A 106,702-nucleotide genomic window follows, 5' to 3' on the forward strand; every position below is an offset into this window, starting at 1 on the left:
ACGAGGCACCCTGTCCCTATTCAGGGATGTACAGCAAGTAGGTTGTTGTTATGTGTTTGTGTATGTTGGAGTGTAGTCCCATAATCATCAAGAGCACCAGCACCATCATAAGTCTCATGGGAATCCCCATACAATTGAAAGTTCTTGGTCTTAGGAGAGACTTGTTACTGTTGTAATGTGGATTGTTTTCAATACACGTTGAGAATCAGCACGCTAGATTAGCCAGTGTGTGTGTCAGTGTCATAATCAAATTACTCACTTGTATTATTATTCAGAATAAGAAGGCACAGACGAACAGCTTTTTAAAATTACCATTACAAATACAGTAGTTTATTTTGCAAGTGCTTTGACATTAGTCGCTTAGTACATTTAAAACGCGGTTAGTGTCACTTTTTCCCCAACCTCAGATTGCCCAACACCTTCATCGTGTTCATGCGAAGCCGGCAGCCTATGCCTTGGTTTGGTGGAACGTCAAAGGCTCCTAATCGTGAGGATGTAAATTCAAATCTTCATCAGGGTCAAACAACTGTCGTCATCATCATCATCATCATCCTCGCTAACAATGGAAATGGTCACCTGAGTCCCAGCAAGTTAGACTGCACCACTTTGCGCAGGGTCAACTGTGGCTGCCTTGTGGACCATACTTGCCCATGCCATAGTAATGTGGAAGCGGCCCCAGAATGCCAACAGCGATGAATGCCACCCAACGCTCACTTTGAACAAAAAGGGCGCTTTGACCTTTTTAAACCTATGTAAACGGTACATACTTAGAAATGTGAGTGTGCTAGGGCAGCGACGATGGCCGGCGGCTGAGGCTAACGACGGAGTCACAGCCAAAGGAGGTGGAGCATGCCCCCGAGAGGACGTCTCACCATGGAGATGGAGCGATGAGATCACCCTCGTGTCCTGTTGTTACAGACGAATTGTTTTGCATCACGAGACCAAGCGGGTTGGCCGACATCTTTGGGGAGGCCTTCATCCAGCGGCGGATTAAACAGGGCTGATTGTGGCGGTGAAACGTAACAATTACAACTCACCAAAAATCTGCATAAACGTGCCGTGAATGAGGCCGTCAGCATTAAGTCTCGGATGGCCACTTTAACCCATGGAAGGATTCTTTCAAACAGACTCCCCGAGTCTGATGGTACCTTCCTGCATCTCCTGTTAAACTGCTCTTCCATGCACGCACGCACACATACACGCAGCTGTGTATCACCACATAGCTCAGGTATCGAGGGTAGCAGTGGCACAATGGTCCGCACTGTGATCCTGGTGACTTGAGTACAATTCCTAGCCACAGGCAATATCAGTGGCAAGTGGTACCAGAAGTTGCCCTGGGCTTCCCATAGGTCGAATCAGCTTTAAATGAGTTCTGGGTGGAGTCAATAAAAGCACTCGCAATGGTGAGACAAAGATGGCCAAGCGTGGTGATGGCCACAGTGCTCAATTGTGACGATGAATAGCTGCCGACTAACAGCCCTTGCCCCATCAATCTGTAAGGCTACATGGGGAATCGTTGTCTATGTGTGTGCAAGACAGTCAAGAGGGGAACAGAAAGCCACCTAGGATAGGAGGGCACCCAAAGCCACACCCCCGGAACTGCATAAGAATTGTGAGACATCAGAGCAGACCTCGGAGACCAGATGTCAACTGTGAGACCAGATGCTTCAGTATCTGAAGGCAGGAAAAGCTGAAAAGTGCAAAACTTGTAGTCCAGCAATTTTGGAGGAAAGGTTGTATACACCTCCTAAACCCGCTGGGCTGTAATCTGGCTGGTAGACGACAGTACAGCAAGAGGCTCTGCGTATACATTTGTGCACATCTTTGGGTTCTACCCTCTTGTACGTGCGGTGGGTTTTCTCCGAGCGCTTCAAGTTTCCTCCAACAGACAAAACACTCCTTTTAAAGGCATTTGGTCAAACATTCCGATGCAGGTTGCTCATGCAAAAATAAGCCTTTAGACTCGGTCAGGATTATTATTGTTACATTACAGTATTATTGCAAAGAAGTGACGGCGAGATGTGGTGGCACGATGATTTCTAAAACCAGAAACTCCTACGTAGCCACCATGAGGATCTGCCTTTGAATAGGAATGGGTGAGGGGTGGGGGAGGGTGCACACAGGGCTGCTGTTCATAAGTGGGGAGGTTCACTGGCGTAGCGTGATTGGCATGTGCCACTGGTACGAGGAATGATATTGGGGCCCTTTGTCCAATTTCCCTCCTCATATTAGCTCACCACCTGGGCCCCTTTTGGCATGTAGAGCCCGGTGCAATTGCAACGCCTGCACCCTTAATAGCTACTACACCACTAGGAAAGGCAACATGCCTCTCCCCCTCCTCCCCCCACTTCCCTCCCTCCCCCCCCTCCCTGGTTAATCCACTGGTCCAGAATCTTATCCTTACCGTTGTAGGGTGAAGTAACTTTAAATCGGCCCCTATTTGGGGGGAGATTTACTCACGAGGTCACGGCTGGGCCGAGTATGTTGTGCGCACGCGGCATGCATTCCCCTCTGTGACTCCTGTTCTTTGTGTTCAGTCATGAAAGAAAAGAAAACAACCAAGGGCAACACATGCCCCACCTGGTGCCCTCTTTCTGCTCAACGAGAATTCACCGCACGCAGGTGGCTCCGCTCGTGGCGCCGTGGAGCATCAGGCAGGCGGAGAGGTGATCTTCGGCAAGCGTGCTCCGGTAGCGTTCCCGCACGCACGACTCGCCCGCGCCGGACTCCAGCAACGCGCACACCTCTCCGAACAGCTCGGGCCCCAGCGCGTCTGTTGTGTGCGGGAAACAAGGCGATGGAGCACGCAGTCAGCGCAAAGACCGCACGCCCGGGTGGCCGGGCAGGCAAATATTCAACCATGGACGTGACTAGTCAGCCCGGTCGGTAACCAATCGACCGGATTGGCAAAAGTCGACCGAACAAGCAACCTGATGGCCAGACACGACTAGTCAGCCAGACAGGCAACCATTTCACTAAGACTCGACAAACAGCTAATCGACCAGATAGGCGAAAAGTCAGCCAAACAAGCCATCTGATGACCAGACAGGCAACCATTCAACCATATACACAACTAGTCAGCCAGACAGAAAATCATTCAACCAAGGGCATACCTAGTCAGCCACAGAGGCAACCGGTCAACCATGGACACAATGCACGACGCGCCCCAGAGCGAATGAATGCCATGCCCCACAATGTAAATAAATGAATAAACGAGACCACAGTATTCGCTATTTCCCGTGCGTGAACAACGCGTGGTCCACGCACGACCGCGACGCGGCGCGTTAATCGTGAACGACGCCGCGCCCTGGCGAGCCGGCGAACGAATGACGCGCCGCCTAATGCAAAGGAAAGACGAGCGGGCGCAAACCCGTCTCCCGGGCATCAGCTCGGAGGCGACACGACACAGCTCATTACCACCTGCCCAATCAATGTTCCGCGCTCGGTGACCCGCTACGTCCTCCGTGACCGCGGCGAGGCTTTGCTTGCTTGCTTTTTTTTAAGGTTTGGCTTTTCGAGTTTAATTAATTCATTACTTTGTATCCTTTCCGCTCCGGTTTTGTTAATGCGTAAATCGTGCCCCCCCCCCCCACGTCCCATCCATCACGGCCGCGCAGAACTCCAGACATCGATCCGCGAGCGCCGAGCCTTCCAAGCATTGATTCGGCTAAAATACGAGGGGGTGGGGGGGGGGTGGTGGGAGGCATGGGGGGGAAAGGGGATAAAAAAGTTTTATCTTGACCGAAATGAAAAATCATATTCAGAGTAACGTGTTTTAGGTCAGCTCAAAAGCTAAAAACGTGCACTGTAACTGGTATTGAGAAAACATCCCAATGCTGAAAAATCACCTGCAAGTTACATGCAAAATGAGGATTACAGATAGCAACATCGCCACCACTACTGTGAAAATTTGGCACGACGCTCCTGAGTCGTGAGACTCGGTGAGGCCTTCCTGGCTAAGCAAGCGTAACAACAATTAAATAGAAAAACGGTTAAGACAGAATAAGGAATTATTTTGTGTCTTCTTCGTATGGCTGACGTTGATGTAGAACTATAATTTTACGTTGAGGTGATTGAGCCAGATGATCGTGTCAGGAGTGGTGGAGCATATCTCTGGAATAAGAAATTAAGACGTAAAAAGGAACTTTAAAATGGGACGACGAGTGTAGAGAATTGAGGAACGTGGGCTGCCATGGTGCGGCCATGTTGAAAGATTGGCACCAAACAGGAATCCAGCAATGGCATAGAACGTCCAATACAAAGATTGACTGATGGAGTGGAGGAGGAGGAGGAGGCACTATATCGGAGAGGTATGACATGGAAACATCAGCAGCAGATGAGATGCTGATAGTGACGATCGCCAACACTACTGCTGCTGCTGCCAGAAGTTCACGGATTCAGAAGCATCCATTAAGGGGCAAGACGGGAGAGAGAGTGAAAGAATGATTGCAGGACAGTGAATCATTGCACGTGTGCAACATAAGTTTTATGAAGTATTTACACGATATTAAAAGTGTGTATATTTTTCTTACAGGGAGTTAGAGTAAGTAATGTGCAGTACGTGGCAGACATGCCTGTGTCCAAATCACCCAAGATGCGCCCCTTTCTCATCACATCTCGGCAGCTAAGCATTCAGCCTGGATAATGCTAATTGCGCCACAGTGGTCAGATGTTATAATCCCTTGCCTGGTACGTAGCGGAGTGTGGGTTCAATCCCGACCCTGACGCCGGTATATTTTGGAGTCCACGTGGACTCTCTCTCTCTCCCCGTGGTGGTCACGTGGATTTTTCTCCAGCTCCTCAGGTTTTGCCCCCCCCCTCCACATTTAGAAACACGCGTTTAGATTAATTGGCTGCAACTATAAATTCCCACATGTGATGATGTCAGCCACTGCGATGAGCTATCATGTGTGACCAGGTCGCCTTTCACGAAGAACTAATAGCTCAGTGGGCTTTACCTGGTAAATAAAATAAATAAGACGACTGGGTGACCACCATACATGGAATAGGTGTTGTTTGTTGCTGCAGGAAAAATAAGATTAATGTGTCCATATATATGCCACTTAAATCCCTCCACAGCATCCAATCTCAAACATTTCAAGGGTACCACCAGTGGCAGCTGTCCCTATGCAGCACAAAGTGACTCGTCGCCAGCCTGCAACGGGACCATTAGTCTGCCAGTCAGGGACAATGTTCGGCGGTGTGTAATCCAAATCGAGTAATTTGCGGGTTATATTACGAAATTGGCAATTTGACACCAGCACACAATGGCCAACACTTTTCAAATAACGTCACTGGAGTATTTCAAAGCCATTATTATGGTTAGTACACCCACAGTATTAACCAGAGCGGTCTGCCGGAATCGAACCGTGAACCTCTACAATGATTGGCGAACGCATTACCACTAGGCCACGTCACCACCCTATGGCCAGTGGAAAACCACCCGTGCCTTGAGGGCTCTATGATGGCTCGGCTCGGATGTGTCAGTGGAAAAGGGGTGTTATGTATGTTGAACTTCTTTCGCACCGTACGTAGCCAATCGTATTAGCTGCATAACACATACTTGGCTTTGACGTGGTGGTGCACGCCGATGATTCAGCGCTTTGTCGGCGAGGGTTAGTAGATCGCACCGGGATTTGCTAGATTCCCAAACCCACTGGGCAGTGAGTTGGCCATGAAACAGGCGGTACAGCAAGTGAGTTTGTGGGCCCACTCCCCGCTTGTACACGTGGTGTGTTTTCTCTGGGTACTCTGGAGTCCTCCTACATTGAAATCGGTCAAAGGTAACAATAAAGGGCCCTCATGAAGTAGAGCCTTGAGACTCAAATTCGGCTTTCCTGGCTAAATGAAGCGCATTTTTCAATTCCTGCTCTCGTATTACAAATTATGTGCACACGGAGTTACCATTCTGAGCTCATGTATCACTTTGGACAGGAAATGCACATCACTTCTGTTGAGATATAATAATTCATTTATCCTGTAGAGCCTCGCGGAATCTCAAGACCATTTTAAGGAGGGTCCTGTATTGGGTTGCTCGTCCGATTCCTTTTCAAGAATTTATTTGCATGTGGCAGGCAACCGGAGTACCCGGGGAAACACACACTATTCATACAGGGGGATGAACACTCAAAAGAGCAAACTTATGGGTTTCATAAACCAACTTGCCGTACCGCCATCTCCTAGCCACCTCACGGCCAAAGTGGATTTAGGTCACCAATTTACACGATCCACCAACTCTTGCCTCCCAAGCGCCACATTACAAACGTACGGCCCCCACCCCGCCAGCTCATCACCTATGTGTCCACCCACAACAGCAAATGTAGCAAGTGCCACCACCACCATCATCACCACCACCGCCACCAGCACCACCAGCCCCACACACCAACAGCCGGCGCCGATGCAATTTCGCCACATTTGATACATCGCCTTAATTTCCTGCGGCATCGTATTGATAGACACCTGAATCGATGTCCGAGTGTATCTGGGCGCAAATCCAATTATTTTGACTGATATGTTTTGCCCGCAGTCAATGCGATGCAACTCAATGCGTGAGTCGGAGCCGGCGACGTTGCACCGCTGCGGGATCCACGGGCCCGTGTAAAAACAACAACAAACAACAACAGCAACGACCAAAACACACACGGGGGAGGGTGGGTGGGGGAGGAATGATATAACGCCCGCCCGCAGGACCGTTCGTTTTTTTCGCGGGCTAAAATGAAATCGAGACGCGCGATGCCTCCGCTGGTGTGACATCCGCAAGCGTGCACGCGTCCCAACAGAAGTTGTTCCTCGTGAAAGAAAAAAAAAAATTCGACTCGTTTTTGGAAGGCAAATAACGCCTCACTACTTCCCTCACCCGAGAGATCTCAACACATCGTTACAATTCAGTACTGCATATATGTTCATTTCGAGTCCATCCCGTTTGTATTGTTTACGGTTAAATTAGTTTATCCCGTAAGTTTACATGTAACGTGATCGTATCATTTGCAGTGGCTATAATTTGCATACATTTAGGATAATCGTTTGTTTTATGCTCACAATATCACGCATGCTCTCCGAGAGTAAGAACCGATTGTTATTGGCGAATGGGCGCATCCTTAGATGCTTACAGATTAGCGCAAAATAAGACAGCCGTGGCCAGAGCTGCGAGATCAAGCGGAATCTGTTGTTGTCACTGTTTCTTATTGTCGGGGATTGTGCAGGGTTCTTGAAGGCTTTTATCTTGACTTTGCGGGTGAAGCCACTTTACCATGTGTCTAAGAACAGCAGCCTTGCGTTGCCTGCTGCTGTCCAGTTTATGCTGAACACAATTTATTGAACACTTTAACTACTTATAAAACCTCTGTCAAACCACTGCTGGATTAAGGCCTCCCCATGTCATGCCAGTCATGACCATACTTCACCACATTGATCATTGTGGGTTGGTGGAGGGGGGAAGACTCAGGGCCGGTTCAGATATCACTCCACACTTTCATTATCTGTGGCCAGAAATCAAACTGAGGTTGCTGAGCTCATTGCGCAGTGCATAAACCACTGCACCACCGCTTCATCAACAGTATTAATAACCTACCCATCTTCGTCTCCCCTGCGCTGATGATTATGTAACACACCACGTACACTTTTATGGTTGAGTCAACCTAGAGGTGGCCCAGGAATGGTTCAGATATCATTTGCCACTGACGTTAGCCACGGCTGGGAATTGAACTCAGGTAGCCGGGTTTGTTGTGAACGGCGCGCTAGCCCACTGCGTCACCGCTCCCCTCTCACAGACGGGCATTTTCATTTTCTCGTCTCACTCTCTGACCCGCACGTCAATCTGCGATCAGTAGCCACGTTGAGCTCTCTCGCGTGCAAAATGAAAGGTGAAGCGTTCTTACTGACAGCATCAACCTTTGCACGTAAACGTGTTCAGTAGCAGGCAAGTAGAAAGGCACCGACTCATAGATTACGTCCAATGTTTACACTCCCAATACACAATCGAAGTTTGCGAATTATCTGCAGGCGACATTTGCTAATTGTTTACGTTTGGGCGAGCGGAGCGAATGGGATTATAAATAGATAGACAAAGCTAATTATTATTTTTAAAATATGAAGCAAGACGGTTAAAACCAGATGAAAATCTATTCACTAATTTCAAATCACACACCCAAATCTTGACAAATCTGGCCCGTTGTGGCACTTATACAGAGATCAGAGCTTTAAAGCTCAGTAGGCCTTACCTGGTAACATAAAAATAGTTTAGTTTAACAGCAGAATCTGTTTGTGCCCCAGGGCGCTGGAGCAGGAGACATCTCCCCACCTCCGTCCTCTTTCACGATATATGTTTCTCCGTACTTAACGGGAATTCAGTTTCCCATTGCCATCGCTCGGTTGTGTCACTTGATTTTGGAAGCTCGATGAGGGGTGGAGGAGTGAGCTGACTCGCGTACCGGTGCGATACGGGAGGGCTTAATCTTTGTCATTTGGGGAAAAAATAGGAAGATGAAATGAAAAACAGCCCAATTAAACGACACTTAATCAAGGTAGTATTGTTTATATTGTTGGTATTAAAATGATCATGCAGGATTTATTAATTTTTGTGGCTCCCTCTGGCATTCCAAACTAAATTAAACTATATTTATTCCACCTGGTAAGGCCCACTGAGCTATATAGCTTTTTTTTTCAGAAGCGACCTGGCCACACATGACAACTCAACGAAGTGCCTTATCACGTGGAAATATATAGCAGCCAGATACTCTAAATACACGTTGATGATAAATGCGGAGGGGAAAAACCGAAGGACCGGGAGAAAAATCCACGCGACCACAGGCAGAACAAGCAAACTCCAAATATACATGCTCTTTGGTTCTTTCGGTAAAGTAACGGAGGTAGAAAGATAAAATAAATAAAAAATATATCACGACTTCACCGAAAGAACCAAAGAGTGTGGATTCCTGCAGTCACGAAAGCTTCAAATCAAGATCCAAATATACAGCAGCAGGCGTCAGCGTCAGGATCGAACCCGTGACCTCCTGCATAGCAGGCGAGGGAGATAACATCTCTCCACCGTGACGCCTTGGACACAGCTAACGTTGACTCCTCCACCGCTCACCTCACGTAAATCCAGCCCTGGGTACGAACCTTGTAACCCCCCCCCATTCCCCCTCCCACCCCGCATTCCCCCCCCCACCCACCAATTATTTGTTTGCTATACAAGAATGTATTCTTTTTTTTAGTCACATTTGCTCATCTCGTTTGTACTGTTTGTGATTGTTTTGACCTTTTATAAATGTTTTCTTGTTGATGCATCTCTCGTGAGGATAAAGACTTGAGACATTCGTGGAAGGCTCCTTACAAATGAATGTAAATTATTATAATTATTACTTGATTTCAAGGTGTATTGATTATGCATCATTCATTCACGGTAACGTGGTGTGTCATTCAATATAAAGTGTTGTGTACCGTAGTGGAAACAATGCTAGTGAACACGCAACAAACCTTATGAAGCAGAAGTGAACAAAACACGTAATTTTGCCAATGGATATCGATTATTTACCCTACGAAGCGTGTATCGTATCGCGTCTATGAGAACCGTTTTTCTATTCATATATCTTTTATTTAATGGGTTTGTGTGATCGCACCAACCACTAGAGGCTGAAAAAAAATCTCGAATAAAATGTTGACCCCGGAATCGCAAAAATTCATAGAATCACCGAAAGGGCCGAGGAGAAGAGCAAGTAAATCATTCCACACCGATTCCATAACCGGAAGCAGACTGTGCATTCACTCAAGGCCCCCGTGTGTACATACCGTGTGTGTAACGCAACAGAGGGCATCGGATTTGTATCCAAAAGCGGTACTCGGGAGACCCCGAGTCACGATTGCATCCACGGATACAGACGCCCGGTGCGTCTTTAATGGGAAGGGACGGCGTCGCGAATGAACGCTCTTGGCATCGCCCTCCCGAGCGAGTCGTGCACCCCCCCCCCCCCCAACAAAAAACAGAAGTGTCCTGCAGCTTCGTCCCGTTAACGGAGGCCGTTGCCACTGTTGCCGTCACGTCCGCTTGACACGCTCAATTGATTGCGGGTCATCAAATTAGGCGTTTGTTATTGCTATTGATTCGGTCCCAAATTGAGATTCGTGGCGTGCGGAAAAAAAATATATATTGCACGCGCGTGCATTCAGGGAGGCGCGCATCAAACAACGTACACGCGCGTGGGGAAACGCGCGAATGAGAGTTCAAAGGAAGATGTGACCCAAGAAAAACACAAACGCCTCTTGTCTTGCACCTACATAATTAGGCTCTGTGTCCTGATCTATCCAACTTGCGCTTAAAGCTTCACTAGAAATAAACCCACGAGCGCTGGCCATTTCACAGACTCTAGCCCTACTCTTAACCCTGAGCAACCAGCCAACCGGCGACTAATACCAGCAACTCTCTCTGACCTGAAGGCCTGTGTTCTTAGTCACTCGGTTACAGCTCAGCTCTGGCATGGCTGTGGCTCTTGTGAGCTGGCTCAGAGCCACACCTAACTTGAGCCAGCTGTAAGTATTGCCACAGCCGTGCTTAGGATTTCCCCACGAGCTGAACCTCAAACAGAGCCGTGGCTGAGTCGCTCAATGTGTGTTCCAAATCAAACTGAGTGGGCTCCAGGCTGAGCCACGACTAAGCAAACGAACCATAAGCCTGCTCCTAAACCTACCTCCAGTGCTGGCCAATGCCATTTTCCCTCTCTGTTCTATTTACAGCTCATCCCTGGGGGTCATCATTTCAGCGGATGACTCGTGTTCCACTACACGTGTATATAACTCAATTCGATCAATTTCGTCAATTCCGTGTCCTTTATTTAAACCAGGTGAGAGTCCATCGGAAATCCAATCTCCCTTTATTGCTGTGGCCGCATCCGCGATGGCGGGACGGTCAGCCCGCACGTCCTTAGGCCCGTCCTCTGTGATGGCGTCGACGGTTCGAGTCCCTCTGCTGACGATGGGAAGTGTACACAGAGAATGGTCAATTTCGCTTCCTGCCATGAACACGATCATTAAAAAGTCTGTGTGTGACTTCAGATTTTTTTTTACATATATTAGGGCATTTTGCGTAACTGATGCCGTAACTAGACTTCCAAACACGGCGTAACTAAAGTATCTACCCCAGCATGCTGTGCTGGCCATGGGGGTTGTTTGACCATACTTTACCTCGCTGGTCATTGTACGTTGGTGAAGGGGATGGGTAGGCCAGATTTTATTAATATATTATTTAGGAAAATTATATGGTATGTACAGTTAGCCTAATGGGGTGAACAAAATTGTCCAAATGAGGTGGATAAAACAGAAAGCAATACAAAGAACACGGTTGTAAAAAGAGAGAAAATAGCACCGGTTAAGCACCGATTTCATGAGTTAAAACCAAAACAACTCTTTATAGATTGCGGGACTAGTGGGAAATTGGAGGAGTGAATGGTCACACATGGCTACTGCCCTACACGCACTTGAGCATGGAGACATTTTTTCAACTTCATTTACCAAGGGGAACCACTTAATCTTACACCTGGGCAATGCTAAGTCCTTAACAGTGCCTTCACTGGCCTGCACATCCCATAATGGTGACATTCAAAATCCAACATACAAAAAAAAGGCCGTAAAAAATGAGCCCGCCCGGTCGCCCCACGTCGTCTCGTTTGTATGCGCGCGCGCGAAGGCGGTGGCTGGCAGATGTCAGATTTTCATTTGCACCGTGCGCCGAATCCCGTGGCAGGGTTAACCGTTTAAAATGGCACACGGGCCATTTCCAATGTCCTTCAGCGCTCGCCGTTATATTTCATTTCTTTTTTTTGTCGTTGGTTAAAGCGGGCCACCGCCAGCGGCGGATGAAGTTCCAGTCCGTGGGGGCACGGTAAGTGACTCACGCGGCTTTGTTTTGGCGGTGGTGCCACCTCCACCTAGGGTTGCCACCTGCGTCCTAGTTTCACCAGGACGTTCTCTTTTAGAGTTAGCTCTTCCCGTAAGTCTTCCCGGGGAGATTACAGCTCCCGGCTTATGTCAGTTGCCAAATAATGCAACACTTGGAGACAACACATTTACATGCGGTTTATCTATCCCTCTCTCTCTCTCCTCTTGCGCTATTGTGAAATATTCATGTCGGCTATGATATGTTTCGGTCTTTTGCATCCCACTGGGATTTTTGCACACAGCGTTGGTGTACGGTGCTATTTCAGGAATATTTTGATGTTTTTTTCCTGGATTTTCTGTTTGGACATGCACAAAGTCACTTTAAGATATTTTCTTGTTCATGTTTTTGTTTTTTTGTTTGTTGCGGTTGCACCCGATTCAAGAGCCGAATGGCTCACAGGGCTATACCAAATAAATGAAACTATGAAAACTATGAAACCACAGAGGAGGCGACCCAACCTCCAGTGCTCCCTCGCCCACCATCAGCTGCGTGCGTATTCATGCTCGCTCAGAGCCATAGGTAGAGTGCTCTGGAAGAAAGACGTGAAATTGTTTTCCGTGAATAACAGACCTCGATGGCATGGTCAACCATTTGATGTCGATACCAGCTTCCAGCTGATAAATATACATATATACAACGACCGTGAAGGATGTTGGTGTCGCGTCGTAAGTCGTGATACACATTCTTCATAATGCAATTCCCCATCTTGAGGGCAGTCCACCCTAGAGGTACAGGGCCCACCTTTAATGGTCACCCTCTCAACTACTGTCACCGTCCGATCATACTCAGCTTTTAATTATAAAATGTCCATTCGAGGTGTGTGACATTGGACTAGGATACAAATTAAACAAAACACCCTAACGCACCTGTCGACCCTACCCCACTGGTTCAGGGTTGTGACACATGGGTGAGAATGTACACATTTTAACATGTCCCTTTTAAATTGATTAATTCGACCTTGAAGATAATAAGGCCAAAATTGATGTGTTTGTCTTCTTTAATGATCACTACAGGAGCCGTGCGCTGTGATAACTGACAACCCTTTGTCAATCCTCTGCTGGCGAAGTCCTCCCCACGGCCGTGTGAGTCTTTGTGGTTGTTTGACCATATTTCACCACACTGGTCAGGGTAAGATGGTGAAGGCGGTGGGGGCGAGGGGCGGTCGGGGGGGGGGGGTGAGATCGTAGCACAGCCTCTACCACTGTGCCTCTGCTCACGACATTTTTCACTCACCCCGCACACGGACACTCCTCAAACACCAGCACAACCGTCGCACGCGCTCAAACAAAAAACAAAAATCCCCCGTACAGCCTTAACAGACTGTTGGGGCAAGTGCTGTTAACGAGTACCTATGAAGGCCGGAACGATACACGAGGGGGTGGGTGGCCAACACCACGCCCGAACGCCTTTGTCTCCCCAGTGGCGATATTTACGCACCGCACCAGGTACTCATTTGATGCTGAGTCGACCTCAAACACACGCACGCACACGCGCTCGCCCCTTCCCTACCACCGCTCGCCTCCCGTCTCCCTCGAGCCCCGAGCATTTTTTTATTTCCACTGAACCATAATCATCCGGAGACGCTTGAGGGGGCGTCTGATGGGCGCCCGGGGGGGTGGGGGGTGGGGAGAGGTTAGTGGTGGTGGCAGTGGTGGTGGTTAAAAGGGTGAGTGACGGGGCCGCACGGAGCCAAGCCTTGCAAAGTAGCCGGCGCGCGCCGCCGCCGCCATCCGTTCCCCATAATCCTTCCCGACTGTTTTTTTTTTTAAACCCCGCACAGCCAACGGCGCAGCGGGCACGCCGCAGACACGGGCAGCCGTTGCGTATTAGCTCCCTTCACATCACATTAAAATGCTTGTCGCAGTTAATAAGGCTCTCATAATCATCATTATCGCCATCATTAGCATCAAAGTCACTTTCACCACCCCACTCTCCAGCCCCCAACCATAATCTCTCGCTCTTCCCCTCTAGGCCAAGCCGGGTGCAGGCTAAGTGGGTTGCTGCGCCTCTGCGCAGGACGACCACCGCCGGGTCGTCTGAGGATTTGGAGGGTGTCTGGAACTCGCCTGGGGCGCTACACGAGTTATCTGTAATTGCGAATGAATTTGTGCAAACACGTGTTTAAAGAGGTGCCTGCTGATTTAAAGTTTAGTCACACGTGTTGGGAGAGGAAGCGGTGGACCCATGGGTGGGTAGTTGTCAGAATCCGGCGGGGCTTGTTTTAGTACCGCATGAGGCTAGCACCGATGCCATCATTCGTCTTCTCTGTAGAGCCTCCAAAATGAGGGGTCTTCAAAGAGGCTTTCGTATTGATGCTCCCCTTGGAAATATCCCCATGAAGCCCCGGTATGTTATAATACAAAACAGCAGCCCTTTTGTCAATTCGTCACACAATGAGAGCCTTCCCGCGTTGGTACAGACCATGCGGTCTCTTTTTGAGTGCGGGGTGATTGCATGCAGGGAGCATATTCATGGGAGGCTCAGTACGGGACAACAATGGATTTTGCCGCAATCTGCTCTGCTGCCGACAGCGTAGCCTCACCCGCCGCAGCCTGTAACCCCCTATGCTCCTTGCACGGACTCGTCAGGTGGAGAGACAGACCACCAAGTCGGCAGGGTGATGGCACCAAGATGCGAGCGTACAGAGCAGGGGAGGCGGGGGGGCAATGGGCACCGCTCTTGTTCTACTTTGGCGTCTGCTCACAAGTGAAGAGACGAGGATGAATGCGAGAGATGGCTGGGATACGTCGGTGAGAGTAAGCGGATGCCGCTACCCATCTCAGACCAAGCTGAAAGAAATTCGACTCGGATAACTAGGACGTGTCATATAAGGGGAGGAAAGAGGGCACTGGAAGAAAACAAGGGGTGATGAACACGGAAGCACGAGTGCAGAGACTGAGATGCAGGGACTAGAATGAGTTCGTTGTCAGCGGTGAACCGGGATATGAATGACTGGGAAGTGGACGTGGAGATGATGGCCCAGTATAGGAGTGAGCGGAGAAAGAGGAGCAGAGGAGGCGGATCCCAGCATTGGGTGGGGAAATATTCCAGGAAGAAGAGAGGATTTGGTATCCCACGCAGACTCTGCTTGAACGCACACGGAGTTATTGTGCCGAAGCCCACGCGATTCACGTGCAGCAGGGTCATGGGTATGGGTGGAGGTGCGTGGAGCAACAACAGACACTATGCACGGCAGGTTGCTGTGGGGGGTGGGGGGTTTCCTTCTTCATTTTCTTTTTTGTAAATCGCTTGAGCCAGCCGGTTCCTATTTAATAAGACAAAGGTAATCCGATGGAATAACTGAACACGGGTCAAGTGTCAACGACAGGGCAATACTCTGCGGGGAGAAGCGTGGGTGTGGGAAAATAAAAGAAAGATGACGACGATGAAACGGATTCGTTCGTGTAAGCAGAGGTTCGGTTAAAGGGGTGCGTTGGCCCCGGCGGTAATTGCAGCTGTCGCATCGGCGTATCCTAAGCAGCGCTGAAGACGCAGACCGAATTTAAATGACTGTGAGAATTTAAACCAAAACAACAACAAGGCAGTCAATACTTGGGCTGATAGGAATTTATCAGGACACATATTGGCATGCGCCACTCCATCACGGGGGACAGTGGTGGTGGAAGGAGGAGCGGGCGGGTGGGAGAGAGAGGACGAGGTGACTCCTCGCCCATGTCCCTCGCGGGTTTTCCAATCTCCACATTGATTCTCCATGCGACGATCGGATTGGGGCGCAAAATTACACACGCGTGTGCATTTTACTCAAGGAAAGCAATACATGGGGAGGAAAGGTGCTTGCAGCTGCAGGGCAGGAGTGCATTCATTAAAAATTTAAAAATTTTGGAAATTAATGCACCTTTTATTTAAGCCTCCTGATGCTATTTCGGTCATTGGAGGGAGGGGTTTGTTTGACCATACTTTGCCAGAGCTGGTCAGTGTGCGAGTTGATGAAAGTGGGTGCCCAGGACCGGTTCAGATAACAACAACAAAAACGTACATTTATAACGACGCAGGAGGGAATGGGAGGGAGCGAGAAATGGAAGGAGTAAAAGGAATCAACGAAGGGGGTCCAACGGCACGGGGATGAAAAGCATTAATATTGAGGAGATGCCTTGGGGATGGGAGTTCCCGAGGGAGGGGGGGGGGGACACAGCACCACTCGCCACTGATGTTAGCCGTGGTCGGGTATCCAACTCTGGTCGCCAGAGTTTGCGCGGTAAGTCCAACAGACTCTGGCTGGCACACACACTTGTGATTCAGAAGTAACAAAAAACTGGGCATCAGACTTTGATGATGGAACAAGTGGGAGATCGAGAAAGATCTGAGACGTACATTTCATCCAGCTTTGCCTCATTCCGTATTCTTTAGCTCGGCTGCTGGGCCAGTCAATTGCACTTGTGAAGTGAACGGACCTATTACTTTATGAGCGGCAGACCCACAGTCAATTACGCTGTTTTAGAGACAAAGTGCTAATGACTTTCTGGGGCTTTTTCTAATTTCGTACTCGGCTGCTGCGCTCGTGCCTACGGAGTGTGAGGGCTGATGATGATGTTAAACTTTTTCTGCCACAAGTTTCCAGCCTTTGGGAGTGAAACTAAACCGCGAGCCCGAAAAGGCAATTAAGCCGAAATTGCAATGGGGGGGGGGGGGGGGGATGACAAAAAAAGCTTGCAGATACTACTAACGGCGCAGACTCAGACCGAGACTCACTCGAACGACGACAAAACAAAGAGTCCCGAGGGACAACACCCCGGAAAAGCCCTCCCTCCACCCCCGCCCCCCCCCCGAGGACGCGACGGTGTACATTTTCTGCAACTGCGTTGAAGATCGCGCGTAACAAAAAATATTTAGAATAACAGCCACGCGAAACGGAGCGCGACACTCGAAGTGCCACTTTAAATTTAACGTGCGCCCAATAAATAATGATCTTTGTTACCCGTGTTTAATAAAAATTCATGGCGCCGTCGTCGCAGTAATTTTTCGCCGTTTGCTCAGGTTGCTCGTTCGCCCATTGCGGGGTGAGGGCGACTTTTGCCTTGCTGAAGGGGAAGACGGGCGGGGGTGGGAGGAGGAGGTAGAGGAGAGACAGGAGGCAGGGGAAGTAAGCAGTAATTAAAACAAAAATTTAGCGGAGAGAGATGGAAAAAAAAGTGACAACAGAAGGTAAACTAATGAATGCAATTACGGGCAATATGTTGAAATTATAGAGAACACGGAGAAGATGTGTATTAAACCGGCCGACCCATTTTATTACATTTAAAAAAATCATCATAACTCTCTCGCCAGATTCATAATTTCTCATTAATGACTTCATAAACATTTGCATTTTATTTAGAAGATGGCATTTTCCATTTGAACGGATGTAACTGGAGCACAACCTGCAAAGGAGGTCCATGATGTATCAATCAAGTCGCCATAACTAGTTTGCAATATTTTGCATCTGTTGGGTTTTTATCAGTGCAATGTCATGTGCTTTATTTAACCAGGTGTGAGCCGAAATGGGTTTCGTTATACGTTTTGGTTAAATCACACAAAAGGTAAGTGGGAACTGCATTTGTAGTGGCACAAAAAAAAACACATCACCTTTATGACTGACATCAGTTAATAAGAGACAAAATATACGCGAAGGTAATATGTAATATTTTGGTCAGGAATGGAATAGTGACCTGAGTTTGATTCCTGGCCACGGTGAGCATCAATGGCCAGTGATATCTGTACCGTTCCTGGGTGCCCCCATTTCACCAACTCGCACTGACCAGCATGGTCAAGTATGGTCAAACAACCCCCACTACTGGCACGCCATAGTGCGGAGGCTTTCATCCAGTAGTGGATTGACAAACGACTGTAAACTAATGTTTGGGCAGTGTCCCATCTTCAGAGCGGAGAGAAAGGGCAGCGAGATTTACTGGTTTAAAATTGCAGTCCTCCAACTCATAGTGTGGCCTCCAACTACAATTTATAGTTGTGGGGCACAATTCACACGTTTTGGCTTATCTTTGGCAGATCGATTATAAAAAAAAACGCACGGTGCAAAAGTGGGTATACCCTGTGAAGCGTGCTCCATCCTATTCACATCTCCACATGATTAGATCATATTATGCAGATGAAGAGCAAGTGGAGTGCCTTGGGAAAACTGAACTTGGTTTACGAAAGTCAAATTATCAGTGTGCCTTTACAAAAAGTGCTTAATCACTGCACGTTACTTTATAAATTCGGACTATACGTAGCAATTATAGCCCCCTGCCGGCAGACAAATGCCCCAGGTCACACCTGTAAATGACCCATCCCGGTCTCCTGGGTTCTCACCTGGTTAAACAAAATTAACTTGAAACCTACAATTACACAGTAGATCAGAAACGTAGACATTTGCAAAGAAACGTATTTTTTTAATGCCACGTTAAAAGCACGTGATACTTGGTGACGCTGAATTGGCGGTGGTGCACATGCACAAATAACAAAACAACTCGACTCAACACACTCATCGCTGACACTGACTTATAAAGAAAAGGTACATTATAGGTGACATTTTGGGCATTGGGCCTTCTTCACAGCACACACAGAGTAGCCGGCGTTTTTCTCCACTCCTATGTTTGACCATACTTCACCACAAAGCTGCCTTAATCTTGCTCTAAGGCACCTTCGCGGTGAAGTATGGTCAAACAAGCCCTATAAACGGCACAGCGTGGCGAGTCCTCCAATCGGCAGCAGATACAAATGAGTACCACTTTGTGGCGAAGTCACCAGTGGTTGTCCAATGGATAGGCACATCCTGCCATAGGAATGTGGAATGTCCACTTCTGGCTGTAAACGGGAGATGATCAATGCCTCAATGCTCATTTGAGTAGGAAAACTCTTTTAATTATGCTGAAAAATGTGTTTTCATTATTTTACCACCTCAAAATCTTATGTTTTTTTTTTACCTAAGCTTTATTTGCAACATCACCATAAAGCCAGCAAATTCAGGGAAATACAAAAGGCAGAAGTTGACATTCGGAGAGATTCGGATTCAATATAAAAGTAATAAAAAGGAAGTAATGTGTGGCACAGCTCCCTAAATGACATTAGATCCACAGCAGATACTGGAGTCAGCCGAAACCTCTGGGTTCGGGGAAAAAAAATCCACACTTTGCTTTTACAATATTTAGAAAATGGATTTTAATAATGAATGCATTAATTTTGCATTGTACATTGGTTTTCATTTTTGTTCCGCTCTCCCTACCCAATTCAGTACCACAGCAGTAAATATTTTATGTTGTGGAGTGGCAGAAAAATAAATGAGGAAAAAATTGCATTTGTGCTCAGTTATTTACTTTTTTTTATTTTAAATCCACATTTATTTATTTTCCCTTTAGTAGATCCCATTGTGTCTTGCCACTCATCCTTGAAAAACAGAGGGTGGGGTGAAGACGAGTGGTGGTGGGGGGGGGCGATGTGGGGGGGGGGAGCGGTGGGGGGTGTGGGGGCGGAGGAGGAAGGGGAGGGGTATTTTGTTTTTGTTGTTCGCCTTTTGTTGAGGACGGCGTGAACGGGACGGAGGATTCGTCACAAACGGGAAGACAATAAGAGACCGAGGTCACGGGAGCATTTTCAGAAGTGAGCGCGAAAGCAATAAAGTCATCAAGCAGAATCTATTCCCATCTGCTGTCCCCTAAAGACATGACATGCGTTTAAATTATGAAAGCACCGGCACCATTACGATACTCTGGGGGTATTTTTTTTCAAAACATTATTACATATTGCATTGTCTGGACATGCCCGGGGGTTTGTTTATAAGACGAACTGCTGTGAGTAAAGGTAATTTGTGAAAAAAAATGTAAATATACAGCATTAAAAAGAGAAAATCGCCTGTTAAGATGACAATGCCGAGAATTCCACAATAGCTCATCCTCGGATGAAATATTCTACTGTAATATCACCCAGGACTGAGAGTGCCATACAAAACAATCGACGACGGCTCTTTTTTTTTTTAAATGCTTCAAATTCGTGCAAAATTGCAGGATGAGGAGAATAAAGAGGCAATTACGGCCGACACAAAGTCGGAAGACTGTGAACAAGTCTCCGTTATACACGGCGGGACCCCCGAGCCTGCTTGCCTGCCTGCCTGCCATCCAGCCTGCCTGCCTGCCTGAACAAGCCGATTTGTGGTTCGGGGCAATTGTGCTGTCCCTTTCGAAGACTCCCTAATTGCAATGTAACGTCAGATTGGAGCGACAAGCATCGAGGAGCGGCTTACCAGCGGGGGTGTGGGGGGGGGGCTGGGGCTCAGCGCCGTGCCTCAGACAGCCAGGGCAGAGCGAAATGAGACGAGAAAGAGGAGGAAGGGGGTGGGGGACACCAACATGTCTGTGTCCGGTAATTTGGCGAAAGCTACCCGGGCGCAATTGAGGTCGGCGAAATCCATCAGGAGCGACGGCTCGTAATGCAGAAGCCCACGCAACACTTAGTGTTGAACTGATGGGCGCATTAAGCGATGCTGACCTATTTCAGACGCGCCGCGAAGTACATTCTTGCGAGAAACGTCCTCCAAATGTGTTCGCAAGGAACATATTGTGCGCGTGCGGTTTGAGGCTAAGCATATGACCGCGACGTTCTATTTTAGAAATAAATAACCTGCAACTACATTTTTTTAAGTTGATGTTGCTTTCGGCCTCTATTGATGGTGAAATGGAGGCCTCTCATTGGCGATACAATGCGCAGTGTAATATGTATATTTACTGCATGCGTGGTCATGATACAGCTCATTTGGTAGACCAGCATGTTTTAAAGGATTGTCATCATAATCATCAGCCCTCTGCAGTTGAGAACATGAACACGACCTGATGTGCTAACACCTCTCTTGGTGGGACATCAATAATGATGTCGTTTTTAATAATGAGGCTGGTGCCCACCATAAGAACATGGAATTTCCAACACTGCCTGAGGACCACCAACATATTGATGTCCCGCAAACCTCCGATTAGCACGGTTGGCTACGTAAAGTGCGAAGGAAGTTCACCATACATACAGTGAGGGAAAAAAGTATTTGATCCCCTGCTGATTTTGTACGTTTGCCCACTGACAAAAAATGATCAGTCTATAATTTTAATGGGAGGTTTATTTGAACAGTGAGAGACAGAATAACAACAAGAAAATCCAGAATAACGCATGTCAAAAAATGTTATAAATTGATTTGCATTTTAATGAGGGAAATATGTATTTGACCCCCTCTCAATCAGAAAGATTTCTGGCTCCCAGGTGTCTTTTATACAGGTAATGAGCTGAGATTAGGAGCACACTCTTAAAGGGAGTGCTCCTAATCTCAGCTTGTTACCTGTATAAAAGACACCTGTCCAAAGAAGCAATCAATCAATCAGATTCTTAACTCTCCACCATGGCCAAGACCAAAGAGCTCTCCAAGGATGTCATGTACAAGATTGTAGACCTACACAAGGCTGGAATGGGCTACAAGACCATTGCCAAGCAGTTTGGTGAGAAGGTGACAACAGTTGGTGCGATTATTCGCAAATGGAAGAAACACAAAAGAACTGTCAATCTCCCTCAGCCTGGGGCTCCATGCAAGATCTCACCTCGTGGAGTTGCAATGATCATGAGAACGGTGAGGAATCAGCCCAGAACTACACGGGAGGATCTTGTCAATGATCTCAAGGCACCTGGGACCACAGTCACCAAGAAAAAAATTGGTAACACACTACGCCGTGAAGGACTGAAATCCTGCAGCGCCCGCAAGGTCCCCCTGCTCAAGAAAGCACATATACATGCCCATCTGAAGTTTGCCAATGAACATCTGAATGATTCAGAGGACAACTGGGTGAAAGTGTTGTGGTCAGATGAGACCAAAATGGAGCTCTTTGGCATCAACTCAACTCGCCGTGTTTGGAGGAGGAGAAATGCTGCCTATGACCCCAAGAATACCATCCCCACCGTCAAACATGGAGGTAGAAACATTATACTTTGGGGGTGTTTTCTGCTAAGGGGACAGGACAACTTCACCGCATCAAAGGGACGATGGACGGGGCCATGTACCGTCAAATCTTGCGTGAGAACCTCCTTCCCTCAGCCAGGGCATTGAAAATGGGTCGTGGATGAGTATTCCAGCATGACAATGACCCAAAACACACAGCCAAGGCAACAAAGGAGTGGCTCAAGAAGAAGCACATTAAGGTCCTGGAGTGGCCTAGCCAGTCTCCAGACCTTAATCCCATAGAAAATCTGTGGAGGGAGCTGAAGGTTCGAGTTGCCAAACGTCAGCCTCGAAACCTTCATGACTTGGAGAAAATCTGCAAAGAGGAGTGGGACAAAATCCCTCCTAAGATGTGTGCAAACCTGGTGGCCAACTACAAGAAACGTCTGACCTCTGTGATTGCCAACAAGGGTTTTGCCACCAATTACTAAGTCATGTTTTGCAGAGGGGTAAAATACTTATTTCCCTCATTAAAATGCAAATCAATTTATAACATTTTTGACATGCGTTTTTCTGGATTTTTTTGTTGGTATTCTGTCTCTCACTGTTCAAATAAACCTACCATTAAAATTATAGACTGATAATTTCTTTGTCAGTGGGCAAACGTACAAAATCAGCAAGGGATCAAATACTTTTTTCCCTCACTGTACATACGTGAGAATTGGCAAACACATGTTTGAGCCTTGTAACACTTAGACATTTTGCCTATGACTAAATCATGTAACTAATAATAATGACAAGGTCTATAGTGCCGTAAACATGGCAAGCAAGCCATGACATTGGCGCTGAACAAATGAGGAAAACATTAAACGATAGTCTTTGATGCATTCCAGGGAGAATTTCATGTTACGTCACTTGTGGCTATTGACAAGGCGAGCAGGTTTGAGCGAGATTCTGAATGGCGGCAGCTACTCAGACGTTCAGACGTTCAGACGCGCAGGGGCAAGGACAGTTGCAGGCACGTGGGCCGGCAACTGCAAAGAGACGATCACCGAACATTGCTAGGAACACGCAAGTCATCGTGCGCCCAGTCTCATCGGATTTAAAAAGCCGAGCTAACGTGGTTCGTGCTTGGATAGGTGACCACAAGGGATGTCCAGGTGTTGTGACCAGGATATGGCAGTGTTGAGTGTCGCCCACCTCGTATAATGCACGGGCGGGTTTTCTCTGCCAAATGCCCATCGATGTAGCTGTAAAAAAATGCTCAATTCAAGGCCCTACTGAAAAAAAGATTCTTGATATTCGGCGAGGCTTTTCTTGGGTTAAGTTATTGGCTTCTACGATACGTTGTTATTTGTTGGCAAGTGCCCATTTGAGCTTGTATACTTTGATATTACATTTTTTACATCTCCACATATTCTTAGTTTTTTCGGTAAAGTCACGTTGAAGAGAAACAACAGAATAACAAAATATATATAAAACAATAAAAAATTCTCACGACGTTTCGACCATAACTCAAACGGTCATCATCAGGTGTGTCGGTTTGCATAAATGTATTTTTAAAACGGCATATTTATTTATTTATAAAAAAAAACGTTTGCGTCACGCGCAGCGATTGGCAGTTTGCCCAGGACTAGTCCATCTATTTTTTGAAAAGAGGAGGGGGGAGACGAAATTTTTTTTTTATGTATGCTGTCTGAAAGCCACTGTAAGCGTGAACAATCAATCAAGAACTGAAATGATTTATCAAATCTTTCCAATGATTGCTAAGATAGAATCCATCTTCTCGGTTGAAATTGTCTCTGTGCTTGTATATGTGGATAGCCTCATGAACGAATCTCTCATGGAAGCCAGATGGCTTACAAAGAACCTCCGTCTTGGAAAAGTCAATGGCATGTGAGCCTACTGAATTAGAACAATGATCTGCTACGGCCGAGGTGTTGGTCCTACCGTGTTTAAGGTCTGCTTTATGTTCACGAATGCGGTCCGAGATATGGCGTTTGGTTTCTCCAATGTAACTACTACCACAGAGGCAACTTAGTTTGTAGACACCAGGGTATTGTATGTCCGGAATCACATCTCGGACCGCATTCGTGAACATAAAGCAGACCTTAAACACGGTAGGACCAACACCTCGGCCGTAGCAGATCATTGTTCTAATTCAGTAGGCTCACATGCCATTGACTTTTCCAAGACGGAGGTTCTTTGTAAGCCATCTGGCTTCCATGAGAGATTCGTTCATGAGGCTATCCACATATACAAGCACAGAGACAATTTCAACCGAGAAGATGGATTCTATCTTAGCAATCATTGGAAAGATTTGATAAATCATTTCAGTTCTTGATTGATTGTTCACGCTTACAGTGGCTTTCAGACAGCATACATAAAAAAAAAATTTCGTCTCCCCCCTCCTCTTTTCAAAAAATAGATGGACTAGTCCTGGGCAAACTGCCAATCGCTGCGCGTGACGCAAACGTTTTTTTTTATAAATAAATATGCCGTTTTAAAAATACATTTATGCAAACCGACACACCTGATGATGACCGTTTGAGTTATGGTCGAAACGTCGTGAGAATTTTTTATTGTTTTATATATATTTTGTTATTCTGTTGTTTCTCTTCAACGTGACTTTACCGAAAAAACTAAGAATATGAATTACTGCAGTCACGAAAGCTTTAAATCAAAATCTCCACATATGTTAATGAAAAATAAATTGGCAAGCGTATAATTAATAGCAGCGTGTCATTAAACTTCATGAACTATTTCTTGTTGCCCATTCATGTTAGCAAAGGCATAAAAAATGTAAAGGTGCCAAAACCTCTAACGTCCTTTGAGCTTGTTAGAACTTTAGTAGCGATCACATTTTAAATCAATGAATAAATGCTCACCATCTGTGCCACAGGGAAAGGGCGCCGATTATTGACCCGCACGACTGCGCACTTAATAACCAAAACCTGTCAAGAAGACGCGTCGGATTTCACACGTCTCACTTCGCAGGCAGACGGGCACATATCTCTAATCTCAAGCCATTTAAAATAAACTGAGATGATGGAGATGGCTCGCTCAGGGGTCAGAGCGATGAGCCAGGACTGCTGGAATATTGCATGCTTCAAAGCTGGATTTCGGTTGCCTCTGATTAAAAAATAGTTCTCACGTGCTCGCTAATGATCTCAAGCTAATGATCTCAGCCCAGTCACTGATGAGTATTTGTTTTTTAAACATAACGTAACATTTGGTTTTGCACTTGATTTGGATAAATTGCAATGAAAAATATAGTTTTTACTTTCTGTAAAAAAATGTTTAAACTAAACTATTTTTATTTCACCAGGTAAGGCCCACTGAGCTATATAGCTCGTTTTCAGACGTGACCTGGCCACAAATGATAGCTCAACGAAGTGGCTCATCATGTGGAAATTTATAGCAGCCAAATACTCTAAACGTATGTTAATTCCAAATGTGAAGGGAAAAACCGGAGGATGCGGAGAAAAATCAATGTGACCGCAGTGAGAGAGAAAGACACGCAAACTCCACATATATAGGGGTCAGGGTTGGGATCGAACCCACGACCTCTTGTAAACCAGATGAGGTAGTTAACATCTGGCCACCATGGCACCCACGGTGGCAGGTTGCATGGAAAGGTACCACCCACTACTCTGTGGACCAGGCATCACTGGAAAGAAGTCAGAGGTAGCTTTGTGACATCTACTTCAGAGGGGTTTTCTCTTCTGGAAAAAGGTTGCATCACTCTGCTAAAGTTTCAAATGAATGTTGTCTCATGACGTGACACCGATAGGACCATTCAGATAGAATTGGGGAAAAGGACAGAATATTTAATGGTTTTAAAATTACAAAATAACTGAGATGTGGCAAGGGCTGAATGACCTATAGTCTGTGTGCTGTTGAGTGACTGGTGAAGGAGAGAACAGATGCAATTTGGTGATATTTTGGTTCATTAGGGGTTCTGTACTGGCACGGTGTTATAACCGGATCGCCAATAGTTTACGAGTGTGGCTGTGTACGGGGAGCAGCAGTGTAGTGGTTCGCGTGCTCTGCTACGAACCCATCGATCTGATTTCGATTCCCACTCATAGCCAACACCAGTGACCATTATCGGAGCTGGTCTTTGACCTCCCATAGGTCGACGGCCTCAAATGAGTACCTGGTGTGGTGTGAAAACGTCGCCAATGGAGAGAAAAAGGCGGCTGGGCGTGGTGCTGACCACCCACCCCCTTCATGTGCCATGCCGGCCTACAAAGGTGCCCGCTAACAGCACTGCCCCGATAGTCTGTTGAGGCTATATGGGGGATCTTTGTCTTTTGTGTTAAAGGTTATGGTTGGCAGCTATAGCAGTGAGGCATGCAGTGCGATACAATCAGTCATCTGAGTTTGATTTCTGAACATGAGAACCATTCGGCGAGTAGCCATACGTCGACTCATCGATTAAAACCGATTCGTGCGATCATAATACATACTTCGAACCGAGTACCCCACAATCTATGCAAATGATATGCAACATATAAATCAATGCTAATGTTATCATTTAGGCAAACAAAACAGGACAGACAACACAAGTACAAACAGGAAGCAATATAAGCGAGATGACAACTCATTGACTAGCTTAATAAACATCACCGCTACCAGCTGTTATCTAACAATGGTCTGATGCTCCCCTAGGTGGACTCAAACCAAAATGAACACCTGGTGCATTGTGAGATTAGTAATTGCCTGAGAAAGTTAGGTGGGCATGTGCAGTGCTAGCCATACCATAGCAACAGCAGCCGCCATTCGCCACTAAGTGGCGGTTATGTCACCACAGCGATTGTTCCAGGCTAGGTGCACTTTTAGGCCATGCGTCGAAGGCTCGCTGACAGGAGGTCAGGAGACAGGTCCAGGTTCCATGGTTTGACTAACTGAGATGACTGACAGGCGCACCACCTGCGCTCCATACTGTGCTAACTTGCTGTGTTTTAGCCGCCCTGTGCTCTACTCATCGTTGTGAGCGTCACTCCTCTGCCCTCCGCTGTTGTTGCAGGTCGACTGCCTCCAACTGCCCATTAGCGTACTTCATGAGCCTCCTCCACAGAGGTCGATCTTTACACGGCTGGTACCAGACTTTGGCAAGGCTTCTCAGCTCCACATCCTCCTGTATCGTATTAGTCCACCTCTTCTGTAGCCTGTTTAACCCCCTCTATTCAGCCAGACAGAAGCTGCTTGGGATTGCAACACCATATTCATAGTCACATCACGAATAGGTGCTGACTAACATCACTTACACAAACAGGCTCAAATCTTTGTCACTGGAATTTTACAAAAGCCAAAATATAAAAGTGGAAGACCACAGCAACAAAATAATGTCGGTCACCATTGGAAAAAAAAAAGTATTAATCTTGATTTTAAAACATGGTTAAAACATTTCGTGATACCGTGTTGGCATTAGTGCACAAGAACGAAAAACAACTCAATACATTCGTCAATAACAGTGCCTTAAAATAAATATATAATAGGCGACATTGTGAGCATGGCCCTTCCTTACAGCACACAGAAAGGCCATTAACAGCCTCTCTATGTGCCGTGAAGAAGGGCCATTGCTTGAAACGTCGGCTATGTATACATCTCCTTCTTAAAGCCGTATTATTGACGAGCGTGATGGGTGTTTTTTGTGAAATAAAGGAGATCAGGGTATAGCAGAACACAGCCACTGCACATTTCACAGCCAAAATCACGTTATTTGTGCCGTGCTGACAACTGTGTATCGCACCCTGTAAAAGCAAACTCTCTCGACCAGCATAAAACTATTGCGGGGGTGGAGCGGTGGTGCAGCGGTTATCACACTGTACTGTGAACCCACCGAGCCTAAGTTGGATTCTCGACCATGGCTAACATGAGTGGCCAGTGGTATCTTCACCGGTCCCTCCGCCAGCTCACACCGAGCAGTGTGGTGTCGTACGATCAAACATCCCGCCAGTGGAATTGACATATATCTGTCAAATATAACTGTTACACTATAAAGGTTTTATGTGCCAGGGAAACATATTTTTGGAACAGGGCCCGCCGACGTTTCAAGCCATCACCCTTTATCACAGACACCCCTCCTGTATCAGCACCGGCTGTCAGAATACTGCCAGAGTCACCGAGATCTGAGAGCACAAAAGCCGCATCAGCACACCTACCTACGTGTGCCAGGGGGATCTACCGACAGCTTCGTGCAAAAGCAGTCGGCTTTGTCGTGGCTGCACTTATTTCGCTGCGATTGCAATCGCGCTTCCCTCCGAGCTGTCAATTAGGCTGACAGCGTTGGGTGTTTTTTATTTCCTTATATATACCGCAGATATTTTCGTCTTTCCGCCTTTTGTTGTTGTTGTTACTTGCCCTTGCTGCCGTCTCTGACGCGCGTGCGCAAAATGCGGCCGGGTAAGGTCGGGAGTAAATTAAGTGGTGTTGTTGTTGCTTTCTTATTCTTCTTCTTCTACTTCCAATTATAGCTGTGATTGTGCTATGAGCAACATGTCTCGGGATGAATACATTTCTGTAAGGAACTCTCGAGAAACAGCAGCGTAACATTGTGCCGTCTTGGGAAATGGCCTTTGGAGGATGAGATCAACAAAACATGCTTCTTCGGTCCATTCAATGGGCTGTTGTCCACACTAAGTGGTGCATATTTTCATATGCTCTGCTATAAATGTTTTGTCACACGTCACTCAAACCATAAGGTAAGTAGTCCTCAGTGCTGGAATTCGTAGACGATCATCGAACTGCACTAACGAATCCAACGACCAGAGTTCAATTCCCGGCCGTGGCTAACATCGGTAGCGAATGATGTTGGAACCAGTCCTGGGCTTCTCACACTAGCGTGGTTATGAATTGGTCAAACAAACCCCATGACCACCTTGACACTCACAAAGGGCCGTAAATGTACATTATTTTTGTATTTAGTGACAGACCAAACTAAACTTATGGGACACTTTGGCCAGTTATCAATATAAAAAATACTGATTAACCCGAGCTATAAATGCCTTGGTGTTTGCATTGTCCTTGTGCTGTTCACCTTTTGGCAGCAGCCTTTGGTCTGGCACTGGTGAGACAAAGCCATAAAAGAGGCTGTCTCTGATGCGGGCCATTTAGTTTAAACGACAGTGCAACACATTCAACTATGTAACACAATTTTTGTTCCTGGGTAGTAAGTGTTATTTCATAATTGCTTATGCCTAAAAAGTTTAGAAAATGGCTATTATTCCCCACAAACTTTGCTTTTGTGACCAGGACAGTGATATTTTGAAATTTACCTATTTTCAAAACGGGCGAATTTGTGTCTTTTTGTTCACATAAAATAAAAATAAACTACATATGAATCAAAATGTAAATGTATTTATACTAACGTAATACAAAAATTACAAAATATTTATTAATGAGTACTTTTTCGAGATTTACGATTATACTGTAAATCACTTTCATGAATCAGCCCCCAAATGTAGTCTCCCATCATGTTCTCGTTATACTGTCCTGGGTAGCGGCGTTCAAAGTCCAGTATATCCTGGTGGAAGCGCTCGCCTTGCTCCTCCGAGTACGCTCCCATGTTCTCCTTGAATTGATCAAGATGAGCATCAAGGATATGGACTTTGAGGGACATCCTACAGCCCATTGTGCCGTAGTTCTTAACCAGAGTCTCAACCAGCTCCACATCGTTTTCGACCTTGTGATTGCCCAGGAAGCCACGAATCACTGTGACAAAGCTGTCCCAAGCCGCTTTCTCCTTACTAGTGAGCTTCTTGGGGAATTCATTGCACTCCAGGATCTTCTTTATCTGTGGTGCGACAAAGACACCGGCTTTGACCTTTGCCTCAGACAGCTTAGGGAAGATGTCTTGAAGGTACTTGAAGGCTGCCGACTCCTTATCTACAGATCTGATAAATTGTTTCATGAGGCCCAGTTTGATGTGCAGTGGTGGCATCAGCACCTTCCGGGGGTCCACCAGTGGCTCCCACTTGACGTTGTTCCTCCCCACAGAGAACTCGGTCTGCTGTGGCCAGTCCTGCCTGTGGCAGTGCGCCTTGGTGTCCCTGCTGTCCCAAAGGCAAATATAGCAGGGAAACTTGGTAAAACCGCCTTGGAGACCCAGCAGGAATGTCACCATTTTGAAGTCTCCGATGACCTCCCAGCCGTACTCATCATACTTCAAGGCATCCAGCAAGGTCTTGATGCTGTTGTAATCATCTTTGAGGTGCACCGAGTGAGCCAGGGGAAGAAACGGGTACTTGTTACCATTATGGAGCAGCACGGCTTTGAGGCTCCTGGATGAGCTGTCAATGAAGAGGCGCCAGTCATTCTAGTTACAGGCGATTCCGATTGCCTCGAACAGACTGGTCACATTGTGGCAGAAGCAGAGCCCATCTTGACGGGTGAAGAAGCTGTAAAAAGATTGGTGATGCTTCCTCTGATCTGCGACTTGCACACTTTCATCCAACAAGTTCCACTGCTTGAGCCTAGATATCAAAAGCTCGACATTGGACTTGGTGAAACCAAGATTTCTGATCAAGTCGTTGAGGTCTTTTTGGTTGGGGTAGTATGGGTTTCTCTCCTCAGCTTCACCTCTGAAATTGTCATCTGGATCAACATCGTCGTCCTCGCTCTCTGACTTGCTGCTCTCTTCTAAAGACGGGTGCTCTCTCTTCGGAGGAGTGGGTATGAGGAGCTCATGGCAGTGTGGCACCGGGGTGATGGATGAAGGTCAGGATACGTGATAGCAGGTGCATTCTTGCCAGTCCGACGTTTGGAAGGGTCCACCATGCAGAAGTAGCAGTTACTTGAGTGGTCAGTGGGTTCCCACCAAATTATTGGGATAGCGAACTTCATGGCTCTCTTTTCCCCTCTGTACCATCCTTCAAAAGTACATCTATTTCACCCATTGCTAATGTGTAAGTGATTCTCGCAACATTTTTCATATATAAGTTTTCAATATGATGGAAAATTTTAAAACATTTTAAAATGTAAAACTTTTACAATTTGTAACGTTTTTAACAAATTTTATAACATCAAATTCCGAGCAACAATTGTCCATGTTACCTTCCAGAGTTGTTTTTGCATTGCTCGCAGGTGATCCCTGACAGGCATGCCGAAATATGCCTTGTAGGCTTCACACATCTTAGCAGATGCTTCCACAGAGTACTGTTTCGCTCTTGTCTTGATAAATTGGCCGCAGACAAAGCAAAATGCGTCTGCCGGATGCAGCCTCTTGATGCCATCTCAGAAAAATGCAGATATGTATCCACTTAGGCAGCTGGAACTAAACTGAACTGGTAGGCTTAAGGCCCCTGTATTTATACTACTACTAGCTGTACTACCCGGCTTCGCCCGGGACTTGAATCCACCACGCCCGGCTGCCTTTGTCTCCCCAGTGGCGATGTTCACACACCACAGCAGTTAGTGGTTTGAGGCTGAGTCGACCTAGGGGAGACCCAGGACCGGTTAAAATAATCGTCACCGGTGGTGGCGCGGGTCACGTGACATATTTGACGTCACAGCTCACTAGCCGTGCATAAAATATCTGCATTATTGAGCTCCCCCCCCCCCCCCCCCCCAAAAAAAGTCTATTGTTATCATTTTTGCATGGTGTACAGTCTGGAAAGTACCCACATGGCAAATTTCCAGTTTGTTGCATGTCGCTAAACATTTTAAAACAGACACACATATTTACAACTTTTCCTTATATATATGGAGATTTATATTACTGTAAAGTTCTAGAATATTCTAGAAGTTACTCCAAGTTTACTCAGCACTGAATCCATCTGGAATGTTCCGGAAAATAAGTACATTTCAAAATATAATTTTCCTGGTCACAAAAGCAAAGTTTGTGTGGGAATAATAGCTATTTTCTGTACTTTTGAGGCATAAGCAATTAGTAAATAACACTTTTTTTGCATTTTTTTGTACAAGTATGTGCGGTTAATGCAGACTTAATGCCTGGTAATAGATGTCTATTTCTTATTTGAACATATTGTATTCATGCCAGAAAGGGTAAAACCTTTTTTTATGATTCAAACTAAACCTAATGGTGTTTTAATGTTTTGACTAGGCTATGATAATCAACTCATTTGACCTTAAAAAAAACTCCGTTTAACCAACATCAGCTAAAACCCAAATTCTAATTCTTGACAATGGCAGCTCATCGCACTGACACAAAATCAGACCTCTGAGCCAGCCAACAACCTTTGTGTGTTTTTTAACTTATCCGCGCATATGGAAGGCATTTGCTGGCTCTGCACACATTAAACATACATTGAATGTCTCTCTCCTTTCCTCCGCATTGATGTTTGGTTCTGGTGCTGGGTGTCTGAGATGTCAGATGTCAGCTCAGCAAAACCTTCCCTCGATGCAAAGGGCATCATATGAAGCAAACACACTTGCAATCCAAGCTTTGGATTATACAAACTAAAATGGCAGCAGTTTTAATGTTTCGAATAGTTGAAACCAGTCTTTTTATCTTTCGAACAGACCTGTACTTTTTTAAGTCAGTGTAGTTAAGTTAAATATGCATTTTTGTACCCGGATGGCTTTTTATCAGAGCTCATAGGATTGCTTTCATAAGACACATTCTATCCCATAAAAAACGAAATACCAATGCCGTTTACAAATAATAATTTTTAAATGATGGTTCAATCGGGGGGGTTGTTTGACCATACGTCACCACTCTGATCAGTGTGGGATGATGACAGGTGGCGGGGGGAGGAGAAGGTGGGGGGTAGGACAGGTTCAGATATCACTCGCCATTAATATTAGCCAACACTTGGAATCAAACTCAGGTCAAATGTGTCATCAATTACTCTGATTTGTGGACGGAGAAATCAGGAGAGAAAACGCGACCTCTCTGCGCCGATTGTGAGTGAGCTGTTTTCACGTCGGGGCTTTTCTCCGTGAACTCTGTTTTTTTCTCCCACGTGCACACCACATTCTCAAACAAGGCATTGGTCCAACAACCGAGCGGCGGTGGCGCCCGCCTATAATCCGACACTGTGTGGGCGGGCGTTGGTGGATCACTGCACAAATGTTGTGAAACTCCCTTGACACGGCTGGACGTCGGGATGCCATGAGAATGTGCTTCAACAAGTGTTGACTCCACCTGTTCCATTTGTATGGGATAGAGCGCTTCCCCCTTGCAAGTGTAGTCTTTCTCCAGGTGCTGCAGTATCCTCCCACATGTTAACACTTAGTAATTGGCCGAAATTACCTTCATATATCGAACATCGCAGAGCTTGCACAATTGTTGTTGCCCGGCTTGCCTCCCTGGCTGCCTTTCCCACTTGCCTATGATTCCTCACACACCTCTCTCTTCAAGAGTGAGCGTGTTACAAGTTAAAATTATTCTTCAAAGTTGGATCCTCCTCAAGTAGTATTGAGACTCTGTGAGGCTATGCTTTGTAAATAAATAATTACGGTACCTATACAAATAATAGGCTTGTCACACTACTCAATGAACTGCCAAGAATCTGGGTAGTGACTCAAGAATTGATTGTGTGGTCCAAAGTAGTTCCTCTAGTAGCTGCAAAAGTAATGAGAATTACAGCGAATATTAACTGAATAAAATCCACAATTCCATGCATTATTCAAGAACATTCAAATAGATTTAAGGAGTTAACGGATGTATCATTACACTTCCACCTCCAATTATTTTTTTAAGTGCAAAATTAATGTAGTTATGCTTAATTACCTAGGTCTCACGATATGTAAAAGATCATTGCATTTGTACACATAGCGCATTTTGGTAAATTCTTCTCAGAATTTCTTACTAATACAGACTATTTACAACAGGGATGTGAATTACAATCCGAGTAATATCTGCATGTCAATTTCCACCTACCGTCATCCATATTTCTTAGCGCACGTTAAGAAATTGGTAGCCAAGTTACAGATAATTCGAGCGTAGAATTGAAGAAAAGGTGGTTTGGGGGAGGGGAAACCCAACAATAATGGAAACCCCGAGAATTAAATGAAGAAATTGAATTTCGATGGCAGCTAAAAAGGAAAGGCTCGCGTTTTTAATGTACCTGTCTGCTTGACAGCAAAGCTATTCATCAAAAAGGGATTTTGAGGCGTGTTGTGATGGTGTGCAGCCTGCTCCCGTGCCTCTCGGAGCTCAACGATTTGGAGAAACGATTTAATTTGCAACCAGCCGCCCTCCCCGAGCCGGTCTGCCCGCAACGCCAGAGTTTTGTGTCACCCCCTTCCTCCAACGCCTCCTCCGCTTCCACCTCGTCCTGTCTCCCTCACGGTCGCGTAATTGACTGTGCCACAGGAGACGGGTCACGGTGGGCCCTGACCCTCCTCACTTCACCGAGTCGGCGAGCTCTTGACGAGCCACCGTCGCTAGCGGTGAACGCTTGCCACCCATGGCCACTGTGTGGGTTTAGGCGAGGCCTCCACTATATGGGAGTGTGAAGACCCAAAACGTCTCCTGCCACGGCGGAAGGAAATGTTGGACGCTTTCTCTCAGCCGAAGCCGACACCTCCCGGGGAAAAAGTGCTGCCCCTGTCCGTCCCCCACCACCCCCCATCCTCGATTCCTCTCGATGTGCTATCTGGGATTTGACAAAGTACTGCTCACTGGTGCCACGTTGGAAACCGAGCAGACGTTAGCTTTCATCGTAAAGGTCCATCGCGGGCCCAGCAGCTCTACAAAAAGTTACTCGTTATTTTTCAATCTAAAGTTCGGTGTCAGTTCAGCTCTTGTTTATATTTATTCTTCGCTGGCTGTTTTTAATATCTTGCGGTTATCGACAGTGTTCATACAAAAACAGTCTGAGGTCCCAGTTCCTTCGCATAATGTGCCCGCAAACTTAATATTCCCTGATAAGATCAACGCCTAGATACGGTGAGGTAGGAGAGGCTGTACGTTCATGACCTTGTGCACAAACCTCAACTTCGCACGACAGAATGTAGGCATTGTACTTCAGAGGTGTGGTAAAGAAATTTGCTCATTCAACATCTCAAACCACTTCCCTTTTGAATGAATATGTAATCTGGTTTACTGTTTTGATTAAGATTTTTGTCAATTACTATTCCATTTCAATCTCTGCGACATTTTCCCACTTTCGGTCAAACACCGCCGAGCATCTTAGCTGCACTGACTGATCCATCGGAAACATGGGAACTGACAAAGACATTGAAGAAAAATCTAGAAAGTGAAAAAAGCAGCGTAGAAAGGTGCATGCTTGTTATTACACTACGAGAAAGAGAGGGACACATTTGTTCAGACAGCAAATGCAAAACAGAGACAAGGCATTGGCTGTGAGTGGGCATGGGCATGACATCACGAGAAGGGATGAGGGCTGATATAAAACCCAGGTAAGGCCCAATGAGCTACATAGCTCTTTTTGAGAAGCGACCTGACCACAAATGATAGCTCAACGAAGAGTGGCTTATCACGTGGACATTGCCAGAAGCTAAATACTCGAAACGCGTAATGTCGTTGATTCTAAATGTGGAGGGAAAAACCGGAGGACCCGGAGAAAAATCCACACGACCACGAAGAGAACATGCATATACAGTCGGTATCAGGGTCGGGATCGAGCCCACGACCTCCTGTATACTAGGCGAGGTAGTTAACATCTCCCCAATGTGGCACCCATGGTCGAGACTCGTGACATAATAACAGCCAAAGGAAGGAACACGCCTGAGAGTAGAGTATGACCATTTCGGAGATGAAGCGATGAAATCAGCTCGCATGCAGGAGCTGGACAGATTTTTGTATCGCGAGGCCGTGAGAGATGACGCTGACTTGGGAAGGCCTTCTTCCAGCAGTGGAAATATTTATGGTTGACGATGACGATGACGACGACCGCCATGTGCGCGTCTATGAGGCCCAACCGAGTGGCGTGTCTCTTACAGGCAGACACAGCCCACATAAACAAAGAGCTATTGTCTTGCAAGGGCCCCTCGCCGCACGAAGAGGGCACTAGAGGGGAATATCTTTGACGTGGCGTTCCTAACTTTAGCAACGCGCGTCGGTCACTCCTGTCACCGCAAGGACCCTCTTGCGCAGTGACGACGACGCGTGAGTTAAAGCGATGCCCACCAAAAAAGGTAAGGGGGCGCCACGGTGGTGAGATGTTCATTCCCTCGCCTGGTATGCAGGAGTTTGTGGGTTTGATCAAAACCCCTGATGCCTGCTGTATATTTGGAATAGGCGTGTTCTCCCCATGGTCACGTGGATTTTTCTCCGGGTCCTCCGGTTTTTCCCTACACATTTAGAAACGTGCGTTTAGAGTATTTGGCTGCTGTCAATTTCCTCATGATGATGATAAGCCACTTCGTTGAGCTATCATTTGTGATAGCCAGGTCGCTTCTGAAAAAAACAGCTATACAGCTCAGTAAGCCTTACGTGGTAAAATAAATAAAAATAGTTTCGTTTAGTTTCATTGAAAGTCCTTTTCTTACTGTCATGCTGCATGACCCCCCCCCCCCCTCCGTGTCACCCAGCATGACCCCCCCCACGTCACGCTGTGTGACCCCCCACCACGTCACGCAGCGTGACCCCCCCCAAGTCACGCTGTGTGACCCTCCCCCCACGTCACGCAGCGTGACCCCCCCCCACGTCACACAGCGTGAGCTCCCCCCACGTCACGCTGTGTGACCCCCCCCCACGTCACGCTGTGTGACCCCCCCCCACGTCACGCAGCGTGACCCCCCCCCCACGTAACGCAGCGTGACCCCCCCCACGTCACGCAGCGTGACCCCCCCCCCACGTCACGCTGTGTGACCCTCCCCACGTGTCACGCCGCTTGCTGCACCGCTCCGAGCAAGCCTGCCGTTACTTATTTGTGGGTCACGACAAGACGCGGGGGGGGGGGGGGGGGCGGGGAACAAAAATTACTTGTTATTATATTGAACGTTCGTGGGGTCCCATCGTCGGCGGTGCGACACCGTCGTACGCCGTGCCCGGAGGGCGCGGGAGAGGAAAGTCAAAATCGAGATGCAGGCGGGGGGGGAGACAGAAAGGAAAGAGGGATGCAGCAATTAATAACCCAGCACCCCCCTCCGCACAATCCGCTGTGTCAAATGGACACTTAATGCCTCTGCTCTTTCTGCCATTATGTGTACTTGTTTGTTATTATATCTTTTTTCATTGCTTACTTGGTAAAGTGCTGCAGTCACTTAACCTATCCGGCCTCTCGAGAATTAAAAAATGACTTGTGACGGATTATTCTTAACCGCCGCTTTTATTCTCGTGCCTAAAATACACTTTTGGTTCCTCTGTATTTATTTTTGAAGCCCAAATCGCAGTTTATTCCCTTTTACATAATCGTAATCCTCGTAGCAGTAGACTTTGGCATGCTTTTTTGAAAGCAGATTGTCTGTCAGGACACAAGTCATGAGCAGACGTAAGTGGAACGGCGAAGACGATGGCCAAATCAAGTGGGAAGGACACTGTGTTATACCGGCAGAAGATAACACAATGCAATTACAATTGCACAATATGTATATACAAGCGATGTAAATGCAACTGCATCTCAATATGCAGGACAAAGAGGGAACATTCTGTATTTTTTTTGCAATTTATTGTTCGCTTTTCAATACCCCCCTACCCTCCCCCACCCCCAATTTCGCTCTAAGTGCATTGTGACGAGATGGAGAAAATTACAATTCATAATTCTTGCAGTGAGCAGTGTATCTTGTCTTGTCTTCAGCCATCCTCAATCCGAGAATTGGCCGCACCATGGGCAATTCTTGGTCACTGACTTCTGTCTCCTCTTATCCTCACTGTCTGTTCCAGCGTGAGCCTCGTCCATGCTCTGATGTTATCTATCCACGTCATCCTTGGCCATCCTCGCGCACGTGAACCGGGTATTGTGCCTTGGACAATCTGCTTTACCAAACGAGTTCCATTTTTTCTCATAACATGACCATAGTAAGCTAAGCTTTCTTGATTGTATCACCTCTCACAGTTCTCTTGCAACACCAGCTTTCTCCAGAACCCATTCATTTGTTTTCTTTTCAGTACACGATGCACGCAGTAATATCCGTCTGAGTAATTTTATTTCAAAGGCGTTTATTTGTACCACGTCGTTCTTCTTCATTGTCCAACTTTCACAACCATACGTAGCAACTGGCCACACGATGGCATGCAGAAGTCTGAGCTTTGCTCCAATGGGGATGCTGTAATTCCTCCAAATTGTCTTCAGGGATGACCCAGTCGCCTTACTCAGTGTAGCTCGAATTTATTTTGAACACTTCGCATCTTCAGTGATAAATGATCCAAGACATTGAAAGGTGTCCACTTGCTCCAGTTAGATGCCCTTATATCCAGATGTTGCAGGCTGCTCCATCACTGCTCATCACTTTGGTCTTGTCCACGTTGGTCTTGTCCACGTTAAACTTGTGACTAACCAAATCTAAGCGATGTGTCAACTCCTGCAACTCCACATCGGACCCGGCAAGCAAAATGACTCATCGCCCTCCGATGTGGATTCCTCCTAAGAAACCATCAAACGTCTCTCTCATTACCGTTTCAGCCAGGATGTTAAATAAGAACGGAGAAAGGACATAAATCTCTGTCTGACTCCCTTTCTGACACAGAACTATTCTGACAGTGTCCCCGCCACTTTGACTCTAGCAAGTTGTTCCTGATAAAGTTTTGGCCAGTAAGTCAATCAGATGTAGTGGGAATCCCAGGTCCGCCGTGATCCGCCGGAGATCATCATGCGAGACCGAGTCAAATGCTTTCTTGAAGTCCACAAAGCACGTACATCATCAGCTGATGATGTTCTGTTGCCTTGTGCATGAAGCTTCTGAGATTGGTGACTTGGTCTCTGGTCCCTCTCCCTTGCCAGAACCCAGCTTACTCGTCGGCAATCTCGTATTCTGTTTTTAAGCGGATCCGTTCCAGGATGATATCTAATAAGGACGTTGCTAGCATGAGAAACCAGTGCTGTTGTCCTGTAATTTGTACACTGTTTAGAATCACCCTTCTGCTGTGGCATGAATGCAGAGTATGTCCAATCCTCTGGCCATTCACCAGTTTCGCATATTGCCACACATAGTCTGTGCGTCCTGTCAAGTGCCATCTCCCCTCCTTCTTTAAAACAATTCCACAGCGACGTCATCTGCACTCGTAGATCTAGGACTGTCTGACGAATGGCTCGAGCAACTTATGAATGAAGGGGAGGAGGCCCGCGCTCCTGGTAATCTCTTTCGAGACTTCCCCCCCCCCCACACCACCCCGTTATTATCATATAGGTCTTCACAATACTCTCGCCACCGCTCAACAATTTGTGAAGTTTCTGTGAATTTTTTTCCCCAGTCGCATTTTGGATGCATTGCAGTCACGGTCGAAATTTCATTGTGATTGACCTGGCTGCCTGGAAAAGTTTCCTCTTATTTCCTTTTTGGTTTGCTGCTTCCAGTTCCTCACACATACCATCCAACTGCTTCTGCTTATCCATTCGTGGCATCCGCTGTACTTCGGCCTTCAACTCCTGATATCGTTTGAGGTATTTGCTCTTCGGTTCCCTTTTCTTCGATAAAGAAGGTCTCATTTAAAAAAAATCCAGGTTTTCTGTCTCCTAGCCTTGATAGATCCGAGTGTTTGCTTCGTAACATCCAAGAGTACAGTCGTTGTGCTTTTCCAAAGCTCTTGAGGTGTTTCTTCCTCTTCTACCATGTACTGTACTGCTTTCTTCTCTAAATTCCTCAAGGTTCATTGGTGGGATAGGACTTTGTCTTTATTCCTTCTTCAGTTTAACTTTCAGGGTTGCCAACAACAAGTGATGGTCTAAGTCACAACCGTTCCCTAGATATGTTTTGAAGTTCATCAGGCTGGATTTCCATCGCTGTGCTATCACAATATAATCAATCTGATTTCTTGTTTGTCCATCTGGAGAGGTCCAGGTGCACAGCCGCCTCGGATGATGCTTGAACAAGATATTGGCCAATACCAGGTCATGTTCTGAACAAAGATCCTGCAGTTGTTCACCAGCCTTATTGATCTCTCCGAGTCCATATGGTACCACTACAGCTATGAGTGCACACGGCTCCTTTTTCCCTACTTTGGCATTGAAGTCGACAATTATCAGTTACATGTCTCCTTTGGGAGTCCGATTTAGTGCCCTGGACAGGTTTTGATAGAAGCCATCCTCTTCTTCCGCCTTGGCAGCTCTTGTAGGTCCATAGACTTGAATGATGTTTCGCGACTTAGCACTCAGTCACACAGCTATAATTCTGTCACTGATTGGTTCATATCCAATGAGGGCTCCGGCAATTTTCCTGTGAATCCATATCGCCCCCCCCCACCCCCGGATATGCCCTGCACATAGCAGCCAGAGTAAACGATGGCATGTCCCTCCAATGTTGTGAAATGTCCTTGACCTTCCCAGTGCACTTCAGACACTCCACACAAGTCCACCGCCAATCTATCTAACTCCCGTCCAAGCAGCTGCACTTTACCTAGTTGCAGCATATTGCGAATATTCCATGTGCCCAGTCTCAGTTTCTTGTGCATCTGAAGCGGTTTGCATTTCCCTTGTGACAACATCAGTGTCCTTGTTTCCTTTCCATTGATACATTTTCCAACCCTGCCCTGCTTACACAGCAGGGATCGCGGACCTTGTTTAACCGGGCGACGTCCGAATAAAAAAAAAACTATTTAAAGCTTTCGTGACTGCAAGGATTCATCTTCTTTTGTCAATCAAATCTAACACTTTTCAGTTTCAGGACTGAAATGTGTCAAATTCAATTTAATGATGGGGTTTTTTTTTGTGCGGTCACTGGTTAATGGAGACTTTTTCAATGAGAAAACTTAGGTGAACATTAACTCAGAGGGGTGAAGATACGGATGAATGATAGAGGTCAGAGATGAAAGATGACATTTTGGTAAAGGTGCAAATGGAGATTTCTCATAGAGGCACGGTCAGTCATAGGCAAAGGCTTATTTTTTTATATATTCTAAAAAGTGTTTCGGTATAATTGTGTCGCAAGGATTTCTCAAATTAATATTTTAACTGTGACAGTCCAAGCAGAACCACTTGAAAGGGATTTCAAAAAGGCATTTAAATAAATAAATACTGAATGATCCATTGACCTTCTCCTGTGATTTGCGATGTTAGAAAAGTTAACATTAACTTTCCACCACTGGTGGATACAAGATTTCTAGGCAGGGGAGCTGTTAATTTCCATAATGAGATTGTGCAATCGCCATATGGTATTGTACAATCGCACAATCTTGGGCTATTACTGGGGTCGTGATGAACGCATATTTCTTTTACAGTAGCACCCTGATTAGATTTGTATTTAATTAGATAGAAATCGTCACGTGTAGCTTTATAATTAATGGTAAATAATTTGCAATTCTCTTTAAATACAATGCATCGATGAAGGCCTCCCCCATGCCACGGGTGTTGTTCGACCATCATCCCACCGAGAGAGTGAGTGTGGGGGTTTTGAAGGGTGGTGGCTGTGAGTTGAACTCAAGCCATCGGGTTCATAATGCAGTATGCTAACCAATTCATCACCTCTCCACCCCCCCCCCCCCCCCCCGAGCATATTCCTCGTGTGTACACAGCCATGCAAATGGCCGTGCAATATACAACGATATTGCTCATCCAGTCACAAGGCCCTTAAAAAATGCATATTTCAATTACGGATTGTAAATCACACATTATTCTAGATACACGGGGCCGTACGTACATCGGGTTGTGTTTTGTTATTCATGTCCGTGCGAGGCTTATAATGCAATCATGAAGCGCGATTGCTCTGAGGGCCGAGCGACTGGATATGATCGTCCCCACCTCTAAGATCCCAGCGAGGATGCGACAGGAGCCGTGTCTCAGCCGCCACCGTCTCCCAAGGCAGCTGCCATGAAGGGACAAAAAAAATTCACTCGGCTAAGCGTGGCACGTGCCACTCGCTGGTGTGTGCCCACAAGAGCGTTGCCCCCCCTGCCCAGCCCCCCGTTAATATCTCGTGGCGTTTTGCCAACCCCGAGGGTTATTACGACAAAAAATACCCCCCCCCCCGTGACACCTTAGGCATGCAGCCAGCCACTTCACCTTAAGTGTTAACGTCATCTTCAATATTAATGTCACCATCGTGCAGGGGTGAGAGTAAGGGGTTAGGTTGAGTTATGAATGGCGCGATAATTGGTGTGTGTCTGCGCGTGTTTGTGTGTATGCGTGTCTCTGCGTGTGAGTATGCAGGAGCGGTGGTGCAGCGGCTAGCGCGCTGCGCTACGAATCTGGCGACCCGGGTTCGATTTCCCGCTCGCGGCCAACACCAGTGACGATTATCTGAACCGGTCCTGGGCCTCCCCTAGGTCGACTCAGCCTCAATTGAATACCTGGCTGCGGTGTGTAAACATCGCCACTGGGGAGATAAACGCACCTGGGCATGGTCCTGGTTACCCACCCACGAACAGCACTGACCCCAAATGTCTGTTGAGGCTATACTGGGGATCTTTTTGTTGTTAAATTGTTAAATTGAAAATATCCATATTTATGTGTGTGTGTGTAAATTGTGTGCGTACAGGGAACGGCGAGTGCGTGTAGTTGGTTAGCACACTGTGATACAGTCCTCGAAAACTCTGTGGTTCCAGGCCACAGTTGACACCAGTGATGATTATCTAAACAACTCCTGGGCCTTCCCGAGGGATGATTCAGCCATATATGAGTATTGTAACGGGTGCAGTCAGTGCATGATCATTCGCAATATGAATTGAAGGTGGGTGGGTATGGTAAAAGCCACACAGCTCGGCGAACAACACTTGCGCCCACAGCGTGTCACGATAAACAATCGATCTCTGTCCAGAAATGTGTTCTGTGTGAGAGAAAGAAGCGGTCCTGTATTTGGGCCGCAGTTTTAATCTGGTCGTGCGCACGTGTGTGTGTGTCATTGTGTGTGTGTGAATCGTGGGGAGCGGTAGTGTAGCGATTAGCGCGCCGCGCTACGAACCTGGCCGCCCCGAGTTCAATTCCCGCGTACGGACAATACCAGTGACGATAATCTGAACTGGTCATGGGCATCCCCTAGGTCGACTAAGCCTCAAATTAGTACCTAGTGCGATGCGTAAACATTTCCACTAGGAAAACAAAGGCGGCCGGGCGTGGTGCTGGCCACCCACCCCCTCGTGTGCCGTTCCGGCCTTCATAGGAGCTCGCGAACAGCGCCTGCCCCAACAGTCTGTTAAAGGCTTTCATGGGGATCTTCGTCTTTATGTTCGTCGTGGTTGTTGTATATAGACCTTTTTCCCTTTTTGTTTTTGATATGAATAATGATTTTGCCGATATTTTTTTAATCACTCGCGGGGTCGCTGGGAGCACAAACAAACGACCCCCCCCCCCCTCTTTCGAGCAGCTGCCTTGTCACCCTCGCAGGGACAATGACACCCTCCCCTCCCACCAATGGAAAGGGCCAGCCAAAGAGAAAGAGAGACTCCCGGCCGCCTTTGTCTTCCCGCAGCACGGGAGAGAAAAGAATCTAACACCAGAGCGAGGGAAATTACTCTTTATTGCAGAGGCCATCTGTGCAGGCCTTGATGAAACTCATTACCTCAATGACACACACACACGGACACACGACAACCATCCCCCACAACACAGAGCGAGATCAAAGGGATTCCGGTCCTTCGTGAGGGAGCAGGTGGAGTAAGCATCTGGTTTTTTTTTTCTCTCGCAAGAGACGCGCAGAGGGGAGATTTTTCGTACATAACAACAACACAGCTCAACAATTGAAGCGGACAAGGAACAGCTCGGCGAGCGACCGAAAAGGGCGGCGAGCGGCAGGCTCCGAGGTGGGCCCCGCAATCAACCGACGATGGCGAGGCTTGCAGAGTAGCGATGTGTCACCGAGTGTGAGTTCAGAGCTGAAAGACGAAGTATCGCTAAAAGACTCTTATTCTACATCGAGTGCCAGCTCCCAGCTGCAGAGCAACCAGCCTGACCAGCTCCACCAAGCAAGGGTGCCAGCGACCAGGAGAGAGCGCGTGCAACGCAGCTCCTCCAGCAGTGGAAGGAGCCTGCTGCTGTCAGCGGACCAGCGGCAAACGCGATCGAGCATCTTCAAGGACCACCGACGCGCCGGCGCAGCGCCTTCAGCAGTGGAAGGAGCCTGCTGCTGTCAGCGGACCAGCGCACGAGCGTGATCGCGCATCTTCAAGGAGAGGGCATCGTGCCGACACAGCTCATCATCCATCGGCGGAGAGAACCTTCAGCCAACGTCCGACGCCGAGCGATAGAGGTTGTTCGTATACCCCTCCCCTATCCTCACAAATGCATGACACTCCCGGCCTCTGCTCACACGAGAATTTACCAAAGAGACAATCCACCGCACCCACACAATATTAAGACTAATTATAAAAGTGCATTAAATATCAACTGATCGTGAAGAACATTGCTGCCCATTGAGTTAGGTGGATAAGGTAATTTAGAAGCATCTTAGTCGTTCGTTTTTTTCTTTTCTTTTTAATTGCATAATCTTGCTGATGAATCTATTGACGTATATTTGTGCCTTTGGGGGATAATAACTGCTTTGATCGCCTTTCGCATGAATATCGTCGGATGAATTTTTAAGGACTTTTTATCCGTATTTGCCATGTATGCTCGTGGTACTCTGAAGTAATCAATCGATCTGTTACCCAAATAACAACGTGACCATTGTGGGTTAAATGTATGGATCAATGTGGTTGATAATTCCAAGCATAATAATTTGCATATTATAGTGTTAAGGTTTTCTTTAGAAATTAAAATTGCTTAACATTGATTGAGTGTTTCTTTCCTGAGTTCATGCATAATAATCTTATAAGAACTGTATTCAGCGTTGAGATTTGAATTTGGAGACCTGACATAAAACACTAATACGTAATCAGTAAATGTTAAAGCGAGAATAAGAGTATTATACCGAATGATAATACGAACCGAGACAACGAAGCCGAGTTAATCTGGCGTACTTACATCACACCTGCATAACCTCATATGATCAATTGTATTATCCTGATTGATAATACTACCCTCGTGAGCGAGGTGGGGCCTAATTATCATAACGGTTTGTATTAGCATAATCACACGCACTCACATAAATTAAAACGATTATCTCTAGATTTAGCATAATTTATGCACATAAGTACATAAATCAACATAATTTCGGATAATTATGCATTTTTGTAAAATTTCAATTCGTTTATATTCTTTTCATCAAATTTTCAATAACCAACATATACAACATGGTGATACAGAGGTGAGCGGACTACGTCATAATTGCGGTGACCCAGGGACAACCAGGCCTGGGCAACTTTAGGAGCACAAACTGCACTGTGAGAATAATTACAGAGCAGTGGCAACAGCAGTACCTAACTCCTACTATACTCACAGACACACCACAATCAACCACTCTCAAGTAAACAGCATCCACTCTCCGGCATCAACCTTTGAGGCTCCCTCCTGGCAAAGCCCCCCGAGCGAGCCCCCTTCCTAGGGGTCCACTCCAAGAAAAGCATCCAAGTGAGCACCCTTCCTATCCCTGAGTCTCAACAACAACTTTCGACCTGATGCCGCCATGAGACCTCCTTATATCCACCAACGAGGTTCTCTCTAACTCAGAAGTCCTGGTGGTGGACAGGGTCAAACCAACTCAACTCTCACAGTCGCTAAAATCCCCCCGCAGGGATCTATGCTATGTGGCTACAAATCCTAATGAGTGTGTTGTTAGGTAATTTTCCAGAGAGAATAAAAATATATATATCGCGGAGCCTCTGTTTAAGTTACATTTCTGCTTTCTTTGTTCTCCCAATGATATTCCGGTTGCCCTACCAGTGTCAAGTCATGAGACAAAGACATTTTCCATTCAGAACTCTTGCTGCGAGCGGCAACACCGCCTTGCGGTGTCGCTGCTCGCTGTTAAGAGGTGTTTGTCGCGTGGCAATCAAACATACAATGGTGTGGTTCTCAAGACATGGAATCGAGTTGAGTAACGAGTGAAAATCCCAACTGGCTCAGAGCAAATCCTGTTTATCCCCTGCAGAAAACATTTTGACGGTTGTCATTTAATTTTCGCAGCTCATTGCCGGGTGTCATGAGGAAAAAAAAACCCATGGCAGGAATTTCTCTTTCTCCCACCCCCTTCAATTTTTGCACGTCTTTTTTTAAACAAATTTTTGCCACGTTTACGCAAATCAGTTTCGTGTCGATTCGCTTCCACTGCGCACGGATGACCACGTGCGGTGCGAAAGAAGTCCAACGCATGTCATGAGACAAAGTGTTCACGTGGGAATTTCCCAGAGCAATGCCTAAGCACGTGTTACCAAACGGTCGGAATAACCAGGCTTCACAGAACTACTTATGAGATGACCTCGTCACTTATTAGCGCTGTTCTATCTTTTCTGCTGTGCAGAAATGTTCGTTGCGTGGCAGTCAAACCGATCATTTAAACCTCGGTGCAAGAATGATCGCAATTCAGTGACAAACCAAATAAGCATATATATAGCTGCGATGGTGGGTTTGGCGTGTGGTCAGTCATGACCAGGGTTGAGACCGTCAACTCGCCCACATTTGAGAAAGGACCCGTTTACTCATGAGTGGCTGAAACTCAAATTCAAATCCAGGATCTCAGTGACGGCAGCTCAGAGCTCTGACACAGCATCATCATCCCCCTCCTGCCCCCCCCCCCCAAAGCCACATGGACGGCCCTAGGTGCCCGTTAAATCTTTGCGCGCTGAGCAATTTATCTACAATCGGCCGACGATTGCCGCCTCGCAGCAACATTCGTGCACCCGCTTCCATTACCGACAAACGGCATCATTGCCGGCCATATATCAAGGTGCATTTACAAGCAGCTGCAAAACTCACTCTCATATTGAGCCGTTAAAAAAAAGAGTAAATGTTTGATGCCCACGTTTGAATGCATCTCAAACGGGGATCATACGTAAAAGCCTACATTTAACCCATGAGCTTTGGGGGGGGGGGGGGGGGTTGGCTTTGTTTCCACCCCTTCCCTGATCCCAGGAAAGCTTGAGTTTTCAGCTAACGTCAATGTGGTTGTTATAGCTGAATGGATTCCACATGCTCGGGCTATAACTCCGCAAATGTATGTAACGTTCCCACGGGCAAGGGAAGCAAGGTTGCCCGATTTGCCAAGTGGACAAGTGGACCATCGCAGCCATACTGGTACCAAGCCAATACCAGCGGGGCTGCAGGGCTCACTAACGTTGGGCCATGTGGCTCCTCTTACCAAAGGGAGTTGGATACTTCGACCACCGTGCCCTTACTTGGACCGCACTTGTAATGTCACAGGATCAACAGGAAAATGTCACGAGTGGTCAGTGGTGTCCCGAGCGTAGATAATCTTCTTTCCCATGTTTTGCTTGGGACAGCTTAAACCTAACCCAGGCATACATTAAACTTTGTTCACATTTTAAAAAAAATTAATATTCTTACAATAGCTTCTATCCAGTCGTACAGGGAAGCTCTTGAAGCAATAGGACAACAAACAAGTTGATGTGGCTAGTGGTTCAGAGGTCAGCATGCTTGAGCTGACACCACTGAGGTGCTGGGTTAAAATCCAGGAAGCTACCTGTTACTAGACCAGGATCTCGAGTGTAGTGAGTGGATGATCCCAGTCGGGTCACCAATGGTTCTGCGATAAATGTTGCTTCTTACGCAAGGAACATTTCTCTCTATAGCAGGGTGGGTGGGAAAGTACTGCACCCCAAACTGTTTTGACCAGACGTCAATTGAAGAGTTCTTGCGGGTGGGTAGCTCTGTGATATCTGCTTTTTGTGGGCTATTCTCTCACACGAAGTAGTTTCAAACTCCTGCTTCGTCTCGTGAGTTGACACCGATAGCACAATTTGGATACGACTGTTGGCGAAATATTTTGGTATTATGATGAAAGGAAAACAAGAAGGCCATACTGGTTTATTATTGTGGAATGGTCATCACAGCTTGGGTGTGCTATGCCAGTGGTTACGTAAATGTAGCATGAGGCAGCGTCAGTACACGTGCTTTAAATGCCATGGAAAAAAACACAAGCCTGCGTAGGAGACCGTGGCAAAGCTGACAGTAGACCCTCGAAGGACTTGAAGCAAAAGCCTGTGTGGAATGTGATTGATGAATGGAAAAATATATTCGCCTAATTGCCAGCGGCGTATGTAATATAAAATCAAAAGGAAAATGTCAATAAAGCATTTTTTTAATTATACAATTTAAACTCTTTTTTTATTCTCCGAAAAAGGACACGCTTTCCGACATGGACACAAACACGCACAATCCGATTCAAATAATGATTCGTGATGTGCTTTGAATCGGATTATGCGTGATGATTATAATCATCATCAGCAGCAGCTCAGGTATACCCTTGTCCTGCAAAATCCACCCACCCTACTCAATCTCCTTCACTCCACTTAAGCAGCAACGCCCTCGCTAAGTCTCGGATCAGTGAGGACAGACAAACGGACGATGGACAAGCCAACGAACGGATGGACGGTCGGCTGAAATGGCCAGAGGCGGACATACAAGCCACTGGCATCGGCGAGCAGCGGCAACAAGGGCGAAGCAAGGACATCCTGCCCCGGACCTCGCATTCTAAATCCACGCGCTGACACTTTTGTGGCCGTGCGTCACGCTGGGGTGTTAGAGAGGTAGCGCCCGCCGGCCAGGAGGAGGAGGAGGGGGGAGTAATCGGCGAATGCAGCGTGGGCGAAAGTCGTTAGCCATGACAATGAGGCGCCGTCGAGAAGGAGGAGCGGCATCCGCGTGTGGGAGTGATGCGTGTAATTTCCACGGACGGGGGGAGGGGGGAGCGGGTTGGAGGAGGGAGTCTTGCGTCTGGGGTTCTCGGGTCACGGCTCGTCGGCGAGCTGGCGCGATGTCACGTAGTTCGATTGTCGCACACAATGCCCTTGTCGCCCGATGAAAATGGGCGCGACGCTTTCGGACAGGATAAGCGGTTGCAATTTTTACAAAGTTGGGTAATTTTTTCGTCATTTTTTTTTGCACGGCGCAAAAGGGCGGGTTGCATTATGCGACCATCTCAGTGCACGCAGGTTGAGAACCAATTAGCCGCGCGTCAGCAGTAACTTTAAGCGCGGCTTGTGCTGCCGAGCGCCGACGCAGCACGTGAGCTGGAACTGATGGCTCGTGCAAAAAGAGTAAAGGGAAAATAATTCAATTGTGGCAGCTCCAATACACAACTGGGAACATCGCGCTAATGGTATAATTAAAATTTTCAATTACCGGATGCAGTAAAATGTCGGGCCGATCGGTGTGCAAGTCCGGCACGTGATGCCATTTTTTTAGCGGTGGAATTCGAGCGAAAAAAACCAGCAAGGGTTGCTTGTGGACCGCGTGCCATGACGCTAACACGGGATTCCGCTACACCCAGACACACGCGATCCATCACACCGGGTGCGCTGGAACACACACCTCACATCGGCAGTAGGGCCCACAGCAGCGCAGCCTCAAAGATTCCCCACTGCCCGCTATGATGAGACACTCGGGGGCTGGAGAAACACCAGAGTGAACTCCACCTGTCAACACTTGATTTACTCAGCAAGCAATAGTCAGATGTTGCTTATGGAGTTTTGCATGGAGTTCGAAAAGTAAAAAAAATTGGACAGACAGTAGAAAGGCACATCGGATAGTTGAGGTGTCTTTGGGATGAATGATGAAAACACTCCTTGAGAAGGCATTGGCAAGAATATTAGATAAACCAATGTGATAAACCAATGTGATTATTATCATATATGTTTGTATGGGACGTGCAATAGCTCAGTGATTAGCACACTGTGTTAAAAATGTTGGAGACCTGAATTTGAATCCTGGCCATGGCAAACACCATTGGCGGGTGGCATCTGAACTGGTCCTGGGCCACCCTTCACAAATTCTGACTGAAATGCGTTTAGAGAACCCCTACGACCGTCAAGGTATGGGGGAGGCCTCCATCCAGCATTGAATTGAAATGGGCTATAAACTATAAACATTATTTATTATTTTGACTGTTACTATTATTAATCCAAGGCCTGACATCTCCAGTTAGGCACTGCCGTTTATTTAATACATTTGGTATCCTCTACTCCTTAACAACAACAAAAAAACCCCGATAAAGATAAACAAATCCATGACCAATGCTAGAGATACCTTGTTTTTGAGTTGGAGAGAGAGAGAGAAATGTTTTTATTTCATTCACAGCAACATCTGAAAACCACAAACTTTATTTTTTTCTAGGCGGTTTTTGTATCGGTCCGAGCGGCGCGCGCACCGAAAGATTTAGCGGCCCCCGTGGGGCAGTAAGTTCGAAGTGCTCCGTGGACAGCGAGCGCTGAAAGCCACATTCATCAGCCGACCCTCGCGGTCGATCGGCAGCCAAGCGAAGGTTAAACTCCTTCCTTTAGACGCGGGCTCGGGACATTAGCGCCATTTCGGCTGACTGAGAGGCCCGGCCAAAAAATAAAAGTTAATCCGCAGGTTTAATTATTCATGGGAGCTCCGTTATAAATTTGGTTCGCCGTTTTTTTCACTCACCCCCCCCCCCCCACAATTGAAAGCGTTTCCGCTTCGACCACGTTGGAAATTGTTATGTTTTTGCAGGGTGCCGTTTTATCACATTCGCGTTTTGGGTGCGAGCCAGTGACATAGCACCATTAGGCATGGACCCTGGTGCAAAGAATGAAATGTGCCCCCCCCCCCCGCTGTCAAATTCCCCCCTCCCCTCTTCGTAATCCAGTACCTGAGCTCCTTTGGCCTGTGTGCAGTTGAACCGCCTGCGCATGCGATGGCTGCACCACTTGTCTGAACTGAAAAAGTCAAATATGCAACCCAGCAATTACTTGCTCATGCCATGACTGCCAGAAAAGGCCTCTGCTTACAGAGAGTTCGAGAGAGATGTTTTTGTCTGCACTTCCATGCCGGCCAGACACATTTGGAAGAGGTTCGAGCAGAGACACTTCACCCCGCCGACAGAGCAATTGCGTAAGTCAAGAGGAGCAAACAAAAACTAATCGGGCTGTTTCATGGGGAATAAGCACAGAGTGCGACAATTCAGGGACCCCGATCTAAGTGGGTTCGGGTCAAGGACTCAGGCAGACAAGGCCCTAATTGTGCCCGGACAAAAAAAGCTGAGAATATTACTCTTACGGATAACAGTGGACTCTTCGCTCATGTAATTATTCAGCCTGTTTGTATATTATTATAATTATATTCATTTTAATTCCAAGAAGGGAGCAAGCCCTTGTAAATTATTTATCATGGGGCGGGAGAGGTTGGGGGGGGAGAGACAGAGGGCGACATCAAAACCGTTTGTCGCGGGATGAAAAGCAATTAATGTTACGCCACTACGGGTTGGGATGCATTTTTCATTTGCACAAATATACCCTTCTGCTAGTTTAGTGCTTTGACACTTTCTATGAGCTGAACTTATTATTTAAACACAGGCATCGGATTGCATTGACATATAATGATATGCATATGCACACCCACACACACACGCGCACAGGGAAAGAAGTGTTGTCTTGTTAAACTAATTAAAGATGGAGAAAATGTTTATTGATTAATTTACTACTGTTCCCACCATGGTGAAATTTAATTCTCAAACAAGAGAGCGAGAACTTAATTTTCATACAAACGTGTGTATGGCTTCATGCACTAAATTACGCTTTGTATAATCGGAGTTTGCGTCTGACATTACACGATAATTGTCAGGTCCTTTGACCTCCTGTAAGTATACATTATCTGTGAATCTGTGCGTGCAGTTTGCTTAAGATCAAATTAAACTGTTAGTCTTTATTATTGCTCGCAGGGGGAGCACAATTCATTCTGACACTGGCTGTTTGCTCGAGAAGGAGACATGTTTTTTTTTTCAAACCTTTCAACGCAGCTCCGAGGAAATTAAATTTATGGAATCGGGTACAGTTTAATTGGTGACAAAGCTGTCAATTTACACCGTATAAATTTGCATGCGTATTTTATTTGTCGTTTAAACGTGTCCACGGGCAGCGATGGCTTGTAAAGCCGTTTCAAAGAAGCCGGAAGATTAATGGCATAATATCAGTCGCAAAGGACCCCACAGTCCAACATTAACCCTGATGCCCCTGGGCATTAAGTAAATCTCTTTACCTGCTCTCCCCACCGACACGATGGCGAGATGTTAACTACCTTGCATGGTCTACAGGAGGCCGTCGGTTTGATCCCGACACTGACGCCTGCTGTATACTTGGAGTTTTCACATCTCTCTCCCCGTGGTGCGTGGATTTTTCTTCGGGTCCTCCGGTCTTTCCCCATCCACATTTAGAATCAACGTGCGTTTACAGTATTTGGCTGCTGTAAATTTGCACGTGATAAGCCACTTCGTTGTGCTAGCATTTGTGGCCAGGTCGCTTCTGGAAAAAAATATGTATAGGTCAGTGTTACCTTCCCTGGTAAACTAAAAAAAAATTGTAAAAAAAAAATTGGGAACTTTGGACATCGCCGGCGGGGGAACTGGGCTGAGCGGCGTTGCGCAGGCACACCGGGAAAAAACAAGCGTGCGGCCGCTCGCTTGTTGTAATCTGACGGCCGAGTCAGCGTCCAGAGAGCGACGCAGGTGAAACGGTTAATGCAGTTCGAAGGGCGGGGCTTATATACTGCGCGGTGGCTGCAGTTAACGGTGATTCCGCCCGCACGGCGCTGCCCACGCTGTCGAGGCCCCTGATGCGAGAGAATATACGGTCCCCCCGCTCGAAAACCCGGCTCCCCCACTGGGAAAGTATATTCCTTCCAGTTAAGGAAGAAATATTCGAGAATATTGGTGCTTGGGAAAATCTAAAATAAATAACCATGAGTAACTAATGTTATTCAAACCAATATTCTTGAAGATTAGTTCCCCTTCCCAATATTTGTACCCCCTTTTTTTTGGTAAGTAACCCCCCCCCCCCACCCACCCACGCGACATGCCGATCGACTGTGGTGGACTCACTCACATTGCAGGGTGAACAGAGGCGAGGGAGAGGGTGTAAGAAACCTGCCCCATTGTTCGACGGCAACGTCGGGAGATCCAACCGACAACTTGTGGATCGAAAATCCGGCATGCCGTTCATCACACCGCGGCGGCAGCATCTCGCGCACCTTTCATTCTTTTGTAAAAAAAAATGTTATCCTGAACCCTAACCCTTAGAAGGAACAAAGGCGTCACTGGTAGGAGCAATTATTACTTCCACCTCGGGATAAAACAAATATTTGTGTGTGGGGGAGCAGATATTCAGGGGATGATTATGAGTCTCCAACGGCAAATGTATGCCGCAGTCTTCCATATATGGTTAGCTGCATTTTCCCGGTGCAGGGCATGGACAGCACACGGTGTCCCAATGTGACTTTGAAGAGACCACCGGCAAGCTTTGGTTCAGCACGGGGATCCTTAATGACATTGATTTTAGCTAAAAACCCGATCGGCGAGCACTGAGAGAGACCCGCCGTCTGGAGGTTAATGCTCGCTTAAACAAAGACTCTGAATGTTTGCTGGGTTGTTCTGCATAGCGGGCGAGAAAAGAATTGGGATCTGGCAATTAGGCAGTGTTTGATTGGCCTTAAGCAAGCGACATGGTCGATCCTTCACGGAGGATGTGCTTCAAGCGACAGGAGATGCGATGGAAAGCAAAACATGTCTGGAACAATAATTAGTGATAATAGAGATTTTTGAGTAAGAGCTTGTGAATATAAATGTGTCGTTAAACCCGCCACCATCCGACACAGCCAATAAGTAAGGGTTGTCACGTAAACAGAACATGCCATTTCGTTACTAATACAGCACACCGGTGTGTTGGAGAACAAATCCACAACATTTATAATCTGAGTACAACGTTTCGTCGGTAATAACAACTAGCATCATTAGGCGGACAGCCAGATTTGCTTATGTGTTAAAAGCCTTCGTGTTAAATCATTCACTGTGTAACAAAAAAAATGTGTTCCTGGAAAGCGTTATTTCCTAATTGCTTATGCCTCAAAAGTACAGAAAACGGCTATTATTTCCCACAAACTTTGCTTTTGTGATCAGGACAGTGATATTTTGAAATTTACCTGTTTTCAATGAGAAAACGTGGTGTGCATTTGTGGCATTCCTTCACATAAAGTCCTGTTCACAAAAGCAAAGTTTGTGGGGAATAATAATAGGCATTTTCTATACTTTTTAGGAATAAGCAATAAAGAAAATAACACTTATTACCCAGGAACAAAAATCGTGTTACATAGTGATAATTATAATCAGCGAGAAGAACCGCTCACCACTTATCAGTGTACCTCCAATTGCACAAAAATAGCAATTCGTTTTGGGAAAATTTCAGTTTTGGGCAACAACGAACACCTGTGTAAAAAAGTTAAACTTTCGACTCCGTTTGGCAAACTGCTGTGCTGCATTTTATAGATGCACGTTCAAAATAAAAAATAATACATCTCACGGAGCCCTGCATGATGGTAATTAAAGTTTGTTAATTAAAAGGAGATTAGAAACCATAACTTAAACGCGGAAAATTAATGTGTTTTCATGCACGGTACAATCTACTTAATAAATGCTGCTATCAGTTGTATCAGTCTGAAATCTAATCAACAGCCATTGACTATCCACTGCTGGATGAAGACCTCCCAAAGCTACCGCCATATATAATGTATGCCCTTAAGTGTGAATGTTTTGAAACAAATAGCTCTTTTCAACAATTTGTTCTTGGTTATTCAATTTGATTTTGAAGCTTTGTTAATGATAAAAAAAATACTTTTAAACCAATGTAAGACTTGTCCAACATCAATCAGCACCGATATCACTGCTCCGATGTTGTATTACAGCATTGCTAGTGAGGTTACCGTCACATCAATAGCACGCCACGAAGCCACGCATGACTGGACTCTAAAGTATTCTTCTTCCTATTAAACTCGTTTAAGGACGTGAGCTAATAGGTGCTTATTTTCGTTGGGGTAAATTCTTGCTTTACATGGGAAGAATAGGGCATGAAAGGTTCCTGTCCGCGACAAACACTCACAAACAACACAGCTTCCACACACGTGCTTCACAGTGGAGATGTCTGATAGTGCCGGGGGGAGGGGGGGCGGTGGAGTGGGGGGTCTGGGAGGGGGGGGGGAGATTTATTCATTGAAATAATACTACTCAGACAGGGGTAAGAATTAAAAACATAAACATCAATAACAACTCTACTATTATGACTACTACACTTTTCGACAAAAACTGTCGTCTCCTGGCGCAAGCGTCGCGCGCCGGCCCTGAGCTGGATAGCCACTCCCGTGTGTGCCACTTTCGAGGGAGGAGAGCGCCTCACTGTCAGACCCGCACGCAAACAGTGGGCTCAAGATGCCCTCTTTTTCCCCCGTTTTCCTTTCTCTTTTCAGTCTCGACGATCGATACATCTCGCTGTAATCTCCCCATTTGGCCAGCCTCCTTTTGGCAAGGGCTGCTTCCTTTTCGAAGTATATTGACCGACGAAATATTTTTTTTTGTACAAAATTTATTTTGTAAACTCTTTGTTCTTCCCGTATTATTGTCACCGTTTGCGATTCCTTTTCGTCAGTAACCTCCGAGGTAGGAGCGTGGACAGGGATGTTGCCGAGAGCGATGGAAAGCGAGCCCGCGTGTGTCACGCGCACGCATGTCAAAAGGAACACGATGTCTGAAGCGAGTAATTGAATTCGCGCGGTCATTTGCGCGCCAAAATACCCCCGTGAAAATATTTTCTGGCCAAACAATAAAACATACGGACGAAAGCAAACACAGAACGTGCCACGCATTTCCGCAAAATGCGCTGGCGTCAAATTATAGCTTTTACCGATTTCTGCCTATCATCATCCCATTGTAAGCTTTGCAATGTTATTGTTCCATAGAGTGGTCCAGATGTCTTGTGACTCACAACTGATTGACCCCCTAACATTGTTTTTCCTTTGCATATTCATTTTTCCATAAACTTTCCTTAAAAATATTACGTTTTTAGAGAATGAAACGGGGGTAAAAAGACATCTGGGCCACCCGGTACATATGACAAAACGTTTATTCGCGACAGCCCACCGAACTCACCCACCCACCCTCCCTCATCTCGTCCTGTCTCCCTCCCACACTCAAAGACTCCACGCTCCACACAGGGGTTGGATCTTCTCGACAGGTCGCACAATTATCTTCGACATCCACATCGTTTCACGCGCGCCTTTCTCCCAAAACAGGTCAATATATGGACGGGCGGACAACACGCAGTGACACGCATGCAGTTGGCCCAATCATGTAATGCGTAAAAAAGCAAATTAAAGAGCTTAGATTAGCCTCTGCTTTCCTTCACTGGCCTCCAGCGTGTTGCCTTTCATCACGGAGAAATAAGCACCCTGATTTGACGCGATCCGAGAACGTTATCTGGTTCCCCGTGTTGTTTTTTTCCTTTGTAAATCATGACTATTTGAATAACATTTATAAATAGGATGGATACAAATGCATACGTCCTCCCAAAAAAAAAACACGTCTTACACACGATATGGGACGCATAATTCTACTTTTGGGGATAAATGCATTTAGAGCAGAGATAATATATTTAAATATGAAATAAGCTATGCATGCGCTGGCTGAGTGTTCAGCTCATTCTACTATGAACCTGGTGACCTGAGTATGATTCCCAGCTGTGGCCAACACGAGAGGCAAGTGACATCCAAATGGGTCCTGGGTGCTCCATTCAGCAAATCACACTGACCAGCGTGGCGAAGTATGGTCAAACAACCCCAGTGGCTAAACACGGTGTGGGGGAAGCATTGATCCACCAGAGGATTCACAAAAGGATTACATTATTTTTTTATTATAGCCTATATGTGAGGGATTGTATCCAATCACAGACAGTTCTAAATGAGATGCTACTGCAAAAGACGATACATTAATGACAGTACACAAGTCAAGTAATGGCCATTAAAGAGAAACATTTCCAATCTTTTGAAAACAGTAAAAGTAACGCAACTTATTCGAATGAAAAACAGGGAAATTTGATGCGAATAAGCAAGACATTTCTCCTACATCTGAACGGGCACTCAGTGTACTTATTCTGCTGCAGAAAAAAAAAGAAGAGCCCACGTGTGAGCGGCTCACGAAATGAAAAGTCTTAAGGGTGCGGGGAGGGGTACTTTCCTGCCTCTCTCTTTGGCGTCGGCCGATTAGCATTCCGAGTGGATCGCAAAGCACAAACTGCGCCGGCGACAGCGTAAATAACATGAAGGACGCCAACCACACGCCGCCTTGAGCAACATCCATTGAAACTCCCTTCCCCCTCCGTGCCTTTGCTCCCTTCTCATGAGCGAGGGACACAGCGGTAGTTTGAGTTGTGATGTGTGGATGGCAGGTATGTGTGTGAAAATGCATCGTGGTGAGGCCCTTGGTTTCCACCAAAATTTACTTCGTGTAAAAATAAATAAGTACTGTCCAGGTATATGGCCCATTTTCTCAATGCGCTGCTGGATGAGGCCTTCCCCGATACCACGCAGTTTGTCGGGGGGGGGGGGGGAGGTTATTTGGCCATACTTCACCACGCTGGTCAGTGCGTGTCGCTGAAGGCGGGTGGCATAGGCGAGGGAGCATAAAGATATGGTACAACAATCGACTTTTCTGTACTGCCCTATGTTGCCCGCAACCCCGCATCCTATAACACCTGTCATGCATGGTCGTTGACCATCCAGATGAAACGAGACAACATAAAATATGATGGTACTAAAGTATTTTTTTTAGTTAATAATCACCCCATTGGTGACAATTCATCTAATCGCTAGGAGATTATAATTTCATAAACTATCCGTTCCCAGTTCAGGTGTTTCGTTCTCATTTGCATGCTTTGGAGTTATCCACACACACTCTGGATTCCTCCCACACACATACACACAAAATCACTCACAAGGAAATTGACCCAATCATGTTTAAACAGGGTCCTCTTGAAAAAAAAGTGTTATTACTCAGCCATGCTCTCCTGGATAAATAGTTAAATGGAAAGAAAAAAAACACTCGTTAAAAATGAAATCGGGTAAATATCTCAATGCAGACCTCTCCTGAATAAGTATTGAGATGCAGTATCTTGCCTGGAAAAATAAAGGACATTTCTATCATATAAAAAACAAAGCAGTTGTACAGGTACGTAACCTCTGACCTGTGTGTCCAGGGATGTCTGACACACGTTTGAAACTTTGTTGTTATTTTTTTTTAAACCCTCTTCTTGTGATGATCATCAAACATGCTCTAGTTAGTGGTGGCACTGGAGTGACAAGGGAGGTGCATTACGGTGGCCACTTGTCTGGCCTTGTCCCATACATTCCAGAAATTGGCATCTTAGTGTTCGGGTGGTATCAATTGATTTGTACCAAGATCTTGGTGATATTGTGTTGAACGTTATCACAGTATAATGCCCAGTTTCAATTGAGCTGGGCTGACTGACAAATATGCCCGGGTTTGGTCTAAAGTGGACAAAGGTAGCAACACTACGTGGGTGTGGCCTGCACAAACAAAACAAAGATCCCCTGTATAACCTTAAACAGACTGTTGGGGCAAGTGCTGTTAGCGAGCATCTATGAAGGCCAGAACGGCACACCAGGGGGTGAGTGGCCAGCACCACGCCCGACTGACTCTGCCTCCCCAGTGGCGATGTTTACATACTGCACCAGGTACTCATTTGAAGCTGAGTCGACCTAGGGAAGGCCCAGGACCAGTTCAGATAATCGTCACTGGTGTTGACCATTAGTAGGACTCAAACCCAGGCCGCCGGGTTCATAGCGCAGCAACGCTAACCACCGGCCTATACAACACGTGCACACACACACACATGCCCAGCTGCCTTTGTCTCAACCTTCATTCTTACGGTGACGACGCCTCCCACGAAATAGTACTCGCGTGAGGGCGCCTTAGAACCTTATATACCGGTTCACCTACCGATGCAGTGCTGTCGTAGAACCCGCAGGTTGTTTGTCTGAGAGCAGACCTCATCGTTATCGCCTCCCTCCTTCTCCCCGTCGCCGTGGGCGATCGCGGCCATGCTCCTGTCCCCACCGCCGGCCTCGATGGCGCCCACGGCCGAGCGGGCGCAGCTCACCGCCAGCTCAAGCTGCTCATCGTCGTCATCGTCGCACTCTTCAAAATCGTCCGCGTATTCGACCGCCTCCTCGCAGCTGCCTGGTGGGGTTTTGGATGGAAATGAAGAGCGACGTTGTGACCAAGTGATTCCGTCTTGATATGGAACCATCGTCAGAGCTGATACTGAACCCCTGACTTACCTGTGATAGAGAAACTTCACCTCCTCTGATATTTAATGCCTCGTAACACCCGATAGATAACTCCTGACCCATCAAATACAGAACCCACATCTGATCTGATACAGAATTCTTGACCCATCTCATACAGAACACTCATCTCATCTGTAACATAATTCTTAACTCAAACTGATATCAAACCCTTATCTCATCAGATAAAGAACCCTTGACCAAAATAACACTGAACCTTTGGCCCATCCTATAGATAAATATTAGCCTCTATGATACAGAACCCACATCTCATCCAATATAGAAATCGTGGCCTATGCAATACAGAGCCTACATATGTTTCTGATAAAGAGCCATAATCCCATCTGGTATAAAACCCAAATCCCATGACTCAGCCAATACAGAACTCTTACCTCATCCGATTTATGAATATAATCTTATCAATACAGAACTTTAATCTCATCCGATACAGGACCATTGACCTATTTGGTGCTGAGCTTATGATTTGGGAGGGTCATAGTGTAAACGCCGATTTCGGCTCATAGTAAAGACAACAAATGTCAAGAAAAAGTATGCACTTTGCAAGATGTCGCAAAATTGTAACCTGCATGATTTATCGCTGCACGAGTGACTTTAACCACTCACGCAATTCCTAAAGTTCAACCGACATCAAAAGAGGAAATATTTTTGTTACATTGTGACTATAAAATGATTATCATACATAAGCTGAACATATTGCTAATTTTGCACTACGCATAATTAAGTTTATTTGCTAAATTAAAATATATACTCGTAGACACACACACACATTTAACGGCAGCGCACACACGCACAACACTTATAGATATTAAATGATTATCTTATGCAAGCGACTCATTAATCAGGCACTGTGTTTCCAAGCCACCAGGGCCTACCGATTAATCTTCATCAATTACCGTCGTGCGTGTTTATTTTTATCGCGCTCCGCACACTTTCCCCTTAGGTGAGACACGTTATTTCTATTAACAAACATTGCATACGATTATACCTGGCAAGCACCGTCACACACACGCGCACACGTACAGCGCGCGTTCCACACTTCATTGCTGTGCTCTAATCACCGCCTCATCCGCGGTTTTTCCTGCCGTTGTTTACACCCAAGGATACCCTTGGGACCGCAAAAAAAAACATCTCGTTTCTGCAATGGACTTAACACGGGCCGTGCTAAAAGAAGGAAAGGATTTGAGTGATTGATTGCCACGTTAGGCAGTAACCTGGGGGGGGGGGGGGGTAAGTTTCTCCCAAACAGTGCCGTTTAATTTTCTTTCCTCTAACCCACAACTGCCAGTGTACTCGTGGATTCATCCAATTTATATATATTATCATCGTCTTTATCACTTCATCATTAATATCATTGTTATCATATCCATCAATACCATCATAATTATCACCGTATTCATCGTCGCCGTCGTCATCAACATCATCATCAATATCATGAATATCATCATGGTGATCATTGCTGTCCGTATGATTGTCATCGTCACTGTGATGCTTTTGGGCTCTGTAAAATAAGCACTACTTGGAGAGACTGCGCAACTCGGCGTGGGGTGGGGGGCAGTGGTGGTGGTTGAAAGCGAAACGAACGTGGAAATTTCCACACAGTGGCTCGTTTTGCTCACCGGGGACCCAGCTCTCGTTTGAGCGAAGGTGATACCAGCGCGGAGTCCGTTAATGAATTTCCCTGCAGCCCCCCCCCCGCCCCCCCATCCCCCTCGGCTCCCCGACCCCCCTACCTCCACGGGGGTACGCAGAAGAACACGCTAAACGTGCGGCGTAACACCAAGAAATAAATAACGAGAAGAAATGTACAAAGCCTTACTCTGCACTTTGTTAGTGATCAGAGGGATAGCGTCCCCACCAGCTGGGAACTTGTTTTATGATCGGATTGTAAATTCGCGGCTACAATATCCACGTAGGCAAGCGCACGGATTGGGCTGAGACATCTCACGCTAACCTCTGGATAACACGCACGATGCGATCGGAAGATGACTACCTCTTTATCTGTGTACCTACTGATGTATGTAACCACATACCCATCTGGATACTTGCCTACCTCGCTGGATATCTGTCAACATTCCTACCTGCCTAGCCCATTCCCTACCTATCTACATCCATACCTACCTGCCCACTTACATACTAATTCACATAACCAGGTGGATACCGACCCACCCACCTACCTACCCACTTAACTAACACCTACTTACCAACTTACCTATGTATCTGCATACCTATTTAATTAAACACCTACCTACTTACCTATAAATCTATCTGGCTAAGTAACCACCGACCTACTTACTTGCTACCGTGCCTACTCACTCACCTACCTACAAACCTGCCTACCTACTCTACCCACCGACCTGATCACCTATCAACCTGTATACCTGCCTACCCACACACATACCTATTAACCCACCGACATACTTATAACCGACCTACATACTTATCTATCTATCCATTCAACCAACTACATACCTTCCTATGCACCCACATAATTAACTACAAAACCCCATCCGCCCTACTTACCTATAAACCTATCAACCGATATTCCTACCCAGCTCCATAATCTATACCAACCTACCTAACATAAGCCATTTCAGGCATGGAACGCCAACATCAAACAACATAAGGAAGAAAAAGAGCAAATGCCAGATGGGACAATGCGCTTTTAAATAAGCGAGCGAGGGTGTAAACGCCATCTGTAGCATCTACAAATCTGAACTAAAATGAATTTGTCCCTACGGCTCCTCTCCAGTGTCGCCTTATTAAACCTTGATTAAAGGAACACGACAGTCCCAATAAATGAACAACTCTTATCGCAATAGCAGCCACACACACACACACAGGCAGGCTGTGTGTCCCGGGCTATCCCGTACAAGTTTGAACGTTTCCTTGAAAGTGGATTTAATAAATGTGCTCATGTGACATCAGCACACAGGTGAATAAAGAAAGCTAACCAAACAGCTGTACAACATCACCAGAGCATACCACGAGACTAGAAATATTTCCTCTCGCTAACGAAGCTTTGACATCTGACAGCCCAGGCGCACGCAGCCCTAGGTACGTATCTACAAGCCTCCGGAGCCACCGGTGTTCGCTTCGCATTTTAAATGACTAGTCAGCTGGCGCCATTGTAGGCGCGTTTCTCTTGCACGTTTACAGCACGGAGTCTATGCATTTATTAATTTATTTTAACACACAGAAAGCTTTACTTCACAATGCCCATGGCATTTCCGCAGAATCTCAGCTCGGGCCTCGATGTGATCAATTCTATTAGCAAGCGTGAAACAAAACAAGAGAACACCGCGCACGAGTAGGCGGGCTAGCGGCAATGCAACACACACTAACACCAGGGACACCTTTAAAAGGCCATGCTGACACAACGTGCCTCTGAATGCATTTCAAGTTAAAGGTGGCCCAGGGAAGAAGTAAAGAGGGAGAGAAAAAAAATACATTGAGCATTAATAATAATCAAACGAATAAGAGATGAAGGTCGACACGAGTGCACAAAGATGGTATGGACGGCAGGAGAGGACCCAATGTGGACGCCGTGGCATTATGGCCTTGATGGCGTGACAGTCTTATGCAAAGTACAACCCCGCAGAACCATTTTCCCATTTTATCGCTGAGAAAAGGCACGGGCATTAATCACCGAGACATTGGAGCGCACAAATCTAATGTAAAAAAAGTACTTTAAGCTTTGCCAAGGCGCGGCGCCATTAGATAAAGCGTGGTTCCGGACCACAGCTCATGTCTAAAGGTATTAAAGCACTCATCGGTTAAAGAATGTGGTGGTAAATTTGCTCGTTGGTCGAGGCAGCTCAGGTTTGGACGAAAAACATTACATCTGTCTGGCCTCAGTCCAAGGAAACAAGGAAGCAAAATGAATTTCTGTGCCTTCGCTTGCACACTGACAGCCAACTATCTTGTGGCAACGCAAGATAACGCAGGTCGGATATATAAATAATTAACACCTGCCAGCGGTGGTGGCATCAAATGAAAGTCGGTCACGGGGGCTGTCGCGGCGAAAGCTAAAGCCGTCCCTCGCACCATCGCTGCAATAAGGAGCGGGGCAGCGTTATCTGCAAGTCCTTTATTTCCAATTATTTTTTTCTCTCTCTCTCAGTTGCAAAAGGTCAGTTTGAGCCAATTGTTGGGTAAAACCAGCGCTGATTTTCATCTTAAACCAATAAGGCTCATCTCTCGCCGGCCCCTGCGCCGCCGCAGAGACATCTCTCCAACGTCACTCGTCTCCACCGACACGCCGAGATAAGTCCTCTCGTGGCTCCGAGTGAAAATGCCAAGCTTCAACTTCCCATAATTGGGTGCCACAAAGCCGAGACTCGCTCCGCAAATCTGCGCACAAAGCACCGCTAATCCAACGTAACATTTACATTGGTAACCTGCGCGGAGGGGGAGAGGGGGGGGTTTATTGGAGGCCGCCATCATCAGGAGTTAAAAGCTCAAGGATCTTCGCTTCAGTTGTCTGCCCCTTCCCACTGTCAGCCACTCGGGTGGTGGGCCGGGATTGTGTGTGTGTGTTTTCTCCCATGGAAATAAATGTTACCTTATATCGGAGAAATAATGAGTTGCGTATCTCGATTGACTGAGTTTTTTTACTGACACTGGCTATTGGCAGCTTATTGTGTGTGTGTGGACCGCACAAAAGCCCAGGATGAGCAAAAAAACTCACAAATATGAATGTCAAAAAGTGCAGAATACATGGCTTATGTAATTATTGCGCAAAAAACATGGATAACAGGAATTATTTCTACCTTTGTGCAATCAAGTGTCTTGCTGCTGCATTTCCATAGCCATTACACAAATCGAAAGTTGCAAGCCCGATTTCGCTGAGATATAGAAGCTCTTTTTCGTGACATTCCGCAAATACATTTTTACTCTTATCGAGCCCACGTCACAGTCGCCTTGGCCGCTGCCACCCCAGCCCCCGGCCCGAACCCTCACCCTCCAGCTCCTCAGGGACGTCGTCTCCCAGCTGTGCATCGTCCACCTCGACCACCTCCTCATCGACCGACGAGACGGGGCTCCGCTTCCCCGGAGTGCTGCCCTCGTCGCTGAAATCGTCGGAGTAGTCGCTGGGCTCCGGAGACGAGCCGTGCCTCCCAGGGTCCTAGGGGGAGCAGTGTATTTGGACGTTGTAAAAAAGGGAGAGGGCTTAACGTGGCCCGTGGTTGCTCAGGGGTCAGAGACACTGAGATTGTGAGTTCGAATCCTGGCTTTGAGTATCCGAAAAAAAATAGATATAAATTTGATCGCCGTGCGAAGAACATTCCCCCTGTGGAATAAACCATATAAATAAGGTACGTCAGTTGTTGAAAACATCTCCATCGTAGTGTGAAATGTGCTTTAATTGGTCATACTCTAACCGGTTTAAACACTACTCTGCGATAGTCCCAAATGAACACTGTCTCATGGCATGAGGCTAACAGCAAAAGCATAATACGATTGGGAAATGACAAAATGTAAAAGCGAAAGGCTTCCTGCCACTATCTTAACTCCGAAAATCCCAGCAATAAGCCACTAAAAGAGTAGATTGAAAAAATAAAATGAATTGCTTCTTTAATGTCTAATCCCATTCAATTTGGCCAAACTGGACCCCAAGTTTCATCCCAGGGACAAGAGCTTTTGCATGAATGCCTTTGAACGTAATAATGAGAAAGTGCCCCGCTCACCTTTAAGGGCTTGCCCGCAAATACTAATAGCACGGAGAGCAATTTCCTGGAAAAAAATAATTCCTGACGTAAATAAATAATCCAAGCCCTGTTATTATGTTTTGCTTGTTGTCTTTGTTGTCTCATTCTAAATTTAATTCCAACTGTGGTATTGGCATCATGTCATGAGACCAAGAATCAATTTCCAAACTCTCAGAGAGTGGCGCATTGATCCACGTTCGAGGCCGATCTGTGGAAGGTAATGTTATAAAACTGCTTGTGAGGTCCCTTCAAGTTGCCTCTTATCCTATTTAGAAAGTGGCCATGCCATTGGCACTCAACATAAATTGTTAAGTTCTCAGAGCTGATGTTGTTTTGCCAAATAAAGTGAATTAACCGATTTTAACATGATGAGTTTATTCATGTGTTATTAGGCTGAGGCCATAAATGCAACACTTGCCAATCAGATCTGTGTATGGTGAAAAAAATCCCATCGTAACGCAACAAAAGTGCAGGCTGAAAAAGCATGCGTTTCAAATAAGATGCAACAATGACTAAAAAGCAGCCTTTTGCACATATGCAATTACCATCAGCAAAACCTGAATAAATTAATTGTGGTCATCATGTCTTAGATCACCACGAAAATCAGTCACATCTGCCAGTTGGTTACATTCGATGAAATGTGACTGATGGTGACCAAAGATAAGAGGACCACAATGCACATATTCAGGAAAACGTTGATAGTTCCTGGCATAATGCACAAATAAATGCGTGCTTTTTATACATTTTTGAGTCTGGTTTGAAACACTTGAGAACCCAGTTTAATCACGGGCAGCGGAAACCCGGATTCAACACAGGATTTCAAATGTGTGACAGGCTCAATGACATAATACCCTAGCCACTGAACCACCTCTGAATGCATATTTAAGTGTTAGATTTAAGAAGATTAGATTATTTTCGTGATGACGGAAATCTGTGATGTTTGCTTTGAAGGAACAGAAGTTATTATGATATTTTAACAATCCGGTTGCAGGTAATGTGCACGTTTGGGGGTTACAGTTAAGATAATTAAATGTAGCGATGCGTTTCCGCATTAAGCAGAGCGCATTGCCCGACATTCGCTTTTAAGGGCAAAATCTGCGCAAAGTTTCGTTTTCAAGCTTCACCAGCAAAAAAATGCATTAGAAGACATTTTAACCAAAATACATTCCTGCTTCACGGCACTTTGGGGACGTTTCGCCATTCAACCGCATCGCATTCCGAACAATCTGTAACTAAAGTTTTTTGTTTTTTCCCCCAAGTCTCTTTTATCGTAGAGGTAGTGCATGTCTCTACAGTGGCCTCACACGTGCCTTTTAAAAAGTTGGCACGGGGTCGCCAACGCTATATTCGTGGTCAGAGCAGTGAGCCAGCACAGGCATCCGAAATCCCAAGCTCCCACCTGACATTAGGACTGAGTTTTCTGATGCGCGGCGAGTTTTATGCTTTCAGCACGGTCACCAATGACTGCACAAAAATAAAAACCATCATATAAATTTGCTTTTTCGCTCAATTGGGGATGGCCCAGCTCTAGGGTATATATATATCGAATGATTGATGCGTGGTAAATCTTTCCTGCGACAGCACGCATGAAAGTGGCGAGGGGGCAACAGAAGATACAGTGGAAAGAGTTTTGTGGTTTCTCTTCCAGGGCCCTTCCCAAGTGTAACACGATGGATGCATTGCTTAGTGTTAGTAGTTGCCTGAATCTACACTCATTCCCATGGTGACTGACTCGTAAAATGAATCATAGTTGCTTATACATTTCAGCATTATTACATAATGAATAGAAGAACCAAACTGGAATATTACATTTTGCCAGGTATAGTGGCAACATGGCTGTGATCTAATACCTGAGAGATGAGGTTAGTGGATTGCACACTGTTTATTTAAGTGTCTTTAATTTACCTTGGGAAGCTTCACCGCATCCCATATATAGCATAGCCATCACAGTCTCTTGAGTTTCATATAAATTCAGCTAATCTGAAGCTTTCCTAGGTAATTGAAGAACCACCAAAAGCATTATTATCATACAATTGATCAATAGTGAGAGCCACACCTGCACATCACATGCAGCCACTGGGAAGTGAGCCGGCACGAAAAGTGAACACGGGCAAGAGGGCTCAGCCTGAATTTCCAAGGTAGCCTTAGTGGACCATGCCAATACCAACTGGCCTGGGCAGCCTGCTTAAAGTGGGCCCTGTGGCTCTATTTAAAAAGAGAGGTGCATGATTTCACCCAGACTATATTCTTAGTTTTTTCGGTAAAGTCACGTTGAAGAGAAACAACAAAATAACAAAATATATATAAAACAATAAAAAATTCTCACGACGTTTCGACCATAACTCAAACGGTCATCATCAGGTGTGTCGGTTTGCATAAATTTATTTTGAAAACGGCATATTTATTTATATATATAAAATAACGTTTGCGTCACGCGCAACGATTGGCTGTTTGCCAGGACTAGTCCATCTATTTTTTGAAAAGAGGAGGGGGGAGACGAAATTTGTTTTTATGTATGCTGTCTGAAAGGCACTGTAAGCGTGAACAATCAATCAAGAACTGAAATGATTTATCAAATCTTTCCAATGATTGCTAAGATAGAATCCATCTTCTCGGTTGAAATTGTCTCTGTGTTTGTATATGTGGATAGCCTCATGAACGAATCTCTCATGGAAGCCAGATGGCTTACAAAGAACCTCCGTCTTGGAAAAGTCAATGGCATGTGAGCCTACTGAATTAGAACAATGATCTGCTACGGCCGAGGTGTTGGTCCTACCGTGTTTAAGGTCTGCTTTATGTTCACGAATGCGGTCCGAGATATGGCGTTTGGTTTCTCCAATGTAACTACTACCACAGAGGCAACTTAGTTTGTAGACACCAGGGTATTGTATGTCCGGAATCACATCTTTTACAGACGGAACCAGATCACGGATTTTATGTAATGTGTTGAAACGGACCTGGATCTTGTGTTTATTCAAGATTTTGGAGATCTTTTTTGTGATCCCAGCAATGTAGGGTAAAGTGATGGTTTTGAAAGGCTCCTCAAGAGGGTTCTTCTTCATGGTTTGAGTGATAGCTTTGCGGATTGTATAGTCGGAGTAACCATTAGCCCTAAGAGCCTGGTGTACGTGCTTGAGTTCACTGCTTATGTGTTCCTGGTCGGATATGCATTGGGCTCTATGATACAGAGTCTTGATGAGAGAATTCTTCTGTGATGGATGGTGGTGGGAATCCGGTTTCAGATAAGCATCCGTATGGGTAGCTTTCCTGTAGACAGAGTGGCTCATTGAACCATCAGGTCTCTTTTTAATTAGGACATCCAAAAAAGGTATCTTGCCATCTATTTCGACTTCCATGGTAAATCTGATGGCTGGGTGTATGGAATTGATGTGGTCGAAGAATTGGTCTAGAGCAGGCCGGCCATGTGGCCAGATGACAAAAGTGTCATCCACGTACCTCTTCCACAAGGTTGGGCGTAGAGTGGCAGTCTGGATGGCGTCAGTCTCAAATTTCTCCATGAAAATGTTAGCTATAACTGGAGAAAGGGGGGAGCCCATTGGGGTGCCCTCAGTTTGTTTGTAGAAAGTTCCATTCCAAGTGAAGTATGTATTGGTTAAACAGTGTCTCACCAGGGGGGGTACCTCAGCGTTTAGTCCTTGATGAACCAAGTCTTCAATGATTGCAATGGTGTCAGGTACAGGAACCTTGGTGAACAAGGAAACTACAAATTTATGCAAACCGACACACCTGATGATGACCGTTTGAGTTATGGTCGAAACGTCGTGAGAATTTTTTATTGTTTTATATATATTTTGTTATTTTGTTGTTTCTCTTCAACGTGACTTTACTGAAAAAACTAAGAATATGAATTACTGCAGTCACGAAAGCTTTAAATCAAAATTCACCCAGACTGTTGTACCATCATGGAGTCAACGCAGAAGACAGAATTTCGGAAATTAGCGTCTCTCAGGGTGGTATTTTTTTAGGAGTCAGGCCCATGGAATTGCTGCGTAAATTGTTAAAAAGAGCTTTACAGCTCATCACATTCCTCCAATATAAATAAATATTAATATTATTCTCGAAACGAGTCATGCTGGGACCGTGTCTGTAACAACACACCACGGCCTGGGTCCGCTCAGCAATGGCCATGGAAACGCAGCAGCAGGTTCGCACCTCCCCAGGTGAGGACCGCTCCTCTTCATCTTCCTCTTCACTTGCCTCGTGGAGTTTCCCAGGGAGGCCGGGGGGAGCCGATTTGGCCCTAGGGTCGAAGCCGCCACAGACGTCACCGTCGCCGCTGCCATGCGAGCCCTTGCTCGCGGCGAGCCCGTCGTCCGCCAGCGGGGAGCACGACGACTTGCTCCGCACAGCGTCCACGCAGCCGCTGTGATCGGAGCGCGACGCCCTGCCATGAAACAAGCGTGATCACCGTTGTCGTCGTCGCCGGTCCTGTTGTTATTATTGTTGTTATCAGAATTCATATTTCGCCAAATATTTTTGTTTGCCCCGAGCGAGGTATGGTATGGTAGCAAGAGCAGTTTATGCGATTGCTGTCGCAAGAGATCGCACGTTTGGCGCAACAGTCATTCGCTGACTATGCGGAATGAATGAGGAAAGTACATCCAACGTCGCACGTGCGCAAGTATGATTATTGGCGCACGGATGTGCAGATGGTCAAAAAATATTGCAGTACGTTATCCAGATGAATTCACACCGAATATAATACACTTGGGCGTGTTCCCTCCTTTGGCTGCCATTCTGTCTTTAGTCTCGAGCATCACCTGTTAGCAGATACTGGACAACGTGAAACACCTGAGCGGTATGAATACACTTGGAATCTTTTTTTATATAGGTATACCAATCGATTCTCAGGTGCACGTTAAATGCATCCAATTGCCCATACAACAATCAAGTAATCTTGAGGGGTACAGTGAGGGAAACAAATATTTGATCCCCTGCTGATTTTTTACGTTTGCCTACTGACAAAGAAATGATCAGTCTATAATTTTAATGGTAGGTTTATTTGAACAGTGGGAGACAGAATAACAACAACAAAATCCAGAAAAACGCATGTCAAAAATGTTATAAATTGATTTGCATTTTAATGAGGGAAATAAGTATTTGACCCCCTCTCAATCAGAAAGATTTCTGGCTCCCAGGTGTCTTTTATATAGGTAACGAGCTGAGATTAGGAGCATACTCTTAAAGGGAGTGCTCCTAATCTCAGCTTGTTACCTGTACAAAAGACACCTGTTCACAGAAGCAATCAATCAATCAGATTCAAAAAAACTCTCCAAGGATGTCAGGGACAAGATTGTAGACCTACACAAGGCTGGAATGGGCTTACAAGACCATTGCCAAGCAGCTTGGTGAGAAGGTGATAACAGTTGGTGCGATTATTCGCAAATGGAAGAAACACAAAAGAACTGTTAATCTCCCTCGGCCTGGGGCTCCATGCAAGATCTCACCTCGTGGAGTTTCAGTGATCATGAGAACGGTGAGGAATCAGCCCAGAACTACACGGGAGGATCTTGTCAATGATCTCAAGGCAGCTGGGACCATAGTCACCAAGAAAACAATTGGTAACACACTACGCCGTGAAGGACTGAAATCCTGCAGCGCCCGCAAGGTCTTCCTACTCAAGAAAGCACATATACATGCCCGTCTAAAGTTTGCCAATGAACATCTGAATGATTCAGAGGACAACTGGGTGAAAGTGTTGTGGTCAGATGAGACCAAAATGGAGCTCTTTAGCATCATCTCAACTCGCCGTGTTTGGAGGAGGAGGAATGCTGCCTATGACCCCAAGAACACCATCCCCACCGTCAAACATGGAGCTGGAAACATTATACTTTGGGGTGTTTTTCTGCTAAGGGGACAGGACAACTTCACCACATCAAAGAGATGATGGACGGGACCATGTACCGTCAAATCTTGGGTGAGAACCTCCTTCCCTCAGCCAGGGCATTGAAAATGGGTTGTGGATGGGTATTCCAGCATGACAATGACCCAAAACACACGGCCAAGGCAACAATGGAGTGGCTCAAGAAGAAGCACATTAAGGTCCTGGAGTGGCCTAGCCAGTCTCCAGACCTTAATCCCATAGAAAATATATGGAGAGAGCTGAAGGTTCGAGTTGCCAAACGTCAGCCTTGAAACCTTAATGACTTGGAGAAGATCTGCAAAGAGGAGTGGGACAAAATCCCTCCTGAGATGTGTGCAAACCTGGTGGCCAACTACAAGAAACGTCTGACCTCTGTGATTGCCAACAAGGGTTTTGGCACCAAGTACTAAGTCATGTTTTGCAGAGGGGTCAAATACTTATTTCCCTCATTAAAATGCAAATAAATTTATAACATTTTTGACATGCGTTTTTCTGGATGTTTTTGTTGTTATTCTGTCTCTCACTGTTCAAATAAACCTACCATTAAATTATAGACTGATAATTTATTTGTCAGTGGGCAAACGTACAAAGTCAGCAGGGGATCAAATACTTTTTTCCCTCACTGTACATGTGTAGTGACATATAATTGGTCACTACGGCGCCTTGCGCCAGTTACTGATAAAGCGGGGAACTGCGAGTGTAGTAGCCCTCTCTGCCTGCAGGGTACGCTATGTCATGGAAAGGGTCCCTAGGGGAGCATGGTTCTGGTGGCTGGCAGAGAGGGGGCATCTGAGGACATAGCAGCCCGGTTGGCTGGCAAGGGCACGTGACAGGACAAGGTAAGGATGTGGGCCAAAGGTGACAGAAGGGACACGTGGCGTAGGGCCCAGAACCTTCTGGTGAGTTCCAGAAGGGGGCGTGGCCGAGGGCGAAGCCAGGTCACGCTGGGGGCATAAAAGGGAGGTCCCGGGGACACATCGGGGCTATCTGCTGGAATGGAACCCGTCTCCGGTCTATGTCCTCAGCATCGTGGGCCAGGCAACGTGCCGACTGACCTGACCGGTTTAAATACAGTAGTTACCCCATGGTGGTTACCGGTTATTTAGTTATCTCATTGTGGTTACTGGTTATGTAGTTACCCCGTTGTGGTCGTAGAATAAACGTGTTGCCTCCTGAATGAGTGTGTCTCTCAAGTGAACCCACTACACATGTAATATGTAATAGATTAATGAGACTACTGCACCAATAGAGGCCGCTACATTCACCCACAAGAGAAAACATCTATTTTTAAATCGAACCATGACACTGAATTGTGACAATTTACTGGATCACAATGAAGGTGAACTGTTTTCAGTCCCAAATCTATATCATGCTCTTAATATAATACGTGCGTTTGACACGCAATGACCTGTCCTTGTGAATTATGTTCATTCCAATACAATTACAATGCAATTTAGATTCATACAGCATCCAAATGGAACCACACATCGGGAGGCTGCGTATTTATTTTCACGCAAGAGAGAAAGAGATTGTCAGCATATGGGCAGAGCAAAAAGATGAAGGACTTGAGCCTCAAATTGAACAGGGGCAGGCAGGTTGACAGTACAGAGTACAAAGATACAATCTGGAATTATGTCGGATCTAAATGTAACCACATCTCAAGACGCCGCACGGAAACAGTGAGCACATTTATATAGCAATAAAGAGACAGTCACAGACAGAGGTAAAGAGGAAGGCATTGTCACGTGGGATTCAATCTACCTATGCTTATAACCATGCCTCTGATAACCAGAGACATCTCAAAAGCAAACGTGGTCCTGTGCACGCACAGTGTAGGGTGGAAAAAACAGCTCTGGTGACAAGATGCCATTTGACACAATCACAGAGACAGAGAAAAAAAGAGAGGCACGGAGACATGGAGCGACATGGGCACAGGGAAAGACACAGAGAGAGACGGGGGGAGGGAGAGACGCAAAGGCAGGTGAAGAGAGAAAGACGTGGAAATAAACGTGCAAAAATACAGACACAGTGACAGTGAGACATTCACAGAGAGACACACAGAGAGCTTTGCTGACCCATACAAAAGTGTGAGATGTGTGGAGGAGCATTTGTTACACACACCGACACGTGCAGGTGGCACTGCAAACACGCAACAATAACTTGTAAAAACCCACAAAATAATCCAATCGGCAAAACACAAACACCACACAAACAGAAATTCCCGTACAACACACTCGCTCCCGCGTACTAAACACACTCGCTCCCGCGCCCTAAACACACTCGCTCCCGCGCCCTAAACACACTCGCTCCCACGCACTAAACACACTCGCTCCCGCGCACTAAACACACTCGCTCCCACGCACTAAACACACTCGCTCCCGCGCACTAAACACACTCGCTCCCACGCACTAAACACACTCGCTCCCGCGCACTAAACACACTCGCTCCCATGCACTAAACACACTCGCTCCCATGCACTAAACACACTCGCTCCCATGCACTAAACACACTCGCTCCAGCGCACTAAACACACTCGCTCCCACGCACTAAACACACTCGCTCCCGCGCACTAAACCGTACGCTACCTGTGTGCCCGTCCAGCCCGTCGGTCTTCACACTCCCGCACAAAGAGACGCAGGTGGCGCTGCGCGTACGGCGAGGCCAGCACGGCACTGGCGCTCGGCCGGTCCTCTGGGCTGCGGCTCAGCAGCAGCGCCACCAGCGCACGCACGTCGCGCGAGTAGCTCTCGTCCAGCGGGTCCGGCTCGCCGCGCATTATCTTGTAGAAGAGGCTGCGGCGGGTGAGCGGGTACCTCCGATTAGCACGGTTGGCTACATACGGTCTGAACGACGTTCAAGACAATACAATACCCGCTATTCGCTTCTAAGTGACGGTGACGTCACCACGACGCCTGTGCGAGACCAGGTGGTGGACATTGAGGCAACGTCAAGTGTCGAAGGCTCGCTGACAGGAGGTAATGGGACAGACCCAGGTGCCATGAGTTGACTGAGATAACTGGCACATGCACCAGCTGTACCCCCTACTGTGCCAACTTGCTGAATTTTAGCCACCCGATGCTCCGCTCATCGTTGTGTCACTCCTCTGCCCCCTGTTATTGTTGGAGGGCGATTGCCTCCAACTGACCAGTAGCATCATTCATGAGCCTCCTCCATAGGAAAAAAGTTCAACATACATACGTACCAGCGCAAAAGTAACGTCGACTTTGACAGAAAGTCCAAAAAGGCAATGTTGAAGACTCAGAGCTGGCCAGAGTTGTTGGTCTCATTTCCCACAAAATTCAAACCAAAATGGGAACACGACTTGGTATGAATTAAAAAGTGGCGTTTCCATGATTTTGCAAAGTTACTCAAGTATGAGTTGGCTTGATCTTTCCACAAAAGTTATTCCGAATAAGACCGGTGTAGTAGGAATTCAAAGGTAAACATGTGATAGCTGACGAAATTAAATGTTCAGCGTTAAAATGTTTATATTAAATATAAAATTTAAATGTTCCTGTTGTCTACGCAACATTTTTTATCGTAACAGATTTTGTGACGTCCAGTATTTCCTCTCTCCTTCCGAATACGGAAGCAGAGAATAAGTGAACGAATCAAATCTTGACAAAAGACTTGTTGTTGACGGGACATTTTTGGACACCGGGACAACCTTTCCTTTTAAAAACGAGGCCTGTCCCGGTCAAAAACTGAGTTCGTTTTCCAAACTGAACCACGGCCCGCCGACGCGCACACCTGATTATGTTGCTGGCTTCAAAGGCAGGTCTCAGGGCGCACAGCTCGTACAGGAGGCAGCCGAGAGCCCACACGTCCGACTTGGAGCTGTAGGGCAGGTCCTGGCACATCTCCGGACTCAGGTAGTACGGGGTTCCCACGCACGTCACCGCCATGTCAAGGGTCCCCTCCATGGCCTTCGAGATTCCAAAATCACCGACCTTCGGGAGGTGGGGGGCCCACCGGTCGGCGAGCAAACGAATTGCCGGGAGGATGAATTAATACGCGAGCGCGGGGGGCATGCAACACTGTAGATAAAGAGATGGATGGGCACACGGCTGGCCACATGGACGAATGGTTAGATGGAACGGTCCACGTACATTACTATATCGTTAAATATATGTGTGCGCATCTAAAGTCGTAACATAGTGACAGTTTCTTTGTATGTGTATGGTATTCCCGAGCGATAGTGGAGTACTTAGTGCACTGCGCTATGAACCAAGTGACCTGGGTTATATTCCCTCTCACGGCCAACATCGGTGGCAAATATCTGAACCAGTACTTGGGTTACCCTAGGTGGACTTGACCTCAAATTAGTTCCTGCTGCACTGTGTAAATGTCGGCACTACGAAAGCAAAGGAAGCAAGAGTGGTGCTGGTCACACCATATTCTCATTGCTAGCCTTAATAGGAGCTCACTAACAGTACTTTTTAAAAGCATAAGTAGGCTATATGGGGTTCCTTGGTCTTTGGCATTTCCTATGGCAGTACCCTTTATTGACTGTGTTCTTTCAATGATTGTTGTATTAACCAACTATACATCAATCTGTATTGAGCACCAAATCAAATAAAATGCAACCAAAAATAAGACTGTACAACATTCTTAAATTGCTGAAAATTTTGCATTATTTTAAATCGATTCAAAACAAGCACTTTCTTTGAGTCTTGGGCCCATAATTAATCACAAACCTACGCGAGCTAGTACATAAAATTACTAATATAATAAGCCAAGAGTTTGTGTCCTGCGCGTGACGTCACTCCCAGGGGCGGGGCCAGGATTTTAACTTTGGGGGGGCTGACTTCAATATTATGAGATATCCAGTGTTTATGTTTTCCAATGGGCGCCACAAATGTATAAAACAAATTTTATTGGATTTGAACGCGGAGTTTATTAATAGGTCGGAGCCGCTGATGTGGCTAATAAGTTCGATAAGTTCGAAAGGCTGCCGCTCAAGCAGCCTGCAGGGCAGCACACGAGGTGGCAGCCTGCAGGGCAGCACAAGGTGACAGCCTGCAGGGCAGCAGCACAAGGTGGCAGCCTGCAGGGCAGTACACAAGGTGGCAGCCTACAGGGCAGCACACAAGGTGGCAGCCTGCAGGGCAGCACGAGGTGGCAGCCTGCAGGGCAGCACACGAGGTGGCAGCCTGCAGGGCAGCACACGAGGTGGCAGCCTGCAGGGCAGCACACGAGGTGGCAGCCTGCAGGGCAGCACACGAGGTGGCAGCCTGCAGGGCAGCACACGAGGTGGCAGCCTGCAGGGCAGCACACGAGGTGGCAGCCTGCAGGGCAGCACACGAAGTGGCAGCCTGCAGGGCAGCACACGAGGTGGCAGCCTGCAGGGCAGCACAAGGTGGCAGCCTGCAGGGCAGCACAAGGTGGCAGCCTGCAGGGCAGCACAAGGTGGCAGCCTGCAGTGCAGCACACAAGGTGGCAGCCTGCAGGGCAGCACAAGGTGGCAGCCTGCAGGGCAGCACAAGGTGGCAGCCTGCAGGGCAGCACGAGGTGGCAGCACACGAGGTGGCAGCCTGCAGGGCAGCACAAGGTGGCAGCCTGCAGGGCAGCACAAGGTGGCAGCCTACAGGGCAGCACAAGGTGGCAGCCTGCAGGGCAGCACAAGGTGGCAGCCTACAGGGCAGCACAAGGTGGCAGCCTGCAGGGCAGCACAAGGTCGCAGCCAGCCCCCCCTGTGGCTCCGCCCCTGGTCACTCCACATGCCGCACCCTTCATAAATAATGAGCGTGTGACGGCACTCCACATGGGGCACCCCCCCTCATTCATAATCATGAGCAGATAACGTCACTGCACATGGAGCTCCCCCTCATCAATAATCGTGAGCTGATGACGTAAGTCATGTTGACCCCGCCCCACCCCCTCATTAATAATCATGAGCGGGTCATTATTTTCCATTGAATATTTAAGATTAATTGCCATATACACACGTCCTTGGACGGGCTATAGGCTAGTATTTATATAAATACTAACAAAAATGCCACACAATGCTATTAGAATGCGTCTGAGAGGACGTTCACCAAGGAAACAAAGCGACGAGATCAGTTCGTGTGGAGGTGATAGGTGTAATCTTTCATCCAGCAGTGGATTGATCATGGCTGATGATGATGATGAATAATGGTGATGATGAATATTACAAATCCGTCTTTTGCACCGTATTGTATGCTGTTGCCCACAGTATCGGCTTACCTGGTGGCATTTCATTTTAAGTACATACCTTGCCAATGAGACTCATTGAAGTTAAACACCTTGTTTAAACAAAAGTGACAATCGGGAATACCCATAGGTCAACAAGGGATAATAAATGGCATTGGCTTTAATATGCCTGACAGTGAATGGGCAAAACAAAAATGGTACCTAGTTATTTGTACTTATATCGGGAGTTATTTCTTCTTTGTGTGCAGGGTTTAAGTAGGTTTGTATCACTCTGCTGTGTCTTCTTTGCAAGCATAGCTTGAGCAGGCACCTCCAAAACTCTCTAAGCCTGCGACCTTCCCACTGACTGCAGGTCATAAGTTTGGGGCATTTGTGGATGCTTTCTGCCGACCATCGCTCGTAGGCCGGTTACATTTTTCCTCACCAGAGAATTCCAAAAGCTGAAAAACCCCTGGCTCACGTCCCACAAAGTGAGACAGTGCTACAGCATCAGCGGCGACGATTTAAGAAATGCTGGCCGCTAATTTTTGTTTTACTTTACATCTTGGTATGCATTAATAATTGCTTTAATAAGATGTCTCAGCGTAAGCATTTTTTGCCAATTCTGCTTTTAATTGCAGCCACTGGAGCAATTCGCTACCGCTCTCGCTGCGCGTCCTCCCGGAATGAATTATGACATTACACCAATTATTAAAGCAACAGATATTGCCGCCGCATTAACTCGGCTAAAAAAACCAAAAACCCAAAGCGACTGGCATACTCAAGTTCCTCGGGCAGGCATATGCAAAAACACCCACGCGACTGAAATCCACTTTCAATGTACAATACGCATTTATTATTTATATCTTTACTTGCAGCAGGCCCCCAAGTAATGGGAAGCTCCTCGCTCCCGTACGCATGAAATAACCACCGGGTGAACCCATCGTCTCGAGCAATTCTCCCTGCGCGCGAGGCGAACCGGCGCCTTGTCCGTGCTCTGCTCATACTTCGCACATCGATTGCACTTCTCTCTCTGCATCCGCTTCTCCATCCCCTCCGGCCCTTGCTCATAAAATGAGATACTGTATTTAATTTAGAGGGGTGTACGTTGTCCTAAATGAGATTTGTTTGTTTGTTTATGAGACCAGTGGCAAGCTGACCATACGCACTCACTGATGATGTGACTCTTGGGTGTATTGTCACCTTTTCTTGCATGGCCCTATAAATGTAAAATGTCTCACACTGCAGTAAGTGTGTTCTAACATTCGGGTGTTTTTTTTGTTAGAGGTATCCAGATGGCTCAGAGAACAGAGCACTAAGTCGGCACCACTGAGGTCCTGTGGTTCGCAACCGGGTTTTGGCCACTTGCGATTAAATATGGTTCCCTAGTATGGTGAATTGGACTCAGCCTGGTCACCAATTATTGCACAAAAAAACCCATCACATTATATTAAAATTCATACTGGTAGGAACCTCCTGGTTCCACCAGCCCACAGGGGATTATTTTGTCCGTCCGTCCGTGCATCCAAAAATGGGAGGGGTGGGGATGGGTGGGGATGGGTGGAGAGGGGAGGGCGGGGAGGGGCTGGGTGGGGAGGGAGGGGCTGGGTGGGGAGGGTGGGGAGGGAGGGGCTTGGTGGGGAAGGCGGCCACGGCACACACGAGGGGGTGGGTGGCCACCAACCACGTCCGACCATCTTCACGACATTTTTCCCTCCACGTGGAGAATCAACAACATGCGTTTGGAGTATGCGGCTGCTCTAAATCTCTATATTATAAGCCGCCAATTCGTGGGTATTGTAGGAACAACTTTTTTTTTTCTCTCCACCATCCCAGGTCCCCAACCGGTCCCCACCCTTCACGCCGGCTTGTGCCTGCCCCCACAGTCGAGCATATTTGCGGAATACACCACGCCGCTGTTGACCCTGGCCATCCTCCGAGCAACCCAACGTTCCTACCAGCTCCCTCCGCAGGAATGTGTTGGCTTGCCTGTCGTGCGACAAACATTACTCTCACGTGGCAGGGCGAATGAGAAAATGTCATACTATACTTTGTGGTCTACATGTCACTAAAGGGGCCTCAAATTTAGGTTTGTGATATCCACTTCCGTGAGCCCTTCTCTAACAAACGGTTTCCCACTGCTCTGCAAGACATCTAAAACGACACTTTGTCTCACGACACAGAGAGCACTATTGGGGTTAGGAATTGGGAGAACATTTTACAGGGGAGGGAAAAAAAGTTGGGGGAAATGCACCACAACAGGCTTTACAGCATCCTGCTGGCCACGCATGCAATTCAGTAATGAGAATGTTGCACACTGCGTGCGAGCTCTTTTAATTAAAACTGTCTGACTAATCCACGACGCTCACTAATCCAAATGATTGCCTTGGACCCTAAAACCTGCAGATTACCAAGGGGTTTCTGTTATTGGGTTATTTCTGAAATAGATTTTTCTAGTACATATGGAAACATGCGTCACTAAATACATGCCCCCAACAAATACAAAAGCCGTTTAAAAAGTCATAAGTAAAAAAAAACGAAATCTGCAAAATGCAGATGTTAACCGAGCTACACAAACATCTGGAATCGTTTGTAGGAAAGCTACCCCGGTTAGTTCTCTTGCATGAAGCCTTGATAAATCCACTGCTAGATGACGATCTCCCCACACCGTAGCAATCCCTCGCGGTCGTGCAATGCAATAATCTATCCAGCACTGGGTTCTCACAACTACTGAGATCCTGGGTTTGAATCCAGGCAGCCACCCACGATTAAACCGGGTCCTCAAATGCAATATCATAATTTACACTGCGCCCCCAATGTGGAACATCTCGAAGTGCCAAGTGCAGTGAGTTGAGTCACCAATGACTGCACACAATAAAATCAAAACACATTCAGTTTGAACTTTCAGTGACATAATTCCAGCTCTGAGCATTAAAGAAATACATTCTTGGTGGGATTGTCATTCGACACACATCTCTGGAAAGTGCAATGTCCATCGTGTGGATAAGTGGCTGCTAGAAGGGACCTCAAACGTAGTTCTGTGATATCACCTTCCATCGGCCATTCTCTCACACTGCTCTGTGAGAAATCGGAATTGATTCGTGATCTCATGGCACAGTTGACATTAAATTTGGAATAAGACCAATACAACCCCTAATATAACAGGACGTGGATTATTTATTTAGGTCTGGAGTTTTTATCCCAGGAAATTTCTCTCCATGCTATTAGTATTTGTGGGTGAGCCAAAGGTGAGCAGGGCACTTTGCTATTATTATTTTCAAAGGCATTAATACACCTTGTGATATGATGGCAATAGAGCAATTGGAATAAGTGGTATGAAAAAGGCCTTTTATTTTTAAGGATACAACACAATATCTCACGGTCATGTTCTCCATCACACAATGAGTGTATTGTACGTTCACGCACGTAAACAAAGTTGTATTTAAAACTAAAAGCAAGGAATAACTTAATTGCCAGTTGTGTTCAGGCAATCATGAAAAATTAATACCCAGATGTCCCTTGTGCTTTAACCTTGCTTTATAAATGTCTACTACGAATCATATTTGTATTCTCTCTATATTTCCCAAACTCAAACAACCTAGGTATAGCAGCCTATCACATATTCCATACCTCAGTGGGAGGCATTAATCAAGCTGACCTGTCTGCCTCTGTCAGGGTCTTTTACACGAAACATTTAAGTCTCGCAAGAGACAGGAAGAAATGTCTGAGAGATACCTTGACCGTGCCAGCCTTGGTGAGGAACACATTTGAGGTCTTGATGTCACGGTGCAGGATCTTGACAGAGTGGATGTACTGCACAGCCATGCACACCTGTACGAACCACTGCATGACCTGTACCATGGAAGAGCATCTTCAGATGTGGTTGCACTTCAGATGCTACATACATCCAATTGTATTGTAATGACAGCACAGCCATACATGTCTACATTCTATGTAGCTAATGCTTTTGTTTATTTTACAGCTTGACTCAAACAGGGTATCATGACATCACAGGTTGGCACAGATTTATCAAAATGTATTACATTAGTTTTTGTTATGATCTGTTTACATCATCTTTATTTCAGGAGGGCCCTGCACTGGGAATTTAGGCCAATTATGTTAATGAGCATTTGACATATAGGAGGTAAGCAGAGGAAAAAGAGATACAACAAAAAACTAAAATTCCAAACATATGGCACAGGAACCTAATTTCTGTACTGCCGTCGTGATGCTGTGGCTACTACGGCTGCTATTGCTGCTGATGATAATGCTCCTGCCACTGTTGCTGCTCCTGAAGATGATGTCAACTTAATAATGGTACTGCTGCTGATGATCATAATTTGGTACTGCTGAAGGTGATGATCATACTATTGCTGCTAGTTATGCTGCTGCTATTCTACCGCTGCGGTTGCTGGCAAAAGTTGATCATGATATTGATGCTGCTGATTACAACGGTGACGTACCTGTCTTTCGGCGATGAACTGGCCACCCTCACGCGCCCTCCGAACTCTGTCCTCCAGTGACCCGCCATCGCAGTACTCCAGCACCATGTAGAGGCTCTCGGCTGCATCTTCTCCTGCTCTCCCGCCATCTGCTCCACCTCCTCTTCCATTGCCGCACGCGAAGAAGTGCTCGACGCACGCCACCACGTTGGGGTGGCGCAGCCGTCGCAGCAGCTCGGCCTCGCGTAGCACCGTCTCCCGTGACCGCCCACGCCGCCACGGCTCCACGGGCACAAGCTTGAGGGCGAGGAGGCGGCGCGCGCCGGCCGAGTCTCGCACGAGCAGCACCTCCCCACTCGCGCCACGGCCCAGCACCGACACCCGCTCGTAGCGATCCATCGCCACCGCGCTATGACGTCGATGACGGCTCTGCGGCCAACGCCACAACCGCCGACGCCGACACCGCCATTGTCTCGGATCGTGGCTCGTGCGAGATCTGCCGTGATAAATGGCCGATTAATGGTTTGGTGTGTGCGCGTGTATCTGCATCGATATCATCGTGAGCCATTGTTGTCTTTCTTCGAAGCTTGTGGTCAGGAAATGGAATTACAAGTCACTTGTCAATGTTTCTTGTTCATGTTTAGAAGCCAAAAGGACCAGAAGGTATCTAAACGAAATTTCGTATTCGTCAATTTTTTTGCAAAAATGGATCGATGCCTTCCATTGATAACAGGGCAAATCCCCAAAAGACATCAGTTATGCCTTGACTGCGCCAGTTGAAAATGGGGCTCGTTGTTGGTGCTGGGCTGTTGTTGCTTTGTCCTGGGCTGTTCTGCAGTGTTGTCATCCTCGCAGTGGCTTTTGGCTGTCCATCGAAGAAAGACGGTCACTGCATCATGCGCTTTCAGAAGCGTTTCTGCAGCTGTCTAGAACGCTCTTCCTTCCGATATTATGAAGCCACTAACTAGAGCTATGCACTCTTAAATCGAGATTGAAAACGCATTTCTTTAGAGCTGCTTTCTGTGTTTAGTTTGTTGTCCTTCACCCGCACCTCCGATTAGCACGGTTGGCTATGTACAGTGGGAAAGAAGCTCAAAATACTTACGTACATTTTCTCTCTGCTCTCTCCGATGCTTCCCTGCCCTCACCCCAGCTGCCTTAATGTAGTTCCTGTACAATATCTGGAGATGCAGCTGCATGCATTACAACACAATATAAATTGTTGATGTTGTTATGATTTTCGTTGGCCATTTCTGTCATTTCTCCAAGATGGGAATCAGGTCAAAAGTACCTCACTGCTCAAATGAGCAATGAGGCATTGCTCATATTCATCATTCTGCAGTGGAAATTTCACATTGCCTACCCAAGCCAAGTGATAGTGAAGATACCAAATCAGGCAGAGATGGGGGTCTGTGGGAGACACCCACCTGCAAGGTAATGAGGTCCTGTACAATCCAGTATGGTATGACTTCTGACAGTTTATTGTACATGTACAGCCTTTTTTTGTCAATACACTGCTGGATAAAGGCTGCCCACGCCACGTGGGTCGTAGTGCTTATTGATCATACTTCACCATGCTGGTCAGTGTGGATTAGCGAAGGTGGGGAGCACAGCTGTTGGCACGTAGTACAATACAACAGTGGATTTTGCTGGATCCCCCTCCGCTGACAAGCTAGTCCCGCAGCAGCCTACTACATCTACCTTCTTCATGCATTGTGATGACCCATCCATGCACTGTCTAGGCTCAACTCCGCTAAGCTTCCTGAACACTTCATTATAGGCTGTACAATGTCCTGGTCTTTTTTTTTCCAGGAACACCTCAGTGACTATCAAGGTGATGTTTTTTTTGAGGAGGGGTTTTGCATGGAATATTTTTCGAGTTTGCTTTTGGGGTATTTTTAATGTTCATCTAAGAATGAACTTGAGTACCCGAAGAAAGCCCACATATATGAGGATACGGCACTCACGTCTCGACCACACAGACAGAACCTGACAGTAACCTACTTGCTGCACTGCCTCCTCCAAGCGTCATCGTGCACGTGACGGCCCGATGTCTATTTGATCCACCAACCACGTTGCTGTGCTACATTGACATGCTTCGATGCACTGTCACCACGAAACATTGTACAACAACAAAAATACGTCAGTGATTAACCACTCAATAGAGCTCATCCGTTTACAGTCCTGGGCCAGTGGTGGAAATTCCACATTTCTATGGCGAGGGTAAAGAGTATTCTCCTCGTTTGTGATTTACCAGTGATATACCAGGCGTAGCTTCTTGAATGAAAAGACTAAATATAAATACGTGCTTATGCACACTTACAATGTATAATTATGCCTGTAGCAAACCACGGTTCATTACACAGTACATATGAATACACCGTTGGATGGCGGAGCGGTGGCGCAGTGGTGACATCTGAACAGGGTGCCTGGGGTGGGGGCCTACACCAACCTACAAGTGACCAGCGCGGTGAAGTATGGTCAAATACTCCCCCTCCACCACGACCGATGCCGACGCAGATTGACAACAACAAACTAACAATAGGGGCGGGGGGGGCTGTCATTGACGAATGGTTGATCCATACTCATTGGTACTTTCGGTAAAGTCACGTAGGTATAAAATAAAATAAATTGAATGGTACATCACCGAGGTGACGGAAGAGTCGGGCCCGTCAAGCCCGAGACCATCACCACAAGTCGACTTCTCCCCTCCCCCCCGCCCACCAAACTAGTACGCGATTTATCGACCCACAACCGAGGTAGGAATGTGAACATTGCCCTCACGTCGGATTTGCGAGCCGAGCGCCCTACAAAATAAAAATACGCAAAGCGCGTTACGTACAGGACGCGTTCCGTGAATAGCCGTGACCTCGCGAGCTTCATCATAAACAATCTAACATGTAAAAAAATATATAAAATAAAATGCGTCAACTGCCGTACCACCGTACAGTAGTAAGAGTAGTAAATGTGAGAACTCGCTGCGGGATCGGGTCGGGGGGTGTTTACCTTCATCGGCCGCGGAGAATTCACTAATGTATTTAGGGGTTTTGCGTCGTTAAAGCCTCCGCTGTCTTCGCGTAACGAGATCGCGACGCTGAGCCAAACCGAAACCAAAAAGCGTTATGACTTCACAGTCAAAACGACGCCTTCAATAACTGCTCGTTGTGCGTGTGTGTTCCTGTTTTGTTGTTGTTGTTGTCGTCGTCGGTAAACGCAAAGGCAGAGAGATGCTGTCGAGCGTTCGGGCGTGCTCCGTCTGAGGACGCCGACACGCGGTTGCTAGGCAACTCTGGTCCCTCCAACGGACGCTTCCGGGTGAGGAAAAAACAAAACCCGCCTCGACCTTTACTCGGTTCTGACTTCAGTTTCATTTGTTTGGTAGCAGCTGTACACTACCCCCCGGACTTCGCCCTGGAACTTGGATTCACCACCACACCCCGGCCGCCTTTGTCTCCCCCAGTGGCGATGTTGACACACCACAGGAGGTACTCGTTTTGAGGCTGAGTCGACCTAGGGGGGGGGAGGCCCAGGACCGGTTCAGATAATCGTCACCGGTGGTGGCCGTGAGCGGGAATCGAACTCGGGTCGCCGGGTTCGTAGCGCGGCGTAGCGCTAACCGCTGCACCACCGCTCCCTCCACAGACACACACATATACAAAGATCCCCCATATAGCCTTAACCGACTGTAGGGGCAAGTGCTGTTAGCGAGCACCTATGAAGGCCGGAACGATACACGAGACGCTTGTGCCAGGCTATGTGCACCCTGAGGCCACGTGAAGTGTCGAACGCCCGCTGGCAGGAGGTCACGGGTCAGACCCAGCAGGTGCCACGGGTCGACTGACTGAGATGACTGGCTGATGCACCACCTGTGCCCCCTACTGTGCCAACCTGCTGTGCTTTAGCCACCCGGCGCTCCGCTCGTTGTTGTGAGCGTCGCTCCTCCGCCCTCCGTTGTTGTTGGAGGGCGACTGCCTCCAACTGCCCAGTAGCGTCCTTCACGAGCCTCCTCCACAGAGGCCGATCTTGACACCGCTGGTACCAGTCATCGGTAAGTCCATATAGACACACACACAAACACACACACAGACACAGACACAAACACACACACACAGACACACACAAACACACACAGACACACACACAAACACACACACAGATACACACACACAGACAGCGCGCTAACCACTACACTACAATGCGTTACGCTTCCCACGTGCGAGGGTCACGTGACAGATTTGACGTCACAGCTCACTTGCCGTGCAAAAAATTATAAATGCATTATTGAGCTCCCCCCCCCCCCCCCAAAAAAAGTGTATTGTTATAAGTTTTGCATGGTGTACAGTCTGGAAAGTACCCACATGGCTAATTTCCAGTTTGTTGCATGTCGGGAAGTACGCTAAACATTTTGAACAGACACATTCACAACTTTGCCTTTTATATATATGGAGATAGCCCTGTGAGCCATTCGGCTCTTGAATCAGGTGCAACCGCAACAAACAAAAAACATGAACAAGAAAACATCTTAAAGTGACTATGTGACTTTGTGCAAACAGAAAATCCAGGAGAAAACAGCAAAATATTCCTGGAAAAGCACCGTACACCAACGCTGTATGCAAAAAATTCCAGTGGGATGCAAGTCAAACAACAACCACAAGACAACTTAGATTAAGGCCATCAGTCTAACTCCGTACTACAGCAAACAAACATGGCCAAACCAAAACACTTTTCGAAATCACCAAAATAAAGCCATCAAAGCTCACTCACTCTCTTTTCTTCTACCTAGATATCTCTCCCCCTCTCTCTTCCTCCTCCTCTGATTAAAACGCCGTGATAGAACAAAACTCATCAGATTCGCCAATAACGCTGTGGCCTTAAAAATAAGAAGACATGTTATAATGTGCGACGTTTTGGGCAAATGTCCCTTCGACATAATAGGTCGTAGACACTGGCAAAAAAAACATTCACCTAATTTTATATATATGAGATGATTTCGATAGTTTTTTTGCTGCTATAAATGTCCACATGATAAAGCCACTTTGTTCAGCAATCATTTGCGGCCAGGTCACTTCTGAAAAATAAGTTAATACTTTCAATAAGCTTTACCTGGTAAGATAAAAAAAATATATAGTTTCGTTTTATGCGTATATTTTAAGTGATTTGTTTACTTTTCCGTACTTCGCACTCCTATCGTGTGTTTTGGCATTGTTATCGTAACGTTTTGACCCGACCCTTACTGGACATTTGTGAAAAAGAGCTCTTTGTAGCTTCATCTGATTCCTCCAGTATAAATAAATACCGTATTCTGATATGTGTTTTTGCTTTGAAGGCCGTACACCCAGTGTTGTTATTGTTTAGGTTTTTGTTTGAATGGTGCTCAGTACACCACTGCCAACGCAGCAACGGAAGCATAATCATCAGACAATTTGTCTAGTAATTAATAGGTAATGCACCTATATTTTACCCGATGACATCTAATTGAGACAGCATGTCTCTTTAGCATTGAAGACACATAGACGTCTGAACGTAATTGGATAATGGGGTTCTTATACACTTTGTGACGGTGGAGTGCCCTTGCCAAATATAACTGGCAGCCCATCATATGCAATTCGGTTAACGAGCATGATTTCCTGAACCAAAGGGTCAAAACCAGTCCAGGGCTTACTTGCTTAAACAAATGCTGCTGAATAATATTCATAAAGGCCCAAGTGGCTGATGGACTCAAACAACCTATATAATATTCTTAGTTTTTTCGGTAAAGTCACGTTGAAGAGAAACAACAAAATAACAAAATATATATAATGACCGTTTGAGTTATGGTCGAAACGTCGTGAGAATTTTTTATTGTTTTATATATATTTTGTTATTTTGTTGTTTCTCTTCAACGTGACTTTACCGAAAAAACTAAGAATATGAATTACTGCAGTCACGAAAGCTTTAAATCAAAATTTAACCTATATAATGTTTATTTGGATAAATGTGTTTATTCTGCTTATTGCCCATAATGCTCCACAAAGGTGCATAACAAGTATATATTGCACAGTAGGGCCCAGTGCTTGGTCGTATGTGATGTCAATGCCACTTGAATGATCATTGTGAGCTGTTGTATATCCACTGTTGGATGAAAGCCTTCTTACACGCTATGGCCATTCCTCGTTATCCTGTAATGCCATTATCCGCCTCCCTCCTGTGCATGAACTGATATTGTTGCCTCGTGTTTGGAGTGATCATTCCCTTCTTTGGCTGCCATTTTGTCAATCAACCATCATCTCTTTGAGCGACTTGTTCTACCCAAGCACAATGACTTTTCTCAACAATCGACTTGATGATGGCTCTCATTTTGTGTTTGTTCCCTCATCCGTGTAGAGTTGCCAACTTTTTTTTTGCAGATCAAACCCAGACATTTCTCAGTCAGCCTAAGTGTAAAAAAACTGCAGTTTAATGGTAGAAATTTGAGGGTTCTTTATTCCTCTCACACAGCTTAAAAGCCGTGATCTGAACGTGGCTCTCTCACTCCAGCGCTGTCCTACCAGACAGTCTCGCCTCCTTCACCTGATGAAGGCCGCTTGTGTTGTGGCCGAAACGTCGTGAGAATATTATTGTGTTATTTTATTTTATCAATTTATTATTTTATTCTCATTCTACGTGACTTTACCGAAAGAACCAAAGAAGATAATGGTAGAAAGTTCCACACGATACCTGTACCAGATCTCGGTACAAATCAATTGCTGCCAACTAAACCCTACATCCATGTGTCTTGGTGCGGTGTATACGAGGAGATTACACTCAGCATCGCCCATCTCTTGGTGACACTTTGCAGCCTGAAGCCTATAACATCTGGCAAGCCCTGACAGCCACCGATCCAAGTACTAAGCAAGCTATACCTTGCTTATATTCCAAGATCTGATGAGATCGGGCACATTTAGGGTGATTTGATCGTCGGAAATACGTGGCACATAATTAGCGGGAAGATAAATCATTCGCTGCGAGAAATGAAGTGGCTGCGAGTTTATTCATTTTCCTTTGGTCCTCTTAATGCAACAACATTGGCAAAAAGTCTCGTCGCTGTAGGAACGCTGCTCAACGGCGGGGGATGATGGGAGATTAATTGATCAATTTCATTCAATACCCCCAGCTTCAGTGTGACCCCCCCCCCAAGCTCCCACACTGACATCGCCTCGCTTCATTTCTTCCCGCTCCCTTGATCTCTCGCGGGGGGCTCGGACGCGGAGCTGTGCGTTTGGCTTTCACGGCTCGGCTGGACGCTTCGGCAACGAGGCTCAAACCGAGCGGCACAAATGTGGCTCAGTGCTTCGCGCGCTGGGTTCTCGGTCGCCTCCTTTGTGGCCGACGGCTGATGCGATGGATTTCCGGTGCGCGCCCCTTTTTCTCGAGAGATTTACTGCCCAATGCTTGGGGGGGGGTCGGTGTCCAAAGGTGGCCCTTTGTGGGGGGAGGAAGGGAGGGGATGGACAGCCAGAGACACGGGTGTACATTTTGGAGGATGACGGCACCATTCCTCTCCACGGCGACAATCAGTGCTATTCTAATCCCCGGATGGCGTTTGATTGGGCAGTCGCGGACCGTATGCAACGTAAACAGAGAGTCCATCCGTCGAGTGCCACAGATTCGCATGCCAAATTTGAAAAGTATGCCCTGTAACTGTATAGGTTGAGTTAATTGTACAGGCCGATATAACTTTGATGGTACCAAAGTCAACCTTTCAGGTGCAAATGTAATCTCGACGGCCTTTCACCTTTTTTTTTTACAAAAGAGAATCGAAATGATCATTATACTACCGTACGCAATCCAAAATGAAGATCACGACTAAGGCCACTGCAGCCACCACACTTGGCCAGCACTCCAAAGTAGTTACTGTGATTCTGATTTACAGACCAACTGACTTAAGACACGCTTATTCATTGATTTTTTTTTAAAGATTTGTTCAATCCCCGAAATGACATCTCATCAGCCTTGATGATTGATATCTTCTTGGTGGCATTCGTCCAGACAAGGTCACCTTGAACAGATTTCAACTGCTCAGTCTCATCATCGGCAACGATGTACGGTAGCCTCATAAACCGACAGCCAGCTCAGACCTCACACCAGCAAAAAAAAACGTTGCATGCAACGGATTTGCGCCAGCATGTGCGACCTGTTAAAACGTTTCGAATGAAACTTCTTTGCCTCTCTTCTCCCCCCCCCCACCCCCCTACGATGCACTCATGCCTCCAATTGGCCTCCTCTGCAGCAGCCAAGGTGCTCATTCCTCCATTTTTACTTCTTGTGGCATTAGTAGCTGCAGACCCCCCCCCCCCCCCCCGTTCTACCTTTATCACCCTTTTGATGCGCTACCGGCGGGAGTGCGGTAGCCTGCGGAAGCAATATCCGACATTATTGCCACCCTACTCTGCTCTAACTTAAGCTTGCCGGTGCTGCATGTGTATGATATTGGCACGATGATACGTAACTGCGTCATGACCCACCCACTTCTAGCTTTCCCCACAGTGAAAATGGCAGAAATAGACGCCTCTTTGAATAACTGCTTCAATCAATGGTGCCCTTCTCATCGGCCGCTGTGTGTATGGTGCGCACGATAATACACTGCAGCGGAAATGAGTGCCTTTTAAATGTGTATGCTTTGTACAGGCATGCCTGCGTAACAGACATGCAGTATATTGCACAAGCCCAACAATTATGAAGGGTTTGATCATGTTCTGGCTATTTAAAAAGGCCACTGAATATCATTGAACACATTTTAATAGCAGTCAAAAAAATAATGCTCGGGTATTCGTAAATCCACTGCTGAAGGGCTTTCCTATGCCATGTCAGTCATGAGAAATTGTTTGACCATACCTCACCACACAGGTCAGCTCAGGTTCAGATGTCACTCACCGCTACTGGTTGGTACTCAAACTCACGTGACCGAGTTGATAACCACTGTGCCCAACCTTTCACCACGAAGACCCCTAAAACAAATACCACGTTTTACGACAGTACATTACGGTTGTTTTCATGCTGCTCTGCTCATGTATTTTTAATCTCACACACTCATCCTTTAAATCCAAATAAATTGATCACGTGATCTCTGCTTACGGGGTTATATAAAATGTCAACAACATTTTATTACAAACACCGCAAGAGACAGATTGCGTGTCGTTTATCACGTCGCAATAATAATTTTTCATTTGAAAAACTCCGTTTATAGGCTGGGTGATAGCACAGTGATTAAGCATATTATGTGACTTCTATTTAACTATATAAACATGTGGCATCGGGTTTTCACACAGCTGTGTGTGTGCATAGAGTTTATCATATTCTCTTCTTTGGCAGTGTGGCATGTTTTTTTCACTCGAACAGATTTTTAACATTCCTTTGCAGCATTATGCAAACAATTACATTCAAAAGTTAATTAGCTTTGCTCATTGATCCAATAAATATAAGGTATGTGCATATTAATAGTGTGCATAGCTAGAACAATTGTCCATGCTGAAATTTGTGGCATAATAGCCAAGGGCAATTTATTATACGTTCAGTAGATTACATTACAGTAAACGTTATCATATTTTCAATGTTCGATAACCGTTTCATTGTAATGACTGGGCAAAAATCCATTGCATCAATCCACATTCACCCATTGTTGCTAATATAAAAAAAATATTTACACATATCTGTTACAAAAACGATATCAGCTGTAACAACAATTTGTTAGTGAATATATGTATATTAACTACACTGATTACAAAATATATTCAAATATATGACTTTAGAGTTCAATTGCACGAATTGCAAATTGCAATTTGCTGGCAAATACACAGCAAACATGATCATCATTACCGCGATGTGCAATCCTATTTAATAACGCATTAATAATGATAAGATCAGCCCCTTATTTCATCCTTGCTAGAGAAATTTAATAATATATCTCAATTGCCTCTCCTCTGGCGCAGATAAGGAAAATTGATTGAAGCAAATAATATAAACAAAAGCTCAAAAAAAGTATCCATTTATGACACCACCATTCCATGTATTCTCTTTTATTCCCCCCCCCCCCCTAAAAAAAAATCTATACTCAATATAAATTGCCACTGCCCACCACCACCACGATGATGATATTTCTCGCTGGGCAGCACTCACTCACGGGAGGGCTTCTTGCTGCCTCGGTGGGCAAACGTCAAGCACCGCTGGCAGCAGATGATAGCCGAGCCTGAGGGAGACGCACACGGGTGGGATAGCTGGCGGGCAGGCGAATGCTGAACGGCTATCAGTCTCTCTCATCTCCCCGTGGAGTTTGTGTGTTGGCTGTAGCTCTCCCTCTCCTCCCCCCCCCCCCCCGTGGGTCGCGTGGATTGTCTCCGTGTTCTCCGTTGTTTCCCCCACCACCGCCTCCACAGAGTAAAATCGGCGTCACGCGTTTAGAGTCGATTTTGGCTGCCGCGATAAATGTCTGCGCGACGATAAGCCACCAACTTGGTTGAGCTATCATTTGTGGCCAGGTCGCAAGTGGCCACCGTGGTGATGGTTCGACGAGATCAACTCGTGGACTGCTGTCTCGTGAGGCCGTGAGATGGGATGGCGACAGCTCAGGGAGGCCTCCTTCATCCAGCAGTGGATCGTGCAGTATTTACGTGCAGCGGCGTAGTCATGCTTCGTCCACTGCACTGCAAACGCATTGACAGGTTTCATTCCTGGCCGGGGGGGGGGACACCTCCAGTTGCCATTGGTCTCTAAACCCGGCTTGGGTCTCCTCCAAATGAGTCCCAGGTACGATTCTAGATTTAAAGCTTTCGTGACTGCTAGGGTCCATACTCTTTGGTTCTAAGGTCTTAAAGGTCGTGATCTGAGCGTGGCTTTTTTCACTCCAGCGCTGTCCTCCAGACAGTCTCGTCCCTTCACCTGATGAAGGCCGCTTGTGTTGTGGCCGAAACGTCGTGATTTTTGTTATTTTATTTTTTACCTACGTGACTTTACCCAATAGAACCAAAGAGCATGGATCCCAGGTACGATGTTGAAACGCCGTCACTCGGGAGACAAAGGCGGTCGGGCGTGGTGCTGGCCACTCGCCCCCCCCCCCTCGTGTGCCACAGCGCCGGCCTTAACAGGTGCTCGCTAACAGCACTTTGCCTCGAGAGTCTGTGAAAAGCTGTGTCAGGCTTGGCTGTGTGTGTGTGTACAAGTGTATGGGGAGCGGTAGTGGTGCGGTTAGCACACTGCGCTACGAACCCCGTGACCCGAGTTCGATACCCGCTCACGGCCAAAATTAGTGACGCTTATCTGAACCGGTCCTGGGCCACTCAACCTCTGTAAACATTGTCACTGGGGAAACAAAGACGGTCGGGCGTGGTGTTGGCCACCCACCTCCTCACGCGCCGTGCCGGCCTTCGTAGGTGCTCGCTAACAGCACTTGCCCCAATCAAGGGGGGAAGGGGGGGTTATATGTGCATGTGTGCGGGCTGTGTATTGACGCATGGCTTTTATGCCCCATGAATTGATCAATTAAACACGTCAGGGTCACACTCTGCGCCGCACGGCGTGGCCACACATGCCACAATTCACCGTGATTTGCTGCGTGGGGTTCTCATTTTAAAGGCATCAATCGTGGGCTCTTACTTTTTTTCTCTCAAGGGCCTTGACAGCTCATGAATACATACATTATACAGTTTACACCTGCACCGTGTGTGCACGTCTCCGTGAGTGCTTTGAGTGTCTCGTGTATGTGTGTGTGTATTGTGTGCGGCATGATTGTGCATTTATAGACTACTTCATGTCAACTAATTTGGTCGTGACTGTGCTGTCTTAAAACAAGCATGTATAAAGCAAAACTACTTTAATGACATATCTTCGGCAAAGGCAATTTCTCTTTATCATAGTTTAAGAAGAAGACAATTTAATTGAACCGTTGATTGCCTTGTGGTTGTGTATGATAATATTGGAGAATATTCGGCTGCCATAATTCGTTCATGAAGCCATCCAGATATATAAACATAGACACAACTTCAACCGAGAGGATGGGTACAAACTGAGCAATCATTGGAAGGACGTTATTAACCAGGTAAAGTCTTAATTGACTGTGATGTTTCCATCCTACCTGCCTATGTCAGCTGTTATTTCATGCTAATTTCTCACATTAACACCACTAGCCCCGGCCACTTCTTTATGACCCTTGGACTACACCCATTTCAAACCCTTTTAAAACAGTCTGCCTCAGCAGCAGACCATGCTTTCCCACCTGATGACGGACGCTTGTGTTGCGCCCGAAACGTCGTGATTTATTTTATTTTCTACCTACATGACTTTACCGAAAGAACCAAAGAGTATAGATTCCTGCAGTCACGAAAGCTTCAAATCAAGATGGAATAGTTTGAAGTTACAAAGATTCTACATCTCAAATTCTGAAGTGGAACATCTCAAGATGCAGCAATCGTGCATAGATAAACGACAATTGTTCACACACAATTTCATCATTTTCATAGATTTTCAGCTTTCCATATCTCAGGAGATATAATTTGTTTTTATCTCTGTGACTTCTATGAGCATCTTCAGATATCAAATTAGCCTGGAATACGAGCTTAGCTATAATAATAAAATTAGTGTTACCTTTTGTTTAAGCTTCTGAAATAATGTCGAGATTCATTATCTCTTCAACAAGCTGGACACGATCAGATATAATTAACATTCAAAAAATAATTCCTTTTTAAGGAGTTATGTAATGATTCTGGCAATTGGCACGATTCGGGGTTGCGATTCGTTTCAAGAATCACTAGATTTGTCCTGGCATTATGATAAAATTATAGTTTATCGTGGCCAGAGTGGTCATGTGAACATGAAAAATAGCATCAGCCATGATCTATTCACTGCTGGATGACGGACAATGGAGAATATTAGGCTGCCATAATTTCGACTTAAAGCTTTCGTGACTGCAGGGATTCATATTCTTGGTTCTTTCGGTAAAGTCACGTAAAAGGGAAATAATAAAATAATAATAAAAAAAGCATCTTCTTTGGTTCTTTCGGTAAAGTCACGTAGAAAAGTCACGTAGAACGTGACTTTACCGAAAGAACCAAAGAAGATGAATCATTGCAGTCACGAAAGCTTTAAATCGAAATAAAAAAGCAAACATAATAAAATAAAATTCTCACGACGTTTCGCCTGAGAACGTTCTTCACGTGAGGAGGGCTGCTTGCGTTGTGGCCGAAACGTCGTGATAATTTTATTTTATTATGTTTTATGATTGTATTATTTCCCTTCTACATGACTTTACCGAAAGAACCAAGAATATGCCATAATTTCGTTGCGCGATCATTTGTGGCCAGGTCACTTCTGAAAAAAGAGCTATACAGCTCAGTGGGCTTTACCTGCTAAAATAAAATAAAAATTGCTTAGTTTTCAAATAGTTTTAGTTCAGAGGATGTCCACTGCTCCATCTCCACGGCTGATGTCCTCTCGTGCATGTCCTCTCCATTGGCCGTCACTCCCGTCACTACCCTCAAGCAACGGCCACCAGCCTCTTCCTGCCACGAATTCTGGCCAAGCTCAATTGCTCTTCTCAACCCATACAACACCGTGTCTCTAATAAATATTTATCTGCTCAATTCAGTGTACGTATTGTAAATGTATGAGATTATGGTAATGGTTTGATCAATGCATTGTGAGATGCGGTGGTGTAATGCTAACTACCTCACCTGGTATACAGGAGGTTGTGGGTTTAATCCCGACACCGACGCCTGTATATGTGGAGTTTGCCTCTTCTCCCTGTGGTCGTGTGGATTTTTCCCCAGGTCCTCCGGTTTTTCCCTCCACATTTACAAACACGCATTTACAGTATTTGGCCACTATAAATTTCCATGTGATAAGCCACTTCGTTGAGCTATTTGTGGTCAGGTCGCTTCTGAACTACAGCTATATAGCTTCGTGGGCCTTACATGGTAAAATAAGTAGTTTGGTTTAGTTTTAATAACAACGTAAGGTAGAGGGGCAACCCTGCAATTGCTTGCTCGCGGTATTGCCGATCGGAAGGGCCTCTGGAGGATACTTTGGCATACTCTTCAATGCTGCCCAGGCGTCTTCAGAAGAGGTGCGACTTTTCACATTTTACCCCACCACACGCAACATGCCAATCGACTAACTGGCCTACCCGTTGATTGCCGTGGTAAACGATGTACTTGTGATAGTAAAAAAAAATCGGCATTCAGTCTGTAAGCCGGCACAATGCAATGGGCCCACTGTAGTGAGGGATGGTGTCACGAGGTCTTTAACAACCACTGCACAGCAGATGGCACCGCATCGGCAATTCCCTACAGAAATTAACAGGGGCCGTAGCAGAAACCAAACCATCGAGACTGTTCAAGCTGACCCCATGGCAGGTGCACTCACTGCTGGGAAATATCTATTTTTTTGTTAAATGCTGCCACCCCTATTAAGATATTGTCACATAGCATTACTGCATACGGTCGGTGCCAACGAGAACGCTTTTTCATAATGGGCCTGAAATTAGGTCAGCGTGTCTATTTCATTTTTTGGGGGGAGGGGAGGAGGGTTATTGTTTCACGGTTTATTGTTTCACGAAACTTTTTTGACTGACCCTTTTTTATGTACAGACCCGCACAAGTGCGTGTGTCTGTCCTCGCGTGTGCGTTCGGTCACATCTCTGTGCCCGTGAAGAATAATGTGTTCTATACTGTTCACACAGCATGTGGTATAATACTTGCTTCTCTGTGGAAATACAAATCTAATTGGGCCCAGGAGCAGAAGGAGCCAAGAATGTCTGTAGGGATTTTATATATATAATAAAATAAAAACCGAAAAACATTCCCAATTTAACCGTGAATTGGACAATACACCTCCACATATTTTGCTGACAGCTCGGGTATACCGTGTATATATATACGTATATTTATATCTGTTCAAGTTTACAAAAAAATAAAGAAATGAAAACCACAACATGATACGAATTAAAGTACGCTGAGAAATAAATATGCGTTAAATGTTTATTTAACATTTTGGAAAGGCGCTCTCGATTTCTCTGCGGACTGCGGTTACCTCATGATGAAACCTGAGCGATTGTCGTGTACCAATATTTGTGATCTAATGTTTGGTTTAAATATATATGTATTTTTGTACTTAAATATTTGTTCCGCCCCCCCTGTTTTATGACTTCATGTAATAGGGTCAGGGCTTATAAACAAGGGTCTGTGAATTTTGTGAGGATGTCTCTGGCACATTTACATTTTCTTTATCTGTTTTGTTTACCCCTTGCCTTGTGTGGTGACACCGTTAGTGTCGAATACATTTTACATTCCTTGCCTGGTACGTAGGAGTGCGTAGGTTCGATCCCGGACCATGACGAGTCCTGTTCTGTTTGTGGAATCCGCGTGTTCTGTCTTCCTTGTGGCGGTCGTGTGGATTTTTTCCTCTTTGGTCACCCGGTTCTTGCCCTCCACATTTATTTGGCTGCTACTAAAAAAAAATCCCACGTAAAATGACGATGTAAGCCACTTCGACGAGCGGACATCATGTGTGGCCAGGTCACCTCTGAAAACGTGCTCATGGCCGAGTGGGCTTTACCTGGTAAATAAAGTCGCTCAGTGTAACGAACCTTTCTCCAAACCCAGAGGCATTCCTCTGCGTGGCTCTCTTGCCCCCCCTGAAGGATTGAGACGAGGTACAATCTGTGTTTCGCTCTCCACCACCGAAGCCTTAATTAAAGCAGTCCTGTCAAACCGAGTCACCAGCCACTAATTAACGAGTTAATTAGGATCGCCGTTTTAATTGCCGAGTGCATTAATTTGCGCATTACAGAAACCACCGATGCAGCAACTAATGCTAATATTACATGCAAACTTTTTTGTATTGCTTATCAAACATATTTAATGGGGAATTTGCAATGGACAAGCTGTTGTGTACCGACTAGATTTATATGCAAGTGCACACACACACACAGGCTACGTGGAGAGCAGTGCAGATCGTAGCATTTGCGAGTTTACATGTTGATATCACAGCGTTCCCTACCGGCAGCGCAAAAACGCCAAAGACGCGCGTAATTGATGTAATCGTTTATTGTAACATTTAAATTGAGAAGAATAAAGGCACATGGCCTCGTTAAAAAGAAAAAAGATGGCACTTCGTAAAAATAAATTAATTTTCAGCCATTTGACATTTCACTGCTGGGTGAAGGCCTCGCCGTTACTCGTCAGTAATTAGGGTTGCTTGACCATACTTCACCACCGGCTTCAGAGGCGAATCTAGAACCCTGCCCATCGAATGGGCAGTCCTCGATATATTAAAGCGTGTTCTTTGTTTTAAAGGCCCTATTTAATAAATGTCTAATTAGAAAAAAACATTCAATTTATTTTCTCTGGTATGTATTTTATAAAATATCACATTTCAGCGTCTTAATGAGAGGCAGTGGGGGGGGGGGGAGGAGGCCATTGACCCATCACCTAGGACCAGGTCAGATACCACTCAGCAACTGATCGTTTTTACCGTGGGCCAGGAATTGAACTCAAGTCGCCGGGTTCAATCGCAGAGTGCTAACCATAAGTGCCACCGCTCGCACCACCTTTTCGAAATAAACCGAACTTCGTGTAGGTCAGTGCCATCTCATGGCTTTAGAATCGTGTTCTTAACCCTGCATGGCCACCTCGTCTTTGTATATGTGTGTGTGTGAAAATATAGGGTTTGTGGTGACATATATATGTGTGTGAGCACAGCATATGGGCCTGTGTAACTTCAAATGTGGTGGATTTCTTTGCACCTTTCCGCCTCCAGGGAATGATTAATTTTAGTGGTGGGGGGAATAGCTCGACCGCATTATGCCGGTTTCATGAGCTCCAGGGGACCCTTGGTCAAGGTCATAGTCGATCAAATGATTGCCTTGTCCCTCTCCACGTACACACCGACACTCACAGACTCACACAGATAGATGCATGCGTACACACACCGATACACCGCGAGAACACGCAGGCACACTCTGATGAGTAGTACACACCCCGAAACACAACTGACACACACACAGATGCATACGCTGACATACGCACAGATACGCACCAAGACAAAAGATCCCCCCTTATAGCCTAAGCATACTTTTTGGGGCAACTGCCGTTAGCGAGCACCTATGAAGGCTGACACGTCACACGAGGGGGTGGTGTAGCCGAAACCACGCCCGGCCACCTTTGTCTCTCCAGTGATGACGTTTTTTAGACACCGCACCAGGTACTGATTTAAGGCTGAGTCGACCTAGCTGAGACCCAGTACCAGTTCAGAAAGGCATCGCCCGTGTTGGCCGTAAGCGGAAATCGAACTCTGGCCGCCAGGTTTGTACCACGGTGCGCTAACCGTTGCACTACCGCTCGCCCACCCACGTGCGAACAGACACACAAGGAGAGCCTCACTCACGCACACGTGCGAGCACGGCTGTGCGACACATTTTCAGGGGCACAATCTTCGCTCTCTGCAGGTGAACAGCGAAGGTTGTGCCCCAGACAGCTCCCGTACAACGCATCTGCGTCAAACGCCACCGCTGCGACCATGCACGCCTCGGGCTTTCACATCATCGCCCGCTATTAAGCCTCCTATTTTATTCTTTTTTTGCTATATTGAAAGTGCCCTTTTTCCATGCACCTGTTGTGTTTTTTTGTACACTTTATTATAATTCACTCTGTCAAACGCATCGTCATTATCTGTTGGAATTAATTAGCAATTACCGTGCTGCCCCCCCCCCCCGGGCACATTTTGGGTACATTTGTGCAGGGCCCCGTATTATAATGAGCTTTAATTAAGCGAAGCAAATATAGATTAATCTGAGCGGCCACCAAAAGCCAGCGGTCAATTAATAAAAAGCTGGACTCGCAGCATTAAGAGAAGGCAGCACATTAACCGCGGTGGATTTGAACTTGGCCCTCCCCACCCATTTCCCTTTTAACCTTCTTTCTCTCTCAGTCTGCCGGAGAGCGGGCGTAGTAGGATGCAGTTATTCGCGATATGGTCCATTGTCTGGTTCGGGTGGCCGCAGTCACGCTGCTGGCTGTATTTAATTCTCCACTTGTGGAGGAGGTGTGGGCGCAGCGACCCGTTGCTGTTCTGAAGCGGTTGATGGAGCACCGTAGTTTTCTCGGCAGATCAAAACCATGCAGAGCAATGCTGCGGTCGTCGATGAGGCTTTTATTTTGGAACCTCCGCAGAACTCCACAGTGTTTGCCAGCGGTATTCAGTTGACCCCACGTCATCCAATTGTCTCGCGCGATCCCAGATTGGGGTTTCCGGGATTTCAGACGAGTTCCTGGAGGGTCGAGCAGGTCTTGGTGTATAACGGTAGGTGTACACTTCCTCGGAGTTTTTTCCCAGTTGGTTCGATGTCGCGGCTTCCCGGCGGAGGTTTGCTGGCGTATTGTTGACTAGAGCCGGTAGCCACTAAGTGGGAGTGCATTTCAGTGCGCCCGGTATTGTTCGAAAGACGCTGTTGATTTTGACGTCCAATTTCTTTGTGTGGGCGCTTGATGCCCAGACTGGAGGCGCAGTACTCAGCGGTGGAGCACTCGAGTGCGAGGGAGGCCGTTCGGAGAGTTTTGGTGCCGGCTCCCCAACGTTGAACCGGCCACTTTGCGTATCAGAACCCTTCTGCTTTTTGTTTTGTTGAACACCTTTTTGAAGTCCTTTTTGAAATGTGACGCTTTTGTCTCATGTAATGCCCAAGTACTTGGGACATGGGTCGTTTTTTGACACGGTTACCACAGAAAGTCACTTCCAACTGAGTGTTCATGCCACGGTTGTTGAGATGGCGAATTGAGACCATCTCAACAACCGTGACAAATCACGAACTTGCAACGAACCCACTTCGTCATGGCGGTAATGCTCCCGGGTGCGTTCCGTCCTTGGCTGCCACTCCATCGTTGCTCACACCCATGCTGGCCATCGTCCGTCACAGTGACGTATCCTGGATGGATTCGGTCGTAGTCTCCACCTTCGGAAGTAGCCTTCTAACACGGACAAGTCTTCTTCTGTTCGTGTCTCACTAATGGACTTCAGGTTTGTTCCCTGAGTAGCCATTGCTATGTCGTCCGCATAAACAAATATGCGGTACTGATCCCCGAGGTAAGCCGTCCTTGACACTTTTTTGTACGGATTGTGTTACGGGAAAGGTGTACCCAGAAGTTTTGTTGGCTGAGCATCGTTGTTGAGCAGATTCAGTTTTGAACGGCACTTGATGATGGGCGCTGCCTTGAGTTGGAGCCCATGTCTCCAGACGGTATCATAGGCGGATGAGAGGTCTACCATGGCGGTACCAGTTTTTTGTGCTTTCGCTGGAATCCGCTTCGATGTAGCCGGTGAGGGAAAGGACGTGCTTGTTCGACGGGCAGGCGTGGCTCAACTGTGGGCGCGATGCGTGCGAGCAGCGTGCGCTCCCATCAATTTGTATACCATGGACAGCAGTGAGATGGGCCTGTAACTTGAAGCCTGATCTTCTGGCTTTCCAGGTTTCAGCAGGGTGACGACTTTTGCTCCCTTCCAGGCTCTGGGGATTGTGCCGCTTAAATGGACGGTGGCAAACAATGGCTGTAAGCCAGTATTGGCCGACAGGTCCCAAGTTCTTGAGGAATTCGGGATAGATGATGTCGTTGCCTGCAGCTGGTTTAGATTTGATGGCCTGTAGTGTGTCAACCATTTCTTTCCTTGACAAGAGACGGGAGAATGTGGAGCTTGTTGGTCGGCTCATTACGGTTGCAGTGAGATCTTTTCAGACGTCTTGTTTGTGCTGCTTGTTTATTGCGGCTTTTGAGCAGGCGAGGAGGTGAGAGGCAATTTGGTTGACGGTGACTTGCGGCGCCTTTTTTATAGGTGGTACGCTGGCGCCACGATGGTGAAGGAGATTCCACGCTTTGCGGCTGAAGTGTGCAAAGTTAATCTCTTCAACTGTTTCTCGCCATCGCTGTTGTCAGGCCGAATTTAGAGCCTCTAAGAGTGCTGACGCTTTTGTCTCATTGCCAGTTCTTTTGAACGCTTTCAGGATTCATGACTCTCCAGATTCCAGCATAGAGTGTATCGCTATCGGTGGCCTCTGGGATGTTGTTGATGACCGCTTTGATAATGGCGGTGGCAAAAATGTTGTAGTAATGCGGCACCGGATCGAAGGTTTGCAACGCGATTTCTGATTCGGCCTGGAAGGCCGACCAGTTCGCCTTCAAGAAGTTCCAGCGAGCAACTGGTTTGGATGTGATCGTCGGAATTTGAAGCCCAATCTGAATCACTTGCTGGTCGGCGTTGTCTTCTGGGGAACGGTCCTTAGATTTTCCTCGTTGCGGAGAGCGGGAGGCCACGGTGATCTTTGGACACAAAGCAGATGTCTGGATTGTACTCCCGTTTCTATCGAGCAGAGTGGAAACTGACTCTCTGTTTTGGGTCGAAAACCAGATGCAGATCATTTATGCATGACTAGTCGGTGAGTTGATCTCCTGCTTCGTCGTTGGTGGAGTAGCCCCATTGCGTGTGGTGGCTGTTAAAGTCACCCATGTATACCGATGGATGAGCTGCAATAGGGATCATTGGAGTTGGCCAGGGACTATTTGGTGATTTGTACACGTTGGGCACTTACACCTGGCCTATTCTGATGACAATAGCCGATGTTTCATTGGTGATGACTTCTTCTGTCACCTCATAATCTATAAGGCCTTGCTTCATGTAAGTGGCGAAGCCGTATTTCGGTTAGTTGACGTCGGAAATTGTCATATCCGTTGATTTCATAGTTCGTGATTCGGTTATCTTCGGCGTGAGTTTCCTGGAGTGCAACAACGTCGATGTTTTCTTAATGTAAACACATGGCGAGCACCTCATACTTTGCACGTGAGAGGCCTTCCACGTTTAGTTGATACACTCGTAATGCAGATCCCACTCTTCTTTGGCTGATCTTTTGGCCCTTAAAAGGACCCTTTTTGGACAGGATTTACACGTTACTTGAAATCTAAAACATACACGCTTTCCAAAAAGGCCCAAGTGATGGTATTAGTTATGCGATGAGGCACTTTACAGGTGGGCCGCGAGAAGGCTACCATCTCCCACCCTAACTGGCAGTGCACGAATAAAACTCGCCACCATACCCAGGGTCGGATGAAGGTTCTTGTAGGCCCTAGGCACTTCTGTTTCGTAGGCCTTCGGTGATAACTTTCTGCAGTTGGTGCTGCTGCTGCCCCATCTTACTGCTACCGCCGCTGCCACTGGCTCAAGCTGATAAAAAAAAACTGTCTTCGATCAACCATAGGACAACAACGCTTGTATTCCCTTGCACTACACTCTCTCGAGAATGAGATTGTGCGACAAACACCATTTTAAATGTTATTGCTAATTTTGCAATGAAAAAGTCTCGAAAAGTTCATCTCCAGTGTTAATTTCTCTCACCTTATGAAAAATAACGATTGGCATCGACGTGACTCTGCATCTTTGTATCTACACTGTGCTTATCCTTGCTATATAAATATATTTATTCAAGAATATATCTTGGTTACATTTTTTATCATTCAAACAAAAAAAGTGGTCAACATTTTCTTTTGTAGGCCCTTTAGTTTTCACAGGCCCTACTATACGGTCTTGACCATAGCAGCACGGAGTTCATGAGTCAATCCATTGATTTAATTGCTCGTAGTTACAACAAGAGTTGTTTTGCTTTTAAAGATTTTCCTCTGCAGAATGTTTGGTCGATTTGTTTGGTCGATTTGAGTTTGTTTTTGAGGTGGCAGGGAGCAGGCCGGGGGTGGGTGGGGTGGGTTGGTCATGTGTGAGAGGAATTTTAGTACTCGGAGGAATATTTCACACGAGCGACAGCATATGAATAAAACAACTAATCCAGGCGGAATGGCCAACAACCTACTTGCTGTACTCAACACACTCGTCAACAACACTGTGGCCTTCATATAAAATTATATATGTTTCAGGCAATAGTCCTTCATGAGCTATGAAAGAATATAAATAGAGTTTAGGCATTTTTTCAACTACATAACATAAGCATCGTGAAGTCTTTGAATCATATATTTTTTTACTTTGGTCAAGGGTTGAAGTTTGCACATAGAGTATCTCAGCATCAACACCATGTTGAGATATGTGCTATGAAAAAGGGCCATTGCCCGAAACTTTCCCAATTATATGTTTTCGCTTTTAAAGCCACAGTGTTTGTTGTCGACGAGTGTGTTGACTTTGTTGTTATTGTTGTTGTTTATTGTGCTTGTGCATCACCGCCAATGGAGCAGCAGCAACAGCATCACCACAAAATAAGTTTTCCTTGGGTATCTTGACTGATATCTGGAGTTACTGTATTGTATTGTCCTGCAGATGGGCATCCTGAGCACATGATGCCGCACGCATGAGACGTGCTATTGTTACAATTATAATTATTCTAATTTTGGACGCTCTGGCGGTGTATTGGTGAGAACAATCCAGAGGGTGACCGGTTCGATCTCCTAGTGCAGCAGTTGAAGCGATGTGGTGCATGTCTCTTTAAATGCCACGCCCTCCCCCACCACCACCGCCTCTGCCAACCCAGAAATATAACACAGTACAACGCAGTCGATCGGAATATCGCGTGTGGTGGGGTGAAATGTGGGCATTCCCACCTCTTCCAAGACGCCGGGCCAGCGTGGAAGAATAGGCCCAACTACCCCATGGAGGGGCATGAGCAAGCAGTTGCACCTTTTCCCTTTGCTTTGACATTGTATTCATATTGTTATCATCATGTTATGTATTTATCTCCAATATAATAAATGTCATTTGTACGTGGGTTAGTTTGTCACTTCAGTAATTGTCATCTTACATAGTCAAGCAAGGTCTAATTTTGACCAGAAGGAACCAGGAGCCTATTGTATTGATACTGTATGCACCGGCAGTACAATGGTTAAGCGCGTTGCGCTACGAACCCGGTGACCCGAGTTCAATTCCCGCTCACGACCACCAACACCAGTGACGATTATGTGAATCGGTCCTGGGCCTCCTCCCCTAGGTCGACTCAGCCTCAAATGAGTACCTGGTGCGGTGTGTGGTAAACATCGCCACCGGAGAGACGAAGGGGAGCGGGCGTGGTGCTGGCCACCCACTCGATCGTGTGCCGTGCCGGCCTTCATAGATGCTGCTCGCTAACAGCACTTGCCCCTACAGTATGTTAAGCCTATACGAGGGATATTTGTACCACCTTTTAACCCTTCAGTGAAGTACAAAAAATATGATTGATAAACCTCACCATGATAATCTTATGGGGTTCTAAGAATATCTATAAACGGATTAATCTAAAAACAACTTTACGTGGAGAGCGTGAAATGCCAACCCGAGCGAGGCTTTGTGTCAGTTGCGCAATCCGATATCAACGAGGGTAACAATCAAAGTTCTGAATATTGGTCTTGTTCGTCATCACCATGATCAATCCACTGCTGGATGAAGGCCTCCCCAAGCCGTCACCATCTCTCGTGGTCCTGCGACGCAACAATCCACCTGGAGCACCCGGTTGACGGTAAAAGAAATCACAAACTTACAACGAACCCTTTTCGCCACTCCGTCTCCACGGCGGTCGTCATCCCGGGTGCGTTCCCTCCTCGGCTGCCACTGGATCGTTGTTCTCACCCACACTGGCCATCGTCCGTCACAGCGACGTATCCTGCCCAAGCCCGTCACAATTCTGACTTTAACTTGCTCTCGTCCGTGTGCTCCTCTCTCCGTCGCAATGTCATTCCAAGCGTGCATCTCTCCACGCTTCATTGTATAGTCCTGCATGTATGTTGAACTTCATCTGTACCGGACGCAGCCAACCGTGATAATCTTTGCGCACATTTAGATTTTTTTGTTCCAATTGCTTCATCAGTGTCCGTGTTGCTGCTCATCCATACGTACATCGTAGCGGGCTAGGTCACACACGGCACAGACTCATCTGTTTTAAAATTAGCTGCAACCGCAATGTGCATCGGAGGGAGTGCACGTTCTGTGTTTCGTGTGCAGGCACCGTGTCCCTGCCACCTCGCACTGGGCTGTACAAACAAAGATAAAGATCCCCCGTGTAGCCTGTAACAGACTGTAGGGGCAAGTCTTGTTAGCGAGCACCTACAGACACAACAAAGACAAAGATCCCCCGTGTAGCCTGTAACAGACTGTTGGGGCAAGTGCTGTTAGCGAGCACCTGCAGACACACAACAAAGACAAAGATCCCCCGTGTAGCCTGTAACAGACTGTCGGGGCAAGTGCTGTTAGCGAGCACCTACAGACACACAACAAAGACAAAGATCCCCCGTGTAGCCTGTAACAGACTGTTGGGGCAAGTGCTGTTAGCAAGCACCTACAGGCACACAACAAAGATAAAGATCCCCCGTGTAGCCTGTAACAGACTGTTGGGGCAAGTGCTGTTAGCGAGCACCTGCAGACACACGACAAAGACAAAGATCCCCCGTGTAGCCTGTAACAGACTGTAGGGGCAAGTGCTGTTAGCGAGCACCTACAGACACACAACAAAGACAAAGATCCCCGTGTAGCCTGTAACAGACTGTTGGGGCAAGTGCTGTTAGCGAGCACCTACAGACACACAACAAAGACAAAGATCCCCCGTGTAGCCTGTAACAGACTGTAGGGGCAAGTGCTGTTAGCGAGCACCTACAGACACACAACAAAGACAAAGATCCCCCGTGTGGCCTGTAACAGACTGTAGGGGCAAGTGCTGTTAGCGAGCACCTGCAGACACACAACAAAGACAAAGATCCCCCGTGTAGCCTGTAACAGACTGTTGGGGCAAGTGCTGTTAGCGAGCACCTACAGACACACAACAAAGACAAAGATCCCCCGTGTAGCCTGTAACAGGCTGTAGGAGCAAGTGCTGTTAGCGAGCACCTACAGACACACAACAAAGACAAAGATCCCCCGTGTAGCCTGTAACAGACTGTTGGGGCAAGTGCTGTTAGCGAGCACCTATGAAGGCCGGCACGGCACATGAGGGGCCGGGGTGGCCAGCACCACGCCCGGCCGCCTTTGTCTCTCGAGTGGCGATGTTTACTACACACCGCACCAGGTACTCATTTGAGGCTGAGTCCACCTAGGGGAGGTCCAGAACCGGTTCAGATATTCGTCACCCGATGTGGGCCGTGAAGCGACAATCGACCTGGGGATGTCGGGTTTGTAGCGCAGCGCTCTAACCGCTACACTACCGCTCCCCACTAGGCTATACCCACACCCACACGGCAAGCCTCCACCACTGGAGGCTGCATGCGTTGCATTGTCAAGGTCAATGTGTGCCATGAACCGGGTATTAAGGAAATTCATCAGCCTTGTGGGGACGTGAGGCATCAATTTCCATGTACGTAGTAGTGACCGCTATACTCCTACGCTCATTCCCACACATACTTGCTCCCCTTTCACCCTCACGTACACATAAAGCACATGCATAGCCACACAGACACGCATTTATACTTGCACCTCTTATATACACACA

The 106,702-nt window shown here is 46.5% G+C and overlaps 1 protein-coding gene across 6 annotated transcripts; it reads right to left on the reverse strand.

Annotated features, from left to right (window-relative positions):
• Positions 1-299: 299 nt before the first annotated feature.
• Positions 300-84,583, reverse strand: LOC116943612 (uncharacterized). Of its 6 annotated transcripts, XR_012942181.1 has the most exons (10): positions 84,271-84,579; positions 81,286-81,760; positions 80,558-80,674; positions 74,420-74,619; positions 73,255-73,461; positions 68,959-69,190; positions 64,037-64,202; positions 58,710-58,949; positions 16,869-16,967; positions 2,701-2,773 (listed from the first exon to the last, which is right to left on the reverse strand). XR_012942181.1 is itself a non-coding variant. In XM_032956616.2 (9 exons), exons 2-9 carry the CDS (start codon positions 81,661-81,663, stop codon positions 2,610-2,612), a joined length of 1,704 nt encoding a protein of 567 aa, XP_032812507.2. In that variant the 5' UTR covers positions 81,664-81,760; positions 84,271-84,577; the 3' UTR covers positions 300-2,609. The 6 variants fall into 6 exon arrangements, 5 of the variants coding, with proteins under 5 accessions (XP_032812507.2, XP_075923949.1, XP_075923948.1 ...); XM_032956616.2 differs by lacking the exon at positions 16,869-16,967 and having other exon boundaries at positions 300-2,773; positions 84,271-84,577; XM_076067834.1 differs by lacking the exons at positions 2,701-2,773; positions 16,869-16,967 and adding an exon at positions 10,596-10,963.
• Positions 84,584-106,702: the final 22,119 nt, after the last annotated feature.

Source organism: Petromyzon marinus, chromosome 18 (genome assembly GCF_048934315.1).
Source record: "Petromyzon marinus isolate PM22_M1 ecotype Great Lakes invasive population chromosome 18, UKy_Petmar_22M1.pri1.0, whole genome shotgun sequence".
Taxonomy (NCBI): Eukaryota; Metazoa; Chordata; class Hyperoartia; order Petromyzontiformes; family Petromyzontidae; genus Petromyzon; species Petromyzon marinus.

Coding starts and splice junctions, on each gene's coding strand:
- LOC116943612 (XM_076067832.1), bottom strand. CDS start 81,663: ATGGATCGCTACGAGCGGGTGTCGGTGCTGGGCCGTGGCGCGAGTGGG. Junction 80,675..81,285: donor AGTTCATCGCCGAAAGACAG/GTACGTCACCGT, acceptor TCCATGGTACAG/GTCATGCAGTGGTTCGTACA. Junction 73,462..74,419: donor GAAGCCAGCAACATAATCAG/GTGTGCGCGTCG, acceptor CACCCGCCGCAG/CCTCTTCTACAAGATAATGC.